This window comes from Agelaius tricolor, unplaced genomic scaffold (assembly GCF_023055355.1).
Source record: "Agelaius tricolor isolate 1412-34295 unplaced genomic scaffold, bAgeTri1.0.p SCAF_30, whole genome shotgun sequence".
Lineage (NCBI taxonomy): Eukaryota > Metazoa > Chordata > Aves > Passeriformes > Icteridae > Agelaius > Agelaius tricolor.
This window is the reverse complement of record NW_027269290.1, coordinates 3,091,937-3,227,022: the sequence shown is the minus strand read 5'-3', so window position 1 is coordinate 3,227,022 and position 135,086 is coordinate 3,091,937. Positions and strand designations below refer to the sequence as shown.

The 135,086-nt window shown below is 50.3% G+C and overlaps 6 protein-coding genes across 14 annotated transcripts; 4 read left to right on the top strand and 2 right to left on the bottom strand.

The window, feature by feature from the left end:
- The first annotated feature begins 225 nt into the window (after window positions 1-225).
- Window positions 226-11,112, top strand: KCNA2 (potassium voltage-gated channel subfamily A member 2). 7 transcript variants are annotated; one of them, XM_071450424.1, is made up of 4 exons: window positions 248-354; window positions 1,254-1,498; window positions 2,288-2,675; window positions 3,458-11,112. In XM_071450424.1, exon 4 carries the CDS (start codon window positions 3,540-3,542, stop codon window positions 5,037-5,039), a length of 1,500 nt encoding a protein of 499 aa, XP_071306525.1. In that variant the 5' UTR covers window positions 248-354; window positions 1,254-1,498; window positions 2,288-2,675; window positions 3,458-3,539; the 3' UTR covers window positions 5,040-11,112. The 7 variants fall into 7 exon arrangements, with proteins under 7 accessions (XP_071306521.1, XP_071306525.1, XP_071306524.1 ...); XM_071450423.1 differs by having other exon boundaries at window positions 249-354; window positions 3,323-11,112; XM_071450422.1 differs by having other exon boundaries at window positions 249-354; window positions 3,320-11,112.
- A 38,276-nt stretch (window positions 11,113-49,388) lies between these two features.
- On the top strand, window positions 49,389-63,287 carry KCNA10 (potassium voltage-gated channel subfamily A member 10). Its single transcript, XM_071450262.1, has 2 exons — window positions 49,389-49,517; window positions 59,483-63,287. The coding sequence occupies exon 2, from the start codon at window positions 59,557-59,559 to the stop codon at window positions 61,105-61,107; it is 1,551 nt and encodes a 516-aa protein (XP_071306363.1). The 5' UTR covers window positions 49,389-49,517; window positions 59,483-59,556; the 3' UTR covers window positions 61,108-63,287.
- Window positions 63,288-64,635: 1,348 nt separating this feature from the next.
- On the bottom strand, window positions 64,636-71,314 carry LOC139601214 (embryonic pepsinogen-like). Its single transcript, XM_071450042.1, has 9 exons — window positions 71,259-71,314; window positions 70,779-70,941; window positions 70,001-70,118; window positions 69,498-69,616; window positions 67,362-67,561; window positions 66,443-66,556; window positions 65,672-65,816; window positions 64,958-65,056; window positions 64,636-64,773 (listed from the first exon to the last, which is right to left on the bottom strand). Exons 1-9 carry the CDS (start codon window positions 71,312-71,314, stop codon window positions 64,636-64,638), a joined length of 1,152 nt encoding a protein of 383 aa, XP_071306143.1.
- A 4,890-nt stretch (window positions 71,315-76,204) lies between these two features.
- LAMTOR5 (late endosomal/lysosomal adaptor, MAPK and MTOR activator 5) lies at window positions 76,205-79,199 on the top strand. Its single transcript, XM_071450233.1, has 4 exons — window positions 76,205-76,352; window positions 76,962-77,023; window positions 78,068-78,185; window positions 78,902-79,199. The coding sequence occupies exons 1-4, from the start codon at window positions 76,318-76,320 to the stop codon at window positions 78,960-78,962; spliced, it is 276 nt and encodes a 91-aa protein (XP_071306334.1). The 5' UTR covers window positions 76,205-76,317; the 3' UTR covers window positions 78,963-79,199.
- A 4,539-nt stretch (window positions 79,200-83,738) lies between these two features.
- On the top strand, window positions 83,739-108,617 carry SLC16A4 (solute carrier family 16 member 4). Its single transcript, XM_071450451.1, has 10 exons — window positions 83,739-84,152; window positions 85,206-85,327; window positions 86,641-86,773; window positions 88,986-89,129; window positions 91,272-91,441; window positions 92,656-92,713; window positions 93,345-93,887; window positions 97,773-97,984; window positions 100,912-101,005; window positions 107,350-108,617. The coding sequence occupies exons 1-10, from the start codon at window positions 84,143-84,145 to the stop codon at window positions 107,490-107,492; spliced, it is 1,629 nt and encodes a 542-aa protein (XP_071306552.1). The 5' UTR covers window positions 83,739-84,142; the 3' UTR covers window positions 107,493-108,617.
- A 12,537-nt stretch (window positions 108,618-121,154) lies between these two features.
- Window positions 121,155-128,858, bottom strand: RBM15 (RNA binding motif protein 15). 3 transcript variants are annotated; one of them, XM_071450449.1, is made up of 2 exons: window positions 124,950-128,858; window positions 121,155-121,544 (listed from the first exon to the last, which is right to left on the bottom strand). In XM_071450449.1, exon 1 carries the CDS (start codon window positions 128,773-128,775, stop codon window positions 125,950-125,952), a length of 2,826 nt encoding a protein of 941 aa, XP_071306550.1. In that variant the 5' UTR covers window positions 128,776-128,858; the 3' UTR covers window positions 121,155-121,544; window positions 124,950-125,949. The 3 variants fall into 3 exon arrangements, with proteins under 3 accessions (XP_071306550.1, XP_071306551.1, XP_071306549.1); XM_071450450.1 differs by having other exon boundaries at window positions 125,338-128,858; XM_071450448.1 differs by having other exon boundaries at window positions 121,155-125,567; window positions 125,887-128,858.
- Window positions 128,859-135,086: the final 6,228 nt, after the last annotated feature.

The following is a 135,086-nucleotide window of genomic DNA, read 5'->3' as shown; positions in this document are numbered from 1 at the left end:
CTCCAGCCCCCAGGTGTCCCTGAGCAGATCCAGGCTGTTCCCAAGAGCACGGGATGGATCGGAGCCGCATGGCAAAGCAGCCCCGTGTATCCAGGGATATCCAGGGATGTGATTATTTCCCAGTGGTTGAAATCTAGGTCTCCTGCTTGGGAGGAGGGCTGCGGGGGGAGGTGGAGGTGGGGGGGGGGGAAGACGCTCATATTAATCTTATGAATATTCATGGAGAAGCTGAGCTGCCTTCAGAGGTTGACTCCGGGGTAGGAGTTTGGGGGGCTGTGGGTGAGAGGTGCCGGCAGCGGCGGGAGCAGAGCAGCTGCTTGTGCATTCTCCGCATGCCTGACTGCAGAGCCCAGCGTAAGTTGGTGCCTTTTTCTCTCCCCCCCCCCCACCCCATCCCTGCATCCTTCCCCCTTTCCCCGCTGCTCCCCTGCTTGAACACAGCCTGGCCAGGAGCGGTGCAAAGCGAGGGAGTCGAGCTTGAGTCGCAAACACGACCCCAAATCCTGTGACTCCCGCCCGCAGTGCTCAGTGCGGGCGGAGAACAAACTGAGGGGCTTCGGGCAAATCTGCACCTCCTCCATCCCCCCCTTCAGCCCCCAAATTTGCATGAATTAACCCTAAAGATGCTTGAGAAGGGGTGGAGGTTGTTTGCCAGGACAAGCGGCGATGGGGAGAAAGTAGGAGAAACTGAGTGTTGGGATGGGTGATGTCAGCTGAGACGATGCCGTAAAACCCTCCCTGCCAAGCCCCGAGCATCAGCGCTTGGATTTGGAGTCGGAGGAAGAAGCCCAGAGCCCGTGCCAAATAAAAAATCAACATGTTCAATAAAAAAAAAGTAAATTTCTGTGCTGTTAAACAAATCCGGGGTGTTTGGGGAAGGGAGAAAGAGGAGGAGAGAGTTCATGGGCAGGAGGAAAACGGCATGTTTATTAAAAAAAAATAATAAAAAAATAAAACGTTGAAGGTTGGTTGATCTTTGGTGAGATGGAGGTTTGTGGCTGCCAGATCTTTCCTGCAGCAGCAGGAAGATGTTGTTTGTGGTGTTCTGGCGTGATGCTCAGAGGAGCCAGGGAAGGTCAAATCCAGCTGAACTCCTTGGTGAGTCGCTGGGGAGCGAATGGTGGGGAGAAAATGCAGGAAAAGGATAAAAACTGGGACAAACGCGACCTCCTCTCCTCCGGGCCTGGCAGAAAAGGGTTAAGAGAAGCGGTTGAATGCTGCAAGCCTCGTCAGGGTTGTACTATTTTTTCTAGTGCATAAGGAGAAGGGAGAGGAGGGTTGCACGGAAAAGGGAAATTTCCAAGAAAAGAGGGATCTGCGGCAATATCTGCACCTCGGGGGATGAAGAGAGGAACCAACAGGCATAAATGGCCTGGAGATGGCTGAAATCTTTGCCGAGGAGATTGGGACCGCGGGGTTATTTTCCACCTGCCTCCCCTGCCCGGTTCTGTAATCCTGGCTCAAAGTAGACAAGTCGAGTTGGAGCTGAAGAAGGGAGGTTAGAGGGGTTTTTATTTCATTTGGGAGGGGGGGGGGGGGGAGAAAAAAAAAAGGCAAAAAAAATGAGAGGCTGGTTGGCCCTCTCCTATGGGCTGAGCATCTCCGCGGTGCGAGGCAATGCAGGATGATCCAGAGCGGCGATGCTGAGGACCCGGCGCCCACCGGGGACATGAGCCTCAACATCCCCAGCAGAAATTTCACCCAGCGCAGTGGAATTCCCACGGGGGTGGGTCGGCCGGGGGGGGGAGCGAGGCTGGCTCTCGGCAGGATGGGGAGGGTGGATGCAGCTCGCGTGGGTCCCGCCGCTCGTGGGTGCTCGGAGCCATCCGCGGGGCGCTGCTGGCCTTGCCGGGGGGACCCCCGGGCACCGGCGGGGGCTTCGCTGCTCTGCATGAAACCGGAGCCTCCTGAGGCACCGGGCGACGCCGCGCAGCCACCGCGGGTGCTGTGCCCGGTGGGTGACACCGACTCCCGGCTGTGCCGGGGACCTCGGGCGGCTTTGCAGAGCCCCGGCTGCCGGGGGGGCTGCGTCGGTGCCCCCCCCCGCTCCCCGCCTGGCACGGGCTCGGCGGGCAGCGGCCCCGCTGGGCTGAGCACGGCGCAGGGACACGGGGCTCTGGTTTTTTCCGCCTCGTCTCTCCCTCTCCCTCTCTCTCTCTCGTGTTGCAGTGCGGGTTGGGCGGGCAGCTCCCGGCCGGGGAAAAGCGGGGTGCCCGGAGGAGCCGCGGCTTTGCGGATGCTCCAGGCGAAGCCCCACAGCTTGCTACCTTCTCGGTGTTTTTTCCAGGCGATGCCACACCTCCCGAGGACACTGGGGACATCGGGTTTTGCTGAGCTTAGCAGCTTTTCACCGTCTTACCGAAGGCATCAGACAGACGCTCATCTGCCCTGAAGTGCAGATCTGCAACAGCTCCCGGGAAGACTCTGTCTCTCTGTCTCTCTGTCTCTCTTTCTCTCTCTCTCCAGTCCAAACCATTACAAGACCTGACTTCCACCATCTGGGAATCTAATCCCTCTTATGCCCCTTCTCCTTTTTCTACGATGACTCACCATTATTTTTAACTTTGAAGAGAGAGGAAATTATGGGGATCTTGGAAGCCTGTATTTCTCTCTAGGATTTCCCCAGGGTCAGATAATCGGTGTTACTAAGAGACACTAAGATTTGGCTTCTCCAGGTAATGTGATTTGTTTTCTGTGTGCCATGGTGGTTTGCAGAGGATGACAGGAGCCGGGACACCAGCGCTCCAGGAGGGGGACTGCGGTGGTCCGCGGGGCAGCTGCTGGAACCGCGGGCTCCACGTTCCGGCAGCCGCAGAGCTCGGCTGCAGGCAGGGAGGGCAGCATGTCACCAGGGAAAGAGGATTGGGAAGGTGTTAAAACTTAAAAGCGGAGCTGGAGCTTTCCTGGAGGGTAGATTGCCTGAGATCGCACGGTTAAATGTTAATTAACCCTTAGCTGCATGCCTGGAAATGAGCTGAGTCCGGCACCCCGCGGGGTCCTCTCGCCACTTCAGGGCTGGATGGGGTTATTTTTCTTCCTTCCTTTCTCTTCCCTTCCCCCTCTTTATTTTTTTTAACTGGAATTTTTATTTTTAGCCAAAAAATAAGCCCTGGTTTACCAATGCCAGTTTTTCCACGCTGGTTTTGAACAGGTGACAGTTCCTCAGGTGTTTTCTCTGTTCCACCTAATGGGTTTAGATGGGAGTTGTTGAACTCTGTCCCAAGGAAGGCAAATTAACCCCTCCAGGAAGGGGATAGACGTGCTAGAGAAGGGATCTGCTCTCCTCCCACCAACTTTATTCCATCTCTCTCTTTCTCAGCAGGGGCGATTTTCTTTCTTCTTCCTCTTCTTCTTCTTTTTTTTTTTTTGTTTTTTGTTTTTTTTTTCCTCTATTTTTATCTCATCCCTTCGCCTTTTCATGAGACTCTTCCAAACCTACGTACCTGTCCTTCTGCAGGATAGTAGCCCTGCCCTGAACCCGATCCCACCGCCGGGCGCTGGGAAGAGTTTAGCATAAGGATTTCTTTTAAAGCCCAATAATGACAGTTGCTACTGGAGATCCTGCAGATGAAGCTGCAGCTCTTCCCGGTCACCCGCAGGACACGTACAACCCCGAGACCGACCATGAGTGCTGTGAGAGGGTGGTCATTAACATCTCGGGGCTGCGCTTCGAGACGCAGCTCAAGACACTTGCCCAGTTCCCAGAGACCTTGCTAGGGGATCCTAAAAAGAGGATGAGATATTTCGACCCTCTCCGGAACGAGTACTTCTTTGACCGGAACAGACCCAGCTTCGATGCCATTTTGTACTATTACCAGTCCGGGGGGAGGTTGCGGCGGCCGGTTAACGTGCCCTTGGACATCTTCTCCGAAGAGATCCGCTTCTACGAGCTGGGGGAAGAGGCCATGGAGATGTTCCGGGAGGACGAAGGCTACATCAAGGAAGAGGAGAGGCCGCTGCCTGAGAATGAGTTTCAGAGACAAGTGTGGTTGCTCTTTGAGTACCCCGAGAGCTCAGGCCCTGCCAGGATTATAGCTATTGTCTCTGTCATGGTGATTTTAATCTCCATCGTCAGCTTTTGCCTGGAAACCTTGCCCATTTTTCGGGATGAGAACGAAGACATGCACGGCAGCGGGCTGAGCCATCCCCCCTACTCCAACAGCAGCATGGGGTACCAGCAGTCCACTTCTTTCACAGACCCCTTCTTCATCGTGGAGACACTTTGCATCATCTGGTTCTCCTTCGAGTTCTTGGTGAGGTTTTTCGCCTGCCCCAGCAAGGCTGGTTTTTTTACCAACATCATGAACATTATAGACATTGTAGCCATCATCCCCTACTTCATCACCTTAGGGACAGAGCTGGCCGAGAAGCCAGAGGATGGCCAGCAGGGCCAGCAAGCCATGTCCTTGGCCATCCTCAGAGTCATCCGCTTGGTGCGGGTCTTCAGGATCTTCAAGCTCTCCCGGCACTCCAAGGGGCTGCAGATCCTGGGGCAGACTCTCAAGGCCAGCATGAGGGAGCTGGGCCTCTTGATATTTTTCCTCTTCATCGGCGTCATCCTCTTCTCCAGCGCCGTCTACTTTGCCGAGGCCGACGAGAGCGAGTCCCAGTTCCCGAGCATCCCCGATGCCTTCTGGTGGGCTGTGGTTTCCATGACGACTGTTGGCTACGGAGACATGGTCCCCACCACCATCGGGGGGAAAATAGTGGGTTCCTTGTGTGCCATCGCTGGTGTATTAACGATTGCCTTACCAGTGCCCGTCATAGTGTCTAACTTCAATTACTTCTACCACCGGGAGACCGAGGGAGAGGAGCAGGCTCAATATTTGCAAGTAACCAGCTGCCCAAAGATCCCCTCTTCCCCTGACCTAAAGAAAAGCAGAAGTGCCTCTACTATTAGTAAGTCTGATTATATGGAGATCCAGGAAGGTGTAAACAATAGCAATGAGGATTTTAGGGAGGAGAACTTGAAGACAGCCAATTGCACCCTAGCTAACACAAACTATGTGAATATCACCAAAATGCTAACCGATGTCTAGTCGCTAAAATCTAGTCCCGTATTTAAAGCTGAAGTGGAACAATTGCAGATATTGAGTGCTGCTCTGCATTGTAGTTAATACAGTATTTTCTACGGTGTATATTTGGTTCTGCATGGGAAGCAATAGCTGTGTAAGTGACTTTTAACCTTTGATTTCCGCACCGAATAAGCGTCCGTGCAAAAAAACAACCAACAAATCCAAAACCATTTTGTTGCACTTCTCCCATCCCAGGCTCGTGGGTTTCCAAAGATTCGGAGGGGACGGGCACTTCCAGCAGCGGGATGGGGATGGAAGGGGCAGGTCCAGGGCTGAACCCTTGTGCCAGTCCTGGGTGACAGCCCCAGCTCCCAGGCACAGGGAGCAGCTGGGGAAGGTCAGGCAGGAGCTCCTGGAGGGTGGCTCTGGGTGTGGGGCCGGGCTGCAGGAGGGCTCAGCTCCTGCCCCGGGAGAGCCGAGCGCGAGCGCGGCGCCCGGCTCGTGTTTCATAACTGAAAATGCTGCATGCTGCAATAGTTTCAGCCACTGCAGTGTGCCAGTGTGAGGCCCAGGGGAGGGATAATTAGTGTGACGGCACATTATTTATTAAGTCTTAAATTTTCTATGCGAGGCATCGGGAGGGATGAGTAAATAAATCAAGAGCTTGGAATTTATTTATTTATTTAGATGACACTTCCATCATCAATATTTCCAGGATCACCAAAGACACCTCCACTGACACATTGAAAATGAGTTGGAAAAAGCATCTTTTTTTATATCTATATATAAAACTGGAGCAACTATGCTGTGGCCTATAATATATTTATACTGCAGTGAAATTTAACCAGTAATACAGTACAGCTGCATGGATATTTGTTGCATGAATCTGAATATTTAATACACACACAAATATATATTTTCTTAGTAGACTATACAGTATTCATGTTTATAGTGTTTATAGATTCTCCGGTGGCTCGAAGGAGATTCATGGGAATTAAAAAATCTCCATTATAGTTAAAAACCGGATGGGGAAGGCGTGTGCTGACAACAGTTGGATAGATAACAGTGCAAAGCCTGAGAGATAACAAGGCAGAGCCTGAGTGTCCGAGCATCCAGACACAAGAGCTGACAAATGCAAGCCAGGGAAGGTGAGCTGAAAGTTAAACACCTGCGCTCATTATGGGGCGGGTAATTAGTCATTAATCGTGGTGTCAGGAGCAGAAACCACGGCGGATCGGAGAGGGCACGAGGAGCAGGTGGAATAGCAGGTTCCAGCTCTCCTGACTTGTTTGTTCAGCAGTTTTCAGCCGTTCCCGTAGAATTCCTGAGTGTGTGTGTGTGTGTATAGATATTTAGAGAGCGACTACAGGGCCGAATCCTCAGCAAACAGAGCTCCTGGGGTATCAGGGATGTCCCAGCTCAGGGCTGCTGGGATGGTGGGACATGGGCTGGAGCAGGGTGGCCTGCTCCTGGAGCCCACGGGGTCACCAGGGCAAGGTGTGTTTTGGGATTGAAAGGTGCTTTTCAACCCCCACAGGGCTGGGGTTTATTCCTTTATGATGGAGTGGGCAGGTGCTGAGGTGGCCTGGATCTGAGCTGGCACCTCTGAGCCTTTGCTTTGCCTTCTTTCAGGGTGTTGAAGAGCAGTGGGTCAGGGTGCAGAGAGCTCGAGGTTCTCTCTCATCTTCATCCCTGGTGTTATTTGGGGATGGGTGAGAGCTGTTGGTCCATGGGGAATCTCACCTGCTTTCCCCATCCCTGTGTGGGTTTGCTTGTGTTTTCCCCATTGCTGACAATCCTCAGGGAGAGGTGCCCTGCTCCTTTTCCAGGTCAGGGGAGATGGAGGAAAATCTCTGCCAAGGTCACGGATGAGCAAAGCCTCCTTGGCTGTGGAACAGGGTTCAGTCAGGGTGAATTTGGGCTGAACTGGGGCGTGATCAGCCCTGAAACATTGCATGAAGGGTGAGCACAAGGAGCCTGGCGAGGGCTCAGCCAGACCCTTCCCTCCTCAGAGAGGAAACCCCTGCTCCTGCCAATAATCCAGCTGGTGCTAAAGTATCTACAGCAATGGCTCCAAATGCCTCTCCAGAGCAGGATCCATCTTGTGCTGATGGGGCTCCACTGGCCAGGTGGAATCACTCCTCACTTTTATTTGATTGATTGATTGATTGATTGATTGCAGCCTGGCTATAATTAATTCCAAGTGCCCATGGTTTGTGCATGGCAGCCCCTGCTCCTGTGTGGGGCAGGGAACCAGCAGCATCCTTGTTCTGATCCCTGTTCAGCTGGGGTTCAGGGATGCTCAGGTCCCCAGCCTGTCTTTAATTGGATCTCATTATACTGGGAGTCCTGCACTCCACTTTGCTGGGAATGGGAGACCCTGAAGCCCCTTCATGCACACCAAAAAGCCAACACAACCAAAAGCAATAAATCCTGAGTTCTGAAGCTCACCCTATTGGATGGGACAGGGCTGGTGAGAGTCACCAGCTCGGGCACCATTCCCAGGCAAGTCAGCCAACTTCCATGGATCCAGCTGCTGGTGGCTCTGTGGGGACATGGGCTCACACAGGGGAGCTGCCTGACGGGCTGGGATCCTCTGGGTGCCCTTAGCACCAGGTGGTCCCGTTCCTGGTCAGGGTTGAGGTGTTTTGCTGGTGGTTTTGCTGCAGTTCTTTGGAGGATGCTGGTGCTCTGTGGTACTTTGAGAAGTTTCCGGTTGTTGAACACCCGCCATGGGCTTGGGGTGGTTTGGAGCAGTGCTGGCCAAAGCTTTGGGTGTGTGTTGTGGTGGTTTGGTGAGGAGGAAGGTGAGGTTTTCCTTTGGGCAGGTGGCGTTTTGGGCACGGTGCTCCTGTGGGCCAGGCAGGAGGGCAGAGCAGATCCGCGAGCAGGATCCAAACATCCAAACTGGATGGGCAGAGCAGATCCGCGAGCAGGATCCAAACATCCAAACCCAATCTCCAAGCTGGGGGGGCCTGGCTGCACTGGGAGGCTCCACAGCCACACAGCAGGGGCAAATGGGCATGAGGAGCAAGAGGCCATACTCCCGTTGTCACTGACATGAGGTGATGACTGTTCCCATGGCCAGCACAGCCAGTCCCTCCCTTGGCACAGATCTGGCACCTCCTGCCCTGACCCTGGCAGATGTTCCTGGGGAAAACGAGCCCTGGTGGGAGAGCTCCGGGCTGCCCTTGTGTGGGGCACAGGGAAAATGCCCAGGCTCAGTGCTCAGGTGCTTGGCTCAGGGTGGGTGAGGGCCATGGCTGGGAGGGATCCGTGGCTGCACAGAGCAGAGGGGTCCAGACTTCTGCCTCTCACAGAGAAATGGTTCCCCTACAGCTTTTAATGGGATTTGTGCCTGCAGGTCGGAGCTCTAGTGCTATTTCTAGCTTTGCTTCTGACTCACTGATGTGATCTTGAACCAGTTTTTCAGGAGGAGACTGTGATATTTTTTTTTCTTCTTTTTTAAATTATTTTTTCTTAAGGAATGTGGTTTGAGAGAGTCTGGGCCTGTTTCTGTGGAGATGCTGAGCATCCCCATCTCCTCCTGACTCTGAAAGGTGCAAAAATGAGCCGCAAAGTGGCTCAGACTGAGGATGCTAAATCAGGGATTGGGAAAGGGGATGGTCCCATAGCTGTGTTAGAGTCCATCAGGCCCCTAAACAGAGGTAGTCTGGTTCCTTTCCTCCTTCCTGAGGAGCCATTTCCCTCTCTCCAGGCCTGGAATGGAAGATTGGAGCTCCCTGGTCTGTGGAGGTGCTCCTGCCTTGGCACCCGGAGGAGGCAGCGCCTCTATTTTAGTTTTAGCCCCTGTGCCACGGTTTTGGAGAGATGGAAAGCTGTGATTGCAGAGCGAGTTGTCTTCTAACACCCAACCTCGTGCCCAAGCCTGCAGGCAGCCCATCAGCCCTTTCAAATCTTCCAGAATATCTGCTGGGGGCAATGGGGTGAGGCTCATGTACCAGCTGGATGCTACCAAGTGATTAGGAAAAAATTATCTCTCTGGAGCACGATGTTTTATTGGGAAAATTAATCCCTGCAGTGACTGTGTCAAAGTCCTACAGATCTGAATGCTGAGCTATAAGAAGCAAAGGATCTCTGGATTGGCGTTATGAGAGTGTGGCACGTGGGTGTATAAATATGGGCATATTTGTGCATAAATACACAGAAGGAGAGAAAAAGACAGAGGAGGAGGAGGTATTTCAGGAAGGACCTTGCTTTGTTATTAGATAATTCCTGGGTCAGCCCTTGAAACTGCTGCCAAAGCCTCGTAGCTTTTCCAGAGCTTGCAATATATTTGGGGATGGATCCAAGGGAAGGAGATCTGGATCTTGCCTTGGGAGTGGAAGCATTCTGAGGGTCTGGTGGCATTCAGCTCCTCACACCCCTCTGCAAACAGCAGCTTGGCAGGGTCTCTGTTCCCAGCCCCAAGTCCTGGCTGGTGCCAGTCACAACCATTTCTGTGGCTGTGCAGGGAGAGCCAAGCAGGGTGGAAGGGATTTGGGTGAGATGCAGGTGCTGTGCTGCACTGAGTGGCCTTTGGGGTTATTGTTTGTAATGGTTGGGTTTTAAGTCTCTTAAACTATGGTGACTTTTGGTTCCAGTGTGGTGGCTCTTTCTGGAACCAGTGTGGTGCTATCACAGCATCCTGGAATGGTTTGGGTTGGAGGGACCTCAAAGCTCACCTTGTTTCACCCCCTGCCATGGACAGGGACACTTTCCACTAGACCAGGCTGCTCCAAGCCCCATCCAGCCTGGCCTTGGATCCTTTTCTCAAGATCTTTCCCATGAGACCTTATCCCAAGGTCTACATCCCTGGGGGTGTTTCTCCATGGGAGTTATCCATGGTGGTCACTCATGGCAGCTGGTCAGTCTGCTGCAGGGTGAAGCGGGCTGAGGAAAGGAGGCAGCCCCAAACCATTCTGGTTTGCACCCAGGTGAAGGCTGTGGCTCTTCCCTCAGCTCCCTGGCAGTGTTTGACCTTCTCCATGTGACATCCCTTGGTGCCTCCTGTTGGGGACCAACTGCTGCCCCTGCCAGGATCCCCTAGGGGAACAAGGGTTAACCCAAGCACCAGCCACTGCTCTGCCCTTCCCCAGCCCTCTCAGCACCCCTGGCCTCGGTGTCCCTGGGATGTTTCTGCGTTTGGCTGCCCAAAATTCACTCCCCTGCTCAGAAATGGGTGCTCCATCCTGCTCCCATCAGGGTGGGGAGAGGGCCCAGCCCAGGGGTGAAGCAGCCCTGGGAGCACAGCACTGATTTACACCCGGGGACAAGATCCCCCAGCCCAGTTATGCATGATGAGAGATAAATCCCTAATTCATGTTTTTCCTCCAGAGAGGGGGTGGTTTGGCTTGTAGGAGCTGCTGGACATTGTGTAACCACGCCAGGTTCACACACATGGACCCACCACGTCCTCTCCCCAGCCCTGCCTGGCTGTCCTGAGCTTGGGGTTGGTATTCTGGGGTTTGGTTTTTTGATTATTATTATTTTTTAAGTTTTTTTTCTGCTGCCTATAAGATGTAATTATCCATTTGCACTTGCTCCCTCACTGTTTAAGACTGTGCTCTTGTCCTCCAATGTCATCCCCGAAGCACAAGGGGACAAAATGGGTATTGGATCAACCCTGCATGTGGTGCCTAATTTGAGCAAATCAATAGGAAGAGGAAATCCAAGAAGGACTCATCCTAAGGATGCTGGAGCTGAACCTTTTGTTTCCATGGTTACGGGAGAAATGGGACCAGGAATGGAGAGAGGCCTATAAACTGTTAAAGGAGGACTCGTGGGAATTTCAAGTCATTTAACCATGCATTTGCTAGACACAACTTTAGACACCAGCTGGATCTGACTTGCACAGTGTTTATAGAAATTCCTGCTTTATTGACAGCTGGGGGGGCGTGGGAAGGGGCAGGGGGCCCCCGAGTCAATAAGGCTGCCTGTTGTATATAGGTATACAGAGCTGTGTACATACATATCCAAATGAGCATTTGCTGTCTGGTTTATCATCAGTGTATATAATTTATTCTTCACAGAGTATCACAATTTTTGTAAATATCGGCACTAATTAAGAGAAAATAAATATGTATATTATTGAGGAGTTATTTTGATATCAGTTCTGTGGAGGGTGGGAGAGGAAAAGGACAAGTAATTATGTTTTTGATATGTTTTTCTCTACAACTAAACCCTCTGTGAGAAGAGAAAGAAACAGCCTGTACCAGGGGAAATCAGTGTGTGCTCCACCATCAGCCAGGCTGCAGGAGCAGAGTCCCAAAAACCCCTGGGAGGAGGAGCTGATGGGCCTTGCTGATGTGTGCAGCATTCCTATGGGATTTGCTCCAAAAAAGTTCCAGCAACGACTCCAGCAGAGGGGAAGGGGCTGGAACCTGGTCAAGGTCACGTTCCCCATGGCTCCCCACCCCTGCAGCCTGGATATCAGCCACATCCACGCAGGTAACAGGGGTTGGGTGGTGTGGGGGGTCAGCCTGCTCTTGGAGAACTTGTGGGCACCCAGTGGATGGTTTGGAAAGCAAATGATCCCTCTTGGAAGAGGGAGAAGCAAATAGACAGGGATGGTGCTGGTAGCACATCATCTGTGGGGCTGTGTCCATGGAGATGTGTCCTGGTAGGATCTCTGGGAGGAAATGGGGATGGGATCCCTGGGAGGAAATGGGGATGGGATCCCTGGGATGGCTTCAGCTGTCCTTGCAGAGGAGTGGTTGGTTTGCCCATCCCCAGGGAACAACTGCAACGATTTTTTCTCTTGATATTTTGGGCACCTTGGGGCAGCAAAGGGCAGGGAAGGTGCTTGGGGCACTTGGTTCTTGTGGTTTGGGGTTTTCTTGGTGCGTTTCACAGGCAATGTGGCTGCTCTGGGCTTCCCTTCTCATGGGCAGAACCCACTCTGTGCACAGAGGATGGGGGTGAAACACAAGGAGAACAGAGAGATTCTCCTTCTGCCATGATGGGGAGGCCCTGCTTGGCTCTGGGATGTGGCACCACCTGGTACCCAGGGCTTCGTGCCAAACCTCCTCCTCAACCACCCCCTGCTGCTCATGGAGGAGCCCCTGGTGAGGGCTCAGAGTCAGACCTTGGGTTCCAGTGTCACTGTGTCACCAAGGGGATGTCATGTCCCATTCCGTGCCTCAGTTTCCCTGTCTGTAACACAGTTTTCTTGGCTGGATGCAGCAAATTGCAAATCTTAATTCAATATTGGGACAGTGAAAATGCAGAAATGGGTGGCTGAACCCATGGAAAGCTCTTGTTGGGGGCAGAAGAGGCGTCCAGGAGCAGCCAATTATGAACATTTACGTGTGGAAAACCATTGGACTGCACAAAAAGTAACAGAAGTGCTTATGTGCAATGCACCCTGAGGGAAGTGCCACACCATTTGCTGCAGAGCTGAGTGGAAGCAATCCCCAAACTGGGCCACTCTGTGCTCCTCAGCCCCCTCTCCAAGCCCCGGAGAGGCTCCAGCTGGCTCTGGCAGATGCCAAACCCTTCCCTTCTCGGTGTCCTCTTGGCTTGTGGGCTCATAAATATCGAAACACAAAGTGGTACCAGGAGTTTGCAGCAGAGGCTGCTCTGCACGGGCTCTCTCGGCGATGGCAGCGGAGGCTGCGAGGCAGACTCGGTAATTATTTTAAATTATTTTAAATTGCCGGGCAGTCAGCGTGCGGCACCAGCCCCGCCGCGCTCGGAGCGTGCTGGAGACGCCATCAGGGGTGTGCATCCTCCTCCAGCCGGGCTGCTTGGGCTTCTACACCGTTCAGAGAGGCCAGGAGGGGCTGGGACAATCACCCAGCCAAGGTGGAGACCTCCCCCCTCCCAGCTGCTCTTTGCCCCCCAGTCCAGCACCTCCCCGCCTGTTGGGGAAGATGAAACAGGAAAGCCTTATCAATATGATTGTCTGGCAAAAGATTTTGAGAATATGGAAACTATAAGCGAGATTGAAATGAAAGCAAGCTTTGAGATCCCTCAGTTACTGAACAACTGGAAAACAATGGTGTGGCCAGCTGAAGGTGATCCCCTTTTGATGGAACAACACCCTCTGCTTGCAGACAGGCCCAAGGGGCAGAGCAGACCCTGCAGCTTGGCAGAAGGGGCCCAAAGAGGAGTTTTTAGGGTTTAAAATGTAACACAGTGTGGGAATGTAATGATTCTTATAGGCTGTATGGAAATGCTATAGGATTTGTATCTTGGACTGGACTGGTCAGTGAGAATCAGAATATTCAGCACAGAAGAAGATTTATGGTATTGTAATGGGAACCTCGCTCTCTTAGCTCTTAGCTCTTGCCTTTTACTCTCTTATCCTTTTACTCTCTCACCCTCTCATCCTCTCTCCCCCTCTCTTCTCTCAGTCCTGCTCCAGCTGTGGCTGGCAGCTCCCAGCAGGGCCCTGCACCCAGGCCCTTTGCAATAACCCACAAGTTCCAAGCCCTGGCTGCAGAGATCTCTCCTCTCCATCCATCCTGACCGTGCTTCCCCCGATGCTCCAACACCCGCCCGCTGTCCCAGCCGAGCCCCACCGAGCCCGGCTGGTTCTGCTGTGCTCACTGACCTCATTCCTGACACTTTCCTTTCCTCTCTGGCAGCCAAAATGCCACAAAACCTCTCCTGGATCCAATCCAGAGCTCACAGAGACCCCCAAGGTGGGCACGGTGATGCTCCTCATCATTGAGAGACCACACCACACAATTTGCAGGGGCTCCTCTCCCTGCCAAGGGCTCAAGCCCTCCAAATCCTGCTCATTTCCATCGAGGAAGGAGAGGGATTCAAGTGCCAACAAAGCACTACCTTTGCTGCTCTCCTGGAAAGCCTGGGATGCTCAAACCCCATTACAGCCCATCGTGTGTGCCTCAGGGACCAGCAGGAAGTTTTAGCCCTCCTGACTGCCTGTCAGCAAATCTGCTTCCATTTGGCAAAGTGGGCACTCGGATCCTGAAAGCACTTCCTGGGCTGGAGCTGGAGGAGGCCATTAACTGAGATGCTGAGAGTGGGAAAGGGAAAATGATGCCAGAGCCAGGGATGCTGCCGCCCTCCCGGTGGTGCTTTGTGCCTCTCTGGGGTGCTGGGAGCTGGTGCTGGGTTGAACCAGCCCTGCTGCAGTGCTGGTGATTCCAAAGAGCCTTAACCAGGCAGCTGGGTACAAAACACTTGCAAGGGTGGGCGTGTGAAGTGGGGCCCCCACAATCTATCTTTAGGTAACCTCTAGGCAAAGGTTTGGAGCTTGCAGAGCTCCGAGATGAACATTTATCCTGCAGCTCTGGAAATCAGGCCAGGTCTCTCTTGCTCCTTCCCACTTCCTCCTTGCTCCTTCTTCTCCCTCCTTTGCATTCGTGCTGGGTGTTGAAAATCCTATTCCTGGGAGCAGCTCTGTCATCTGCACCTCAGCACAGTGTCCAGGGTGGGAGAAAGGGGGGTTAGGCAAAGGAGAGCAATATTTGGGTGTATTAAATATGAATCTTTGGGTGCATTAAATATGAATCTGTGCTTTTACAGAGGCAGAATTGAGTCTGCAGAGTCCCCACATCTACAAAACATTAGGGAAGGCAAATAAGATCCAAGGACTAAAGCCAGCTGTGCCCAAATATTAGAGTGCTGGGGCTCCTTGTTCCAATGTCACCACACTCTCATGGAGAAGGCACTTGATGCCTTCCTCAGCCTGGAATGCCAAGGTCCTGCTTGGACATCTCAGTGCCCTGAGCCTCCCTGTGCTGGGGACAAGCCACAGTGAGACTGCCTCAGCTTTTTCATCTAAAAAAATAGTGGGACAATCTGGGCCCAGGGGATCTGGGAAGTTTCCCCCAAAGGCTCAGCAGAAGCTGTGCCCCTCTCCTGCTCTCTGTGGCTGCTGTTGCAGGGCTCAGCTCGCTCACCACCAAGCCCAGGAGCTGTGGGCGTTGATCCACCCCAGAATTCCATGATGTTCCAGAGAGGAGTCTCTGGGAGGTTGTTGGTTTAAAGGATGCCTTGCTGAGTTCACAGGGACCCAAGGGCTCTGCAGAGAAACCCCAGGGCTGGCGAGAGCTCAGAGTTTGTTTTGCTGCTGCTTTAATGCAGCCGAAACCCGCTCCTGGCAAGAGCTGTGCTGGGGTTTGGGGAGCTGGGGATGCCAAGGTCACCCTGCTGCTCTCATCCCCGTGGATCCCAGCCTGGCACAGCCCACCACAGCTGCCATGCCCCCCCAGCACCTCCAGGGCAGGGTCAGGCCCCAGGGATGGGGGTTCACCCAGTGAGAAGGGAAGGTTTGGGGTGGGCAAGGGAAGCAGAACAAATCTCTTGTGCCAAGGTCACCCTGCTGCTCTCATCCAGCCTGGCACAGCCCACCACAGCTGCCCCCCAGCACCTCCAGGGCAGGGTCAGGCCCCAGGGATGGGGGTTTACCCAGTGAGAAGGGAAGGTTTGGGGCAGGCAAGGGAAGCAGAACAAATTTCTTGTGCCAGGCACCTGCTCCCTGCCTGGGCAGAAGTGCCAAGGGCAGCGTTTGAGAGCGGAGCCTTTCCCGCTGAGGAGCGGGGTTGTCTTGCACTGTCCTTTTATCCTTGGCTAATTAAAGGCAAATCTCTGCTGAAGGAATGCAGTTCTTCATAGCTGAGCTTTAATAACTAGAAAGTGGCTGCAAATGCTTGGAGGCAGCTGCAGAAATCCTGGGCAGAAATAGCATTTTTATCTTGCAGCTTACCAGCTTTGGCTGTGGGGATAATAAATTCCTGAGTTGTAGAAGGAGGCAACAGAGGATACAGCCCCGTATTGTCCGAGTTTACAAAAGGATCAGGTGGATGGATCAGCTCAAGTCCCAACTCCTCCCTGAGCAGGACAGCAGGGATGCCCTGGCAGGGGATTGGAACAAGGTGACCTTTCAGGTCCCTTCCATCCCAAACCATTCTGTGACTCCATGAAGCCGTGGTGAGGTGCCACCAGCCCCTGCGGGTGCTGTGGGGAAGGGTTTGAATGAATCATGTCCCAGCAAATAAAGGTTTGCTGCTCTCTGGGCAGCTGGTTCTGGATCCAAGGCCTCTCATCCCAAGGAGATCCCACCTGGCAGGAGCATCACCCAGCTCCAGCTGTTGCAGGGAAGGTGAGGGAGGCTGGTCCCATGTCCCAGATGTTGGGTCAGATGTTTAAGATGGATTCTGTGGAGCTCAAAACCAGGCTGGAAGGTGGAAAGCATGACAGAGGCCTTGCTCCACATCAGGCACCCAGCTCAGCTCAGACAAGGGAAGGGCATTCATGCAGAGCAGCAGAGCCTTAACAAGACCTGGGTTTGTGCATTCCTGGTCAAAGGATTCAGGGAAACAACTTCAGCCGCTCCATGGATGTTGGTGCAAGAGGTGCCACCCTGCAGAGCCACACAGGAACTTCATTGTCCCCTAAACCTGGTGTGCCATGCCCACACTGGGGCCTGTGGCCAGCGCCCACACTGAGCTCCAGCTGGTGCAGGGGAAGGTGAGGGAGGCTGCTCCCATGTCCCAGATGCTGGCTGAGATGTTTAAGATGCATCCTGTGGAGCTCAAAACCAGGCTGGAAGGTGGAAAGCATGAAGGGAAGCTGGGTCACAACTCCTGCTTTCCCCTTGTGCAGCTGCTGCTCTCTGCCCCTGCCAGCCCTGCACGGTGGGAGCTCTCTGCTCCAAACCTTGTGTTTCATCCCTGGGGGAGGGCAGGGCAGGAGCAGGGCTGGAAGTTGATTTTGCAGCTTCAGCTCTCTGAAGCCAAGCAGCCTGGTCTGCTGGGGTCACCTGGGGCTCAGGGTGCTCCATGGAGAGACTGGCACCTCACAGGGATGCAGGGATGAGGCTCCCCTTGGCTGTTGGCCTCCCTCCAGCAACTGCACAGATGGCTGCAACTCCTTCCACTTGCAGACTGGTCTGATCCATGCTCTTGAACATTCACATGCTGGTTATTTCCACTCTGTAAAAGGCAGAAGAATTTAACCCTGAAGGACCTCCATCAAATGAGAAAAGAAGGATGTTCTGCAGTTGTATAACATCTCCCAGCCAGGCAACCCACAGCACTTTACTCACAAATGTTTTTAAAGGTTTTGGGTTACTGTAATGCCCTGAAACCCTTAAGGATGAAAAAACCCCCAGAGCAATGGAACATTTGGTATAACAGGGCATAATTTCATGAAGACAGACACCAAAAAAAAGGATGTGGCATCCAGTAAGACTGGCAAGGAGCAGGCACAGAGTAACTATTATTATTCTGATGCTGATGTTGCATGGCTCTTACACAGTGCTTTTCATTAGGAGCTCTAAAGTGCTTTAGGAAAGAAGAGACTCAGATGTCTGGGCCGTCTGCAATGATTTCAGCAGAGGAGGGCAGGCAATGGTCTGATGCAGAAGCTCTTACTGCAGTTCACTGGTTGCAGGGCAAGGAGCTCCTCTGCTCAGCTCCTAATGGCATTTTAGTTATTCTTCAGCTTCCAGAAGTCTCCCCATGCTCCACACAGGGCTGTGCTCCTGACAAACCAGTGCAGAGCTGGGGGACACCCCTCCTCACGAGCATCCCCATTCCACTGCAATGAATGCAGCAGACACGCCAAAATCCAGCATTTCTCATCCCTGCAACAGCATCCTTCCCACAGTGGGAGGAGGCACGAGGTCCCCGGGGGAGGACACTTGGTGCACCAGCCCTGAGGGGTTTGTGCTGCACAAGGACGGACACAAAGGGCATCACGGCGCTCCTGGCACAGCTCTGCAGCACAAATTCTCCTCTGCTGTTCCTCCCCGCCCTGGCCGGGGGCCAGCAGGGAACAGGAGCTGCCCTCCAGCGTGGCCCTGCAGATCCCAGGCCCTGGGCACAGCAGCAGGGTGGGACAACCTCCCAGCCTCCGGCATCCCCTCAGCAGCTCCGTCCTTGCATCCCCCGAGGGCAGGGAGGAGCTCCTGGAGTGTCACAGACATCTCTTATGGAAAATCCTTTCCTTAGGAGTTTTCCTCCTGAGAAGCTGAGAGGCCTCAGGAACAAAATGCAAACAATGGTTATCTGCTGCTGTGGAATGCAACAGGTGCATCTGGGATTGGGCTCATGTGGTTGTTTCTAATTAATGGCCAGTCACAGTCAGCTGGCTCAGACAGAGAGTCCAAGCCACAAACCTTTGTTATCATTCTTTCCTATTCTATTCTTAGCCAGCCTTCTGATGAAACCTTTTCTTCTATTCTTTTAGTATAGTTTTAATGTAATATCTATCATAAAATAATAAATCAGCCTTCTGAAACATGGAGTCAGATCCTCATCTCTTCCCTCATCCTGGGACCCCTTTGGACACGGTCACACTGGAGGAGAGCTGGGTTCCTGCCCTGGCTGCTTGGGAAAGAACAGAGCCCAGCCCGGGGTGATCCTGGGGGCTGCTGATGTCCAACCTGCAGGGGAAGCAGCCTGGATTTGAGGGGCAGCACTGGAAATGCCCCTGGGGACTCTCATGGGGGTTTGCAGTGAGCTCAGCCTTGGCCTGGCCTCCCCCACCTGTGGGACTGAGGCTTTTGGCTGCCTTTGCCATTTGGCTCCTGAAAGACTGGAAAATTGCTCTGGTTGGAGGGGGGGTATCCCAGACCAGGCCACATTCAATGTGCAGGACATGAATGCAGGGACATGAAAATACCCCCATTAAATCCCAGTAAACACTGGTTTGAGCTCACTCCATTCTCTTGTTCAGCTTTAGTGATGATGATAAAGGAGAAAATAACCCATGGGTTTAGCTCAAGTGGAATAGGGGCACTGTGGCCATGGTGGGAATTGTCACAGGGAGAAAACAACCCCTGGCAGCTCCAGAAAGAGAAGCCAGGACACCTTTGGCCAGAGCAGAGGCATTGCTTTGGATAAGTGGGATGGCAGTGGGCTGCCTTACTGGTGGGAAAGTGTGAAAAACGCCAATCACTTGTCTTTAAAATTTTAAAAGTTTAACAGTAATAAAATGGTTAGAAAAATAGTCATACAATTAGAGTAATAATAATTTGGACAATTTGAATTAGGACAATATGAGACAATAGAAACAAAGAGTTACAGACAGTCTGAGTACCTTTTGCTAGGCAAAATAAACCATAAAAAGGACCCACATTAACAGAGGATTAACCCTTAAAAACAACAGCCTGTTGCATATTCATACACCTCATCCATGATGCATAAATTCCATTCAAACACAGGATTCTGTCAGGTCATCCTCAACTTCTTCCTCTGAATCCTGACAGCGCCTTTGAGGCAGGAAGAAGTTTGTTTCTCCTCATAATGGAGTAATAAATTCTTTTTCTCTGAAAGATTCAGGTGTCCTGTGGCTGCTATCTCACTGTGAGCCCTTTCTTTACAAAGAAAAAGTATCCTACATAACATAGTTTCTATTTTAACACTTTTTATAACCTAAAACTATATTTACCACACTACAGAGAATTAATACAGCATTACTTTCTAACGCAACACATATAATATTCATTTGAATATTTGAGAAATGCCAATCATAAAATACATGCATTTCTCACAGAAAGGGTCTGCTCAGGTGGGCTCTCCCTGGCAGGGGCTTGGAGAAGGCTCGATTTGGCTCTGCTGTGAGGTGTGGCTCCCAGGAACTCATCCTCTCCCTCCCCAGCATCCCAGGATCCCCAGCATCCCTCACCAACATCCCAGGAACTCTCCCCTCCTGTCACAGACATCTCTTACGGAAAATCCTTGCCTTAGGATTTTTCCTCTTGAGAAGCTGAGAGGCCTCAGGAACAAAATGCAAACAATGGTTATCTGCTGCTGTGGAATGCAACAGGTGCATCTGGGATTGGGCTCATGTGGTTGTTTCTAATTCATGGCCAATCACAGCCCAGCTGGCTCGGACTCTCTGTCTGAGCCACAAGCCTTTGTTATCATTCCTTCTTTTTCTATTCTTAGCCAGCCTTCTGATGAAACCTTTTCTTCTATTCTTTTAGTATAGTTTTAATGTAATATATATAATAAAATAATAAATCAAGCCTTCTGAAACATGGAGTCAGATCCTCGTCTCTTCCCTCATCCTGGGACCCCCCTCCCTCCCCAGCAGCATCCCAGGAGCTCTCCCTCTCCCTCTCCCTCTCCCTCTCCCTCTCCCTCTCCCTCTCCCTCTCCCTCTCCCTCTCCCTCTCCCTCTCTCCCTGCCCGGCAGGAGCTCCGGCTCAGCACAGCGCTGCAGCTCCACGAGGATCAGCCACTCATTTCCCATAAACAGAAAATGGGGGGAATGTGTTTTAGTGTATGAAATGTACCCCGGGAGGCCGCTGATGCTCGGTAAGATGAGTGTGTCCTATCGATCCCTGTCCTCATCCCGCTCCCTCCTCCCTGCCGGCACAGGGACCCACCCGCCCCGTGCTGACCCCGGGGCTGACCCTGTGCAGGGAGAGGGGATTTGTCACCCTGGTGGTGCTCCTGGGGAGGCAGGAGCCCCTGGAGCCGGGCTCCCCACCGGGCTGGTCCCCCGGGCACGGCCCCTGCTCATGGAAGCATTCCCAGGAGGAACTCTCCATCGGTCTCGGTGCTGGGAGCCCCGTCACGGTCAGCAGAGAGAAACTCCTCCGCATGATTCATCCGGCTTAATTTAGCCATTTGCCTGGGGGTAAGAAGAGGAAAGCCTGAAAAGAACCTGCTTTTCTGTGTTTGTGGTGGAAGGAGTCAGGGAAACAAGCCCAGATGGACCATAGATGCCCACTCATGATGCAAGGGGTGGCACTCAGATTTCCGGGGCACCAGTGCCTGGAAAACCCTTATTCAGACCTAACTGTGTGGGGTGGGATGACTTTGATACATGTCCAGGCAGAGCAGAGCTGGGATATGGAGTTCCCCTGACTGCAATTGCTTCCCACCACCAGCTCCATGCCTGGATCCAAATCATCACAGCGGAGCCGTGAGGACATTTCCCTCCACACTCTCAGCCCACAGAGAAGAGAGGAGACCCCTCTGGATGCTCCTTTCTGGAACCTTTGGCTCCTGGAATCTCTGCTGCTCACAGTGACCCCGAGTTGTGTTACAAAGTCTCTTTTCCCAGCCCGGCGGTCGGAGTCAGAACTCTTCAGTTCTCGGTCTCAAGGTTGTTTATTGTTTTTTATCTATAAATTGTTTTCTCCTGTCCTGCCAAGGTCCACTCAGCAAGACAGTCCAGGCACTCTGCCTGCCCCTGGGGCAGTGTTATCTTTTTATACTAAAAACTACCTGTACAATGTTTATAATAACTTTCCAATACCTATCACCTATGTCAGACACTGAGCTTCTACCCTAAACCAATCCAAAAGTGCCACCATCACAGCAGAAGATGGAGGCCAAGAAGAAGGAGAAAGGCTGGACACACCCAGATTCCTTCATCTTGCCCCCTGAACCCTCATTCTAAAAACCCCCCAAAAAATCTATTTTTCACCCTGTGATAAACTCACTATCATTCTACTTAAACTTTCATGGCTTGTAATTAAGGCTTGTAAATAAGGTTGGTAATTGTTTTCTCCAAGGGCTAAATCAAAGGCACAGGGGTCTGGGGCTCTGTGCCAAGGTCTCTGAGCCCCCTGGGCAGGGGCTGGAGCCCTCCAGGGCAGCAGAGGAATTTCCTGGGTTCCCACATTTGGTGTGCAGGGTTGAGCTTTCCTGGCTGCCCGGGCTCCCTCCAGCCGTGCTCTGCCTGCTCTGCTCCCAGAGAGCTCCTGATGAGCTGAATGGGCAACCAGCACAGCACTGCAGGGGACCCCAGCAGACCAGACTGCTTGGCTTCAGAGAGCTGAAGCTGCAAAATCAACTTGAAGCTGCAAAATCAACTTCCAGCCCTGCTCCTTCCCCCTGCTCGTGCCCTGTCCTCCCACAGGGATGAAACACAAGGTTTGGAGCAGAGAGCTCCCACCATGCAGGGCTGGCAGGGGCAGAGAGCAGCAGCTGCACAAGGGGAAAGCAGGAGTTGTGACCCAGCTTCCCTTCATGCTTTCCACCTTCCAGCCTGGTTTTGAGCTCCACAGGATGCATCTTAAACATCTCAGCCAGCATCTGGGACATGGGAGCAGCCTCCCTCACCTTCCCCTGCACCAGCTGGAGCTCAGTGTGGGCGCTGGCCACAGGCCCCAGTGTGGGCATGGCACACCAGGTTTAGGGGACAATGAAGTTCCTGTGTGGCTCTGCAGGGTGGCACCTCTTGCACCAACATCCATGGAGCGGCTGAAGTTGTTTCCCTGAATCCTTTGACCAGGAATGCACAAACCCAGGTCTTGTTAAGGCTCTGCTGCTCTGCATGAATGCCCTTCCCTTGTCTGAGCTGAGCTGGGTGCCTGATGTGGAGCAAGGCCTCTGTCTGTCTGTCTGTCTGTCTGCTGCCCACAGTATGCTCCTGGCAGCCAGGCCTGATGAAATTCTTCTGGGAATGTCCCTGTGTGTGAGAGATGAGGGGATGAGTCAAGGGCTCTGCGTTCCCATCTTTCCCCACCCCAGAGTCATCATCATCTTCTCGTATCCTCGAGCCATCCCTGCTCAGAGCAGCGTTTCTGGTGCTGCAGGAACCCAGAGGAGCCCCAAGGTCCCACCCATGGCCGTGTGAGGGTCCCCAGGGCTTTGGGACAGCTCAGGGCTGCATCTTCTGGGCTACAAAGATTGTTCATCTCCCAGCACACAGCTCAGACAGCCTTTGGTTCCCAGCTCCCCTCTGGTGTTCCAACCCTGCACACGTCCCTGGATTTACTCCAGTTTTATGCCTGATGAGGCTCAGCCTTTACACTGGCAGTTAATGGACCTTAAAATGCCTGGAGATCCTGGCCCTGCTTCCCTGGCTTCACCCAGGGTGGAGTTCTGCTGCAGGGGAGTGATGGTGGCAGTGTGGGTGCCCAAATCCTGTGGGACCGGGGATGCTCATCCCTCTGGGCCCATGGGAGAGCCCAGGCTCTCCCTGGAGGTGAATATCTTGCTCACATTTCCATGCAGATTCCTAAGCAGGAGCCACAGGGTGTCCTGTCTCAGGTATCCCATTCCCTGTGCAGGAGCATCGGGGGAAGCACGGTCAGGATGGATGGAGAGGAGAGATCTCTGCAGCCAGGGCTGGGAACTTGTGGGTTATTGCAAAGGGCCTGGGTGCAGGGCCCTGCTGGGAGCTGCCAGCCACAGCTGGAGCAGGACTGAGAGAAGAGAGGGGGAGAGAGGATGAGAGGGTGAGAGAGCAAAAGGCAAGAGCTAAGAGGCAAGAATGCAAATTCCCATTACAATACCATAAATCTTCTTCTGTGTTGAATATTCTGATTCTCACTGACCAATCTAGTACAAGATACAAATCCTATAGCATTTCCATACAGCCTATAAGAATCATTACATTACCACACTGTGTTACATTTTAAACCCTAAAAACTCCTCTTTGGGCCCCTTCTGCCAAGCTGTAGGGTCTGCTCTGACCCTTGGGCCTGTCTGCAAGCAGAGGGTGTTGTTCCATCTAAAGGGGATCACCTTCAGCTGGCCACACCATTGTTTTCCAGTTGTTCAGTAACTGAGGTATCTCAAAGCTTGCTTTCATTTCAATCTCACTTATAGTTTCCATATTCTCCAAATCTTTTGCCAGGCAATCATATTGATAAGGCTTTCCTGTTCCATCTTCCCCAACCCCCTGCTCCCAGAATATTGCCTGAATGTCCATGGGATTTCCCTCATGGCCACACCTTCCCAAGCCAGGCTGTGTCCTCTCCATCAGATCTGTCTACAAGAGGATTTCTGCATCCAACAGAGGAGGAAAAGACATTGCAAGGGATTTGGTGAGACATCAGCAGGGAAATCAGGGTGAATCCAAGAGTCTCAGGAGTGAAGAATTTCCTTCTCAGCACGCCCTGGTGATGTTTCCACCCTGGAGCAAAGCCATTCATTTTTAGTGACTTCCTGCTTAGGTCTTAAAAGCATTGGGAAGGATTGGCAGATGTTCAATGGCTTTGGGAGAGACAAGAAGTCTCATATGGTTCTTCTTCCTATTGATCTGGCCCTCCAGATAAGGCTTTCCTTCAAGACTATTGCCTTGGCTGCCCATTTTTCCTCCCAAAGCCTCCTGCAAGGACGTGGCTCCAGTGGTTCTGCTCACGCTCTATCCATCAATAAAGGATGAGGGGATTGATCAATCCCTGCCCTCCACCTCCAGCCCTCTCACTTCTGACCATTTGTTGACTTAAATGGAAACTGCTCCAAACTCTCCTAGGTGATACCAGGGTGCAATTCCCCTTGGGACACAGTGGGAATGTTTAAGAATCAGGAAAATCCCTCCTTGCCCTTTGCTCTCACTGTGGCTGTGACACGGGGATGGTTTTAGCCTTGCTCACTCCCCCTCTCACGGGATCCCATTCCTCCCTGGGCTGGGATGAGGGGGTGGCAGTGGGATGGAGCTGCTCACCCTGGGGTCCCCCTGCTGGAACTTGGCCAGGGTTGGGGTACACAAAGGCAGGGAAGGATATTCTGACTGTTTTCTTCCCCATGGAAGGCCCTGGGCAAGTTCATTTATCGCCATCCTCCAAAAATAAAAGGATTCAGTGTCCTGGGAGGCTTTAAAACCCCATTCCTGCATCGAGTCCCAGCCTGGGGGTGGGGAGAAGCCTTTCCTGGGCTGTGTCCCCCCATCAGCCCCTGCCAGGTGTGCTTGGAGGAGGACAGGGCCAGGCCAGCAGCCCCAGAGTCTGTCCCCTGTCCCCCTGCATCAGCCTTGTGCCTCTCACCATGGTTCATGTGCTGCATCTTCCTATTTAGAGGAAATCTATAAACCACTTAGTACAGAGTGAACCCTCCCAGGCCTTCTGTGGACAATTGATCAGCAAAGGCTTTCAGCTCACTGATTTCTTTTTTTAATTTTTTTTTGCCCCTTTTCTCTGTCTTTCTCTATCTTTCTGAAGCCACCTGGGCTCCCCTTGGGCTCCATCCTGCCCCAGGGTTTGTGCAGTGGTAGAAAGGCCCACAGCTCCTGTCCCTGTGCCCATCAGTCCCAGGATTTTGGGGACAGCTGGAGCCTTCTCAGCAGCCAAGGTCCCATGGAATGGGAATCTCAGCTGCTGCTGGGCTCTGGAGCACCTGATGCAATCTCTGGCCCCAAAGGGGGTGAGGTGACCCCGTGGGGTGCCTCAATCCACACAGGCTGCTCACATCTCCCCAGTGCACCAACCTTTCCCTCCCTCTTCATTTCCAGAGGTGGGAGGACAACCAAGAGCTGGGAAACCACTCCCAGCTGCCCAGCACTTTGGTGCTTAGTCCATCTGCACACCCTCCTTCTCCTTGGTGGGCTCCAAAATCTCTGTGGGGAGTGGAATAAGCCAAGAGGGCAAAGCCCACCGTGCCCCAAAGGCTGGAGGTGCTGCCACCAGCCTCAGAGGGAGGACAAAACCCTGCCCAGACAACCTGAACCTGCACCTACACCCAGGAAACCTCCACATCTGGCTGGGACCTGCCACAGCTGCTTCAGCCACAGGGGCTGGTGCAGAGATTTGTGCCATCCCTGAGCAGGGAATTGGGAAAATGTTTATTTTTCTTCACAGAAAAATAATGACTCATTGACTCCAAGCCTTTTGTTGCTGTTGCTGTTGAGGGAAACATATTGTTTTGATGAATATCTTGGCTTGGGAATGGAGATGAGGAAAAAAGATTTCAAGTTATCAAAGCATCCCATTGGGGAAACAAAATCTCTTTGTTTCAGGTGTTAAGTCGGTTGAGAAAAGGCTTTTAAAAGGTAAACTGAGTTAAGAGCTTGGCTTAAGAACAACATTTATTCAAATACTCAAACTGCAAATTGCTTTGGTGTCCCAAAGTCTTCATTTACTCTGATTCCAGAGGAGGAAGCCAAAGAGCCCCCAGAGGTGGGAAAGCTGCTCCATGGAATCCCAGAATGGTTTGGGTTGGAAGGAACCTTAAAACTCATCTCATTCCACCCCTGCCATGGCAGGGACACCTTCACTGTCCCAAGCCCTGTCCAGCCTGGCCCTGGGCTCTTCCAGGGATCCAGGGGCAGCCCCAGCTGCTCTGGGCACCCTGTGCCAGGGCCTGCCCACCCTCACAGGGAAGGATTTCTTCCTTATATCCCATCTAAGGATTTCTTCCTTATATCCCATTAACTCTCTTTCAGTTAAAAATCATTCCCCCTTGATTCCAGACCAGAAGTTGTCTTTAAGAAAGGATTATAGGGTTATTATTAGGGTTATTATTATTATCTCTGTCGAGGTACCTTGGACAGGTTTTTATCCAAGGATGGCCTCAAAGCCTCTGCAGTGATAGATCTCAGGGAGGGCCTAGGCAGGATTTGCTGGTGCTGCCTGGTCCCTGCTCCTCTGGTGACAGGGATAGGGCACCCCACCAGGCTGGGGAGCAAGAGCACAACCTCTCCTGGAGTTTTTCTTTGACCTTTCACTGGAGGATGATGAAGGAATTTGCAGCCAAGGTCTCCTGGAGAGGAGGACTCAGAGCATCACGAACACGTTTCCATGTGCTGGTGCAGGGAGACATGGAAGAGTGAAGAGCACTTGGCACATTTAAAGCTGCTCTTGCAAAACCCCTGGTCCTGGTGAGAGCCACTGAAATCCCCAGGAGGAAAATGCCCAGAGATCCAGCATCTGAGCACGTCCCCAGAGGGGACTCAAAGCAGAGCCCTGGGGAGATGTGGAGGTGTGGGGACAAAGTGGCTGAGGCACACATCAGCTTAGGACCAGGAGTCCCCGTCTCTGCAGCCACAGTGGCAATAATTGCTCCAACAGTCATTTGGTGTCTTGGTTTGAAAAGCCAGGTGTCTGCTAAGGAAGGCAGGAGCCTCCCTTGAAATGGAAAATGTAAACTCCCTCCCTCCAAATTATTATAATTTCAAAATTAAGGGGCTCTCAGGCAAAGATATGGGAATAGGAATAACAGTTCTTTACTAGGAAAATTAAAAATACAAATGCAATAGTACAACAAAGAAACCAAACCACTGCCAGAGTGAGAGCAGGCCCTGTCCCCTGTGTGTCAGGGGGTGGCACAGCCCCATCCCATGGGGGCTCAGCCCTCCTGCAGTGCCAGCTGTGGCTCTGCTGGAGCAGGGATCCTGCACAAGGGGGGAGTTTTCCTCTGCAGCTCCAGGGCTGCTGCAGATGGGCCTGGGCTCCCTCTGGCCATGCAGGGCAGCAGAAGCTGCTCCTCTGGCAATGCACTGGGCAAAGGCTGCTGTGCTGTGCCAGGCTCAGATTGTACCCAGGTAGGAATGCTTGGCTCCTCCCCTGGGCGGAGCATCTCCCCATGGGATGATGGAATTGGATCAGCCATGCAGGGACACTCAGTGGCCCATTAATAGAAGATAATTAATAATTAATGGCCCATGAACAGAAGAGATCTCCTGGAGGGAGGATTGGCTGTGGGAGAGATAAAGAAAACTGCCCAATGAACAGAGGAGAACTGCCCCAGCTCTAACAGATGGGGATAGAACACACAGCCCCATTTCCAGCCTAAGACTTTTGGGAAGGGCTTGGGAAGTGATGCTGAAGCAGGAGAAGATGCAGGCACTCAGCAGCTGCCCAGGGCTGTGCTGTTCTCCTCCACACTGACAACAAAACCAACACAAACTGCTGGGACAGGGTTTGTCCCTGGAGGGGCTCCTGATTCCTGCAATGAGCTCCCAGCTGTTCCCAATCCACTGGGATTAGGTAAATAACTCGTGTCCAGGCTGGATGCTGCACTGGGAGCTGGGAGCTGGCCCAGGATCACGTCTTCATTTTAATGTCAGATGTTGTTTTCTTGTTTTCCAGGTGGAGAGCAGAGTGCAGGGAGCTGCAGACCAGAGGAATTTGCTGATCTTTTTTTTGGCAATCACAAATTCGAGTGAAATTCCACTGAGGTTTTGAGCCAGGGGAAGGCAGCAGAGGAGAGGGGAGGAGAGTTGAACCATGTCCTTTGGATACTCCTGTATCCTTCTGTGGGAATATGCTCCTTTCTGAACTGCCTTTTTCCTTTTTTTTTTTTTTTTTTTTTTTTATTTATTTAGAAGGGCAGAAAGGCTTGGAGATTTGCTCCTTGTGGAGATATAAATCAGTTTCTCCACCATGGAGCTCTCTTGTCCCTTCCCCAGTGCACAGAGAGCCAAAAAAATACCCCCACAGCATCTGCCACCCTCCCTGTGCTCCATCCCCAGCTCATCCCCCTCCACCGTGCTGCTCCCTGAGCCCCAGGCTCTGCTCAGGTTCATCCTCCCCAACTTCAGCTCTAGACATCTTGGAGCTATTTAAATATTTACAGCAGACGGTGGTAAAAAAGATTGAACCATGAATTATTCACAGCCTCGCTTTTATCCTGGCAGGGGCTGTTGTGTTCGGCAGGGAGGATTCCTCTGCCAAGGGTGCTCGGGAATGCGGGGAGGGAGGCAGGGGCTGCGGTGGGCGAGGGGAAACCGGCTGGGCACAGCTGGGGCACCGGTGAGATGGACCTGGCACTGCTGAGATGGACCTGACACTGGTGAGATGGACCTGGCACCGGTGAGACGGACCTGGCACCGGTGAGATGGACCTGACACCGGTGAGACGGACCTGGCACCGGTGAGATGGACCTGACACTGGTGAGACGGACCTGGCACCGGTGAGATGGACCTGACACCGGTGCCAGGGGGGTTTTTCCCTCCTGCAGTGCCTCGGTGCCAGGGATGAGCCGGGGAGGAGGCGCTGGAGCGCGTCAGAGGAGTCCGGCTGTGGCAGAGCCGCCGGCACGGGGCAAACCCTGCCCCAGGTTTGTCCCTGTGGCCATCAGCAAGGAGGTGACTCCTGAAGGGTTGATTTGTGACTGTGTTCACAGGGTCCCAGGATGAGGGAAGAGATGAGGATCTGACTCCATGTTTCAGAAGGCTTGATTTATTATTTTATGATATATATTATATTAAAACTATACTCAAAGAATAGAAGAAAGGATTTCATCAGAAGGCTGGCTAAGAATAGAAAAAGAAGGAATCATAACAAAGGCTTGTGGCTTGGACAGAGTCTGAGCCAGCTGGGCTGTGATTGGCCATTAATTAGAAACAACCACATGAGACCAATCCCAGATGCACCTGTTGCTTTCCACAATAATAGCAGATAATCATTGTTTGCATTTTGTTCCTGAGGCCTCTCAGCTTCTCAGGAGGAAAAATCCTAAGGAAAGGATTTTCCATAAAAGATGTCTGTGACATTGAGGCCCGTGGCTTTGGGCATCCCTGGCACCAGGTGGGCTCGGAGCTCACCTGTGTGGCTGGAAAGGTTTCTGCAGGTAACGCTGTGCTGGGGAGGTGCTGCGAGTCCCTCCTGTTCCTGGCTCACTCCCGAGCAGTTTTTCGCAGAAAGCATCACACAACACCCTGCGAGACACGAGACACTTTTTTCTGGGTCCCCAAGGGCTTCAATTACACCCTTGAGGCAGAAATAAGTGTTCCAGATCTCGGCTGCAGAAGGGGGCTGAAAAATCCTGCGTGCCTCTCAGTGCCTGGCAGCCTTTCCCCAGCAGGGCTGACTCCCACCAGCCTGCAGATGGATTTTGGCACCATTTCGGATCCCGAGAGGAGCAGGTGACACAAAACGGAGTTTTGGGAGGGTAGGAGTGCGGGTGAGACACATTGGAGAAAAAAACCCACAATCCTGCGTCTCCTCTCCCTGCTCTCAAACTGGTGCCATCCCAGTAAAGCTGAGCTTGGGACCAGTCTCACCAGTAGGGCAGAACCCAGGAGTGTTGGGAAGGATGAAAGCTTGACAAGAAGGTCTCACAGATATGTGTGCTTAGCAGAAAGGTTTTTAAATGTAGAATCTGCAGAAGGAATAGAGATGGAAACAAGTTTTGATAGAGAAGAAAAGAATTGCTGAGCCAGTCTTACTGGATAACTAAAGAGGCAAAGGGTGTGTTAGTTAGAAGGGGTTATTATGGCTTAGAGCAAAGGATAAACCCACCCCAAACAAGAAGATGTTTTTACCAAGCAGAAAGAGAGCACAGGCAAACAAGTCAGCAAAGGGTGCAAGAAGAAAAAAGGTCTCAGAATTTTCCACTGCAAGAAAACTGAAAAACAACTTCTAGCTTAAACTGTAATGTACTATAGTGAGTGATTGGAGAACAGTAACATGAATATGGTAATTATGGTAGTTATGATAGGCTGTAGATAATAGTTAAGGTATAGATTGGTTCTACTGTATTGAGATGCTCAGCAAAGAAAAGTCTATAATGCATTATGACCAAAAGAAAAGGCAGAGATGATGGGCCACCCCCCAGAGAGGGTCCAGCACGGCCATGGATGATCCAACATCTCCATGGATGATCCAACATCTCCATGGATGGTCCAGCATCTCCATGGATGATCCAGCATCTCCATGGGTGATCCAACATCTCCATGGATGGTCCAGCATCTCCATGGATGATCCAACATCTCCATGGATGGTCCAGCATCTCTGTGGATGGTCCAGCATCTCCATGGATGATCCAGCATCTCCATGGATGATCCAACATCTCCATGGATGATCCAACATCTCCATAGATAGTCCAGAATATCCATGGATGGTCCAGGATCTCCATGGATGGTCCAGCAATTCCATTGTTCCCTTTCATCCTCTGAGTGAAGCTGTGAGGACTGATTTTACATCTAAATCTAATCATCCAATACATTAAATCAACCTTACCGTGTGGAGGCTGAGTGCTGTAACTGTGTTCCACTGGGAAAACAAACCCTCCTGGCATTCAGGAAAAGTGGATTTTGAAATGCTGGGGAATATGGGCACAGGACATCAGAAATGTGGCACAGGTGAGATGGATGCTGAGCAGAGCCAGGGCAGGTTCAGAGAGCCATATTATCTTACACATGAATTTCATGATTTCACCATTTCAGGAGTTATTGGGAATGGGGAATGGGAATGGGGAATGGGGAATGGAGGATGCTGCAGCTCTGGATCTCTGGGGTCAAACTGCAAGTCCAGCCTCATCACCCTTTCCTTCCTATTTTCTATCCAATTCCTAGGTTTTCACCCAGATTTTTACCCCACCGGCAGGAAAAGCTGCTCATTTGCATTATCAGGGGATCTGGAGCCTTCCCCAGCCCTGGCTTAGTTGGGCACCTGAGGAATGAGGCGATAATCTGGTGAGCAGCTCCACCTGCCTGAGGCTGGGAAAGGACCTTTGGCAAAAGGGAAACCAGTTTGGGAGCATCCCTTGGGCTTCTGGTCTTACTGGGACAGCCAGGAATGTGCTGGTCTCGGGATGGAGCAGGTGAGTGAGGCCAGGCCGAGCTTAGAGGGAGGAGGGGTCGGGTTTAGGTGGTTAAAATTATAAAATTTTAAAAACTAAAATTTTAAAAAATAAAATTAAAAAAAAAAAAATTTAAAAAGTGAAAATTTAAATAATACATTTTAAAAATAAAAATTTAAAAATAAAATATAAATTTTAAAAATAAAAAAATTTAAATAAAATATAAATTAAAAAATATAAATTAAAAATATAAATTAAAAATATAAACTAAAAAATATAAATTAAAATATAAATTAAAAATATAAATTAAAAATATAAATTAAAAATATAAATTAAATTTAAAAATATAAATTAAAAATATAAATTAAAAATATAAATTAAAAATATAAATTAAAAAATATAAATTAAAATATAAATTAAAATATAAATTAAAAAATATAAATTAAAAATATAAATTAAAAATATAAATTAAAAAATATAAATTAAAAAATATAAATTAAAAATATAAATTAAAATATTTTAAAATAAAAATTAAAAAAGAATTTTTTTTAGGAATAAAAGGTGCTGCTGTGAGTGTGGGATGTGTCTCCGGCAGCGGTGCCGGGGATGTTGTGACAGCTCTCTGGCAGCTCCTGTCTCATCCTCCTTCCCTGCGGGGTGCAGGGAGGGGGAAGGAGGATTGTTAATGGAAGGGCTGAGGAGAGGTGGGCTCCCGTGGGCTGGTTTGTTTTACACCAGTGAATTTCACTGTCTCGTTCCAGGGCAAGCACCGTGAGCTGGGGGTGGTGCTGCCTGCGGAGCTGGAGGGAGCAGAGGAGGGCTGGGGGCTGGAAGGGAAGGCTGGGGGCAGCAGGGAGGGACCAGCCCCTCTGGAGCCAGCTGCAGTTGGGTAAAAATACGTAAATTTTTCTTTTTTCAAATGCTTCTTTTAAAATGTTTTACCCCAGGAAGGCTGTGGGGTGGAAAGGCTGCTGGGGTGATGGATCTGTCAGTGCCCAAGTGTTGCCCTGGGTTTTTTTAAATTTTTTTAAGCCTTCTGATGTTTACATTATTGTAACAAACTTTCTCACACACTTTCTGTAAATAACTCATTGTTTTGCATTCTTTTATGGAGGAGGAGAAATTTGATGGACTGTTGGTTTGTCCAGTGTCATTGGAGAGGTGGCACTGTCACCCTCAAATCCACTGTCACTTTTGGAAATCTATAAATGTTGGAGTCAAAAATTAAACACTCTCTTTTTTACCTTAAAAAGTCCAGTATCCGTGTTGTTTTATTTTGTGTCCTAGAGCAACACCCAAGAGCTCCTGAGGATTTTTCCATGTTAAAGTGCCACCTCTCCAGCCCAAGGGACCATACAAAGGGGCTGAATGAGTGGGTTTTCTTATTTTTCCCCCAAAGGGGGCAAATTTTACAGAGCACCCTTGTCCCCCCTTCAGTGCCAGGAGCAGCTGTTGAAAAGGGAAGGTTTTAAACATCACACAGGGGATGGAAAAGGAGGGAAGGGCTGAATGTGAAATACAAAGCTGTGTTTGGTGTCAGGTACATACAGGAAATGTGTGTATTTGTGATTGTGATATGTGTGGAGACCCACCATGGGACAGTTGTGAATTCTAATAATAACTGAGGGAAGTAAAGCAGGGAAAAAGGCCTTTGAACCTATCTTTTGTTTGCAATTAACCTTGGTTGATTTAGGAGCATTGGAATTAAAGTGTTAAGGATGTTGCTCTTTGCTTGTAGTTAATCCATAAAGAGCTCTGCAATAATAACCTTTTGAAGTATAATTTTAGAATATTACTTGTATCCTTGAAACTATAGCTTTGGAATATATATAAAGGAAATATGCTTATCTCATGCCTTATTGAAGCAGAGAAAAACAACTTGAGAAAGGAAGGTGAACATCAACTCAAGGATTTATGGTTTCAACCAAGGGAAGCTGGACATCACTGTTATGAGATTTATAGTCCTTGCAATTAAAAGGTGGACCCACATCTGGAGAGCTGGACCTCACCAGATGGGATTCGTCTTTCTTCTTTTGGAAACCAGACCAGCACCATCTGGGATGCTCCTTTTGGGATACATCCTGAGAAAAACTAAGTCACCATAGTGTATAGAATTGTGATGTAAAAATTGGGAATGGAAACTGCTGATGAGTAAAAATTGGAATAGAAACTGCTGAGAAATCTTATGAGCACCCCTATAAATACCTGTAAGCCTCAACTATGGGTGTGCAGTTGGAGGGAAAACTTCCCCCACTGTACCCAGTGCTGTATTGCTCATACTTTACCATATTAATTAATAAATTGATTGCTGCTTGAATATTGGCCTAGTCAAGCTTCTTATTCATGACATGAAGGAAGGCGGAGGGGCTCCATCTGTCAGGACTTTTTCCATCACTTGTGCCCATCGGAGCGCGCTCAGCCGGGGCTGATGGAGAGGAATGTGACAGCTCATCACGAGGATGAGCCCAGCTCGGGGACTTCTCTCGGCTTTTGCATCACAAAAGCGGCGCTTGGGGAAAGAAAACAGCATTTTGGGAGAAGGCTGGAGAGCCTCGTGTCCACTGAGAGCCTTCCTGAGCTGGATCTTTGCCCTTTGCATGCGGCCTCCATGGAGGAGGGAGCTCCAGAGAGCCCCTCTGAGCTCTGGAGCAGCAGAAAAATGAGGGTTTGGAGAAATTTGAGGGAAAAATGGGACCTTTCCAGCTCCTGCAGCACCCAAATAATACATGTTTCAAGTTTTTATGCTTCTGAAAAAGAGCTTCTGCATATGCACTGAGTAGAGGCTGGTGAAAGCTCATGCATAGTTGTCTTTTTTAAACTACAGAACACAAAGTATGTTATATTTTAAAAGACAAAGTCTAGTCCTTTTCACTTCACTTGGTGTTAACACATGAACTTAATGATAGTTTATGTGGTTGCCATTGAAATGTTTCTCAGAAGTTAACATTAAGGAAAGATAAAGATGCAAACTGGAGAGCTTTGTATTAAAAAGAAAATAAAAGCGCATACATTTTGGGGGAAAGAAAATCAGAAATCTCATGCATATCTATAAAGCATACCTAAGTCTGTCAAAAAATTTGTCAAACTCCTATGCAGTCAAAGTGTGGAGTTTAAACAATTGAGGAAAAATAGATTCATCTGGGAAAGTGTTAAGAAAAGAGCTGTGTTGAATTCTCCATCCCAGCTGCATAAAAGGCTGACCCAAGGTCTCCTGGGGGTCTCCCAGTTTTAGCCACTTCAAAGGCACAGTGTAATTGTCTTGGTTTGGAAAGACAGGTGCTTGCTAAGGAAGGCAGGAGCCTCTCTTGAAATGGAGAATGTAAACTCTCTCTGTACCTTTCTGAATTGCTATAAATTTTAAATTAAGGGGCTCTCAGGCGAAAATATGGGAGCAGGAAATAACAGTTCTTTATTAGGGAAAAAAATAAAAGGATAAAATAAACAATGCAGTGAACCAAACCAACACTGCCAGAGTCAGAACCCAGCCTGACACCCTGTGGGTCAGGGTGTTGGTGGCAGTGCCATTGGAACTGTGGCTGCAGTCTTTTTGAAGTATCAGGGGTGCTTCTGTTGGAGCAAGGGGGTTCTGTAGAGAAGGATTTATTTTTCTTCTGAAGATTTAGTGGAAGAAGAGGGAGCTGCTGTTCCTCTGGGGAATCCAGTGGAGAAGCCGTGCTGGTGTCTCCAAACCTCTGGATTATATCCGGGTAGGAATGCTTGAAATCTCAGATTGTATCCAGGTAGGAATGCTTGGCTCCTCCCTCTGGGCGGAGCATCTCCCAATGGGATGCTGTAGTTCTTATCAGCTTGCAGGGACATTCAATCGCTGTTATCAGCAGATGTCCCCTCCCAGGGAGGTGTGATTGTGGTCACTCAGAGAGAGATAAGGCAAACTGCCCCCTTGACAAAGGTAATCTGCCCTACAGATGGCAATTGAAAACATCTTGCATGGCAATCTTCAACAGTGATGTTTTAGAATGAGTCTACCACCAAGAGCCCCCTCTGCCCCTGCTCCAGAAAACCCCAGCATGGGACAATTCTGGCTTTCCATCCCACAGTGAATCCCAGACTTTTAAAGGAACAAATTTAGATTTGAGGTTCAGCATATGAAAGAGCTGTGAATCAGCACCTTCCTGCAGCACCTGAGAGCTGGTGCCAGATCCCTGGGACATTTTGATCCTAGATCCCTAAATGTGGTGGTTTTTGGCAGCAGCAGGGTCTCTCCCTGTGTTTCCACCCCTGCCTTCCTCCCCAGAACAGGAGCAGCAGCAGCACCCAGCTGCATGGCTGGGGTCTGGCAGCTTTCCAGGTCTGCTTTCACTTTAATCCTCATGTTTTTTAACTCCAAGTAAGAAATTACCCCTGCAGGCTGTGCCAGCCCCTCTGCCAGGTGCAGCTCTCCTCTTTGGGGTTAATTTTGGGGTTAGGAAAATCTGCTGAGCTGCAGGGAACAGCTTGGATACCTGTTCCTGTGCAGTTATATGATATTTATCTACATATCAACGTGCAGGTAAGTGTCATATTGAGATTCACATTGACAGGTAGGTGTTTCCATTCTCTTTTGTCTCTGCCCACAAGAGGGACATTTCTGTCAAATTATTTATCTCTTCCCCAGAGAAAGATGGCACAGCTGAAGCAGCTTCCTCCTCACTTTTCCCATCAGCCCAGTAACTCCTAATTTATCTGAGGCAGAAATTTTCCCCCAAAAGCTGAATTCTCTACATCCTCAGGTTCAATCTTTGCTGCAATATCTCCCTGCTCCCTCCCAGCAGCCAGAGCCCAGCCCTGCTGCAGCTGATGTCCCCTCTGCACCCACACCTGGAGGGGTTTTGTCACTGGGAACAGCCTGGACCCCCCTCAAAGCCCAACTGTGTGTTGGAAAGGGGAATTTGAACAGCACAGAGGGAATGGAGCTTTTCAACCCCTCGTGGTGCAGCCCTAAATAAAACACAGGCACCACTGTCCTCTTCTGGCTGGAGCTGTGATATCACAGCCGGGATCTCCAGGAGCCTTTTTGGGGTGAATTTTCCGTGTTCCATCCTTGCAGAGGATGGGGAGGAGGCCCCACTCCCTCAGCAGCACCACCCTGGGCTTGGGGCTCTGTGTCAGAGCCCAGGAAATTCCTCTGGCTGCTCTGGAGGACTTGGGACCCTGGCAAGGGGCTCAGAGACCTTGACAAGGAGTCCAAACCACCTGTGCCTTCAATTTTAGCCCTTGGATAAAACAATTGCCAACCTTCTATGGGCATTCACAAGCCACAAAAGTTTAAGCAGAATGATAGTTAGTTTGTCACAAGATAGAAAAGTAGAATTTTGGGATTTTAGAATGGGGGTTCAGAAGCCAGGGTGGAGGGATTTGGGCGTGCCTTGTCCTTCTTCTTTCTTCTTCTTAGCCTCCATCTTCTGGGTGATGTTGGCAATTTTGGGTTGGTTTAGAGTAGAGACAGACTATCTAACATAGGTGATAGGTATTGGAAAATTATTTGGTAAATATTGGAAGATTATTTGGAAAAATATAAGGTAAATAAAGTACATGTAGTTTTTAGTATAAAAAGGTAACACCACCCCAAGGGTGGTCAGCGTGCCACAAACCAACCTGCTGGAGAGATCCCAGCAGGTCAGGGAAAGAATGTTATAGATGACAGCAAATGTTATAGATAACAGCAAATGTTATAGATAACAGCTAATAAACAACCTTGAAAAGCAGAACAGAAGAACCCTGACTCCTTCTTTGGCTGCCAGGCTGGGAAAAGAGACTCTGACACATCTTGGGGTCATCCTGACCACAGGGACTCTGAGAGTGAAGGCCCTGGGGAGCACAGGGTGTACCTTGGGCTGTCCCCAGTGCTGGTGAGATTAAATCATTATTGTGGAGTGTGGAGGAGGTTTCACAGCAACTCCTGTGAGCCACAGAGCAGTTTGAGGAGAGGATCTACGTTCACCCCTGAAAGAATTTTCTACCAAGGTCATTGACATAGAAACCAAGAAACAAAGAAGGATAAATAAGAGAAACCTGCAAGTGCCTGTTCCAATGAGCACTTTGTTTGTCTCTCCTGATCAATGGGTAAAGTGCAAACTTAGGAGATTTGGAAGGATATATAAAAAGCATGCATACTAGAATAAAACAGGTTTGAAGCCTTCTGAAAATGGAGTGTGTTGCTTTGTATTGTTTCCATCTCAGCTACAACAGTGGTGAGCTGTGCAAACCCTCGTGGATGGAGCTGCTGTGCTTCCCTCCCCCAGACAGCGGCACTGTTGGATTTCATTCCCTGTACTGACTATTTTCTGATTTATTTTTTTTCACTTTACGGTCCACTAAATCTTCTCCAGGAGGGGCACAAATTCCCCTGCAAGGTGAATTTAAGATTACTGACAGTAACTTTCATTTTCTTGGGCATTTTTTCAGAGTCACCCGTGGCCAACAAGACCCAGTAAGCACAGAGCAGACAGAAGCTGCTGCTTTGGAGGCACCAGCAAACACTCTGGGATGTTACCAGGCTGCAGCTGCTGCAGGGACCTGATTTGGAGACTCAGCTGGAGAAGCCTGAGCAGGCAGAGCTGCTCCCTCAGGCTGTGCATGGGAAGAGGAGCAAAGGGAGCAAAGCTGCTCCTCCCTTGCCCCATGGGAGGGGGTGTTTGGCAGCTCAGCCCTCTTGTGCCTCAGTTTCCCCGCCTGTAATCCCGCTTTGGACAGGGTTTTGTGATGATGAGGTGATGCCATGCTTGGCCTTGTGACTCCACAGAGCAGGAATATCCACTCAGGGTGGATGTTGGCTCAGGGAATTTTCCCCTCCAGTGATGCTGATTCCAGCAAGGGCCCCAGAGCCTCCTCCTCCTCCTCCTCCTCCTGCCTGACCCCAGCACTTGCAGGGAGAAGAAAGGATGCAGCACAAATCCCCATTTCCCATTTCCCTCCTTGCTCCTCCATCTTTCCCTGACTCTCAGGGGCACCAAAGGGAAAGCATTCAGTCACCAATTTGCTCCAGCATTTGTTTTCCATCTGTGACTTTTTGCTTCCCTGATTATCTGAAAAGAAACCATTTCCCTCTCCTTTGCTCCAGCCCAGAGCAGCTGTGGCTGCCCCAGCCCTGGAAGTGTCCAGGCCACGCTGGACAGGGCTTGGAGCAGCCTGGGACAGTGGGAGGTGTCCCTGCCCATGGCAGGGAGTTGGAGATGCACTTTAAGGTCCCTCCCAACCCAAATTATTCTGTGATTCCACATTGTAGGAGTGTTGGGGGGTAGGACATTGGGGATGGATGGAGAGGAGAGATCTCTGCAGCCAGGGCTGGGAACTTGTGGGTTATTGCAAAGGGCCTGGGTGCAGGGCCCTGCTGGGAGCTGCCAGCCACAGCTGGAGCAGGACTGAGAGAAGAGAGGGGGAGAGAGGATGAGAGGGTGAGAGAGTAAAAGGGTAAGAGAGCAAAAGCATAAGAGAGTAAAAGGGGTAAGAGTGTAAAGGGGTAAGAGAGTAAGGGAGAGAAAAAGGTAAGAGAGCGAGGTTCCCATTACAATACCATAAATCTTCTTCTGTGTTGAATATTCTGATTCTCACTGACCAATCTAGTACAAGATACAAATCCTATAGCATTTCCATACAGCCTATAAGAATCATTACATTCCCATACTGGGTTACATTTTAAACCCTAAAAACTCCTCTTTGGGCCCCTTCTGCCAAGCTGTAGGGTCTGCTCTGCCCCTTGGGCCTGTCTGCAAGCAGAGGGTGTTGTTCCATCAAAAGGGGATCACCTTCAGCAGCCACACCATTGTTTTCCAGTTGTTCAGTAACTGAGGTATCTCAAAGCTTGCTTTCATTTCAATCTCACTTATAGTTTCCATATTCTCAAAATCTTTTGCCAGACAATCATATTGATAAGGCTTTCCTATTCCATCTTCCCCAACACCACATCATTTAGGCTGGACAGACAGCACCACCCCCTCTCCCCCCAAAGGAGGAGAATGTTGTGGGGATTAAATTAGGGCTGGAGCTGGACTCTGTGGTGTCATCCCCGTCCTGGGGTGAGAGGCTGCTCTCCCCAGGGAGGGAGCAGCGGTAGGAGCAGACACGAGAAGCGCTGGGAGTTTCCTGTTACCGATACAGAATAGCCCGATTTTGGTGACCAGGAGCTGCTGTGACGCGGGCTGGGGTTATCCAAACCCGCCCGGAAGGTGACAGGAATGGAACAGGAGCCTGCCCGGAGCTGGAGCCGCAGCGAGGCGGACACTGAGCGCCGGGAGCTGGGAGGGAGCGGGGTCGGAGCGGGGTCCGGGGATCGGTGACGCTGTTTGCAGACAGCCTGGTGGGGGGGGGCGATCAGATTGCCCAACCCCACCCAGGCACGAGGGATTGCATAGCCTGGCCTGTGAAATCAGAGCGGGCAGAGAAAGTGATAATGGGAGATTAGAGAAGGGGGAGTGTTGGGGAAGATGAAACAGGAAAGCCTTATCAATATGATTGTCTGGCAAAAGATTTTGAGAATATGGCAACTGTAAGTGAGATTGAAATGAAAGCAAGCTTTGAGATCCCTCAGTCACTGAACAACTGGAAAACAATGGTGTGGCCACTGAAGGTGATCCCCTTTTGATGGAACAACACCCTCTGCTTGCAGACAGGCCCAAGAGGCAGAGCAGACCCTACAGCTTGGCAGAAGGGGCCCAAAGAGGAGTTTGTAGGGTTTAAAATGTAACACAGTGTGGGAATGTAATGATTCTTATAGGCTGTATGGAAATGCCATAGGATTTGTATCTTGTACTAGATTGGTTAGTGAGAATCAGAATATTCAACACAGAAGGAGATTTATGGTATTGTAATGGGAACCTCGCTCTCTTACCCCTTTTACTCTCTCACCCTCTCATCCTCTCTCCCCCTCTCTTCTCTCAGTCCTGCTCCAGCTGTGGCTGGCAGCTCCCAGCAGGGCCCTGCACCCAGGCCCTTTGCAATAACCCACAAGTTCCAAGCCCTGGCTGCAGAGATCTCTTGTGTCCGTCTGTCCTGACCGTCCCACCCCCCGACGCTCCTACAGCGGAGTGCTGGGGAAAGGGACGATCGTCCTCCGCTTAAAGAGCTGGGCCAGGGGCTGGGATGCTGCTCCTGCTGATGCTCTTCACCTCCTCGGTGCTTTGGGGACGTGGCTGTGCCCGGACCTGTCCGAAATCCCCAAGCAGGAGCGGGAGTTTCCCCCTCTGAGCATTCTGAGCTCTCCGTGCTCCTGCGGCTGCCGGGAGCCGGCCCGGGGGCTCAGGGCGGGTGAGATCCAAGAAATTTAACCAAACACACTCTCATTTAACCAAACACACTCTCCTTTAACCAAACACACGCTCGCACAGCCTTTGGCTCTCTCTGGCACGCTGTGTGTGCGCTCCCGGGCTTTGGAGCATCTGCGGGAAGGAGCGCAGCGCCTGGCGGATCCCGGAGCGCTGCCCGCAGCCCAGAGGGAAACGGGGCTCGGGAATGCGAGAGGGGAATTGCTGTCCCAGCTGAAATAGGAGCGGGTGGCACTCCCAGCCCGGCTGCAGCCCCAGTGCAGCCCCAGCTGCGTTATCCGGCTGGGAATGCACTGGAATGCGCACCCGTGCCCGCCCCGGGCTGCGCAGCGCTGCAGCGGCCCCGGAGTCGCGCAGGGGACGGGGACACCCCCAAACCTCCTCTTACGAGTTAATCTCAGCTTTTCCTTCTCCTGGTCTGGACTTTGGGGGTGTTGGGAACCCGATGCCCCCCAATACACGGAGGCACCCCGCTTTTCTCCCTCTCCATGGCCTCTCCCAGCTTTCCCCAAAGGATGAAAGCTTGACAAGAAGGTCTCACAGATATGTGTGCTTAGCAGAAAGATTTTTGAATGTAGAGTCTGATGAAGGAATAGAGATGGAAGCAAGTTTTGATATAGAAGGGAAGAATGGCTGAGCCAGTCTCACTGGATAACCAAGAAGGCAAAGGGTGTGTTAGTTAGAAGGGGTTTTTATGGCTTAGAGCAAAGGATAAACCCACCCCAAACAAGAAGATGTTTTTACCAAGCACAAAGAGAGCACAGGCAAACAAGGCAGCAAATGGTGCAAGTAGAAAAAAGGTCTCAGAATTTTCCACTGCAAGAAAACTGAAAAACAACTTCTAGCTTAAACTGTAATGTACTATAGCGAGTGATTGGAGAACAGTAACATGAATATGGTAATTATAGTAGTTATGATAGGCTATAGATAATAGTTAAGGTATAGATTGGCTCTGCTGTATTGAGATGCTCAGGAAAGAAAAGTCTATAATGCATTGTAACCAAAACCAAAAGGTCTCCAGGCCTGCCTGCAGCTGGAGCTGACAGCTGTAGGCACAGGCTCTGTTGCCCACAACCCTGGACTGCTGTAATGTCCTTGATACAATAAACTGCATTTTGCAGAGCTGCCTGGAGTCCCACATCTCTCATTTTGACTCTTACAGTGGTGCCCAACATGGGGTGCCATTAGTAAGAACCTGAGTTAGGGATGCACGTCTCTAGACCTGCCTGCAGCTGGAGCTGACAGCTGTGGGCACAGCTCTGTCACCCACAGCCCTGCAGTGCTGTAACCTCTTGGATACAATAAACTGCATTTTGCAGAGCTGCCTGGAGTCCCTCATCTCTCATTCAGGCTCTTACACCCATCCCTCTCCTGCCCAGGAGCTGCTGGAGCGTGGCCAGTGCGGAGCTGCTGCTGCCTGGCCGCCCTCAGCACGGGCAGCTCGGACAGATGGCAGGCAGGGCACAGCACAAACTGCAGAAAGCCACCCTGGGAAGCTTTTGTTTTGCTGCCTGGAGCTTCTCTTTCAGGTTTCCAGGGCATCAAGGGGTCTCTGGGAGCAGGAAAAGCTCTGCTGGGATGGGAGAAGAGTCCAACCTTCTCCAGAGAGGGCTCAGGGTGATGTCCGGTCCTGCTCTGGCACCACCCTGGGCCAGGCTGGACTCGGCTTTGAAGCTTTTGGTGATGGATAAACACATTAAAAATCCTGAAAAGTGCAAAAATAAGGGGAAGAAAGAAGCAGGTGGGACAGAAAGCAGAGAGCAGGGGGGTGATGGGGGTGTCAGGGTGCAGTGAGGAGGGAGAAACCCAATCCAGCCGAGTGGGTGCATAATTTATTCCCCATTAGCTATTCATAAGGCAGCCCTTTGTATCAAGTCTCCTGACGTCCTTGTAACAACTTCAGGCCTTTCTGTGGAGCATCACCCTCCGGGGGTGCTCCTGTGCCACTTTGCCATGCGAACATGATTCTTGATGTGTCCTGGGCCTTCGTTACCACCATTCAGCAGAACCAGTAATTAATGAGATTCCCATGGCTGCAGTGTAACAGGAACCTCTGGGAAATACCCAGGGCAGTGCCACCTCTGAGGGTGCTGGGCCTGCACAGCCCTGCCTGGTGCTCGAAGGACGAGCTTGGATTTTGGGGCTTCCTCCTGAGCTGGGTTAAAGCCCAGTGGCCAAGGCATGGAGCTTTCCTGCAGCACCTGCTGGCCCTGATTTCTGAGGGGTTGGATGTGAGACTGAGCACCAGGGTGTGGGTCAGCTCAGTGGGGCAAGGAGAGGTGGGGGAGGCCCATCCATGCTGCTCTGCAAGCTCCTGGCCACGCTGCAGCCTCAGCCTGGGACCGTGTTCACAGGGGGCTGAGGGTGAGGGAAGAGATGAGGATCTGACTCCATGTTTCAGAAGGCTTGATTTATTATTTTATGATATATATTACATTAAAACTATACTAAAAGAATAGAAGAAAGGATTTCATCAGAAGGCTGGCTAAGAATAGAATAGGAAAGAATGATAACAAAATCTTGTGGCTCGGACTCACTGTCTGAGCCAGCTGACTGTGATTGGCCATTAACTAGAAACAACCCCATGAGACCAATCCCAGATGCACCTATTGCATTCCACAGCAGCAGATAATCATAGGTTACATTTTGTTAGTGAGGCCTCTCAGCTTCTCAGGAGGAAAAAATCCCAAGGAAAGGATTTTTCATAAAAGATGTCTGTGACATCAGCCTGTACCTTCTTCCCCCAGGAGAAGATGGGTTTAACACATCCTCTTCCCCCAGGGAAGGGGGTTTAACACATCCCACATATCCCTGGGATAAAGCTGACCAGGATACCACAGCATAGGCTTGGAAGGAGCCACCAGAGCAGCCAAAATCTCCTACAGCACCAAGAGATGCTCAGGGAATAAGCTGGGTCTTGGCTAAAGAGAAGACCCTTCTGCATTCTTGGGATTTTTTTTCACCTTTTCCCAGCTCTTCCTGGGGCTCAGAGCTGATGTGGGGCCCCTTTTCTTGTTTGCTGCAATGTGGGGGGCTCAGAGCTGATCTGGGGATCCCTTTTCCTGCTCCCCATCGATTGGGGTGCTCAGAGCTCCACGCAGGACCCCTTTTCCTGTTCCAAATAGATCACATCAGAGCTGATGTGGGGCCCCTTTTCCTGTTCCAAATAGATCACATCAGAGCTGATGTGGGGCCCCTTTTCCTGCTCCCCACAGTGTGGGGTACTCAGAGCTGATCTGGGGCCCCTTTTCCTGTTTCCAATAGATTGGGGTGCTCAGAGCTGATCTGGGGCCCCTTTTCCTGTTCCCTGCAGTGTGGGGGGCTTGGGGCTGAATGCAGGATCCCTTTTCCTGTTCCCCACAGTGTGGGATGCTGAGAACTCCATGCAGGACCCCTTTTCCTGTTCCCCATAGATTGGGGTGCTCAGAGCTGATGCAGGACCCCTTTTTCTGTTCCCCACAGTGTGGGGTGCTCAGAACTCCATGCAGGATCCCTTTTCCTGTTGCCCACGGTGTGAGGGGCTCCTAGAAATCCCCTGAAAATCTCCCAGAGCCTCTTTGAGACACAGACAGGTCTCAAGTCAACCAGTCCCTGAAGTTTTGGCCTCATGGCCCTAAAGCATTGCACAGGGAAGAGGTCAAGGCCAGATCCCAAAGCCATGCAGGCCCCATTGAGGCCTTGGCATGACCTGGTGGGACCCAGGGCCTGGACTACAGCCCACACCTGGGCAGGGAAGAGTTCCTGGACACTTGGGTTTCATTTGGTCTTAAAATACAAACATTGATCTTAGAACAGGCTGGGGGAAATCCCTCAATGCCAGGGGACTCCCTCCCTCCATGGGAGTCCTGCCCATGGAGGGATAAATCTGTCCCCAGGTTCTGAAGGGATCCCTGGGGGGACTCAGCCCAGGAGTTGGGCTCTGGGAGGTCAGAGGGATGGTCCAGGATGCCAGAGGGAACCCTTGGGACAACTCCCTGACCTGCCAGCCAGGCTTACTTTGGAAAGGATGGTGTAGGGCCAGAGCCAAGAGGGATAACCTGCACCTTAATGTTCAAAGCTGTGGGGAGGAAAGGTGATTTCAGTAGTAGTTACGTGTAATTAATAGGATTTCAGTAGTAGTTATGTGTAATTATTAAGATTTCAGTAGTAGTTATGTGTAAGTAATAGGATTTCAGTAGTAGTTATGTGTAATTAATAGGATTTCAGTAGTAGTTATGTGTAAGTAATAGGATTTAGCATTGATAAATGGTAGTTTTGTAGCTGTGGGTAATTGCAAGGGAAATAATGTAAATTGGACACTGTTGTCTGTTTATTGGTTAATTAAACTGGTTTATTATTTATGTTGATTAATTATTAGTTATTATTAGTTAATTATTGTTAGTAGTATATATATTGTTTATTTTTATATACTATAAATATATATTATCAGTACATTTATATAATGTAAATATATATTATTAATATAATATAATATAAAACATTATATATTATAATATATATAATATAAATATAATATATACTATAATATATATAGTATTTATAGATAATCTAAATATATATATTAATATATATTATTATATATTATATAATTAACTAATAATTATTAGTTAATTAAACTGGTTTATTAATTATGTTGATTAATCAGTAAGAATTACAGTCCCTATCAGTTCTATCTCCAGCTTGCAATATAAAGGAGGAAAGTCAGACCCTGAGGCAACAATCCAGCATGTGATTCTTCTGAAACTGGACCTTGCATCTCTGTGGAACCCAAAGGGGTAAGAAAATGTTGTAAACCTGTTAAACACCAGTCTGGTTACTCTTAACTTTTAACATGTTAAACATATTAAACACCAGTCTGGTTATTCTTAACTTTTAACATGTTAAACATGTTAAACACCAGTCTGGTTACTCTTAACTTTTAACATGTTAAACATGTTAAACACCAGTCTGGTTACTCTTAACATGTTAAACATGTTAAACACCAGTCTGGTTATTCTTAACTTTTAACATGTTAAACATGTTAAACACCAGTCTGGTTACTCTTAACATGTTAAACATGTTAAACACCAGTCTGGCTACTCTTAACTTTTAACATGTTAAACATGTCAAACACCAGTCTGGCTATTCTTCCACTTGGACTGTCTTCCACAGTAATCTGCAATCCTCAAGGTGATGTATTTAATGTAAAAGTTCTTTCATTCCCATTTTTAGCTCATTAGTTCCTACATGGTCAAAATCCGCCCTTGGGGGTGGCAGCTGGAGGTTTGGGGGGTTTTGGGGCATTTTGGGGCTGAGTTCCCCTCTGTGTGAAGCTGCTCCCCAGCCCTGTTTGCAGCACCACATTTCTCCCCGTGTTTCCTTTAAATCCAAGGGCAGCGAGGCAAGGTAGGGTTTCACTGGGGTGTAGGATTTCCGAATCTGAGTCTTTCCTGAGACAAACCCTAATCCTTACCTGTGTGTCAGAGACGTGCAGGGACCTGCCATGTCCAGAACCCCTGGGATCCTCCTCTTCCCCGAGGAAGGGCTGTAAGCTGGGCTGCCTGAGCAGGGCTGCAGGTGAGTGATGGTTTTTATTGTGTTTTCTCTGCTTGTAGACACCACTGGTGATATCATGGAAATGAACCTGAGCCCAACACCCAGCTGGGAAAGTTCCCACCTATATTAAGCCATTTATTTTACTTTATTGACAAAAGGATGTGGAAGAATCACCTGGTTGAAAAGGTTTCCATTTTATCTCCAGCTAAATTGGTGCTGGGTTCGTGGTTTTAGACCAACTTGTGCTGATACAGGAATTTTGGCTGCTCTTGGGTCTGTGCCCGACCCCAGACAGAGACACTCTGTGCTTTGAGCATTTACAGCCTCTCTTTCTCTTCCAAGACTTAAATAAAGTGGTTACCTTTGGCTGTGATCTTTTTTAATGGCTTTGAAGGTTTTGCAAGGCTTCCATTAGAAAATCCTCAGCTGCTGCAATTGGCTTTATGGGAATGTGTGCAAGGAACAGAGGGCATCAAACATTCAAAGGAAATATTGGTTTCCTTCAGCCTGCTCCAATTAAACTGTGAGGACCTGGAGGGAAATAATTCACCAGGATTTCTGACAGGCTGAAATCCATGGCTACCAAGGAATCACTTAAATCCTAAAACAGTGTTGGGAGAATGCATTGCATGGGGATGAATTAAACTGGGAGGGGATGGGGTGCAGGAAAGATGATGTCAGGTTCAGGCTGCAATAAAAATAAAAATAAAAATTAAAATTAAAATTAAAATTATAATAATAATAATATAGTAGTTAATGGGATGTCTCTTTTTAGGTTGGCTTGGGAATAAGAGGGACATTTTAGGTGATCCCAAGGAGGGAATGTGGGAATCCCCAGTGACACAGAGCTGGGTGTGGGGAGGGAATATTGGCTCAAAACTGCTGCTGGTTACATGGATTTGGTACAGTTTGTACTTAGAGGTGAGGAATAACCTGGTTTTCTGAGGGTCTGGTTTAGGATGTCCTCCCTGGTCCTGTGGGTCAGTGCAGGAGCCAGTCCTGGTGCTGGCTCAGTGCTCACTGCTTGCTCTACCAATGCTTCCATCCTTCAAATAACTGCAACAGTCCATGGAAAACGAGGCCCTGGGGTCAGTGATGGGTGGCAGAGCTCAGAGGGATCAGAGGCTTTGCTTAGGTGGTGCTGGGTCCAGGTCCAGCCAAGCCCCACTCTGGGATTACTCAGTAAGAACTGATTTGTGCCTGGTGTGTGATGAGTGTCACAGCCTCAGCAGGAGGCAGGCTCTGGAGGCTGCAGAGATTCAAGCCAAACAAAGCCTCAACCAAATAAAGCCACATTTTTAATAGGAGAAAAAATTTATTATCTGGCTGATTCTCAGAGAGATAAGATTGGGGTTCCTGGGCTGAGCTGCTCCAACCTCAAAATGGATTAAAACTGCAGCTTTGATAGGCCAGGCTCTGTGTCTGTGCCCTGTCACTGATCTCCCATTGCATCCCAAGGTGGAATTCAGCTCCTGGGATGCAGCTGTGCCTTTGGCCTGGCTGTGCAGTGGGGACCAGGCCAGCCCATCCCAGTGAATCTGTGTGGGAAGGTCATGGGAAGGGGATTGGGAAATTGCTCGGAGGCAAAATCAGCTCCAGCTTCCTGAGAGGAGCCTGGGGCTGCCAGGGGAAGGGCAACCCTCGGGGAGGCTTTTTTGCTTTTTGCTTTTTTTTTTGAGATCTTTTTTCCACATTTGGGGGGGATTTTCCAGACCTGTTTTTCCAGGATTCCTTTTATTTCCTTGGGTTTTCTCTGGAGCAGCACCTTTGGGAGACCCCAACTTTGCACACCCCACTGCCTCTGCAAGGGCTCAGTGCAGGCTGATCTCAATATTTTCCTATCCCAGTTCAGCAGCACAGCATGGAAACCTGCCCCAATTACACGGGCTGGAATAAAGCTTGAGGGAAAACTGTGCATCCCAAGATGCTGGCAGGAGGATTCAGGATGCAGATGACTTTTGGAGGTCAGTCAGGAAATGCCCTGGCTGGTGCTCCCCCATTCCTGTGTGTCCAATCCCTTTCCAGGGTGATGTTTTTGCTTTGCTTGGGAAGTTTTGGGGCAGGGAAGGAAGGCAGAGCTCACTGACAGAGCTGGGGGAGCACATGGAAAGGGAAATTGTTGTGGTTTCATTAAATCCTGCTGGACAAACAGGCAGGGGTTTGGAACAGCAGCTGGGCTGCCTCACATGGGGTGGTGGGTGATGCTCACGGTCCCAATGGATCACTGGAATAACAGAGGGGTTGTGGCCACATCCAGAGCTCTGCCCAGCCCCTGCTGAGAGCTGCTCTGGGCTCAGAGCAAGGCACAGCCAGGACCCAGAGCTGTCCATGGAGGTGTGACACCCCCAGAGGGTCTCATGGATGAACAACCCCCCCTGGCCACAGAAAAACAGGATGGGGAAAGCCCTGGGGAGGCAGCTCCAGCTCCTGGAGCTTCAGCACTTTGGGAGCTCAGTGCTGGCAATCACAGCTCTGGGAACAGAGGATTTTCCTGGGTCCCAGAGAAAAGCCAGGCCCGGCTTTGGAAGCGCCTGGACAAAGGCTCAGAGGGTCTCTGGGTGCCTCCACCTGCCTGGTGCTTGGTGTGAGTCTGTGCTGGCACTGGGAGCACTGCAGGCTCCTGCTTCTCCAGATTTTCTCTCCGTGGGTACAAAACCCAGGTCCCTGTGAGCCCAGTCCTGCTGCCTGTGCAGAGCAGTGAGCAGCCCTGCTCAGAGGGGACAGATCTGGGCATCACCTCCTCTTCCTCTGCTCCACGCTGCTCCTTCCCCACCCTCAAGCAAAGGCCTCAAACCCCTTTGTAGACATGAAAGAGGAGCACTGGAGCCCTGGCTGCTGCTGCTGCTGCTGCTGGGCAGGACCAGCGAGGGAGCAAAAAACCCATTTCAGGCACAAGGAGAACGAGGGAGCACTGCAGGCTCCTGCTTTTCCAGATTTTCTCTCTGTGGAGCACTGCAGGCTCCTGCTTCTCCAGATTTTCTCTCTGTGGAGCACTGCAGGCTCCTGCTTTTCCAGATTTTCTCTCTGTGGAACACTGCAGGCTCCTGCTTTTCCAGATTTTCTCTCTGTGGAGCACTGCAGGCTCCTGCTTTTCTTGCTTTCCTCACCGTGGATGCAAAAGCCAGGTCCCTGTGAGCCCTGTCCTGCTGCCTGTGCAGAGCATCCCAGTGAGCAGCCCTGCTCAGAGGGGACAGCCAGGGTCACATCTGGGCATCACCTCCTCCTCCTCTGCTCCACGCTGCTCCTTCCCCACCCTCCCTGGGAAAGCAAAGGCCTCAAACCCCTTTGTAGACATGAAAGAGGAGCGCTGGAGCCCTGGCTGCTGCTGCTGCTGCCGGGCAGGACCAGCGAGGGAGCAAAAAAACCCATTTCAGGCACAAGGAGAACGAGGGCAAGGAGTCCCACCGGGCTCACGTGGGCACCGGCATCGCCTTTCGGCAGGAGAGGCTGGAGCATCCCCGAGCTCCGGCACAGGCGGAGGGGCAGCTCCGCCGGGCAGCCCCGGCCGGGAGGGAGGCGGCCATGGGAGCACGGGAACCCCGCACGCCCGAGGAGGATGAGGATGATGCCAAAACCGGGTTTGTTGCTCCCCTCTTGGGCTCAGCCGCCGTCGTGGCCGTGGGGGAAGTTTAGAGGGAGAGGAGAGTTTGGTGGGTGGGTTTGGGGCACTCAGATGGTGTTTTTCTCTTTTTTTGGTGGGTATTTTTTGGATGGTGGTGACTGGGGGGAAGTTTAGTTTGTCCTTGGAGATGAGGACGATGCCAAAACCGGGTTTGTTGCTCCCCTCTTGGGCTCAGCTGCTGTTGTGGCCGTGGGGGAAGTTTAGACGGAGAGGAGAGGAGAGTTTGGTGGGTGGGTTCAGGGCAGTCAGATGTTGGTTTTTCTCTTTTTTGGTGGGTATTTTTTGGATGGTGGTGACCGGGGGGAAGTTTAGTTTGTCCTTGGAGAAGCAGAGAGGGTGAAGTGTTCCTGAGCACGGGGTGAGTGCTGCGAGGGACCCTGGAGAGGAGTGATGCCAAAACCGGGTTTGTTGCTCCCCTCTTGGGCTCAGCTGTGTCCGTGGGGGAAGTTTGGGGGTAGAGGAGAGTTTGGTGGGTGGGTTTGGGGCAGTCAGATGTTGGTTTTTCTCTTTTTTGGTGGGTATTTTTTGGATGGTGGTGACTGGGGGAAGTTTAGTTTGTCCTTGGAGAAGCAGAGAGGGTGAAGTGTTCCTGAGCACGGGGTGAGTGCTGCGAGGAGCCCTGGATTTACCAGCAGTCAGAGGCTCTCACTGGCATCATTTCAATCACTTTAAATCCTAATTACTTTTTGTGGGTCCGAATTCCCCTGTCCTCTCCCGGGGGCACCCTGGGGGTTGCTGGGTGCACTGAGGGCTGCCCTGGCCCCTGCACATGAAGCCACAAGCCCGGAGTGACACCGGGACCCCAAAGCTGTCACCTCCCAGGCTGCTCTCAGTGCTGCTGTTGCAGAATCCGGGATCAATGCAGGATCTGTCTGACCCCATTAGCGGCTTCCTATTGCTTTCCATTTATACCTTCTCTCCATTTTTGGCTCCGGCCGCCGACCTCCTCCAGGCTTTGCTGCCGGTGCAGATTTCGAGGGGGGGGCAGCGTCCTTTGCTCAGCCCAGGGAGCAGAGCGAGGTTCCAGCTCCGAGCTCCGGATGCTGCCCTGGGGGGCGGCTCTGCCTCTGTCCCTGCACTTCGGGACACGCTGGGAAAGTTTCCCATCGATTTGGGCTCGGGTTCTTTCTCGTGTTACAGGGCAGTAAGCAGGAGGGGGCAGCCTGCCCCGGCCCCAGGCAGGCGCCCGGGCGGAGCCGGGATGCTCCAGAGGGAAAAGGTCACTCCCCGCACCTCCTTTTCCTCACTTCTGCTGGTTCAGGCTGATCAAAGCACTTCCCAAGCGCTTCGTGTCCGTGTGTCCATCCATCAGCCGCTTCCAGAGCGCGCCCAACACTTGGCAGCAGCAGCCGCTCTGTGAATGCCAGGGGGGCAGAACCCCAGCCCCCAAAGAGCGCACTCAGCATCCCCAAAGAGCCACCGCAGCACCTCACGGCCAAAAATCCATTTCCATCTTTCCCTGAATCAGGCTAAACCCCGGCTCGGAGTGCAGGGAAGATGAGCAGGGCTCAGCTGGAGCCAAGCCTGGCCGGGTCCCAGCCTGTCCCTGTCCTGTCCCTGTCCCTGTGCCTCGGTGGAGCAGCCGGCACCGCCGCAGGGCTGATCTGATCCCATCTGGCTTTTCCTGCTCCCTGCGCTGGGCTGGGGCGGCTCTCACGGCACGGCCGGAGCGAGTGGGACCCCGCCGGCTCCCTCCGAGCAGGAACTCGCCCTCGCTGCTTATTAAATTACATCCTGACCCGGTTAATCCATAGCTGATTAATTTTGGGCTCCATGGCCGGGTATAAGAAAGGGTTCATCTGTCTCCTGGTGTGTACTGTATGTACTGAGCTCTCTGATAATCAGATTTTTTAAATATATATATTTATTTAATATCTATATAAAGATATATGTATTATATCGATGTAATATATAGATTTATATATATACTACAGTATATCTATATAATATATAGATTTATTTAATATATATATATAAAAAAATAAAATTCGGGTGGAGAAAGCAGAAGGAGGTATGAAAAGTGGGGAGGGCTGCAGGGGTCTGGCTGGGCACATCTCTGCCTGCAGTGATGGACACTCCATCCCAGCCCTGGGGATCTTCCTCATGTGCATCTTGTCCTGGAGAGCTCCTGCCTGGCTTTATGGACATCCACAGCCCTGGGGAAACTGAGGCACGGACATGGAAGCAGCCCTCAGGAGCTGGTGGCCGCTTGTTCAGGGTCATAATTTGTTTCCTGGCGCAATTTCATGGAATCTCAGGATGGTTTGGGTTGGAAAGGACCTTAAATCCCATCCTGTCCCACCCCTGCCATGGCAGGGACACCTTCACTGTCCCAGGCTGCTCCAGCCTGGCCTTGGGCACTGCCAGGGATGCAGGGGCAGCCCCAGCTGCTCTGGGCACCTGTGCCAGGGCCTGCCCACCCTCCCAGGGAAGAATTTGTCCCAAATACCTCATCTGAACCCACTCTCTTTCAGCTGAAAGGCAATTTGTGTGTTTAAATGTTGAGGTTCATCCTGCCCCCCTCCCTTGCTGCAGACAAACTTTAACCTCTGCTTTGAGAAGCAAAGAGGTTTCAGGTCTGGCTGCTCCTAAGCCCTGGGCTCTCCTGGGGCTGCAGAATCCCTGGGATTGCTCTGAACCACACCATTGTTTCAGTGGATTTTGGCCCCTTTTCCATTTCTCCACTGTTCCCACAGTCAGGACTCAAAAGCAGAGGCAGCTTTTGCCAGACCCCATCGTCCCCTGGAAGATCTGAATTATTCTTTCCTGTATTTTCATCACTCATAAACTACCACCATCTCCTCTCCTGCTTATTCCCTCACAGCTGCGCACATTTGCTTGGAATTTAAAGAGTTTCATTTGCAAACTCCTCTCCTGAGGAGGAGCATGAGCCACAAGTTTTCACAGCAGCTCCTTGTTTTCCTTCCAGAGATGATTCCTGCCCTGCTCCATCAGTGCCAGATGCCCAGGGCACCTCCTTGAGCCTCCAAGGACACTCCATGCTGCAATCAGAGCTCCGATATTAATTACCCAGCCCTAATTGAGGGCATTCAAGGGTCTGGGGTGTGGTTTTACATCCTGCACCCCCCAAAATCCAACCCTCCTGAAAAATCCAACCCTCCTGATGCTGGGGGACTGTTGCTAATTGAGGGGCCCTTCAATTAGCTGGAAGGAGAAATAAGAAAAATTCCCTTGGTGGAGAGGCCACGGAGCCACCTGAGCTCCATCCCAGAGCCGCGGGGCTGGAATTAGCGAACCCCAGGTAATTTAAATTAGTGCTGCAAAGAGAGGACAATTAGCAGAGGCTCGTTAGTGCCCTGAGCTGCTCCGTGGCCCGGAGCCGGTGCAGGCTCACACGGATTTCACAGTTCTGCTCGGGAATTCAGGAAAAGCAAAGTGTCCCTGTGTTTTGTGGAGATAATCAAAACTCCACAACTTTTGTGGAAGTTGTAGAGCCGGGATGTTTGTTATTACAGCGCTGGACGCGTGTGGGAATCATTCCCCTCAAATGACACACATGGGTACCTCTGGGAACTCCAGGTCCCTTTTTATCCCCCTCTCAGATACATATGCATACAATTTCACAATAGGTTCATACATATTCATTTTTACGAATTTTTCATGACATTTGCTGCTAGTTCCTCATTATCCAGAAGAATTCCTAGGTCAGGTTGAGCTGCTCTCACAGCAGCCTCTGTGTCTCTCTCTATCACCCTCTGTCTCTCCCCCCCTTATCCCTGTCCTTCACTGAAGCAGTTTCTCTGAGCCCAGGCTTTACAGTCAGGTTAAATAGCTCTGTTTTCTAACCACAGACTCAACTCAAAAATGTACATTTCACCGAAATCGAAATGGATTTCTACCCTGCACAATTTCCACTCTGCCTCAACTGCCTGGTTCCACCACAGGAAGGGGTCTGCAGGACCCCTCCAGCCTCCTCCGGCTCATCCCACGTCAGATCAAAGGGAGAGGGAGGGATGAGCTGCTCAGTCCCCTGCGCTATTTCCCACAGGCAAAGTTAAGCTCCCCGTCCAAACAATAACTCAGGGACCTGCTGCCAAAAATTCCTCCTCTGCCAGCTAATCCCTCTCTGCTTTTGGACGGGCTCGGGGGTGTTTTGTCTCCCCTCTGGTGTCAGAGTGATCCCACGCAGGACTTGCTGGATTCTGCTCCATCCCGGATGCTGGGCACCCTCAGGGGCCGAGTTTGTCTGTGGGGTCAATCCCAGTTTGTCTGTGGGGTCAATCCCAGGCGATCCCAGGAGCGGGGAGCAGAGGGAGAGAAGTGCCTGGGGCGGCCTGGCTGGAGGAGGAACCGAAACCCTTCGAGCCAAGGGGGTGTTTGGAGTCACCTTGGCGGAATACAAGGCAGAAATGTCCCGGGGGTGTCCGGGGTGCAGCCGGGCTCCCCGGAGAGGAGGGAGTTGTGTAACTGTCCCGTTTCTGGCAGGCAGGGATGTTATTCCGGGCATCTCCCCCCGTGCCCGTCTCGCCTGGGCCACAGCACTGATTTCACTCCAGGAATATCAGGAATATCCCCATTATCGGGGGGATCTTGCTAAGACTCCTTAGCTCCAGCACAAGCCACATCTGCTGCTCTTCTGGTTGCTTTTCTTGCTCTGCATTTCCCTCAGCCACAGCTGCTCTTTGCCTGGGTGCAGGAAGCGACCCTGGAGAGTTCCAAGTAGATTTTGGCAGAAAAAAACCCCAAAAACAAAAAACAAACAAACAAAACCAAACAAACAAAAAAACACAAAAAAACCCAAAAAAACCCCCAAAACACAAAAAACAAACTTCCCCCCCCCCAAAAAAAACCACCAAAAAACCAAACCAAACAAACCCAAACAAACAAACAAAAAAAACCCCAAAACACCAAAAAAACACCAAAACACCAAAAAAAGTCAGATTTTGCCTACAGCCCCCATCACCCTGTGGTCAAAGCGCCCTTCCAAAGCTGGGTTTGGAGGTGAGATGGACACAATATAATATTGTGGAATATAAATGGAATTATTTTTTGTTAATAATGCCCTAGCTGGGATGAGGGTAAATGTAAGGACTGTAGTTTGTAGGGGTAGAGAAACAGTGTATAAAATGCTAAAGCCTCCCTGAAGGACCTGATCAAAGGTCTGGATAATCTCCTGTCCCCTTTCCATCAGGGAAGGCTGGAGATGTCTGCGGGATGCTCCAAGCCGGGCTCTCCTCGGGGACAGAGGGGTTTAATGTGCTCATTAACGCCATGAGAGGAGAAATAGCTCAGAGGACAGAAAAGGATGCTGGAGGGGGGGAAATCGAGGTGAGCGGGTCCCTCAAGAGCAAAGGAACGTCACCGAGGAGGAATTCAGGAATTCAGGCTGAAGCCTGGGGGTAGAAATGTGCCACCCCCTCCTCTGACTTCCCCCCCTGCCTGGAGGGCGAGGAGGGGACGGAGGAGGAAGAGGAGGGTGGGGAGATGACCTGGGTGAAGGTGGAGGCGGGATCCAGCCCTGGGTGAGGCCAGCAGGGATGAAATCACTCTGGAGCACCCGAGGTGAGATGGCCGTGAGCAGCAGCAGGCTCCGGAATGGAAACAAAATAAAAATAGGGAAAGAAAACAAAAATCTCGGTTATTTTAACGACTCATACCAACCTGCCCGGTCCTGCCCGTTAATAAATAAATATTTATTTATTAATTAATTCCTGGAGGTAACAAGCCTGGTGGCCCTGGGGTCGGAGCCAGCATCCAGCTGCACCCAGGCATGAGGAAGGGCCACGTCCCTGCTCTCCCTCGTCCCCCAGCGATGCCCTTTGCTGGGCTGTGCCGGCTGTACCGCATCGGTCCCGGGCACCCCGGGGCGGGGACGGACATGTCCCACGTGGTGGTGGTGGCACTGTCCCCTCCTGGAAAGGCGCCCGCTGTCCCCACGACCACAGGCGAGAGGTAGGTGGGCAGCGGGGGATGCTCCAACCCTTGGGCTTTCCCCTCCCCTCCTCCTCTTTTCAAGCCATTATTTTATAATAATACCTACAAAAGAGCTGTAAATGCCTCTCCCGGGGTGGCAGCGGTGTGCGGGTCCCTGTCCCCCCTCTCCCGGGGACCAACTCAGACCTCGCCACGTCACGGACAAGACTTGGAGCATCCGCAGCATTATTGGGGATTAAAGGTGGCATCCGCCAGAAGGGCACGTCCTCCTCCCCCGTCTCGCCGCCCGGCGGGTGGGGACAGGAGGTGGGAGCCCGAGCCCCCCTCCCTGGGCGATGGGGCGTGGGGACGGGGTGTCCCCAGAGCCTTTCCATGGAGCCCCGGCTGGTTCCAGGGCTCCCGGGGGGATGGAGGGGCCGAGCCCCCAGGGCCGCGCCTGCCAAAGCCCGGCTTAGGCGCGGGGCTGCCAATTCCCCGCTGGAGCAAAGAGAGGCAGGAGCCTTTCCAATGACATTGTCCGCCCAAAGGCGCCTTCCGAGGGTATGGCTGGGCTTTTCTCTCACCCTGCACGTCCCTGTCTGTGTTTGCTAACTCTCTCCCCAGATGCTGACAGCCTTGGTGCTTCCATGCCCTGGCCAGGTAAGTCCTTGCAGGTGCTGCTGTGGGCGGGCAGAGGGGACAATCTCCTCCTTCCTCATCCTACCCAGGGATGATGATGGGGAGGGGAGGGGACAGGAGAGGGGGAGAAGAGGCTCAACAGCTCCAATAATCTGGAAAAACCTCGGGGATGTGTCACAGACATCTTTTATGAGGATTTTTCCTCCTGAGAAGCTGAGAGGCCTCAGGAACAAAATGTAACCAATGGTTATCTGCTGCTGTGGAATGCAACAGGTGCATCTGGGATTGGGCTCATGTGGTTGTTTCTAATTAATGGCCAATCACAGTCAGCTGGCTCGGACTCTCTGTCCTTGTTATTCATTCATTCTTGTTCTATTCTTAGCCAGCCTTCTGATGAAATCCTTTCTTCTATTCTTTGAGTACAGTTTTAATATAATATATATCATAAAATAATAAATCAAGCCTTCTGAAACATGGGGTCAGATCCTCATCTCTTCCCTCATCCTCAGCCCCCTGTGAACACGGGCACAGGGATGGACATTGTTCACACAGGGTGCTCACAGGAGGAGGAGGAGGAGGAGGGGATTGCAGGGAGGAAGGTTTGACTGGGTGCAGAGAGCCTGGTGGAAACCACAGCCCTGACTCGCTGGGATGTGATGGGTAAAACACCAGCTCTCCCTCCAAATGACCTTTCTCTTTCACCGTCGCTCTGCCTCGCGTGGTTTTTTTGTTATTATTATGATTTTCCACGGGCAGGGATTTCCGCTGAAGGATATTAGTTAATCAGATTCTGAGAAGCAGATGTTGGGTGATTTAGGAGGAAAAAATCAGGCAACTTTCTAGTTCAAGCCTCGGCTGGAGCCCGGTGCAAGGCTTAGGGAGGATGTTTTGTGGCTTTGGGATGCACTGTTAATTTTGGTCTTAATTAAAAACGAGACAGATAAGGTGGTTTGGGGTCAGGTGGGGCACCTCCCTCCAGACATCAGCATGGTCTGGGGATTTAAGGTAAGGAAAGGAACCTCAGAGCCCTGCATCCCATGGGAAACTGTTCCAAGGACTTGAAATGGAGCTGAAGCACTTTGGGAATTTCATGGTCAGCTTTAGCTGCTCAGCTTTGTTCCACTGCCAAGAGAAGTCCCTGTACTTGTGGACCCCTCTGGGTCCTCCCCTTGGCTGGAGGTGTGGTGGGCCAGGTCAGCCCACCCTGCCGCTGAACACTAAACTCTGATTCAAACTTTATTTTATTCTGATTTAAAAATCAGCTTGGGATTTATATTAAGAAAAAACAAGAACCAGAAGGGAATTATGTGTGCTGCTTTTCTTCTTTCCTTTAGCACTTATTTTTCCCTTGAAAGTGCTTTATCTGGGCCAGGTTTGTTGCAGTATCCCTTTGTAGGCCTCCTGATTCTCCTGAAAGCAGGGTTATCCTCAGCTCTGATGCCACAAATCATCCTGCCAGCACCAGCTTCTCACTGAGCCCCCAAACAGTCCAGCCTGGGATGCCTCCAGCCCCATGGAGAGCAGCTGCACCTTGGGCATCTCCAGCTGGGGCTGGAGGACTCAGGTTTGGAGTCCTTGAGGCTCCCCAGATTTGCCTGAGGTCACTTTGAGGACACAACCACGCTGCTGCTGCTGCTGCTCCAGGCACCAGTTCTGTCCCTTGCCCCAGCCACTCCTCTCTACACATCCCCGAGAGGGAGGTTGGGCACAAAGCCAGCCTGCAGCAGCTCCTTAGGGCTGGATTTCTAAGAACAGCCAAGCCAAGTGGGTTTAGCTCAAGCAAAGAGACCTGGCCTGTAAATAGCTTATGATAAATTGTAGGATTTTTCCCCAAATCCAGAATCTCTCCTACTGAGGAGAGGTTGATCCCTAGATGCTGGGTCCTGTATGAGCTTCTGCTGCCAGGGCTGTAAAGCTGAGGGGAGGAGAGGGAGGATTTGTGGCAAATCAGGCTCTTCATGCTCATTCCTGCAACAGATTTGGGGGCATTTTGGCCTGTCCTACCCCAGCTGTGTGCCAGCAAGGATGGAATCTCAGCTTCTGGGGAGCAAAAACCTTCAGCACCCCAAATCACTCCAGTGGAACAGGGAGCTCGAGGCACGGGGAGCAGCTCAGGCCCCATGTGGGGATGGGTTCCTGCCCAGCCCTGGAAGCAAACAGCACTGGGGACCATCCTCATCACAGGACCAGCCCTGGCACCACTGCTGCTGCTCCGTGGCCTCAATTGTGTTGCTATTCCTGGCAGTTGAGGGCATTTGGGTTTTTTGTGTCCCTCTCACTGGAGCTGCCTGGGTAAGAAAGCCAGAGTGCCCTTGGTGAGCAGCGGTCACGCAGAGCAGCTCCACGTGTCCTCCTGTGGCGCCTCATGTCTGGGAAATACATTTGGAGGGGAAATAAATCAGGGCACTGAATTTACTTGGAAAGTTCATTCTGGGGAAAATCTCCACAGAACTGCTCCCTGTTAACACCTAATTTCTCTCTGTGCTTCTCCCTGAGGCAGGACAGGTAATTTCCCAGCTCCATAACTTGGCCTGGTCCCTGGGCTCCTCTTTGACTTTGCTGAGCTCAGAATGGTGTTGGTGTGTGGGGAGATGTGTGCCCAGGAATATTTGGGGATGTGGGGACTGTTCCTGAGTGCCTCTCAGAGTTGGGCTGGGAAAGAATCCACCCCATGGCCTGAAAGGTGCTCTCCAAGGGATCCAAAGGCTTAGTCCTGAGCTTCTTCCTGGGGCTGGGAATATCAGGTGTGTTGTGGAGGAGGGCTAGGAGAGCTCTGGGGGATGTCACCCCATCCTGTGCCTGCCCCAAGGCCAGGGGTCCTGTCCCACCCCTCTTCCCAGACCAAAGGGGTTCTCCAAGGCTGGTGGACATTTCTCCTCCTGGCCTGCTTCCTCCTGGGCTGCATTCCCAAATTCCAGTGTCGTTCCTGCTTTGGGAATTGTTTCCAAACAATGCTTGACCCATCTGCAACGTGCCCAGGACCTCCTGGGGTTTGACCAATGCCTCTCCCACCTGGATCAAGGGCTGTTCTTAGCTTGGGACAGCCATGTTCCAAACCTCCAAATCCTGCTCTGAGCTTTGGATCCGCACCTGGAAACGGATGAAACGACCCCTTGGTGTGGGATCACTGGGGAGAGGCTGGGTGGGACACCTGGATTCACCCCCATCCTCTGCTGCTGCCTGACCTTTCATCCTTGGCTTCTGTAGGAGGTTTGGGGAGGGCCAACAATGGCAAAGCCGTGCCAAAAGGGCGCGCAGGATCCAAAAATGAGTGATTTGCTGGAAGTCATTTTGCTACTCAACAGCATTAATGCTTCCATTAAAAACCAGAAGAGGGTGGTGTGGCCTCTCAGGGCTTGTTTCGCCCTGCTCATGCACAGTTCAGCTCTGTGTCCCTGTCCCTTGCAGATCCTCCTAGCGTGGGAAAGGCGCGGGCAGCCGGCGTCGGCCGCGGGGGTTTCTGCTGCTGAGCTGATTAGCGTATGATGGACGTGGCCAGTTGGAAGGAGATGGAGGTGGCACTAGTCAGTTTTGACAACGCTGATCAGATCGTGGAGGATCCCTGCTACTCCAACGACCTCAGCCCCGCCGGGCAGTCGCGCAAGGGCCACCCCAGCTGCGCCAACCTGCTGTCCAACCTGCGGATCCTCATCAACAGCGAGAACGCCAACAATGAGACCATCTTCTCCAGGTTCTCTGCCGAGTTCAGCGACCACCTGGTGGGGGAGAGGGTGGGCATGGATGAGGGGGACCAACGAGTCATCATCAACATCGCTGGGCTGAGGTTTGAGACACGGCTCAAGACCCTGGACCAGTTCCCCGAGACCTTGCTTGGGGACCCGGAAAAGAGGATGCGTTACTTTGACTCCATGAGGAATGAATATTTCTTTGACAGGAACAGGCCCAGTTTTGATGGGATCCTGTACTATTACCAGTCTGGGGGGAAAATACGGCGCCCGGCCAACGTCCCTATCGACGTCTTTGCTGATGAAATCACCTTCTATGAGCTGGGTGATGAAGCCATGGACCAGTTCCGGGAGGATGAAGGGTTCATCAAGGATCCTGAGACCCTCTTACCAACCAATGACTTTCACAGGCAGTTCTGGCTGCTCTTTGAGTACCCTGAGAGCTCCAGTGCAGCCAGAGGCGTAGCTTTGGTCTCCGTCCTGGTCATTGTCATCTCCATCATCATCTTCTGCATGGAGACCCTGCCCGAGTTCCGGGAGGAGAGGGAGTTCAGGTCCACCCAGGAGCTTTCTAAGAATGTGACAGACACCTTGGTGTCCCACAGCACCTTCACGGACCCTTTCTTCGTCGTAGAGACCGCCTGCATCGTCTGGTTCTCCTTTGAGCTCTTTGTCCGGTTCATCGTGTGCCCCAGCAAGACCGAGTTCTTCAGGAACATCATGAACATCATCGACATCGTGTCCATCATCCCCTACTTCGTGACGCTCACCACCGAGCTGATCCAGCAGAGCGAACTCAACGGGCAGCAGAACATGTCCCTGGCCATCCTGCGCATCATCCGCCTCGTCAGGGTCTTCCGCATCTTCAAGCTCTCCCGGCACTCCAAGGGGCTGCAGATCCTGGGGCAGACCCTCAAGGCCAGCATGAGGGAGCTGGGCTTGCTCATCTTCTTCCTCTTCATCGGCGTCATCCTCTTCTCCAGCGCCGTTTACTTCGCGGAAGTCGACGAGCCGCAGTCCCATTTCTCCAGCATTCCTGACGGCTTCTGGTGGGCCGTGGTCACCATGACCACCGTGGGCTACGGGGACATGTGTCCCACCACGCTGGGCGGGAAGATCGTGGGGACGCTGTGCGCCATCGCGGGGGTGCTGACCATCGCCCTGCCCGTGCCCGTCATCGTCTCCAATTTCAATTATTTCTACCACCGGGAGACGGAGAACGAGGAGAAGCAGATGCTGCCCGGGGAGGTGGAGCGGCTGCTGGCCAGCGTGGCCACGGGCAACGGCAGCATGGAGTCACTCAATAAGACCAATGGGGGTTACCCTCGAGACAAGGCCAAAAAATGATGGTAGAGGCCCTGAGGGACTGGGCACAGTCAGGTGGGATTAGCTGGAAAATGCATCCAACATCTGCATGCTCTGATTTTTTTTTTTTTTAATTATGTGCTGCTGCTTTTTTTTTTTTTTTAGACATTTTTCAATCTCTGATTTCCTGTGGCTGTTCAAATAAATACCATCTTTCTTATCTCTCTGCCCTGCCCATCGGTCTGGTGTTTTTTATTTGATGCTCATCTGCTTGACATTTGTGTTCTCTCTTCTTCCACACTCCCTGGTGTCAGAGTGGAATTCCCACACATACAGAGATTTCCCCATTTACTGGAGAGGAAAAAAGGGCAAAATGACATGAAATGCTTGGCTTGGTGACACCCAGCTGTCCAGGGATGAAGGTGGGTCCAGCTCCCTGCTTTGTTTATAAAATTAGTTTTAAATATTTTAAATAGTTCCTCCCTGCCCACCACTTCAGATCTGGGGGGTCTGACAAATTCCCAGACCCGCAACAGCAAAAATAAGCTGGCAAAAAGAAATGAGAAGGGATATTTTTAGCTGGATGAGTTCCCTGGTCTGCCTGGCTCATTCATTTTGATGGCACAGCAGGGTGGGCAGTCATGGATGGACCCAAGGCAGCAGGGGCGGGTTTGGGGTTGCTGACCAGACACGGTGGCACAGCCACCCCAAAGGTTCAGGGCACCACAGCTCAAAGCCCACAGGGGTTTCTGCTGGAAAACTGAGCTCTGAGAGAGGGAATGGGATTTCCCCTGCAACAAATGCTCATTATCTGGTTTACAAACAACCCTGGGGATGAGCCACTGTGACCTTGTAGCTTTTATTGTCACTTCTGGTGCTGCAAAGGGGGCAGAGAGCAATGAGAGCCAACATTTCCTGACAGCTCCATTCCCTGTTGTAACAAGGCACTTCTGCTTTCCTAAAAATGCAAATTTCCAGTGGCACTTTGGATGGGAGCAGCCAGCAACAGCTCATTTTGCCATTCTCTCCAATGCCAGCAGTTTTTCTGACAAAAACATTTTGTTCCTACTTTGCTGTTTCACTCGACTTTTTTTTTTTTTTTAATGTTTCTGCCTCCATCGAAATCCCAGCTTCTCGTGCAGTGTCTCATCCACTCTGATGTCCCACACCTGCTGCACAGATGTCTCATCTCCTGACAGATCCCCCTGATCATCACACAGCGTGCCAGCATTTCTGCTTTGCAATTTCATTCAGAAAGCAGCGGTGGAACAGGGGTTGGATTTATTGCTCCTGCTCTGTTGGAAAATGTGGGTTCGGGCCCGTTGGGATTTTCCCTGTAGCAGAAATCCCACAGCCCTGGTGGGAGGAGTTTTTATTTTAGTTTTTAGGGATTCTGTGCCCTGTCTTTCTGCAATGAGGTGTTTTTCACCCCAGGAGATGGATCTGAGACATGACCAGTACAATCCCTTCTCCCTCTGGGACAAATCCCACTTATACCACCTGCTCTCCCCGTTGTTTTTTTCCCATCCCTCCACCATCCCTTTCCCCTCCCTTGCAGCCCTCACACCATCATCTCAGGCAGGAGGAACTGTCAGAGCTATTTAATCTCCTTCCCACTGTGTCCAAGTTCTGTGGGGACGCTTGGAGAACGCACAGCTGGGCACAGCTGGAGGAGGCACAGCTGGGAACAGCACTCAAACATCCCCAGCTCCTCTCTTTTCACCCCTCAATTCTCTCCAGCAGCTCTTTCACATCACTATTTTTATTTCATAGCAGGTTCTTTCTCTTTTTCTTCTAGAAAACTTGATTTTTTTTCCATTCTTTTGTATTTTTATTGCTCCCCTCCCCAAATTCTCTCCCTGCCTCTCTAATCTGAACTTTTGGTGGTTTTTCCTTGGGAAATTACCATGAAAAACTCTGATGAGAAGGTTTGGGCTGGGAAATATTCAGCCTGATCAGCCACGAGCACATTTCCACTCCTCCTGCAAACATGGACTGTAGTGGTGCTGGGATGGATGGATGGATGGATGGATGGATGGATGGATGGATGGATGGACAGAAAATCTGATTCTTATAAACCTGTAAACTATCCTCAAATAAAAGAATAAATGCTTCAAAATCTGGTATGCAGAAAATATTATTTCTTTGGACTCAACTTTTTTGTTCCTGGCTTTGTGCTGCTCCATGGCAACGCAATTCCAGCTGGGAATTGTGCGTGGGAAGGTTGAGACATGGGGCAATATCGAATCCCAGAGTGGTTTGGGCTGGAAGGGACCTTAGAGCTCACCTCATTCCACAAGGCAGGGACACCTTCCACTGTCCTGGGTTGTTCCAAGCCCTGTCCAGCCTGGCCTTGGGCAATCCAGGGAAGGGGCAGCCACAGCTGCTCTGGAAAACAGAAAATTGCAGCTCTCCAGCTCTGTGAGATGAGGACAAACCCTGCAGATTGGGTCACACCATCCATTGTGGGAGATCAGGTCCAAGGGGGATCCCTGACTGATACCATGGGAAGGGGAGAAGAGGCATTAAACCTCCCCAGACACACCAACCTATTTCTAGTTTGCCCCAAAGAGGAGGAAAACCAGGCTACAAACTCCCAGTGTCAACACTGATGAAAACCTGCAAGAAACCCGATTTTCCTGCACAATTTGCAGCGTTGTCCCTTCCCAAACACAGGCCCAAAGCTCAAAGATCAACGAAATCCATACAAAGCCCTCAGTAACTGTCCTGTTCCAGAGCCAAGCCCTGATGAGCCAATCTGTCATGTCCTTCTGCACACAGGATGAATTCCCTCTTCCAATTTTTTACTGCCTCAGAAAATCTAAAAGTAGACAAGAACCCCCTTTGCTCCATCAGAAAGGTGTCCTGGCCATGTTTTATCCTTGGAGCAAGACAAAACCTGTGGCCAGGTGTGAAATATTTGCAGGTAGGATTGACTCCCTCCTTTGAGCTGAAATTCCAGAGAATCCCAGAATGGTTTGAGTTGGAAGGGACCTCAAAGCTCAATCGGCCATGGGTAGGGACACCTTCCACTATCCCAGGTTGCTCCAAGCCTTTTCCAGCCTGGCCTTGGGCACTGCCAGGGATGGAGCATCCAGGATTTCAGGGTTGGCACCAGAGCCACGAGATGGCACTCCAGGATCGGCATTTCCCCACCACGGGCAGTCCCGGCTCCCTCCCCGCTCTCTAATCCGAGCTTGGAAGCTTTTCCTTGGTTTATCCCTTTATTGGAATGCGAACACGGCTGGGAAGGGCTGCCCCGGCCAGGTGGAGGAATCCCTTTGTCGGGAATTCTCAGCAGGAGGAGGATTTAGGAACTGCTGGATTTAGAGACAGCGTCGAGGCTTCCACCCCCCAGCCCTGCAGGTGATGACAGCTCCCAGGGGCTCTCAGCAGAGCTGTGATGGACAAACAGTCCTTGGCCACCACAAAGCAGCTCCTCCTGCCGAATATTCCATCAGAAATACACACACAGCCACCAGCTCAGAGCCACCAACTCTTTATTTGTGCCAAAACCTTGGCTGGGGCTGGGTGTGGACAAACCCCAGCAGCACTCCCATGGTGGTGCATCTAAACAGCCTTGGCCAGCCCAACGCGGTTGTTGGCCCTGTCAAAGATGCTGTAGTAGACCCTGATGAAGACATCTCCCAAGATCCAGAGGTCCCCAGAGGTGTCCTGGAAGCTGCTCATGCAAGATTCTTCACTGTGCTGCATTTGAGCACGAGAAGGAAATTGGGGAAGTGTGGGAAATCTCTTCTTGCCTGGCCCTGGAGGCCCTTGGCCATCCATCTCCCAAGGAAATGGGAGAAGCCAAGGGGACCAGAGCCACTGGAGAGAACAGAAGGACCTTGAGAGAGGCTCCTGCAACCAGGAGCTGCTGGTCCCCACTCACCTGCTCGGTGTAGGCCAAGGCTGGCACGGGGTACTGGACCCCATCAATGACAAAGATGACCTCGGGCATGGCAGGGATGGAGCTGCAGTTCACACTGTGCTGCAGGGAGCAGAGGGAAGGGCTCTCAGCAGGGAAACATGTTCAGAGGGTGAGGAGTGAGGGGAGACCTCACTGGGCCCTTCAACCTCCTCCCAAGGGGCAGCAGAGGGACAGCTCCAATCTCTGTGACAGGGACAGGACCCAAGGAAGGGCTGGGGCTGGGCCAGGGATGGATTTCAGGGAAAGGTTTTTCCCCAGAGGGTGCTGGCACTGCCCAGGCTCCCCAGGGAATGGGCACAGCCCCGAGGCTGCCAGAGCTCCAGGAGTGTTTGGGCAGCGCTGCCAGGGATGCCCAGGGTGGGATTTGGGGGTGTCTGTGCAGGGCAGGGGCTGGACTGGATGATCCTGGTGGGTCAGGATCCTGGATGTCCCTGGTGGGCAGGGGTTGGACTGGATGATCCCCGTGGATCCCTTCAGCTCAGGACATCCTGTGGTTCTCTGTATCATCCCAGGACACCCTGTGATTCTCTGTCCCACTGACACAAACCAGAGAGCCCAGGGTGTCTCTGCCAGGGTTGCCATAAGCACCAGGCCGTTTCCCCACACGGTTTCCCCAGGCCTTGGCTGGGCTCTGCTGTGCCAGCTGCCTCCAGGGCCAGCAGGGCGAGCTCTCACCTCTCCATACTCGCCCTGCCTGGCCCCAACTGTGCTCTGGATGCTCCTGATGCCCGAGGGGGGCCCGGCCACGAGGGAAGTGCCGGTGTCGATGATGGCCTGGCAGCCACCAGCGCACGCAACCTCCTGGCTGCCCACAATGATGCTGTGGGGAGAGACCAAGCAGGGGCTGTGAAATAACCAACGGGGCTGTGAAATAACCAACAGGGCCGTGAAATAACCAACGGGGCTGTGAAATAACCAACAGGGCTGTGAAATAACCAACAGGGCTGTGAAATAACCAACAGGGCTGTGAAATAACCAATGGGGCTGTGAAATAACCAACTGGGGTGTGAAATAACCAGGGGGCCTCAGGGATGGTTTCTAACTTCTTTTACAAGAGTTAAAGCTGGGTAATCCCAAGTGCTGCCTGTGAGCCTGCTCCTGTCTGGAGTTGCAGAGCCACCATTGCAGACATGGGCACTGAACACATGCCAGCAGCTGGGACCCACTCCAGCCCAACAAAGGAGGTTTTGACCCATGATTTTGCTCTCCTCATCACTAAAAATATTCCTAAATCACAGGACAGGAACTAGGCTGGGCCCCAGGCACAAAGCATCCTCATTTTGGGTGCCAATTACCAGAGCACTACAGAGTTTGTCCCCTTGTCCCCCTGCATCCCTCAGCCCTGGGGTGGGGATGTCAGTGGAAGCCTCTGGTGCTGATGGGCCCAATGTCTCTTTAGAAGCAATGCTTTGAGGTGACCAGAGAGCAACAGAGCTGGTTTGTCACCTGTCCATGGAGATCTGCCAGTAGCCCTGGTAAGAGACAGGGATCCAGTTGATGGGGCCAGTGAAATAGGACTCATCGATGCCCCCGAAGATGACCACGCTCCCTGCTGCCTCCCTGGATGGTGCAGGAAACAAAAACAAGGGAGATTTGCCTTGTGCTTCACTGCAGGGCCATGTGTCCTATTGTCCCCACCTCCTCACACAGCACAGCACAGGGCCAGGGCCTTTGGCACCAGGAGCAGTGCTGGGAACTGCTTCCCACTGAGCCATGAGCCCTCTGGGGAGGCTGGAAATAGGAGCCTCCTCCAGCCAGGTCTCGTGAGCTCTTGGAGGTCTATTTCACACCCAAGATAGCTCAGCTACTTCAGAAGGCATAAAATCAGCAGGATGGCTTCTGTGGCAGTGTTGGAAACAAAAAGGTTTTAATAAAAGGCAAAATAACAAAACTCTTTACAGAGAAAAACTGATCCAAGTGCAAGAGGCCCTCCTGCCCCTGGTAAAACACCTCACAAAAGCAATTAGTTTCTTTGTTCTCTTCTTTTTCTAGTAAATTGTCTAAGCAGGACTTTTTGGCTCCTGTCCAATTAACCACCCTTAAGTTTGAGGTGAAGTCCCCCAAACCTATGAGATGCCTTTTCCACCTAATCGAAAAGAGAAACTTCTGAGCTTATTTCCTTTTTAAAGAGACAATAGATAGTTTTGTCACTCCATCAACAAGAAGCACATTCCTACAGCCCCCAGCCCTTGCACAGTGGTGACACAGGCACAACATCTGATGGCAGCAGTGACAAGGGAGGAGACAGAGCCAGCAGCACACCGTGCATGAGGTGCATCCCTGTTGGAATTCAGGGCATCACCCTGGCTGTCCTGGATTCCAACACATCCCCCCTTCCCCAGCCCCACAAGCCCACGTGGCTCACCGGGACAGGTAGACAGAGAAGAGGTTTTCCTGCAGCAAGCTCTGGTTCACCAGGTTATCAAAGACAGGGGTGATGCCATCAGCAGCCAGGTTTGGGTATCCCAAGCCCAGGATTCCATCAAATTGGACGTGGACAAAGAACTGGCCAGGCTCAGCGGTGCTCAAGCCAAAGAGCTGGTTGGTGTCCACCAGAGAGGCCACCTGGGGACAGGGAGGTGAGGCCTGGAGCAGGCACTGGGATTCTGGTGTTAATCTGATTAATCTGGGGATCCCCTGCTGTTGGAACTCAGTGCATCCCTGCAGGTGTCCAGAGTTGCCAAGCACCAGCCCCAGTCACTCCAGTGGAACAGAAATAATCTCTTTTGTTAAATATATGAAAAAAAAACCCTTCTAAGGCTGAAATTCTCACTGAGGTTTGACAGAAGAGAGATGTACAAGGCGCCCAGCTGGGAATTCCCTCCTTGTCACAGGGATGACAGCGAGGAGGCAGCTCAGGGATTCCTCTCTCAGCCTCCCTCCCTTGCAGCACCCCCAGCCCCAGCAGGAGCAGCCCCGGCACCTTCTGCATCTGAAAAGGCTCCTGCAGACACCACTGCAGGTGAATGAGCAACACACAGACTCTGGGTCTTTTCAGCTGTTGGAACTCAGTGCATCCCCCTGGGTGTCCAGAGCTGCCAGGACCCTGCCAGGGGCTCAGAGACCCTGGCACACAGCCCAGAGCACCTGGGGATTTGATTGTGACCCGTGGAACAAATTGCCAGCTCTGTATGAGGACCTGAAAGTCACAGAGGTTAGAATAGTAGAATAATAAAATTATCACAGGGTGAAAATGTAGATTTTAGGATTTTTGATATGGGGGTTATGGGGACAAGATGGAGGAACTTGGGCATGTCCAGCCTTTCTTCTTCTTCTTCTTGGTCTCCATTTTCTGCAGTGATTTTGGCACTTTGGGATTGTTTTAGAGTAGAAGTGCACTGTCTAACACAGGTGATCGGTATTGGGAATTAAGTGTAAATATGTTCTATGTAGTTTGTAGTATAAAAGGACAACACCACCCTGAGGGCGGTCAGAGTGCCTGTGGCTGCCCTGCTGAGCAGACCTCGGCTGGGCAGAAAGAAAACTTTATAGATAAGAATTAATAAACAACCTCAAGACCAAAAATTGAAGAGCTCTGACTCATTCTTCGGACCTGTGGGCTGAAACAGAGACATCCTGCACATCTCAGGGCAGCAATTAACAACCAAAACCCGAGACCCTGCTGCAGGTGGAGGAGGAGCTTCAGACAAAGGTTGTTAAAGAAGCCCAAAAATTGAGGTAGGAGGGTTATTGACCTTTGCAATAACCCACAAGTTCCAAGCCCTGGCTGCAGAGATCTCTCATCTCTGTCCATCCCCACCATCCTACCCATAATGCTCCTACAATGGTTGGGACGGATGGAGATGAGAGATCTCTGCAGCCAGGGCTTGGAACTTGTGGGTTATTGCAAAGGGCCTGGGTGCAGGGCCCTGCTGGGAGCTGCCAGCCACAGCTGGAGCAGGACTGAGAGAAGTAAAGAGAGTGGGAAAGAGAGAGAAGGCAAGAGTGTGGTAAAGAGGATGAGAGAGTAAAAGAGAGGATAAGAGAGTAAGAGAGTGAGGTTCTCATTACAATACCATAAATCTTCTTCTGTGTTGAATATTCTAATTCTCACTAACCAATCTAGTCCAAGATACAAATCCTATAGCATTTCCATACAGCCTATAAGAATCATTACATTACCACACTGTGTTACATTTTAAACCCTACAAACTCCTCTTTGGGCCCCTTCTGCCAAGTTGGCAGGGTCTGCTCTGCCCCTTGGGCCTGTCTGCAAGCAGAGGGTGTTGTTCCATCAAAAGGGGATCACCTTCAGCTGGCCACACCATTGTTTTCCAGTTGTTCAGTGACTGAGGGATCTCAAAGCTTGCTTTCATTTCAATCTCGCTTATAGCTTCTATATTCTCAAAATCTTTTGCCAGACCACCATATTTATAAGGCTTTCCTGTTTCATCTTCCCCAACAGACTGTCCTACCCCTGTTGCTCCCACATTGGGATGTGGGATGTTCCCCATGGATGTTCCCCACAGATGTCCCCCAGGTGTGCCATGGGGACACTCACGGTGACGGTGTCTGAGCCCACGGTCCCCTCCATCTCTCCTGTGCCATAGTGGATGGACAGACTCAGCCCTGTGCTCTTGTAGGTGGAGGACTGAGAGGGGTCAAACACCCGGTGAGTTTCTAGATAAGTGGAAAAACACAGAATTAAAACTTTGAGCAAGGCCAAGCCTAAGGGAGGTGTGGGAGGAGGAGCCCTGCTGAATTGCTGTTTATTATCCTGCATTCGGGAATAATTCAGCTGTGAGCTTTGCTGCTCATCCTTCCCCTCCTCCAGCAACCACAGGCATTCCCACCCTCCTTGGGCAGATGGGGAAACTGAGGCATCAAGCAGTAACCACATCACTCGAGGAATGCAGCCCTGAGCAGCCCCTACACCCCAAATATTCATCACTCACAGCTGCCATGGCCCAGCTGGGTGACCCCCACTCTCTGGCAATGTTACCCCAATTTTTGGGCTTGGTGGAGCCATTCCAAACCCAGAACATGCAGCTGGGCCCTACTCACGGCAGGCCAGGCTGGGGCAGGACACAGAGGGGACCCAGAGGTCGGAGGAGCCGGTGTCGAAGACCACGCTGAAGTCCTGTGGGGGGGTGCCAATGGAGATGGTCCCAAAGTATTCCACCTGCAGGGAGCCAGGCCAGGGATGGGCTTGGAGGCATGAAACCAAACCTGGACCTTCCCCAGGCTTGGTCCCCTGCTTCATGGACACCCCCTGTGTGACCGTGTTCACAGGGGTTTTTGGATGAGGGAAGAGATGAGGATCTGACTCCATGTTTAGAAGGCTTGATTTATTATTTGATGATATATATTATATTAAAACTATACTAAAAAAGTAGAAGAAAGGATTGCATCAGAAGGCTGGCTAAGAATAGAATAAGAAAGAATGATAACAAAGGCTTGTGGCTCAGACTCTCTGTCCAAGACAGCTGGGCTGTGATTGGCCATTAATTAGAAACAACCCCATGAGCCCAATCCCAGATGCACCTGTTGCATTCCACAGCAGCAGACAACCATTGGTTACATTTTGTTCCTGAGGCCTCTCAGCTTCTCAGGAGGAAAACCCCTAAGGAAAGGATTTTCCATAAAAGCTGTCTGGGACACCCCTGCTTCCAGCAGAGCTCCTGGGGGATATTTCTCCATTCAGAGCCACCAGCATGGGCAAGGAGGGGTGAAGGACATGACCTGAAGGCTTTGGGATGAAGGATTTCGGTTTGGCCAGAGGGATGGACATCCCACAGACCCTGCCAGGGCTGTGTCCCTGGGGGTTGGAGCCCATACTCACGTCCAGGGCGTTCAGCAGGGGCTCGGTGGCCGCCCCGGTTCGGTTGGGGAGAGCGTGCGGGAATTTGGTGCCGATGTCGTAGTGGTGATGCTGGAAGAACTGCTGCAGCAAATCCTTCTCCCTGAGGACATCTCTCAGCTTCTTCCCCCTCTCCAAGGGCAGCCTGGCACAAGCAACAAGGGAAAAAGAAGGGTGAGATGGGATTTTGCTGCCTGCAGCTCCAGTGTTTGACAGCTCCAATGCTCTGATCCAACAGCAGGAGCACAGGAAACTCCCCCAAAACTCTGAGTCTGGGATTTCCTCTAAAATCCCAAATCAGCCCTAGAAACCAGCCCTTCCCCAGGCATGTCCTGCACCCCTGGAGCAGCTTTCTGCAGCTCAGACCTCACCTCTGCTCCCCAAAGCCATGAAAAGCCTCCAAATTCTCATTTCCCCCTCCCTTCTCCCAGTGGCCCTGGCAATGATGCTGCTGTGGCTCACCTGGTGACACCCTGGCTCAGGGCAGAGGCAGCACAGAGGAGCACAAGGAACCACATCCTGCCAGGACAGCCAGGGCCAGCTCCTTCAGGTTTATAAAGCCCCTGCCCACCCCCCTGCCGTGCCAAGAGCAGCCAGGACCAACAGGAGCTGCCCCCTCCCCTCCTTTGGGCACCCAGCCAAGGCAGGTGACAGCCAGGGACTGAAGGACACAGCACACACGAGCCACACGTCACCTGGCAGGGGGGAACTGTCCCCTTATGCCTCCCATGGTTCTCTTCTGGGGACCCCATGCTCCCTTCTAGATCCCAAATCCAAACGCTCCATCCTTGAGGCCCCAAATTCTTCATCCCAACCAGGCACTGCCTGGCAGCGGGCATGGATCCAGAATTCCAGGATAATTCGTGTTGGAAGGGACCTTAAAGCTCATCCAGTCCCAACCCCTGTCATGGCCAGGGACACCTTCCACTGTCCCAGGTGCTCCCAGCCCTGTCCAGCCTGGCCTTGGGCACTGCCAGGGATGCAGGGGCAGCCCCAGCTGCTCTGGGCACCTGTGCCAGGGCCTGCCCACCCTCCCAGGGAACAATTCCTGCCCAAAATCCCATCCAGCCCTGCCCTCTGGCAGTGGGAAGCCATTCCCTGTGTCCTGTCCCTCCATCCCTTGTCCCCAGTCCCTCTCCAGCTCTCCTGGAGCCCCTTTAGGCCCTGGAAGGGGCTCCAAGGTCTCCCTGGAGCTTTCTCTGGACGTGGCACTGGGTGCCAGGGTTTAGTTGAGGTGTTGGGGTGTCACAGACGTGTTTTATGAGAAATCCTTTCCTTAGGGTTTTTCCTCCTGAGAAGCTGAGAGGCCTCAGGAACAAAATGTAACCAATGGTTATCTGCTGCTGTGGAATGCAACAGGTGCATCTGGGATTGGTCTCAGTGGTTGTTTCTAATTCATGGCCAATCACAGTCCAGCTATCTTGGACTCTCAGTCAGACTCAAGATTCTGTTATCATTCTTCTTCTTGCTTGCTAGCCTTCTGATGAAACCCTTTCTTCTATTCTTTTAGTATAGTTTTAATACTATATATATGTCATAAAATAATAAATCAGCCTTCTGAAACATGGAGTCAGATCCTCATCTCTTCCCTCTTCCTGATACCCCCATGAACACCACCACACTGGGGCATGGGTTGGACTCGATGATCTTTAAGGTCTCTTCCAAGCTGGTGATTCTGTGAATTCTGTGAGTTCTCCTCCCCAGGTGAGCACCCCCAGCTCTCCCAGCCTGGCTGCAGAGCAGAGAGCTCCAACCTTGGCATCATCCCTGTGGCCTGCTCTGGAATTGCTCCAGCAGCTCCACGCCCTGATGCTGCAAACCCCAGAGCTGGAGGCACCATTTTGGCTTTTCAGCCTGGCACCCCTGGCCATTGCAAAGAGCAGAGGGACACTTGAGTTTGCAGGACTCTCCTGTGTGCAGGACTCTCCTGTGTGTATGACACCCCTGTTTGCAGGACTCTCCTGTGTGCAGGAATCTCCTGTTTGCAGGACTCTCCTGTGTGCAGGACTCTCCTGTTTCCAGGACTCTCCTGTGTGCAGGACTCTCCTGTTTGCAGGACTCTCCTGTGTGCAGGACTCTCCTGTGTGTAGGACACCCCTGTTTCCAGGACTCTCCTGTGTGCAGGACACCCCTGTGTGCAGGACTTTCCTGTGTGCAGGAATCTCCTGTGTGCAGGACTCTCCTGTGTGCAGGACACCCCTGTGTGCAGGACTCTCCTGTTTGCAGGACTCTCCTGTGTGCAGGACTCTCCTGTTTGCAGGACACCCCTGTTTGCAGGACTCTCCTGTGTGCAGGACACCCCTGTGTGCAGGACTCTCCTGTGTGCAGGACACCCCTGTGTGCAGGACTCTCCTGTGTGCAGGACTCTCCTGTGTGCAGGACTCTCCTGTGTGCAGGACACCCCTGTTTGCAGGACTCTCCTGTTTGCAGGACTCTCCTGTGTGCAGGACTCTGCTGTGTGCAGGACTCTCCTGTTTCCAGGACTCTCCTGTTTGCAGGACACCCCTGTTTGCAGGACTCTCCTGTGTGCAGGAATCTCCTGTTTCCAGGACTCTCCTGTTTGCAGGACTCTCCTGTGTGCAGGACACCCCTGTGTGCAGGACTCTCCTGTGTGCAGGACTCTCCTGTTTGCAGGAGTCTCCTGTGTGCAGGAATCTCCTGTTTGCAGGACTCTCCTGTTTGCAGGAGCCCCCCCAGGCTGGCACGAGGGGGCCCCTGTGGCTGCTGACGTGAGTGACCCCCCCTTATCTCTGACCCCGCGATGCAAACAGGACAAGGTGACCCTGCAGGTGCTGGGCTGGTGCCAGGCTGTGCCCAGGACAGGGAGCCCTGTGCCACTGGGATATTCCATGAAAAATCTCTTCACTAAGATTTCTTCTCTTGGGAAGCTGGGAAGCTTCAGCTTCTTCTTGTTTTGCTGCTTTGGAATGTGATTTGGAGAATTGTTTACTCAGCATGGAGTTGTTTTAATTTAATGACCAATCCCAGCCCAGCTGTGTCAGGACTCTGGCCAGTCACAGGGTTTTATTATTCATTCTTGTTTGGCCTTCTGATGTATCTTTTCTCTTTCTTTAGTATAGTTTTAGAATATAATATAATATAATATAATATAATATAATATAATATAATATAATATAATATAATATAATATAATATAATATAATATAATATAATATAATTTCTAGAACTATATTACATTATATTATATTAAACTACATTAATATATAATGATATATAATTATAATTAATATATTATGATAATTATTATAATTATTAATTAATTATAATAATGTAATTACTATTATTATATTAATATAATATATAATAATATCCATATTATTAAAATTAATATAATGGCATATAATGGCATAATATAATATAATTATTATAATTCATATAATAATTCCTAATATAATATTATATCATATTAATACGATATCATAATATAATAATATAATATATAATAATATATTATTATAATAATATACTATAAAAATATTATAATTATATTATTGTAATGATATCGTTATTATTATATTAACATAATACATAATAATATCTATATTATTATATTTAGTAAAATGCCACATAATATAATATAATATAATATAATATAATATAATATAATATAATAATAAATCAGCCTTCTAAGAACATGGAGTCAAATTCTCGTCTCTCACCTCGTCCTAAAACCCTCCCAGCCCCGCAGCCCCCAGGGCGTCCCAGCCCCTCCGAGCTCCGGGATCCCCGCCCCATCCCCGCCGTGCCTGAAACGGCTGCAACAGGGGCCAGCCAGAGTGAAGGGCAATAAAGGGGTGTTTATTGCAGGGCTTTCAAAGGCACACCCTGGCAGCACCAGAGCCATGGCTTTTGTCGCGATTCGACATGAAATGAACGACACTTGCACGCTGAGATGTCCAAGGCAAAAAAGCGTGTTTATATCCGGGCCTCGATATTTATAGAATGCCAAAAGTGACCACGGATTGGGGGATGAAATTGCCAACTCTCCAACCACACTGGTCAGACCAACAATCCATCAGTTCTCTCCTCCTCCAGAAAGAAATGCAAAATAATCATTATTTACATGAAAAGTGTGTTAGAAACTCTATTACAAAAACGTAAACATCAGAAGGCTTAGAAGAGCTTTAGAAGAACAGGGCTCTGCCCGCATGGCTCCAAGTTGGAAGCAAAAGAGGGATTGCTCACAAGATCTTACATTTTTATGTTTTGGTCCATTTGCATCTTGGAGCTAATTGTCCAATTACAGCCCCAGCCCATGAAATCCCGTCCTTGTTTTTCTCTCTTCAGTCCATATTGTTTCTGCTCTTGGGCTTGAGATCCGGATCGGCTGTCCTTGGGTAGAAGGAATTGTTCTGTCTAACTTCTCTCCTATCCAGCCGTGTCCCTGTCCTGTCCCAGCTCTATCCCATTCCCATCCCAGCCCTGTCCTGCTCCCATCCCAGTTGTGCCCTGGTCAGGTCCCCTCCCAGCCCTGATCCCATTCCAGCCGTGTCCCCTTCCCATCCCAGCTCTGTCCTGGTCCCATCCCAGCTCTGTCCTGGTCCCATCCCATCCCAGCCATCCCATCCCATCCCAGCCATGTCCCAGCCGCTCCCATCCTGCTCTGGCTCTCGCAGCCGCTTCACCTTGGAGCAGACATCAAACAGCGCTGGGGACTCGCCCGTCCCGGCCCCGAAGGGTTCCTGGCTCCGTTCTGGCCGGGAGGGGCTCCGGGGATCGAAGAGCGCCGGGGCTGCGCTCACAGCCCCGGCTGACTTTGCCTGTCCCTGCTTTGCCACCAGGCTTCCCCCACCGGGAGCTCTGCTCCTCTAGGGAGAACTTACAAGGATATTCCCTGGGATATTTCCTAGAAGTTAAAAGTATATTCCCTACGATATTTCCTATTTCCTAGAAGTTTCCTGCTAAGGTGTTTTATTTCTTTTTGTTGCGGTGGGGTCTGCTGGGAGAAAATAATTTGTAATATTTTTCACCAGGAGATGTCCAGAAATTAAGCACAACTCCCACATTTTTAGCACTTTCCGCATCCACTTTCACTCTTCAAATTGTCTCATCCTTGATTTTTCCTGGATAAAATAAAGAGGGGACGTGGAAAGTGACGGGCAGCATCCAGGAGCCAACACCTGGGGAAGGAATTTGTGATGCCACGGAGAAATCAGGGCATCCCAAAATCGAGGCATCCCCAAATCCGGGCGTCCCCAAATCGGCGCATCCCCAAAACTGGGACGTCCCCAAAATCGAGGCGTCCCCAAATCGGGGCGTCCCCAACATCGGAGCGTCCCCAAATCTGGGCGTCCCCAAATCGGGGCACCCCCAAAACCGGGGCATCCCCGAAACAGGGGCATCCCCAAATCTGGGCATCCCCAAATCGGAGTATCCCAAAATCGGGGAGTCCCCAAATCAGGACATCCCCGCGGAGCCGAGCGCGCCCCGAGCACTTTTGGCCCTGCGGAGCCGCCGTGGCGGGGTCACGTGTGCGGTGCGGAAGTGGAGGCGAGGGGCGATGGAGGGAACGCTGGAACAGCATCTGGAGGAGACGTGAGGGGACAGCGGGGATAGGGGGGACAGGGGGAGATATGGGGGGACACGGGGGATGTGGGGGGGCATGGGGGAACGAGGGGAACCATGGAGGCACGGGGAGATATGGGGGACATGAAGGGATATGGGGGGCACAGGGGGATGGGGGGAACAAGGGGGGATATGGGGGGACATGGGGGGATATGGAAAGGACACGGGGACATTGGGGGATATGGGGGGATAGGGGGGACACGGGAACATGGAGGCACGGGGGGACATGGAGGGACATGGGGGGATATGGTGGGCACAGGGGGACGGGGGGAACAAGGGGGGGATATGGGGCGGCACGGAGACGGGGGGACACGGGGGATGTGGGGGGCATGGCGGGGGATATGGTGACATAGGGCATGGGGGCACATAGGGACACGGGGACATGGGGCGATATGGGGGTACACGGTGGGGGCACGGGGAACATGGACACACGGGGAAATATGGGAGGACATGGGAAACTGGGGGTGTCCCCCACACGAGGGATATGGGGGGGACGTGGGGAGATGGGGGGACACAGGGCCGGGGGCTGAGGGGGCCGAGCTGTCCCTGCCGGGCTCTGATTGCTGCTCTCTCCCGCAGCATGAAGAGCCCGGCCGTGGTGGGTGTGCTGTGCACCGACTCGCAGGGGCTCAACCTGGGCTGTGAGTGAGGAGCTCCGGGCCTTGGGGGCACCGTGGGAGGCTCCTGGCACTGTCCCATGGGGGTTTGGGTGCCCCAGGTCCTGCCCCGTGGGGGTTTGGGGTGCCCCAGGTCCTGCCCCATGGGGGTTTGGGTGCCCCAGGTCCTGCACCATGGGGGTTTGGGGTGCCCCAGGTCCTGCCCATGGGGGTTTGAGGTGCCCCAGGTCCTGCACCATGGGGGTTTGGGTGCCCCAGGTCCTGCCCATGGGGGTTTGAGGTGCCCCAGGTCCTGCCCATGGGGGTTTGAGGTGCCCCAGGTCCTGCCCATGGGGGTTTGAGGTGCCCCAGGTCCTGCCCCATGGGGGGGTTTGGGTGCCCCAGGTCCTGCACCATGGGGGTTTGGGGTGCCCCAGGTCCTGCCCATCTCCCTTGAGGGGCTCCCCAGGATGGGGGCACCAGGCCCAGCCCTACAGACCCTCCCTGGGGGTGCCCTGTCGTGCATCACTCTGGGGACACCTGCCCTGCCCCACTGCCCTGTCCCCTCCTTTGGGTGTCCCCAAGGGTCACCACCTGCCTGTGCCTACCACGGCCAGCTCCTCCTGACACCTCAGTTTGGGATTTTTGGTAGAGGGAGAGGAACCATTTGGGGAGATGCTGAGTCAGCCCTCAGGGAGGGAAATGGGCCTGGGCAGAACCTGGGAGGGAATTGGGCAGGGCCAGGAAGGGAAATGGGTCCAGGCAGGACCAGGGAGGGAATTGGGCTAGGGGAGGGAGGGAAATGGACCAGAGCAGGAGCAGGGAGGGAATTGGGCCCAGACAGGACCAGGGAGGGAATTGGGCCCAGACAGGACCAGGGAGGGAATTGGGCCCAGGCAGGACCAGGGAGGGAATTGGGCCCAGGCAGGAGCAGGGAGGGAATTGGGCAGGGAGGGAAATGGACCAGGACAGGAGCAGGGAGGGAAATGCCTGGGGCAGGAGCATCCCCCTGGGCCTGGGAGGCACTCAGGGCTGTCCCAGAGCAGTGCCCTGGCACAGGGAGGGGTTATCCATGGCCTCCCCCTGCAGGCAGGGGCACCCTGTCAGATGAGCACGCTGGCATCATCTCAGTGCTGGCCCAGCAGGCGGCCAAGCTCACCTCGGACCCCACGGACACGCCCGTGGTGTGCCTGGAGTCAGACAGCGGGTGAGCCCCAGCCTGAGCTGCCTCGGAGCCCCTGTGCCCTCCCCCAGCCCTGGCAGCTCCTGGAGGCAGAGCCTGGAGCAGCCATGGGGGGAGGCACTGCCACAGGCACTGGGTTAATGGAGGTGGAAAAGCAGGGGGAGGCCTTCCAGGGGCTGCTGGTTACTGCTGCTCAGGAGATCTTCCCCCCTTGGGGTTCCTGTGGGTGACTCAGCCTGGGGTCCCTGTGGGTGACAATTCCTGGGGTCCCTGTGGGTGACAAATCTGGGGTCCCTGTGGGTGACACGGCCTGGAGTCCCTGTGGGTGACAATTCCTGGGGTCCCTGTGGGTGACAAATCTGGGGTCCCTGTGAGTGACTCAGCCTGGGGTCCCTGTGGGTGACAATTCCTGGGGTCCCTGTGGGTGACACAGCCTGGGATTCCTGTGGGTGGCAGAGCCTGGGGTCCCTGTGGGTGGCAGAACCTGGGGTCCCTGTGGGTGGCAGAGCCTGGGGTCCCTGTGGGTGACAAATCCTGGGGTCCCTGTGGGTGGCAGACCCTGTCAGTCCCTGGGGCAGCAGGGGTGTCTCCATCACTGCCCATGGAGGGGGGAGATGGAGCAGCCAAGCTCTGGGGTGGGGATGGGCCCTGGGGCTGCCCAGGGATTCCCCTGCCCTCTCCCCAGCCCCAGCAGCTGCTGCTGGCCCAGCTGCCCCCCCAGCCCCTTGTCCTTGCTGCAGGAACATCATGATCCAGAAGCACGACAGCATCACCGTGGCCGTGCACAAGCTGCTGTCCTGAGCCCTGGGAGCAGCTCTGCTCCAGCTCCTCCCTGCACTGCCACCCTCCCTTTGGAGCTCCAAACCTGGGGTGAAGGCTCTCCCTCCCTCCCTGCCTCTCCAGCTCACATTTCAGCCCCTGTGCTGCTGAGGATGAAGCATGGGCTCCCCCCAGGCCCTGTAACAAGCAGATCCTCCCTGCTCTATTTGGGGGGCCTCATTTGTTGGAGAAATCAATAAATGAGCAGTAAAAACCTTCCTTCCTCCTCTTTGCTGTGGCTGGGAGAGCTGGGCCTGGCAAGGTAACTTCTCCCACTGCCTTCATTAGCATTTCTCTGGAGAAAGATTGGAACTCTGGAGGCTCCTCACTAGAAAAGGCACAAAAGCTTCCTGAGGAATTTCTCCCAGGAAACATTTCACCTCCTCAAGTTAAACATTCTGTGGGAGTTCTTGCTCACTGTGCCTTGGGTTGAAGTTCAAACCTGGCCCTGGGAGATGTGAAGGGATCTTGGCAACGTCCTCACAAACCCAGGCCCCTCTTCCTCTCACAGATTTGAAATGCTGCAGGGAAACAATCCTGAGAAAGATGGGGGAGCTGCTGCACCCCAATGGTTCCTGTGTGCTGGGGAGGGAAAAGGAGCTGGGCTGCAGCTGCAGGAAGGGGAAGGGGAAGGGGAAGGGGAAGGGGAAGGGGAGTTTCACAGCAGAGCATGAGGGAAAAACATGAGATTGTCACTGCTAGAAGTAAAGGGATGGGACTTTTCATGCTAAGAATGATTTCTTGCTCAGGTAAACATCAGTCTCAGAGGCCCTGAGATTTTAGAGGAGCAAGCACTCAGCCATGGCTCAAGAGTAGCACAAGATTTTTTGTTACAAGGCAATATATAGAACTTTCTAAACCAACAGAAAAGGCCAAAGGATTTATTTTGTTTTTCTGACCTATCACCTTTACTTATTTCTGCAGATACTTTTATCTAATGGGCTTTTAACTCACAAGTTGTAACTTAATGTTTCTATTATAACTTCTAAACTCCCAACCCACTCCATAATATTACATTACTACACTATAAACCTTTCACTATCTTACCCATACAGTTTCTCACTTACTTAAGGCATATTCTTACTTACAACTATAGAAACATAAAAAATATTATATAGAAAATATTATATAGCAATATAATTATAATTTTTCTGCTTAATATCTATGCATTGTATTTTTACATCAATCCAAGCTTCTCCCAAGGCTGTAAATCAAACCCTTCAGTGTCTGTGGAAGTTTTTCCAATTCCCACAGTTGAGTGGGAATTCCCACAATTGAGTGACTCACTCAGGGCTGAGTCAGTGCAATGCCATTGTCACTGCTCTCTTTACTCAGATTTTACTCTGTTGGGCAGTGATAGTCCCAGGCTCACACAGGAGTAGCCCCTGCTAGGCCAGGCTCCACACTCAGCTCAGTGTTCAGCTGCAGCAAAGCCCTGATCTTGGCTTATCCAAGCTCTGATCTTGGCTTATCCAAGCTCTGATCTTGGCTTATCCAAGCCCTGATCTTGGCTTATCCAAGCTCTGATCTTGGCTTATCCAAGCCCTGATCTTGGCTTATCCAAGCTCTGATCTTGGCCTATCCAAGCCCTGATCTTGGCTTATCCAAGCTCTGATCTTGGCCTATCCAAGCTCTGATCCTGGCTTATCCAAGCTCTGATCTTGGCTTATCCAAGCTCTGATCTTGGCTTATCCAAGCCCTGATCTTGGCTTATCCAAGCCCTGATCTTGGCCTATCCAAGCTCTGATCCTGGCTTATCCAAGCTCTGATCTTGGCCTATCCAAGCTCTGATCCTGGCTTATCCAAGCTCTGATCTTGGCTTATCCAAGCCCTGATCTTGGCTTATCCAAGCCCTGATCTTGGCTTATCCAAGCTCTGATCTTGGCTTATCCAAGTCCTTATCTTGGCTTATCCAAGCTCTGATCTTGGCTTATCCAAGCTCTGATCTTGGCTTATCCAAGCCCTGATCTTGGCTTATCCAAGCCCTGATCTTGGCTTATCCAAGCTCTGATCTTGGCTTATCCAAGCCCTGATCTTGGCCTATCCAAGCTCTGATCTTGGCTTATCCAAGCCCTGATCTTGGCTTATCCAAGCCCTTATCTTGGCTTATCCAAGCCCTGATCTTGGCTTATCCAAGCCCTGATCTTGGCTTATCCAAGCCCTGATCTTGGCCTATCCAAGCTCTGATCTTGGCTTATCCAAGCCCTGATCTTGGCTTATCCAAGCCCTGATCTTGGCTTATCCAAGCTCTGTGCTGGCCCTGGGAGTGCTGCTCCCCTCTCCATCCCTGCAGGCTGGCAGCAGCTGGAGCTGCAGTTTCCCCCTGATCCAACAGCTCTGAGTGCTGCTGCCCCTCTGCCCCCTCCTTAAACCACACTCACTACAAACCTGATCCTATATAAAGCTCAGGGTAAATATTCAAACCCTTTTCCTGCAGGGAAAGCTCCCGGAGATCCTGGGCTCCAGCAGGAGGATGCATTCAAAAACCAGGAGGTTTTGCATTCTGTGCCAAGGGAGGGCAGAGAGCATCACTGTCCCCACTGATGCCACTTTTCTCTGACCTCAGGAGTGAATCCCACCTGGGCTGGCAGCTCAGCAGGAGCAGCAGGGCTGTGCTCACCCAGGAGCTCGGGCAGATTCACAGTGGGGCAGGGAGCTGTGAAAAACGCCAATCACTTGTGGGGTTTTTTAATTTTAAAAAGTTTCATAGTAATGAAATGGTTATAAAATTAGTAATACAGTTAGAGTAATAATAATAATTTGGATTATTTGGATTGGGACAATATGAGACAATAGAAACAAAGAGTTACAGATGGTCTGGGTACCTTTTTCTGGGCAAAATAAGCCCAAAAAAGGACTATGTTAACAGAGGATTAACCCTTAAAAACAACAGCCTGTTGCATATTCATACACCTCATACATAATGCATAAATTCCATTCAAACACAGGATTCTCTCTGGGCAGTGTCAGCTTCTTCCTCTGAATCCTGACAGTGCCTTCGAGGCAGGAAGAAGTTCATTTCTGCTGATAATGGAGCAATAAATTCTTTTTCTCTGAAAGATTTGGGTGTCCTGTGGCTGCTATTTCTCTGTGAGTCCTTTCTTTACATCCTTTATCAATGTACCAAGTTCTTTATCTTGACATCTTCAGTGTCATGCTTTTTGTAAGCTACAAGAACGTAAAATTTGGTGGGTGGTTGGTTGATGATTTCTCATCATGGTTTGTATTTTTGTTTGGGTTTTTTTATGGGGAGTAGTTCTGGGGTTAATTCTATGTTTGTTTGGGGGTGTTTATGGAGTGAGGATGACAGTTGGTTATTGTTTTTGATACTAGGAAATATAGAGGAAGGTAAATTGAAAGTGCATTGATAACAAATGATTTGGATAATGTAGGGATATATGGTTTAATTATTTGACAAAAAAAACAAAAGTCAAGATAAATGTCAAGATACTTTAAAGAAAAGTATCCTACACAGCATAGTTTCTATTTCAACATTTCTTACAACCTAAAACTATACTAACAGCTACTTAAGAGAATTAACACAGCATCACTTTCTAACATAACACATATACTAATGTTATGAATAAGAAGCTTGACTAGGCCAATGTTCAAGCAGAAATCAATTTATTATTTAAAATGGTAAAGTATGAGCAATACAGCGCTGGGTACAGTGGGGGAGGTTTTCCCTCCAACTGCACACCCATAGTTGAGGCTTACAGGTATTTATAGGGGTACTCATCAGCTTTCTCAGCAGTTTCTATTCCAATTCTTACTCATCAGCAGTTTCTATTCCCAATTTTTACATCACAATTCTATACACTATGGTGATTTAGTTTTTCTCAGGATGTATCCCAAAAGGAGTATCCCCAGATGGTGCTGGTCTGGTTTCCAAAAGAAGGAAGAAGAATCCCATGTGGTGAGGTCCAGCTCTCCAGATGTGGATCCACCTTTTAATTGCAAGGACTATAAATCTCATAACAGTGATGTCCAGCTTCCCTTGGTTGAAACTATAAATCCTTGAGGTGATGTTCACCTTCCTTTCTCAAGCTGCTTTTCACTGTTTTGTTAAGGTGTGAGATAAGCATGTTTCCTTTATATATACTCCAAAGCTATAGTTTCAAGGATACAAGCAATATTCTAAAATTATACTCCAAAAGGTTATTATTGCAGAACTCTTTAAGGATTAACTACAAGCAAAGAGCAACATCCTTAACACTTTGATTCAAATGCTCCTAAATCAACTAAGGTCATTTGCAAACAAAAGATAGGTTCAAAGGCCTTCTTCCATGCTTTACTTTCCTCAGTTATTATTAGAATTCACAACTGTCCCATGGTTGGTCTCCACTCACATCACAATCACAAATACACACATTGCCTGTCTGTACCTGACACCAAACACAGCTTTGTATTTCACAATGCTCATTTTAACATTTGCAAAAAGCCAACCATAAAATACGTATTTTTCACAGAGCCAAAGCCCGGGGCTGCTCTGTCCAGCTGCAGAACGCTCAGTTTTCCATCCTGTCTCCGCTCAGTGATGCTGTTCCCGGCCAGGACAGGCAGGGACCGGGCTCTGCCCCAGCCTGGCCCCAGCCCAGCGCTGCCAGCCCGGCTCGGCTCGGCTCGGCCGGGATCCGGAGCTTTTCCCGGGCTCAGAACTTTGCAGGCTCCCCCTCCTTTCCCTTCCCAACAGGATTTCTGCTCCAAACGCCGCGGGTTTCCTGTTCCCAGCTGGGCAAGGGGAGGGACTGCCGGCCTTGAGGCCGCACGAGCCGAGCTCTGCCTCCAGAGAGGAGGAGGAGGAGGAGGAGGAAGAGGATGGGTCCGTCCCCCCAGCGCTTGCCACGCTCCATGTCCCGCTCGGCGCCGACACCATCATCCTCATCCTCCTCCTTCATGGGAATGAAGGAGCAGACTCTGGGCTGCCAGGTCAGGAAAGGGGAGTTTAATCTTTGGGGCAGATGAAGAAGCTCTGAAAAGATTGAAGAAGCTCTGAAAAGATTGAAGAAGCTCTGAAGAGATTGAAGAAGCTCTGAAGAGATTGAAGAGACTCTGAAGATATTGAAGAGACTCTGAAGAGATTGAAGAAGCTCTGAAGATACTGAAGAAGCTCTGAAGAGATTCCTCTTTGCTGTCGGCAGTCCCGGGGAGGATTTTCCAGCATGCCGAGCAGTAAGGAAAAGTTCCCGTTCATCACCGCAGGGGCTGTAGGGTCCAGCTGCTGCCCCGGGCAGGATCCTGCCTCTGCCAGGGGCACGGGGTGGGTGAGAGCATGGGAGCAGAGAAAGCTGGAGTGGGAGAGCTGGCACAGAGCTCCGAGTGACCCCCGGGCTTCTGGCACAGCCCAAAATGCCAAAGCAGCACTAAGGCACTTAAAGCTGAAGTGGTTTCGTGGGAATGAGAAAGAAAATGGAACTGTTTTCAGACAGGGATAATTGGAATTGTCAGAGAGTCTGGTGGAAGCATCACCCGAGTGAGTGCAGAGCGTGGTGTCTGCCCCGGCACAGCCCCGGGGCTCCAGGGAATGGCTGGGAATGGTTGGGAATGGCTGGAAATGGTTTGGAATGGTTAGGATTGCTTGGGAATGGTTGGGAATGGTTGGGAATGGTTAGGAATGGTTGGGAATGGCTGGGAATGGTTGGGAATGGTTAGGAATGGTTGGGAATGGCTGGGAATGGCTGAGAATGGTTGGGAATGGTTAGGATTGCTTGGGAATGGTTGGGAATGGTTGGGAATGGTTGGGAATGGTTAGGATTGCTTGGGAATGGTTGGGAATGGTTGGGAATGGTTAGGATTGCTTGGGAATGGTTGGGAATGGTTAGGAATGGTTGGGAATGGCTGAGAATGGTTGGGAATGGCTGGGAATAGTTGGGAATGGTTGGGAATGGCTGGGAATGGTTGGGAATGGTTGGGAATGGCTGGAAATGGTTTGGAATGGTTGGGAATGGCTGGGAATGGTTGGGAATGACTGGGAATGGTTGGGAATGGTTGGGGATGGTTGGGAATGACCGGGAATGATTGGGAATGACTGGAAATGGTTGGGAATGCTTGGGGATGGTTGGGAATGGTTTGGAATGGTTAGGAATGACTGGGAATGGTTGGGAATGGCTGGAAATGGTTGGGGATGGTTGGGAATGGTTAGGAATGGTTGGGAATGGCTGGGAATGGCTGGGAATGGGAACAGGAGCAGTGGAAGGTGCTCACATGTCCTGACACTCTCACCAGCAGGAGAGGGGAAGGAGGATGAGGAGCTGGAGGCTCCGGAGGCTCCGTCAGCCAGGAAGAGCCGAGGCTCAGGAGCAGCAGGAGCAGGGTGGGCGTGGGGAGTGGTGCTTCACTTCTTCCTGGTGAGTGGGGAGTGATCCAAACCCTCCCGGGGCTGGGGCTGGGGCTGGGGGATCTCCAGGACAGACTGACCCCAGGACAGACTGAGCCCAGCACAGGACAGACTGACCCCAGGACAGACTGACCCCAGGACAAACTGACCCCAGGACAAACTGACCCCAGGACAGGACAGACTGACCCCAGCACAGGACAGACTGACCCTAGGACAGACTGACCCCAGGACAGGCTGACCCCAGCACAGGACAGACTGACCCCAGCACAGACTGACCTCAGCACAGGACAGACTGAGCCCAGGACAGACTGACCCCAGGACAGACTGACCCCAGGACAGACTGACCCCAGCCATCCCAGGGCACAGCCCAGCCACGCCATTCCTGGGGAATGCCCCCTGCAAACACCTCAGTGATGGGCAGGAGGGTCCCCTTGCCAGGATGGCTTTTCCCTGGTCAAACACATCGCCCCAAAGGGTGTCAAACCCCAAAGGAGTGTCCTGTCCCCCTGGCAAGGGCGTGATCCCACCCCAGGCAATGAGGCCCTGACTGGGAGCAGCACACACTGTTGGGTGCTCTCTGGGGGACCTGGCACCTCAACACCCCTTAAAGCCACTAATTCTCTGTACCCCAGGCTTTATCTCCCCACCAGTGATGAATGAAGGAATTGTGAAGCTTGGAGAAGACCTTTAAGGTCACTGAGTCCAGCTGTAAAAAGGCACCATGGCCCAAGCTGGGAGAGCTTTCCTCCCTTCAGATCCACCCCGAGTAACTCATTGCCAATCATTAACCCCCCGCCAGCAGGGAGACAACAGGAGTTAAAATTCAGGACACAAACTGTCTGTCCTTTGCCCCTGTGGCAGAGAAATGCTGGGAAACTGCCCCAGTTAATGTCCATCCCTGCTGCCCTCATCCCCTCCCAGTGATCTCCAAACTGATCCATTTTGACCATTGCTGCAGTACTCAAAAATAACTTCAAAGGTAAAAGCATCCTACAAGAGCTGAGCTCTGGGATGGGAGAGAAAGGAAAAGGGGAAGGGGAAAGGGAAAAGGGGAAGGGAAAAGGGGAAGGGGAAAGGGAAAAGGGGAAGGGAAAGGGAGGGAAATTTTTTTCCTTTCCTTTGGAAAATCAGTTTTCAAAGGGTTTTCTGAGGGTCTGCTTGAGACCAACCTGCAGCATGGCCACGACCAGCCCACCCTGCTGGCATTCCCCAACACCAGTTCAAGCGTCCCTGTTTGTTTCTCCCACGCCACCCCAAAATGAGCAGAAGGAAAAGCTTCTCCTCCCTCCTGTGGCACCTCCCCTGCACCCCCTGTCATCCCAGGTCAATGTGCTCGTGATGGGGACGCTCAAGACCTTTGGGATTTTCTTCGTGGCTTTCCGAGAGGAGATGGGGGGATCCTCAGAGCAGCTCAGCTGGATTGGCTCCATCATGTCCTCCCTGCGCTTCCTGGGAGGTGAGCTCCTGTCCCCAGGGCACCAAGGGGGCTCCGTGCACCCCATCCCCACCCCAGGCTGCTCCCAGCTGGACAGGGCTGGCACCCACACGGGTCTGAGCAGGAATGGGCTCTAAATGGGCTGGGACATTCAGATGGGATAGTGGAGAAAAAATTGGAAATTGGAAAGAAATCCTTCCCTGTGAGGGAATCCTTCCCTTGTACAAGATTGTGAACGAGGGGAACAGGAGGGATTCTACATCAGGAACTGGACTGACAGGACAAAGGGAATGGGTTCAACTGAAAAAAGGGAAATTGGGGTTTGATATTGGAAGAAATCCTTCCTTGAGAGGGTGGGCAGGCCCTGGCACAGGTGCCCAGAGCAGCTGTGGCTGCCCCTGGATCCCTGGCAGTGTCCAAAGCCAGGCTGGACAGGGCTTGGAGCAATTCAGGACAGTGAAGGTGTCCCTGCCATGGCAGGGGGTGGGACTGGGTGAGCTTTAATATCCCTTCCAACTCAAACCATTCTGGGATGCCCTGAACGTCACTGTGGGTTTATTGTAGAGCTCCAGAGCAAGCAGCACTCTTGTCCCAGGTGTGGAATACCTTGGAGCTGCTGGGCATGCTGTGACTGAGGAAGGAGGCCCAGGAAAGCTGAACCTTTGGGCTTTGCCTCCTTCCCTGCCCCACTCCCCGAGCTCAGGGCACAGGCAAAACCTCTCTGCTGAGCATGAACCCCTCCCACACCCCTGACAGGACCCCTGCCCAAATCATTTACCATTCAAGAACTGACTAAGCAAGACAGAGCCCCAGCAGCCACACTTATCTCCCTCCTTTCCCTGCTAAGCCTGTTCTTTTACCTTGGTCTGGAATTCTGCACAGCAATTGCACTCCCCCCATGTGACCGTGTTCACAGTGGGTTTTGGTTGAGGGCAGAGATGAGGATCTGACTCCATGTTTCAGAAGGCTGATTTATTATTTTATGATATATATTATATTAAAACTGTACTAAACGAATAGAAGAAAGGATTTCATCAGAAGGCTGGCTAAGAATAGAATAGGAAAGAATGATAACAAAGGCTTGTGGCTCAGACTCTCTGTACAGACTCTCTCAGGAACAAAATGCAAACAATGGTTATCTGCTGCTGTGGAATGCAACAGGTGCATCTGGGATTGGTCTGATGGGGTTGTTTCTAATTAATGGCCAATCACAGCCCAGCTGGCTCAGACAGAGTCCGACACAAGCCTTTGTTATGATTCTTTGGCATTCTATTCTTAGCTTAGCCAGCCTTCTGAGATGAAACCTTTTCTTCCATTCTTTGAGTATAGTTTTAATGTAATATATATCATAAAATAATAAATCAGCCTTCTGAAACATGGAGTCAGATCCTCATCTCGTCCCTCATCCTCAGACCCTGTGAACACGGTCACACACACCGGCTTTACAACTTCCACAAAAGTTGTGGAGTTTTGATTATCTCCACAAAAAACTGTGTCCCCTGTGTGCTGAGCTGTGTCCCCCTGAGCTGTGTCCCCCTGAGCTGTGTCCCCAGGGTTTGTCCCTTGTGCTGAGCTGTTTCCCCAGGGCTGAGCTGTGTCCCCAGGGCTGTGTCCCCTGTGCTGTGTCCCCAGGGCTGAGCTGTGTCCCCAGGGCTCTGTCCCTTGTGCTGAGCTGTGTCCCCTGTGCTGAGCTGTGTCCCCAGGGCTGAGCTGTGTCCCCATGGCTGAGCTGTGTCCCCAGGGCTGTGTTCCCTGTGCTGAGCTGTGTCCCCAGGGCTGAGCTGTGTCCCCAGGGTTTGTCCCTTGTGCTGAGCTGTTTCCCCAGGGCTGAGCTGTGTCCCCAGGGCTGTGTCCCCTGTGCTGTGTCCCCAGGGCTGTGCTGTGTCCCCTGTGCTGAGCTGTGTCCCCAGGGCTGAGCTGTGTCCCCTGTGCTGTGTCCCCAGGGCTGAGCTGTGTCCCCAGGGCTGAGCTGTGTCCCCAGGGCTGTGTCCCCTGTGCTGTGTCCCCAGGGCTGAGCTGTGTCCCCAGGGCTGTGTCCCCAGGGCTGAGCTGTGTCCCCAGGGCTGAGCTGTGTCCCCTGTGCTGTGTCCCCAGGGCTGTGCTGTGTCCCCAGGGCTGAGCTGTGTCCCCAGGGCTGTGCTGTGTCCCCAGGGCTGAGCTGTGTCCCCTGTGCTGTGTCCCCATGGCTGAGCTGTGTCCCCAGGGCTGAGCTGTGTCCCCGTTTCCCTTGCAGCCCCGCTGGTGTCCGTGCTGTGCCAGCGCCTGGGAGAGCGGCCGATCTCCATCCTCGGGGCTGGGCTGGTGGCTGGGGGCTGCCTGCTCAGCACCCAGGCCACCAGTGTCTCCTTCCTCTGCTTCTCCATGGGCTTCCTGCTGGGTGAGATGGGCATTGTTTTACTGCAGGGGCAGGAAATCGGCTCCTTTAGCCTTAAACCTGGGGAAGGGGGGTTTGTTCTGCAGGGCTTTGTTCAGCTGGAGGAGCCTGGGGTGATCAGGGGCAGGGCCTGAGGAAGGAGCTGTGTCAGAGGGTTGGAATGGAGATCAGGGAAAGGTTCTTCCCCAGAGGGTGCTGGGCACTGCCTGCCCTGCCAGGGACCCCTGTGCCCCCAAACACAGCCCTGGGCCCTCCTGGGCCTTGCTCCTGGGTCGGCAAGGATCAGACACTCATGCAAAAGCTGTGCCAGGGCAGGGAAGGGTTTCCTATCAGGGAAAGTTCTTCCCCCAGAGGGTGCTGGCACTGCCTGTACCCCCAAACACAGCCCAGGGCCCTCCTGGGTGGGTGAGGATCAGACACTCATGCACAGAGCTGTGCCAGGGCAGGTTTGGGTTGGATCTCAGGAAAGGTTCTTCCCCCAGAGGGTGCTGGCACTGCCCAGGCTCCCCAGGGAATGGGCACAGCCCCGAGGCTGCCAGGGCTCCAGGAGGGTTTGGGCAGCGCTGCCAGGGATGCCCAGGGTGGGATTGTTGGGGTGTCTGTGCAGGGCAGGGTTGGATGTGATGTGTGTGGGTCCCTTCCACCTCAGGATATTCTGTAATTCCATGAACCTTCAGTGCCAAAGCATCCCCAGCTCCTTTCTGTTACCATGTGAACTCCCAGAGCTTCATGCTCAGAGTAAAACACCAGTTTCAACATCCCAGTCCCAACCAGCTTTGATTTTTTTCCTGGACCTACACAGATCCTGGCCTTTTAAAATCCCTTATAAAAGGGGAGAACCTCCAACCCCCCAGACACCAAACCTCACCCACCAAATCTCACTCTCCTCTGACTGTGAGAGCAGAAATCCTCTCCTTTCGGCCAGGAACTGCCAGCCTGGGATAGCAGCACATGGAATCCCCACACAGGAGCCCCTTTTTGGGACTGGAAGGGGTTTGTGCCTTCCCCTGGCCTCAGTGGGTGTTTCTGAGGAGGAGCTCTCTGGGCTGGGTTTCTGCAGCCTCCCCAAGGCTGGCTCAGAGGCATCTCTGCCATGGGGCACCACGAGTCTCACTATGGTGGGAGCCTTTATTCTCATTTTCTCCTTCCCAGAGGGATGAGTTTTGCCTGATGGGAGTTTGTGGTGGGAACCTTTATTCTCATTTTCCCCCTTCCCTCAGGGGATGGAGTCTCTCTGTGGTGGGAGCCCCTAATTCTCATTTTCCCCTTCCCCAGGGACAGGCTTTGCCTGATGGAGTCTCTCTGTGGTGGGAGCCCCTAATTCTCATTTTCCCCTTCCCCAGGGACAGGCTTTGCCTGATGGAGTCTCTCTGTGGTGGGAACCTTTATTCTCATTTTCCCCCTTCCCTAGGGATGTGCTTTGCCTGATGGAGTCTCTCTGTGGTGGGAGTCTCATATTCTTGTTTTTCCCCTTCCCTCAGGGATGGAGTCTCTCTATGGTGGGAGCCTTTATTCCCATTTCCCCTCCTTCCCACAGGGATGGGCTTTGCCAGTGGAGTCTCTCACTCTCATTTTCCCCTTCCCCAGGGATGGGTTTTGCCTGATGGAGTTTCTCTGTGGTGGGAGCCTCTTCCTCTCATTTCCCCCCTTCTCTCAGGGATGGAGTCTCTCTGTGCTGGGAGTCCCTTATTTTCCCCCTTCCCTCAGGGATGGGCTTTTCCTGATGGCAGTTCCTCTGTGGTGGCAGCCTTTATTCCCATTTCTCCCCTTCTCTCAGGGATGGGCTTTGCTTGATGGAATCTCTCCGTGGTGGGAACCTTTTATTCTCATTTTCCCCCTTCCCTCAGGCATGGAGTCCCTCTGGGGTGGGAGTCCCTTATTTTTCCCCTTTCCCCAGGGCTGGGCTTTGCCTGCTGGATTCTCTCACTGTCATTTCCCCTTTCCCAGGGCTGGGCTTTGCCTGCTGGATTCTCTCACTCATTTCCCCCTTTCCCCAGGGCTGGGCTTTGCCTGCTGGAGTCTCTCACTCATTTCCCCCTTTCCCAGGGCTGGGCTTTGCCTGCTGGAGTCTCTCACTGTCATTTCCCTTTCCCAGGGCTGGGCTTTGCCTGCTGGAGTCTCTCACTGTCATTTCCCCTTTCCCAGGGCTGGGCTTTGCCTGTCTGTACCAGGCAGCTGCAGTGGTGACAGCCAAGCGCTGCCGGCCTCGCCTGGCGCTCAGCAACGCCCTGGCCCGCTCGGGCATGGGGCTGACCTTCCTCATGGCCCCCTTCACCCAGCTCCTCATCGAGGCCTATGGATGGCAAGGTGAGAGGGCACAGGGTGCCCAGAGCAGCTGTGGATCCCTGGCAGTGCCCAAGGCCAGCTTGGAGGGGTTTGGAGCAGCCTGGGACAGTGGAAGGAGAACCAGAACCATCCCATGGCAGGGGCTGGATTGGGAGCAGCTTTAGGGCCCTTTCCAACCCAAACCATCATTTTTTGTTCCCTGCCCTCCAAATCACTGCCCCCAGCCTGCAGAGGTGCCTGGCTGGAAGCTGCCAAGGGTTCTGTAAATTCCAGCTCCATGCACAGGAAAAAAATTAATATTCCCAATCAATATCCCTGGGCTGGTTCTGCTCTGTCTGTGGATGCAATTTCAAGGAACCAAAAGATTTCATTGACCAGGAGCTTCCCAGTGCCAGGATTGCAGATCCCTGCTGTTGTACAAGGTGTGCACTGAGCACAAAACCATCCCTCAGTTCCCTGTGGCTGCCCCTGGATCCCTGGCAGTGCCCAAGGCCAGGTTGGAGGGGTTTGGAGCAGCCTGGGACAGTGGAAGGTGTCCCTGCCATGGCAGGGGTGGAATGGGAGCAGCTTTAGGGCCCTTTCCAACCCAAACCATCATTGTTTGTTCCCTGGCCTCCAAATCAGCTGCCCCCAGCCTGCAGAGGTGCCTGGCTGGAAGCTGCCAAGGGTTCTGTAAATTCCAGCTCCATGCAAAGTTTCAGCAACGCTGCTGTTCCACCAGCAATTAATATTCCCAATCAATATCCTTGGGCTGGTTCTGCTCTGTCTGTGGATGCAATTTCAAGGAGCCAAAAGATTTCATGGACCAGGAGCTTCCCAGTGCCAGGGTGATGCAGAGCCTGGATTGAAGATCCCTGCTGCTGTACAAGGTGTGCACTGAGCACAAAACCATCCCTCAGTCCCCTGTGGCTGCCCCTGGATCCCTGGCCATGCCCAAGGCCAGCTTGGAGCAATCTGGGGCAGTGAAGGTGTCCCTGCCATGGCAGGGCTGGAATGGATGAGCTTTGAGGGCCCTTCCAACCCAAACCAGTCTGGGATTCTGTGATCTGGGTAGGGAGGCACCATTATAATTTGGAATTTCTCTCTGAAGGCATTCAGAGTTTCAAACTCCTTCCTCCAGGGCTGGGCAGCTGAAGGCAGAGAAGCCTCTCCCATCCCAGTCCTTCCCACAGCTGCCTTAGGGACACAAACTGGTTCCAGGCTGGATCAGCCCTACAGGGGCAAAGTCCTTCCAAAGCTGCAGCTGGATCCTGTTCCTTCCAATTCATCAACTCTGGGAGGGAATTTGGGGAGATCTGGAGGCTCTAAGAGGCTCTTCTTAAAAGTTCAGCACACCAAGGAATAACTCTGCCTCTTCTAGGATAGTTTGGGGACATCTTGTTAATAATCTTGTTAATTATCTTGTTAATAATTGAACACTTAATCAGTCATTAAAATCAGAGTCAAAGCACAGATCTCAGGAATCAAAGCCAGAAATCCCTCATTAAAATCAGAGTCGGAGCACAGATCTCAGAAATCAAAGCCAGGAATCCCTCATTAAAATCAGAGTCGAAGCACAGATCTCAGAAATCAAAGCCAGAAATCCCTCATTAAAATCAGAGTCAAAGCACAGATCTCTGAAATCAAAAGCAGAAATCCCTAATTTTACTGTAGTGTTTCAAGACCATCTTGAAGGTCCATCCCGACTTTAAATGAGGAAAAGCAAAACAGATCCCAGAGGTAGCTGTGGATTTGCCCTGTGCATCACAGCAAAATGAACTTCCAGCTGGAAAAGCAGGAATAAAAACCCCTTGTTTTTTAACTCCTCCATAAAGAGAAGGCAAAGAGAGCTTCCTCCATGGTCAGTGAAAACCACACCCTGCTCTAAAAGGCCATTTCCTGCTGCTCCCCCCTTTCCAAGCCAAGAACAAACCCCCCTTTGCCTTCCCTCAGGTACTCTGCTCATTTTTGGAGGCATCATGCTGAACCTGGTGCCTTCCAGCATGCTGCTGTGGCCTGCCAGCCCCCAGCTGCCTCGGGAACCTGCCAAAAATCAGCACCAGGGGTCTCCAGGGGCAGAGAAGGATCCAGAAAGTCCTGGTGGGTGTTCAGATGGAAGCACTCAGAGGGAATCACAGCTTCTTCATGCACAGGAGGCTCCCAGCACAGAGAGACTCGTGGTGCCCCACGGCACAGACGTCTCAGAGCCAGCAAATCCATCTGCCTTGGGAAAGCTGCAGAAACCCAGCCTGGAGAGCTCCTCAGAAACCCCCACCGAGGCCAGGAGAGGCCCCCAAACCCCTGCAGCCACCACAAAGGAACCTCCCCAGCCTCTCCTGGACTTCTCCCCGCTGAAGGATCCCGTTTTCTACATCTTCACCTGGTCTTTCCTCTTCAGCCACCTGGCCTATTTCGTGCCCTTCTTCCACCTGGTGGCCAGAGCCAGGACCCTGGGCTTGAGCAGCAGGGATGGCTCCCACCTCATCGCCGTGGCTGGTAGGCACAGAGACCCTTACACCCACAGCTCACAGCCAAACACCCCCAGTTCTGCCCAGAAATGGCCCCAGATATGTCCTGGGGTGGATCCTCCTGGGTGCTTCTCCCAGTGCCACACCCTCCCTGCTCCCAAAAACCACAAATCTCCACCTAAAAGGTGCTCTGTGCCCACCACAAGCCCTGCTGGGCTTCAACCCACAAACCACCAGAATCCTGAGGGGCATTCAAAACCCTCCAGCTTGACCCAAAAGGGAGAAATTCAATACTGGGGGAAAAACCTCCCACATTAATGTGGATCCAAGCATTTGGATTTGGCACATCCCAAACTCCAAGGGGGGAAAAAATCAAGGCATCCTCCTCAAAAATCAAACCCATGCCTGGTTATAAAGAACACTTCCCAAAACCAAACCCATGCCTGGTTATAAAGAACACTTCCCAAAACCAAACCCATGCCTGGTTATAAAGAACACTTCCCAAAACCAAACCCATGCCTGGCTTTAAGGCACACTCCCCAAAAACCAAACCCCAAAACCCAAACCCATGCCTGGTTATAAAGGACACTCCCAAAAACCAAACTCATGCCTGGTTTTAAGGCAGATTCCCCAAAACCCAAACCCATGCCCAGATCCATTTGGATTTGGCACATCCCAAACTCCAAGTGGGGAGAACACAAGGGACACTCCCCAAAAACCCAAACTCCAAAACCCAAACCCCAAAACCCAACGCCATGCCTGGTTTTAAGGCACACTCCCCAAAACCCAAACCCCTGCCTGGTTTTAAGCCAGGATTAACACTAAAGCTGTGCTGGGGTAAGGAAGTGGCTCCAGCCTCAATCAGCAGCAAATATTTTATTGTACAAAAATACAAAAATTTTATTTCTGCAGTGCTGGGGAATATTCAGCAGGGAGGGGTTTTGAGGTGTTAGGATTCCCCAGGAATTAATGGGATATTTGGGATTAGGAGTGGGAGGGACACGGGGCTCAGTGGGACATGAGCTCACCTGAGAGCTCCTTGATCTTTGCTTCATAAAAATGTACCAAGAAATGTAAAAAACAGCCCTCAAAACTCCAACTCTCAAAACCAAGACTCTCAAAACCCCAACAACTAAAAGGCTGCTGAGCCTCTAAAATGCCTGGGTTTCTACAAAATGCCTGGGGTTTTAGAAAAATTAAATTTTAGATTTTAAATAGAATTGATTTTAGAAAAATTAAAATCTCAGCTGCAGTTTTCTTCTTAATATTCAGATTTTTCTCTTCAGCAGGTTCCTCTGTCCTGATTTAGGGCATTTGAGGGTGCAGATTTCACCTGAAGGGTGAAATTCCCCCGTAAAGGGAATTTTCCCAGAGCACTTTGGTGCCCTTGGGAAGAGCAGCACAAGGGAAAAGGGAAAATCCCAATCCCTGGATTTTGTAACAGCCTAAAAATATCTGGAACTTTCTGGAATTTTAGGCTTTTGTGGTCACGTCCTCATAATGAACAGGGAAACTGGGATGTGACATAGCCAATAATAGAAATAATATTGAATTAAAAAAAAAAAAGCAATATTATAAAAATCAGTAAAAAATCATAAATATAATAATTTAAAACTATAGAATAAAAATGTATAAAACAATGAATATAGTAATATAAAATAGTGCAAATAATATTATAAAATAAATTTAAAAATATTAGGGTTAATATAAATAATCAAGTCTAACACATAATGAATAAAAATAATAAAAATAATGTATTATAAAATAACGTAAAATATAACTATATTAGAATATATAATATGTAATATTGTATTATAATGTAAAATAAAAATATAAAAATATTAAAAATATGCAAATACTAAATAATAAATATAGTAATGTGAGGATAAGTAAAATTTAACTATATGAAATACAGTTACTAATAGAAAATAATACAGATAATATAAAAATATATTATACACTAAAATACACTATAATATACTATAATATAATATAAATTATATATTATGGCTGATAATAAACTATAATATTAGTAATATGAAAGATAAAATATTGTAAGTATCAATATAATACATATACTACAAATAATAAAAATAATATTATAAAATAGTATAAAATACAGCTAGATTTATAATATATAATAAATTTATATGAAATAATATATAAAAATATCTAGAAATAATAGAATTTAAATATTACACAAAGTCAAGTCTCAATATATTACATATACGCTAAATAATTTAAAAATAATACAAAATACTATGAAATCCAGCTAAATTTATATCTAATAAATGTGTATGAAGTAATAATATATAAAAATATATAGAAATAACAGAATTTCAACATTGCACAAAGTCAAATCTTAATATATTACATATACTACAAGTAATAAAAATAATCTTATAAAATACTATAAAATATGGCTAAATTTATATCTAATGAATTTATATGAAGCAATAACATATAAAAATACCTAGAAATAATAGAATTTCAATACTGCACAAAGTCAAATCTTAATATATTACATATACTACAAATAATAAATATAATCATATAAAATACTATAAAATCCAGCTAAATTTATGATATCTCATAAATGTATATGAAATTTATAATAATTTATAAAAATAATAATTTATAAAAAGAATTTCTAAAAATATCTAATAATTTATAAAAATAATTTATAATAATCATTTATAAATCATTTCTAAAATAATAATTTTAGAAATAATTTAAATTTCTACTAAGAATTGATAAAAAATAATTTCTAAAATAATAATAATTTATAAAGATAATTTCTAGAAATCATAATTTATATAATTTATAAATATATGTTTATATATATATAAATATATATATAATTGATATAATTTATAAAAAGATCTAATAATTTATAAAAATAATTGATCATAATCATTTATAAATCATTTATAAAATAATAATTTATAAATTATATTATATAAATTTATAAATAATATATAAATTATATAAAAATAAATATATTATAAATAAATTATTTATAAAATAAATTCATAATTTATAAAATTTATAAATATATATTTATATACATAAATATATATATAATTGATATCATTTATAAAAAGATCTAATAATTTATAAAAATAATTGATCATAATCATTTATAAATCATTTATAAAATAATAATTTTAGAAATAATTAAATTTCTACTAAGAATTTATAAAAATCATTTATAAAATAATAATAACAATTTATAAAGATAATTTCTAGAAATATCTAGAAATCATAATGGATATAATTTATAAAGAATTTCTAAAAATATCTAATAATTTATAAAAATAATTGATCATAATCATTTATAAATCATTTATAAAATAATAATAATTTATAAAGATAAATATAATTTCTAGAAACATCTAGAAATCATAATTTATATAATTTATAAATCATTTCTAAAAAGATCTAATAATTTATAAAAATAATTGATCATAAGCATTTATAAAATAATTTTAGAAATAATTTAAATTTCTACTAGGAATGTATAAAAAAATCATTTCTAAAATAAGAATAATTTATAAAGATAATTTTTAGAAATATCTAGAAATCATAATTGATATAATTTATAAATCATTTATAAAAAGATCTAATAATTTATAAAAATAATTGATCATAATCATTTATAAAATAATAATTTTAGAAATAATTTAAATTTCTACTAAGAATGTATAAAAAATCATTTCTAAAATAATAATAATTTATAAAGATAATTTCTAGAAATATCTAGAAATCATAATTGATATAATTTATAAATCATGTATAAAAATATCTAGAAATCATAATTGATATAATTTATAAATAATTTATAAAATATCTAGAAAGAATAGCATTTACAGGTGACCCAAAGCGCAGTCTCTGAGGGCTGCTGTTCCCCCAGGGATCACAGAGATGCTGAGCCAGCTGCTCTCAGGCTGGCTGGCCGACCACAAGTGGACCCAGAGGTACCATTTCCATGTCACCTACCTGCTCCTGAGCGGGGCCACCAACCTGCTGGGGCCGCTGGCCACCACCTTCCACCTGCTGCTGGCCTACACCGTGTCCCTGGCCACCTTCTGTGGAGGCTTCATGGCCCTGGTGCTGCCCGTGCTGGTGAGTCCTGAGGGGCCCAACAGGGCTGGGGGTCCTGCTCCTGTCCCAAAATCACCCAGAGCCATCCCAGAGCCAGCTGGGACACCCAGAACCATCCCAGAGCCAGCTGGGACACCCAGAGCCATCCCAGAGTCATGTGGGACACCCAGAGCCATCCCAGAGCCAGCTGGGACACCCAGAGCCATCCCAGAGTCATGTGGGACACCCAGAACCATCCCAGAGCCAGCTGGGACACCCAGAACCATCCCAGAGCCATCCCAGAGCCAGCTGGGACACCCAGAACCATCCCAGAGTCATGTGGGACACCCAGAACCATCCCAGAGCCAGCTGGGACACCCAGAGCCATCCCAGAGCCAGCTGGGACACCCAGAGCCATCCCAGAGCCAGCTGGGACACCCAGAGCCATCCCAGAGCCATGTGGGACACCCAGAGCCATCCCAGAGCCAGCTGGGACACCCAGAGCCATCCCAGAACCACCCCAGAGCCAGCTGGGACACCCAGAACCATCCCAGAGTCATGTGGGACACCCAGAACCATCCCAGAACCAGAACCATCCCAGAATCAGAATCACCTGGGACACCCAGAACGATCCCAGAACCATCCTGGGACACCCAGAACCATCCCAGAGTCATGTGGGACACCCAGAACTATCCCAAAACCATCCTGGGACACCCAGAACCATCCCAGAACCAGAACCATACCAGAATCACCTGAGAGGGACACCCAGAACCATCTGGGACACCCAGAACCATCCCAGAACCATCCTGGGACACCCAGAGCCATCCCAGAACCAGCTGGGACACCCAGAACCATCCCAGAGTCATGTGGGACACCCAGAACCATCCCAGAGCCAGCTGGGACACCCAGAGCCATCCCAGAGCCAGCTGGGACACCCAGAGCCATCCCAGAGCCAGCTGGGACACCCAGAGCCATCCCAGAGCCATGTGGGACACCCAGAGCCATCCCAGAGCCAGCTGGGACACCCAGAGCCATCCCAGAACCACCCCAGAGCCAGCTGGGACACCCAGAACCATCCCAGAGTCATGTGGGACACCCAGAACCATCCCAGAACCAGAACCATCCCAGAATCAGAATCACCTGGGACACCCAGAACTATCCCAAAACCATCCTGGGACACCCAGAACCATCCCAGAGCCAGCTGGGACACCCAGAACCACCCTAGAACCATCTGGGACACCCAGAGCCATCCCAGAATCACCTGGGACACCCAGAACCATCCCAAAACCATCCTGGGACACCCAGAATCATCCCAAAATCATCTGGGACACCCAGAATCATCCCACAATCATCTGGGACACCCAGAACTATCCCAAAACCATCCTGGGACACCCAGAACCATCCCAAAATCACCTGGGACACCCAGAATCACCTGGGACACCCAGAACCATCCCAAAACCATCCTGGGACACCCAGAACTATCCCAGAATCAGCTGGGACACCCAGACCTGCAGCAGGGTCCTGCTGGACACCACGGGGATGCTCCCAGGGCTGGAGCCAGCCTGGAGAGCTGGGAGTGCTCAGCCTGGAGAGGAGAAGGCTCCAGGGAGAGCTCAGAGCCCCTGGCAGGGCTAAAGGGGATCCAGGAGATCCCCTTGGAGCCCCTTCCAGAGCCTGAAGGGGCTCCAGGGAGAGCTCTGAGCCCCTTCCAGAGCTAAAGGGATCCAGGAGATTCCTTAGAGCCCCTGTCAGAGCTAAAGGGGTTTCAGGAGATCCCCTTGGAGCCCCTTCCAGTGCCCAAAAGGGATCCAGGAGATTCCTTAGAGCCCCTTCCAGAGCTAAATGGGATCCAGGAGATTCCCTAAGAGCCCCTTCCAGAGCTAAAAAGGGATCCAGGAGATCCCCTTAGAGCCCCTTCCAGAGCCTAAAGGGGCTCCAGGAAGAGCTCAGAGCCACTTCCAGTGCTTAAAGGGGATCCAGGAGATTCCTTAGAGCCCCTGCCAGAGCTAAATGGGGCTCCAGGGAGAGCTCAGAGCCCTTTCCAGAGTTAAAGGGATCCAGGAGATTCCTAACAGCCCCTTCCAGAGCTAAATGGGATCCAGAAGATTCCCTAAAAGCCCCTTCCAGAGCTAAAAAGGGATCCAGGAGATCCCCTTAGAGCCCCTTCCAGAGCCTAAAGGGGCTCCAGGGAGAGCTCAGAGCCCCTCCCAGACCCTAGAGGGGATCCAGGAGATTCCTTAGAGCCCCTTCCAGTGCCCAAAAGGGATCCAGGAAATCCCCTTGGAGCCTCTTCCAGAGCTAAAGGGGATCCAGGAGAGCTGGAGAGGGACTGGGGACAGGGATGGAGGGACAGGAAAAGGGGGAATGGCTTCCCACTGCCAGAGGGCAGGGATGGATGGGATTTGGGAATTAGGAATTGTTGCCTGGGAGGGTGGGGAGGGGCTGGGATGGAATTCCCAGAGCAGCTGGGGCTGCCCCTGGATCCCTGGCAGTGCCCAAGGCCAGGCTGGATGGGGCTGGGAGCAGCCTGGGACAGTGAAGGTGTCCCTGCCATGGCAGGGGTGGAAGGGATGGGCTTTGAGGTCCCATCCAACCCAAACCAGTCTCCCAGGATATCTCTGGATACCCAGGATTCCCTGATTATAATTTGGCACCATTGTAATTTGGCATTTCTCTCTGAAGGCATTCAGAGTTTCAAACTCCTTCCTCCAGGTCAGGACAGCTGAAGGCAGAGAAGCCTCTCCCATCCCAGTCCTTCCCACAGCTGCCTTAGGGACACAAACTGGTTCCAGGCTGGATCAGCCCTACAGGGGCAAAGTCCTTCCAAAGCTGCAGCTGGAGAGGAAATTCCCCAGAAAAAGAGAATTAAATCATCTCTTGTGCTTTAAAAAAAAAAAAATCAATTAATCTCTTGTGCATATGCATTCTATGAAGCCAATCACTAATTATCTATTTTTGTTTCCAAACAGGTGGATCTGGTGGGTGTGGAGAAGCTCCACAGCTACCTGGGGTTTGCTGCTTTCTTTGCAGGGATAGCAGCCATAGGAGGACCCCCTCTAGCAGGTGAGTGATGTTTTATACAACCCACAGCCACCCCAGAAACCCAGGGATAAACCATGCTGCTGGTTCACTCTCCTACAGGGATCCATCTGTTTCTGTTCAAACAGAGAGAGGAAAAAAAAAAAATCCTATTTCAGAAATGTATTTTTATAGACAGGCAACATTTTGCTTGGGAATTTGCAAAATCCAACCAGCAGCTTGGAAAATGCTGCCTGGAATATCTGGAAAATGCAGTGAAAGCCCATGTGCAGAGTTCAGCCCTGAGCACAGCAGGGTAACAAGCACATTTCCATGGATTTTACTCCCAGTGGTGTTAAAATAACACTGAACTTGGACTGGAGGGGAAGAAAGGACAGACTCAGCAAGATTCCCACCAGGCAGAGGCACTGAAACATCAGGAGAAGCCTCAGTAATCTCTTGTTTTGACAGAGATTACACAGCTCAGCCACCAGAGCTCTGGGCCCAGAGATAAGGAGCATGAAAAGCATTTGCTCTTCTCCCTCTGCCAGGAAACCAAGGCAGCTGGGAGGATTTGGGAGATTTCAAGTGCTTAGAAATGAGTGTCCAGCCTGTGCTAAGGAGCAGGGGACTTGTTCTCATCCAAACAGCTTGGCCAGGACAAAGCTTCTCCTTCCCTGCAGCCCAACAAGCTCCTGGAGCAAGCCCCCGCCTGGGCAGCAGGGGAAGGGGGGACTCTGCCCCTCTGCCCTGCTCAGGTGAGACCCCAGAGCTGCTGCAAGCCTGGGGAACATCAGGAGGACCTGGAGCTGCTGGAGAGGGTCCAGAGGAGCCCATGGAGATGCTCCAAGGGCTGGAGCCCCTCTGGAGCCAGGCTGGGAGAGCTGGGGGTGCTCACCTGGAGAGGAGAAGGCTCAGAGCCTAAAGGGGCTCCAGGAGAGCTGGAGAGGGACTGGGGACAAGGGAGGGAGGGACAGTGCCACTGTCATATTTTATGAAATATCCTGGTGAAGGGATTTTTCATAAAATATAACAGTGACAGGACACAGGGAATGGCTTCCACTGCCAGAGGGAAGGGTTAGGTGGGATATTGGGAAGGAATTCTCCCCTGTGAGTGTGGGCAGGCCCTGGCACAGGGTGCCCAGAGCAGCTGTGGATCCCTGGCAGTGCCCAAGGCCAGGCTGGAGGGGTTTGGAGCAGCCTGGGACAGTGGAAGGTGTCCCTGTCCATGGCAGGGGTGGAATGGGAGCAGCTTTAGGGCCCTTTCCAACCCAAACCATCATTTTTTGTTCCCTGGCCTCCAAATCACTGCCCCCAGCCTGCAGAGGTGCCTGGCTGGAAGCTGCCAAGGGTTCTGTAAATTCCAGCTCCATGCACAGGAAAAATTAATATTCCCAATCAATATCCCTGGTTCTGCTCTGTCTGTGGATGCAATTTCAAGGAACCAAAAGATTTCATTGACCAGGAGCTTCCCAGTGCCAGGATTGCAGATCCCTGCTGTTGTACAAGGTGTGCACTGAGCACAAAACCATCCCTCAGTCCCCTGTGGCTGCCCCTGGATCCCTGGCAGTGCCCAAGGCCAGCTTGGATGGGGTTTGGAGCAGCCTGGGACAGTGGAAGTGTCCCTGCCATGGCAGGGGTGGAATGGGAGCAGTTTTAGGGTTCCTCCCAACCCAAACCATCATTTTTTGTTCCCTGCCCTCCAAATCAGCTGCCCCCAGCCTGCAGAGGCGCCCAGCTCAAAGCTGTAAATTCCAGCTCCATACAAAGTTTCAGCAACACTGCTGTTCTGTCTATAAAAATTTACATTCCCAATCAATATCCCTGGTTCTGCTTTGTGGATGCAATTTCAAGGAGCCAAAAGATTTCATGGACCAGGAGCTTCCCAGTGCCAGGATTGCAGATCCCTGCTGCTGTACAAGGTGTGCACTGAGCACAAAACCATCCCTCAGTTTCCCTGAATCCCCTGGCACAGCAACACAGCAGGGGCTAAACACCCTGCTGTCACTTCTCCACATTCCCATTGCAGTTAAAAGAAGTTAAATTTCCATCCAGCTGCAATATTTCTGCACTAATGGGAAGATTTTTGTTTTCTGCAGTGGGTTTGTAAAGCAGGTTTCCTGCAAAAAGCTTGCCACAGAAATCAGGCTTAAGGCAGGTGGGATAAATAAAGGCCAAATAAAGCCAAGAAGCAAAACAATTCCTGATCCATCTCATTACAGGCAGAGCAAGATGGAAACAATCCAGAGCTCAGGGATCCAAGATAAATTCTGCAATTTTCTCTTGCAATGCAGTTTTAAGTGTGAAAACTGAGTGAGACCAAAAACTCCTGATGAAGTGTCCAAAACCATCTGCTCCTTGCAGAATGCAGGATTTAAATACTCTGTAAAACTCTGAGATTTGGTGTTCTCACCTCCCAAAATCTTTGAGTTTAGAATTACAGTTTCATCAAACTCAAGTGTTTTTATGCAGTGGAAATAATGATGATGGATAATGAGAACTGCAAAGGTTAAAACTGCCTAATTTGCATATTAGACCAAAGCCTAATGCAAGGAAAAGGTGACTTACCTGAAACAATCCAGAGCTCAGGATCCAGGCTTGGGATCCAAGATAAATTCTGCAATTTTCTCTTGCAATGCAGTTTGAAGTGTGAAAACTGAGTGAGACCAAAAACTCCTGATGAAGTGTCCAAAACCATCTGCTCCTTGCAGAATGCAGCATTTAAATACTCTGAGACCCTTGGATTTGGTGCTTTCACCTCCCCAAACCCCTGAGTTTAGAATTACAATTTCATCAAACTCAAATGCTTTTACACAGGAGAAATAATGATGATGGGTAATGAGAACTGCAAAGGTTAAAACTGCCTAATTTGCATATTAGACCAAAGCCTAATGCAAGGAAAAGGTGACTTACCTGCAAATCTGTTCAGCTGAAAGCCCTGAAATCCAGGGGCAGCTGGCAGGACCCAAAGGGGAAGTCTGGAGTCTCCTTCAGAGCTCCCCATCCACTGGCACCTCTGGATGCTGAAAAAGCCCAGCCCAAAGCAGAATAAACATTATTTTGGCAACCAGGAGCAAGCTGAGGAGAGAAGGGCACAGTTTATTTCCACAAGCAGTACAAATCACTGACTCAAAATGCAAAAGAGCTGAACCAAAGCATGTAAAGCAAATTCTAGAAAAGATTCCAGTCCCCAGAGGACAAACTCCAGTCCCAAGAAATTTGGGTGGTGAAAAGGGAGAGGATGGAGTCATCAAAAGCTCTGCTGCCACATGTATTTAGATATTTGCTAAATTTTACCTTCACCTTCCCACTGAATTTTGCTCCTCAGGGCATCAAGAAGAAATAAAAATTCTGATTAAAGATCAGCAGCCCAATTTAAACAGCCAGACCCAGCTGGTAGCAGCAGCAGTGCTGGGAATGTTTAGTTTGGATGACATTGCTGGGATTTACCAGCATTCCTCACAAAACTGCTGCTTTGCTGGGGTTTGAACACCACAAGCTCCTAGTTCAGCTTTCAGCAGCAGGAGTGATGATTGTTTTGTTTTGGAAATGAATTGGGGGCACAGAGACTGGAGTTGCTTCAGAGGGTTGGGCTGTGATGGAAGTTGGTGGCTGTGCTGCCAGTGAGGCAATGCTGGTAAATCCCACTGCACCTAAATCCCATTCAGCACCAAAAAAACCTTAGGAAAATTAAAAAAAAAATAAAATTAAGCAATATCCTGAAGGATAATTTAAGAATTGCAATAAATCAGAGCTCAACTGGAGCACTCTGTCCTGTTCCTCTCACAAATAACTACGTCAGCATATCCTTCCAAATCCCAGAGACTTCCAGGCAGCAGAAACAGATCCCAGCCCTGGGAATGAACCCCAGGGTCAGGGGAGAGGCCCCCAGTGCAGCACCAGGGCATGGATCCCAGGAGGGCATGGATCCCAGGAGGGGATGGATCCCAGGAAGGGGTGGATTCCACCAAGGGGTGGATCCCAGGAGGGGATGGATCCAGGAGGGGATGGATCCAGGAGGGGATGGATCCCAGGAGGGCATGGATCCCAGGAGGGGATGGATCCAGAAGGGGATGGATCCCAGGAGGGGATGGATCCCATGAGGGGATGGATCCCAGGAGGGGATGGATCCCAGGAAGGGGTGGATTCCACCAAGGGGTGGATCCCAGGAGGGGATGGATCCCACAATGGGATGGATCCCAGGAGGGGGTGGATTCCACCAAGGGGTGGATCCCACCACAGGATGGATCCCAGCAGGGCATGGATCCCACCATGGTACAGATCCCACCATGGGACGGATTCCAACATGGGATGGATCCCAGCAGGGATGGATCCCACCACAGGATGGATCCCAGTATGGGATGGATCCCATCACAGGATGGATCCCAGCAGGGCATGGATCCCACCACAGGATAGATTCCAGCAGGGCATAGATCCCACCATGGTGCAGATCCCAGCAGGGCATGGACCTCACCATGGTACAGATCCCACCATGGGATGGATTCCAACATGGGATGGATCCCAGGATGGGATGGATCACAGCAGGGATGGACCCCACCACAGGATGGATCCCACCAGGGCATGGATGCCAGCAGGGCATGGATCCCACAATAGGATGGATCCCAGGAGGGGGTGGATTCCACCAAGGGGTGGATCCCACCACGGGATGGATCCCACCAGGGCATGGATCCCACCATGAGATGGATCCCACCACAGGATGGATCCCACCACGGGATGGATCTCACCAGGGCATGGATGGGATGGATCCCATCACAGGATGGATCCCAGCAGGGCATGGATCCCCGCATGGTGCAGATCCCACTATGGGATGGATCCCACTATGGGATGGATCCCAGCATGGTGCAGATCCCAGCAGGGCATGGATCCTCCTCTCCAGCTGCAGCTCCTCCAGCACGTGGCTCCCAGGCCATCCCCGAGGAGCAAACACAGGGACTCCCCCTGAGACAGCAGTGAGCCAAGAGAAACTGAAACTGGGCAAAAGCAGCTGTGCTGTGCTGTATAAAACCTTCTGTGGAAATCCACAGCTGGAATGGCAGTGCCCCTGCCCCAGCACAGATCCCAAACCTCACTGGCACCCTCCCTTCCCATGGCTCTGAGCCCAGCACCTCAGAGTCTGTATCCTGTCCCCTCCTGGGTTTGAAGAGCCCAGGTTTGGGTCAGATCTGCTGTTTGTGGAACCCAGGGTCTGTATCCTGTCCCTTCCTGGGTTTGAGGAGCTCAATTCTGGGTCAGATCTGCTGTTTGTGTGACTCAGGGTCTGTATCCTGTCCCCTCCTGGGTTTGAGGAGCCCAGGTTTGGGTCAGATCTGCTGTTTGTGGAACCCAGGGTCTGTATCCTGTCCCCTCCTGGGTTTGAGGAGCTCAATTCTGGGTCAGATCTGCTGTTTGTGTGACTCAGGGTCTGTATCCTGTCCCCTCCTGGGTTTGAGGAGCCCAATTCTGGGTCAGATCTGCTGTTTGTGGAACCCAGGGTCTGTATTCTGTCCCCTCCTGGGTTTGAGGAGCTCAATTCTGGGCCAGATCTGCTGTTTGTGTGACTCAGGGAAGCCCATGGATGTCTGGATTCCATGGATGTCTCCAGAGGAATTGCATTTCACACCAGCAGCAGATCTGGCTCAGCTGCTGCCCCACACCCACACGCCCCACACCACATTTGGGACTGAATTAGGGTTTTTATGTGCAGCAGCAGCATCTCCCAGCACTTTGCAGATTTTAGATTCAAAGAGAGGAACTCTCCACCTTTCAAAGGACTGCCCAGAGCCCAGATGATTTGCCAGGACCAAACCCAACACTTGGAGGTCACTTTAAAAGGTGACCTGAATCCTCCAGACATTCCTGAGGCTCAATGGAATTCAGTTTTTCCTTTTAAGTCCTCCCAGAGCTACTTTTATCAAGTTCACTTCCAGCTCCTGGCCTGGGGTGTCTCCTGTTAGACAAAGGACATGAAACTGGGTCTGCTCACAAGAAGACAAGGCTGGAGAACAGAGGGTTTGCAGCCCAGATGTTGCAAATACCAACATGTGCAAGTCATCCCTTCAGTCCAAGAGAATCTTCCATCAGCCACTTTTGGCCCACTTACTTAAACAGGAAAAAAAAAAATAAAAAAATCAGGGATTAAATTCACATTAAATTAAACACCATGTCCACTACAGGGATCAAAGTTGGCTCTGGGCAAAATGACCTGCATGTCATTTCCTTACAGGAAATGCTGCCCAGGAAGAGTTAAAATAATTTAAGGGAAATAAGGGAAATATCTGAGCAATTCTTAGATGAGAACACACATCCTTTGCCTCCCACCCACCTCCCTGAATTATTTTTTTTCACTGAGAAAAATCCCCCAGCTTTAATAACAACCTCCTCTCCTGCAGGGTGGCTCTATGACTACACCCAGACCTACGCCTGCTCCTTCCTCTTTGCTGGAGCCTGTGCTCTCATCTCACCCATCTCCTTCTTCTTCGAGCCTGCAGCCCAAAAATGGAAGCTAAAAAAAGCCAATTTGAACAAAAACTGAAGTTTTAAAGGCTGGGCTTTGATCATATCTACGTGGGAAAGCCATTGCCTGAACTGGGAAGGATCAACAGCAGCAACACTGAAAATACCAGAATATTCCAAAATAATTGGAATTTTTGGATGTCAGATTCAGTTTGGATACCTGGATATTTGTGCTGATTAAAGCCAGCTGAGAAATGCACAGTGTGAAGTGCATGGGGAAAATGCAGCCCCACGGTGGTGCCTCAGCTCCTGAGCTGGGTTTTTCTGCCCCTCAGATTTAATCCTCAGCTCTGTCCTGACTCTCTCACCTCGTGGGATGAGCAGCTCCCAGGGCCAGAGGTTTCAGCTCATTCTGTGAGAGCAGGGACAGGGAGGGCAAGGTGATCCTTCCATGGGGATCCTCCAGGAGCTCCTCTCTCTCTCTCTGGGGGGAGGATGCTGCACTGGGGCCATTCCACATCCCAGGCACGGGTATTGCCACAGCACACAGGACCTGGAGGCAAAAGCAGTTTTTAATTTTAATTAAAGCCAGAACCACGACACAGCAAAGGCAGAGACCAAACCCAGCCCTCCCCAGCTTCCCAGAGACTCCTGTCACCGACATATTTTATGAAAAACACTTTCATTAGGATCTTTTCTCCTGAGAAGCCTCAGAGGAAAAGAAAAACAATGGTTATCTGCTGCTGTGGAATGCAACAGGTGCATCTGGGATTGGTCTCATGTGGTTGTTTTTAATTAATGGCCAATCACAGTCCAGCTGGCTCAGACTCTCTGGTCAGTCACAAGATTTTATTATCATTTCATTCCTTGCTATTCCCTTCAAGCCTTCTGATGAAATCCTTTCTTCTATTCTTTACTATAGTTTTAGTAGATAATTTTCATTTAATATAATATATATCATAAAATAATAAATCAGCCTTCTGAAACATGGAGTCAGATCCTCATCTCTTCCCTCATCCTGGGACCCTGTGAACACCACCACAGCCTCCCAGGGATTCCATTCCAGAGGCAGCTCCAGTGCTGAGCCTGGATTCAACCACTATCCCACAGATTTAATTTGGATGGATAAGACACAAAACAGCAGCCTGGACTTTATTTCCAGTAGTGAAGGTGCAATTTTTTGAAATTTGGTATTTAAAATTATTATAGTAAAAATATTGATATTTGAAATTATTATGGTAAAAAATTTGCTATTTGAAATTATGATGGTAAAAATATTGGTATTTGAAATTATTGTAGTAAAAAAATTGGTATTTGAAATTATGATGGTAAAAATATTGGTATTTGAAATTATTATAGTAAAAAGTTTGGTATTTGAAATTATGATGGTAAAAAAATTTGCTATTTGAAATGTTATAGTAAAAAGTTTGGTATTTGAAATTATGATGGTAAAAAGTTGGGTATTTGAAATTATTATGTCAACCTGGGATATTCATTCCAGCCAATGGCATTAGCCTTCTCTTTACCTTTCCTTTTTTTATTATTAATGAGATTATTATATGATTTATTATTAATAATAAATATTAATAATCATTATTATTACTTTTCTATTATTATTATTATTATTATTACCTCCTTTTAATTATTAAGGAGATTTAATTATCCTATTTTTTTCCTTACCCCTTTTATTCCTCATCCCCAGCAAGAGAGTTGTTTCCCCTATAGAAACACTCCTTTAAATGTGAAATAGATTATTTCAAGCCCAAAATGAGGTGGTCTATACTTAATAAAAAGCTACAGAATCCTGTAACAGTTTCAAGGAGCTCCAACACTGTCACAGGTAAGAAAATTCCTCAATAGATGATGGACCAAATGCAGCAGTTACACAATTACACAGTGCCAAAAAAAACTGCTTAAATGAGGGGAAAATTCCAGGGAATGGGGAATATCAGTGCTACAAAGCAGTTCATTTTTCATATGCTGTTGGACAGCTTCTCCCAGGAATCTGCAGGCAGCAAATGCTTTGGGAATTGTCCTTTCCACTGGAACCATCATCCATTTACACCTGAAACCTCAGCACCCACCACTCTGGGGTTGGGGTGGAGCAGAGAATAGCAGTGAGGATGCCCAAGGGGCATTTTCCAAGGCACCAGGATTTCTGGATAAAATTATTATTTCTGAGGTGTTTAAGGCACTGGGAGTTGCAGGGGGATGAACCAAACTCAGCCAATCCTGCACTGAGGTCTCAGCCAAGCCCTTCTGCAGCAGGGATGAAGCTTTCATTTAAAAAAAAAATTGAGTTTTCACCTCGTGAAACAACAAAGTTCCTCACTCTCACCAACTCAAACATTACCAGCAGCTTTGCTGCTGTAACAGGAACCACGTGGGATTTAGGATTTTAGCATTTCTTTAGGATTTTAGCATTTCTTTCTGAAAGGCATTTCAGGATTTTAGGTTTTTTCTGTATCTCCCTAAGAGCAGCTCTGCTTTTGGCTTTTAACAGAGTGGGACCAAAGCTCTGTGGGGATGGAAAGAGCCACCCCAGCAGCTCCTCACCTGCTGCTCCCACTCTACACAATTCCAACACCTTTTCTGCTCTGCTCTCTCCCTATGCCTCTAAATGCAGCCTCTGCTCAACACCTTCCTCCTTTCAACACAAGCCCTGTGGTATTTTCACCTCTTCTGCCACCAAGAAACAACTCAGCAGGATGTGGTGTCCACACCTCCCACCCCGTCCACACCCACTGGAATTATTTTATATTATTTATACATTATTTTAATTCATTTATATATATTATTTAAATTTGATATTATTTTATATAATTGAAAATATTTCAATATATAAATATTTTATTTATCTATACATATTGTTTATATTTTATATAATTCCATATAAATGTTTATATATAAATATAGAATTACTTAATGCATTTATACATATTACTTATATTTTATATCATTCCATATAAACGTTTATATATTAATATAGAATTATTTAATTTATCTATACATATTATTTCTATTTTATATAATTTAATCGATTTTTATATATTTAATATAGAATCATTTATTTATACATATTACTTATATTTTATATAATTTTACAGACTTTTTATATATTTGATATAGAATTAATTAATTTATACATATTATTTCTGTTTTATAGTATATAAATATATATTTATAAATATATTTTTATAGTATATAAACATATATTTATAAATATATTTTCTATATTTATAGATTTATTTCTAAATCATAAACATATTATTTATGTATTTTTATTTATAATTTATATATTTTACACCCCTAAGCATCCTGGCTACCAGCTGCAGGTTTCCCTTCCCTGTTCTGTATTCTGCCTCACTGAAAGGCAGGATACAGCAGCTAGAACATGGATTTAGGCATTTCAAAGTACACAAAATAAACTTCTCCCTGCCCCACACTCTGTGGTCAGGCTCTGCCCTTGATAAAAAAACATAATCTACTGAAAACCAAGGCTGTGACTTTCCCATCTGTGCTCCAATAAAGTTCCCCTCCAAACCTGCAGGATCCTAAGGAGAGTCCTGCCCTCTCTCCATCAGACCAATGTCACCAATTCCTTACCCTCATTTAGCAAAATTGGAGTTCTTGTCCCCCCAATGTCACCAATTCCTTAACCTTATGTAGCAAAATTGGAGTTCTTGTCCCCCACAATGTCACCAGTTCCTTACCCTCATTTAGCAAAATTTGAGTGTTTGTCCTCCCCAATGTCACCAATTCCTTACCCTTATTTAGCAAAATTGGAGTTCTTGTCCCCCCCAATGTCACCAATTCCTTACCCTTATTTAGCAAAATTGGAGTTCTTGTCCCCCACAATGTCACCAATTCCTTACCCTCATTTAGCAAAATTTGAGTGTTTGTCCTCCCCTCTTTCCTTCTCCAGAGGAGCAAACAGCTCAGGAGCTCCCATTTCCCACATCCCAGCCCATGGATGGGCACCACCAGCCTTTATTTGCCCCCAGAATAATCCTGCACAGGATTATTATTAATCATTGATTATTAAAGCACCTTTCTCCAGCCACAATTACCTCTTGTCTATCCAAAACTGTTGAGGAAACCAATGCCCACAATGAGGAACTCCTGCACCATCCTGCCAGTGGGCTGGGAAGGGGCTGAAGAGTCTTCAAACCTTTGTTTTATCACGGAGCAGGCTCAGGCTGGTGGTCAAACACTTCTCTGCTCACACCTGGGGCTGGGAAGGCAAGCACAGAACAGATGGTTCAGTTCCCCTGGCAGCTCTGAAAACCAAATGCATTTCTTTACTGCAGGATATAACACGTGCATGGGAGAAAGCAGCAGTGCAGATGGGAACACCTGCCCCAGGAAGGTTTTTTCCATCCCACTGAAGCCATGGTACAAATAAATCACTTCCTAAAGCTGATTTTGCACAGTGCAGACCACCACAAGTGCTCATGTGTGGGGAAATGCAAGAGCAGGGGTAGCTGGGACATAAATGAGGTTAAAAGCTGCAATCTGAGGCAGAGTAGAAAATCCCTTTTGTCCCTGCTCCCTTCACAGAATCCCAGCATTTTTTAAGGGTGGAAAAGCCCTCCTGGATGGTCGAGTGCCAGCTGTGCCTGGTCCCCACCTTGTCCCCAGCCCAGAGCACTGAGTGCCACCTCCAGGCATTCCCTGGGCACCTCCAGGGATGGGCACTCCAAACCTGCCTAGGCCTGAGCACCTTTTCCATGGGGAAATTATTCCTGTAAATTTTCGCCTTACACTCCCTTAATTTCCCTTACATTCCTTTAATTTTCCTTACATTTCTTACATTCCCTTAATTTTCCTTACATTTCCCTTACATTCCCTTAATTTTCCTTACATTTCTTACATTTCACTTAATTTTCCTTACATTTCTTACATTTCACTTAATTTTCCTTACATTTCCCTTACATTTCCTTAATTTTCCTTACATTTCTTACATTTCACTTAATTTTCCTTACATTTCTTACATTTCACTTAATTTTCCTTACATTTCTTACATTTCACTTAATTTTCCTTACATTTCCCTTACATTCCCTTAATTTTCCTTACATTTCTTACATTTCACTTAATTTTCCTTACATTTCCCTTACATTCCCTTAATCTTCCTTACATTTCCCTTACAGTCCCCTTACATTCCTTAATCTCCCTTAACATTCCCCTTACATTTCCTTAAATTTCCCTTACATTCTCTTAATTTTCCTTACAGTTCCCTTACACTCCCTTAATTTTCCTTACATTCCCCTTACATTTCCTTACATTCCCCTTACATTTTCCTTACATTCCCTTAATTTTCCTTACATTTTCCTTACATTCCCTTAATTTTCCTTACATTTTCCTTACATTCCCTTAATTTTCCTTACATTTCCCTTACATTCTCTTAATTTTCCTTACATTTCACTTACATTTCCCTTACATTCCTTACATTTCCCTTGAATTCCTTAATCTCCCTTACATTCCCTTAACTTTTTTCCCCTCCAAAGGAAATTCTTCCCTTACTCATCTGCAGCAGAAAAAAATTAGCAGCAATGGCTAAAAATGATCCTGAGCATGAAAAATGTTTTGTGGAAGGGTGGTGCCCTCCCAGCCACCCCTCCTGCTCCTGGGCAGGCAGTGGGGAACTGGATCCCTCCTGGTACCTCACAGGCAGCATCTCCACCCTCTGCACTGGGAAGAAATCACCAAAAACCTCCTGGATTTTTCCAAGATTTCACTGACAATAAATCAAACCCCTTGGAAAAGCAATGCCAGGCTCAGCACTGTGCCCTGAGTCACCCAGGGGACATTTTCCTGCCCATGCACGTGGGATAATATGCCATGGCCAGCTGGATCTTGCTGGGAAATCACATTTGGAAGCACTTTAACCAGGATTCATCGGTTTAAAAACCTTCTAAAAATCACGGTGCAGAGAAACTAAACACTAAAGAATTCTCCAAAGATCCAGAGACCTGCAGGGAACCAGAGCTGGCTGGAAGGAATCTGAGTGACCAAAGGAACCCAAGAACACATCCTCCAATTTTCACTGTACCCCAACAAGGTCCTGCTAAAACACCTGAGCCCTTTTGAGAAAAAAACTTAACAACTTCATTTAGATAATTATTTTTTAGAGCACTGACAGACAGAGGTCTGATACCCTGAATCCTGGTTCATTTTAGCACCACAGGATTAAGAAAGCAAGAAGAAAATATGGAAGTGGCTTCTCCAACAAGACAAGGATCCCTGCTGGGGTTGTGCCATCCAGAGCTGGGTGCAGGGGTGCCATCCCTGGCAAGGAAACGCTTCTCCATTGCTACCAGTGATTTACTCCCAGGTGTAACCCTGACGGAGGAGCCTGGGCAGCCTCCAGGACCTGCTCCCAGTACCTGCCAGGCAGGGTTGATTTATGGGGTGGGCACCTGCTGGGTCTTAAACCTTCCTCAAGGGATGTTCCACATGCCAGGATAAAAAGCTGCTAAGACTCAGCTCAGGTCTATCAAAGCAAAGTCAGTGCAATTGGAGCTCACAGCAGGAAGCACACTGCATGCCCCATACACATTGGAATGATTTTATATTATTTATATTTTAATTTATTTATACATAGTATTTATATTTTATATCATGAAAATATTTTATACATAAATATTTTATTTATCTATACATATTATTTCTATTTTATATTATTCCATAAAAACATTTATATATCAATATATAATTATTTCATTTATTTATACATATTATTTAAATTTTATATCTTATATAATTTAAAAATTTTTATATACAATTAATTAATTTATCTATACATATTATTGATATTTTCCATTATTCCCTATAAATGTTTATATATTAATATATAATTATTTAATGTATTTATTTACTTATATTTATATTATTTTATAATTTTAAAATATATTCTATATATCATTATTTATCTATACATATTATGTATGTCTTATATTATTCAATATAAATATGTATATATTAATATATAATTATTTAATTTATTTAACTTATATTTTATATTATTTTATAGAAATCTTTATATATTTTATATACAGTTATTTATACATATTTCTATTATATATTATTTCATATAAACGTTTACATATTAATATATAATTATTTATACATATTACTTATAATCTATATTATTTTATAGACATTTTTATATGTTTTATATAGACTTATTTAATTTATTTATACATATTATTTATATCTTATATTATTTTATAAAATTTCTATATATTTATATAGAACTATTTAATTAATTCATACATATTGTTATATTTCTATTATTTTATATTATTTAAAAATATATTTATATATTTATTTATATATTCATATATTTATTTATAAATCATAAATATATTCTTTATGTATTTTTATTTATAATTTATACAGTCATTGTACACCCCTAAGTGTCCTGGCTACCAGCTGCAGCTTTCCCTTCCTTGTTCTGTATTCTGCCTCACTGAAAGGCAGGATACAGCAGCTAGAACATGGATTTAGGCATGCCAAATACACAAAATAGACCTCTCCCTGCCCCACACTCTGTGGTCAGACTCTGCCCTTGATAAAACATCCCTAAATTCTGTAAGAATTAAAAATTAAAAGGGAGGGTTGTACATTAGAGGAGAATCTTTGGGAAATCTCTGGTATCAGGTGTTATGGGAAGTTTGTACCTCTCAGCCAATGGGGAAAGAGAGAAGGGAAATGTGGCTGGAAATTGGGATTAAAAGGAGGCTGCATCCTCCAAAAATGTGACAGATCCCAGGGCAATGCCCCATGGCCTCTCCCTTTATTGGAATAAAGTCAAAGGACTCCTCTGTCTCCTTTTTGGACATAAACCTCTGGTGTTTGTGGGTTAATTTTCCTGACAGCAGGGTGAGGGGTGAGAGCTCTGGGTTTAACCCCATCCCTGGGGTCTCCCTGGGAATCCCACACCCCCTGAGCTGCCTGAGAGCAGTGACAGGAATAGAGGATTTGTCTTTCCAAACGAGCTGTGGGGCTGCTGGTAGATAAAACCAGCACTGGGAGATAAAAGAAACAATGATTCCAGTGATTGATAAATGGAAAAAGGTATTTATCTTTAGAAATAAACTTTAGGTTTGCTGATAAACGAAATTAAACATTGAGAGATGAAAGAAACAATGGGGAAAACCCCTAAATTCGGTAAGAATTAAAAATTAAAAGGGAGGGTTGTACATTAGAGGGAAATCTTTGGGAAATCTCTGGTATCAGGTGTATTGGGAAGTTTGTACCTCTCAAGTACCTCAGAAATGGGGAAAAAGAGAAGGGAAATGCAGCCAGGAAATTGGGATAAAAAGGAGGCTGCGTTCTCCAAAAATCTGAGAGATCCCAGGGCAATGCCCCATGGCCTCTCCCTTTATTGGGATAAAAAAGCCAAAGGACTCCTCTGTCTCCTTTTTGGACAGAAACCTCTGGTGTTTGTGGGTTAATTTTCCTGACAGCAGGGTGAGGGGTGACAGCTCTGGGTTTAACCCCATCCCTGGGATCTCCCTCTGACCCTTTCCAGGGCTCGTCTGAACCCAACCCACTGCAAAGCTGCTCCTCTGCACTGCTCCCAGCACACTCATTAACCACAGGGGGAAATCTCCAAAATTCCCATTTTAAAGGGCAACAAGAAGCTTTTCCACAGCACAAAAACCGCCCCAGACAAGGTGCTTCAGCTACCAACACTGCTGGGGTTCCTGTGTTCACCTTAAACTACTGAAAAAAGCCAAAAGCAATTCAAAAGAGCTGGGTAAGGATGTGACACCAGGGCCTTCCAGCAACAGGAAATGTGGCTGTTCTTCCCTCCCCTGTTTGGCAGATCCCTCGTGGTCTGGGCTGTTTACTTGCCCTCACACACACTGATAACAGGAACACTCTTTTTGCTCTTTTTTTGGTGCTGGTTTCCCCCTGGCCTGGAACATGTCCTGCAGCTGTGTTTATGATGCAGAGCCTTATTAAGCTGCATTTTAGCAGAGCCTGAATTTAAAAGTTTCATTTCTGATGAGCTGGAAGCCTTCATAGGAGGTGGGAGTTGTTTGGAAAACAAAAATAAAGATGTTTAAAGATACCATAATGGTTCTCACTGAAGTCCATGGGAATTTATCAGCATCTCTGATGAACAAAAATTAAAGCAGATGTTGAAAACCCAGAAGTTTGAGCTTTAGCTGAGATCCCCATGGGAAAATTTTCCAGCCTGCAGAAACCACAAAGGGGATGGGAGCTCTTGTTCATGGCCATGAACAATTCCAGAAGTAATTCCTGGGTCAAAGTCTCTTTTCCAAAGCAGACTTTGCCTCTGAAGCCAACACCAATCTTTGCAAAACTTTCCCCTATAGATATCCCTCACGTGGACAAGATAGAGCCAGGATTGTACTCTGGAAGGAAGAGGCAAAGGGTGTCTTTACAACACCCCAGGGACAAAGAGAACACCAATAAACTGAGCTCCAGCCCCTCAAGCCTCTGTACAAGCTGGGAAGGAGTCACAGCCACCCTGGCTGACACAAGGGTGGTGACAGGGACGGGGTTTTGGGGACTGGGCTCTCCCAGCCTCAAGCTGCTCTTGGCATGCAGCTCTGAGAGCCACGAGGAACCAAAGGCACCCTCAGAGAGCTGAGAGCTCAGAGCAGGCTGTGCCTCAGTGCCAGAGGGGAAAGCTGGGCTGGCCCTGGAATGGTTTGGGTTGGAAGGAACCTTAAACTCATCTTGTTCCTGTCCCTGCCATGGCAGAGACACCTTCCACTGTCCCAGGCTGCTCCAAGCCCTGTCCAACCTGACACTGCCAGGGGTGGGGCAGCCACAGCTGCTCTGGGCACCCTGTGCCAGGGCCTCACCACCATCACACAGAAGGATTTCTTCCAATATCAAAGCCAAATTTCCCCTTTTTCAGTTGAATCCATTTCCCTTTGTCCTGCCAGTCCAGTTCTGATGAAGAGTCCCTCCTGGTCCTCGTTCACAGTCTTGTCTTCACCCACCCGAGAGGAGCAGCATGAGAAACACCAACATCCCCTTTTCTCACCACCCCACGAGCCTCAACAGCAGCTCAGGCGGTTCAGGACCTCATCCTGCCCTGAACCTCTGTCAGGTCAGAGCTGGAGCAGCCCAGGCTGGCAACAACCAAAGCAATCCCTCGGCCAAGGGGGCTGCAAACACCTCCATGGCCCAAAGGACATCTCTCCATGAGCAAACAGCTCAACAACCACCCCAGGAGACCTCACTGGCTTCTCTTCACTCAAACCCTTCCACACCCCTTGTGTGTCCTCAGACACACATTTGTGTCCCCAGCCACATCTAAAACGTGCACAGGCTGCACAGTTGCACGTGTGCAGTAAATGTGCACATTTTACTCCAGAAAACGTGCAATTGTAGAGCCTGGAAATGCAGCACATGCATCTGAAAGGAGAGGCTGGCTGCAGGATCCAAGAGCTCCCCTGCACAAAGGGCAGCAGTGCCAGGGAACGCTGCCAGCTCGGGGCTGGGTCAGGCTGTGTGCATTGCTAAACCTTGGCCTGACCTCTCACTGCATCTGGGGACAGGAAATCCTGAAGGCAGCTAAAAACCCCCAGCCTGATCTTCAGATGCAATAGCAGAACTAGGCATGAAGGTCAAGGCAGGCAGATAAGGAGATGAAATAGCTGTGACCCACAATTAATCCACAGCTCCTCTGTGGAGCCCAGCACATCCCATCCCCATCCTGAGACAACACACAGGAGCTCAAACCCAAGAGCTGGGCTGGGAGCTGGCAACTCATTAATGCACAGCACCAGGAGCACCTTTGACAGCATCCACACCCCGGGTTCCAATGTCTAATTAATACATCCCTGGAGTGGGGTACAAAGGGGGAAAAACAGGCAACCTTTGTGCCACCATCCACGTTCTCTGCTCCTGCTACAGGCACCTCTGGACAAAGAGGATGAAGAGCAGGAGGCTCCTGTCAAACCCATCACAGCACGTGCACTGACCCGGTCCCTCAGAGCTTACTCTGCGTAGGAGTTTACCTCACCCAGTTCTCAAGGCAGCTCTAATTACACTCAGGCACAGGGCTCTGAGCCAAGAACCGCAGGAAACACAAGGGGAATCACAAAGCCAGCAGCCCAAGAGCCTTTCCAGTGCTCTGCCTGTTTGACCAAACCCTTTGCAGTCTTTGCCCCAGAGCCCAGGACACGAGGTGGGAGCATTTCCTCCAAGAGCATTTGCCATTTCATAGTAAACCAGCAGCATGAGGCCAACACAAGATTATTGGCCAGAAGCAGAATCTGGGCCATCTGATGTTTTAAACTTATTAATTCAGCTGCAGCTGGTAAAAGCACAGTTCTAAAAAAATGTGTGAATTCAAATAACCTGCTCCCATCTAATCCGCTGGCATTGCTCTCTGCTGCAGTGCAGTTAATTAAATGGTTCTCCTTATAAATCCACTTTCCCCAGAAGTCTCATTAGCCAAATTAATATGATGCATATAGAGCACTTAGCCCTTCCAAGAGACTGGTTTGAACAACAGCCTGGCTCTACCTGGCCACTGGAGCATCCCTCTAAGCCCTTCAGAAGGCAGAGGGGCAGAGCCAGCACCCAAAAACAACTCGCTGTGGCAAAGTGACTGCAGGAGAACCATCCCACAGCACATCCCACGGTACCTCTGAGTCTCTGGAATAAATGCATGATGTAAAGGAGACAGGGAACCATCTCCCAGTTAAACAGACAGTGAAATCTGACTCAGAGAGGCAGAACTCTTCTGGAACAGCCACTGACATTTTGAAGCACACCCAAAAAGTGGCATAGTGTCCAAGGCCTGACACAAACACCTGGACACCTGAGCAAGGGAGCAGCTTGCCAAAAAGAGCCCCTTTTTAGGGGTACACTGACAGATCACCCAGCTCCTGCCAGCATCAACCCCCCAGCCCAGGCAAAGGGGCTGAAACACATCTCCCATTATTGCTACCAGCCCCAGACCTGTTGTACAACACTTCAAAGGAGATTCAGAGGTTGTATCTCAACAGCACAAGAAATACATTGCAAAAATAGGAATTTTAACTACAATCAGCAACTTCTAGAAGAAAAGGCATCTCCTGAGTCTCCCCTCTCCAATTCCCTTCCCTCATAACCAGCAATATCTACAATTGCTCCCATTTACAACAAAAAGCTTCATTAAATTATTACACCAGCATCCCACAAACACAGACAATTTGCCAAATCATTGGCTTGGCTTTCCTTATCACCACATACAAATTATAAACACTACTCTGGGTTAAAGCAGTGTTAATTCAAGCAGTTCATGAAGTCAAAATAACACCTCCAGCTTGCCAAGCTGAGAACATGTAGTTTTATGTGCAGGGCCCTGTTTCTCAACGGGACTCCCCAACAGGGAAGCACATCCAAGAGTCGGCTCCTTTGCCCCCATTCCCAAGCAGGAGGAACAGCACGGTGACTGAAGAAACCACAATTAGTAAGCATTAATAAACTGGAGAATCAAGGCAACAAAAGGCGAACAACAATCTTCTTTTACATTACAACTCAGTCCAACCTCTTCCAGCCCCTTACCTGTTTTAGGGATTTACACAGCGCTTTGACACCTTGCAGAGCACAACCACAGCATCCGTCGGCTGAGAGGCATCTGCAGCCTAGCAAAGCTCCTGCCCGGCTGCAGGGGGTTATCCATGGAAGTTAAAGTGTGTCAAGGCAAACAGGGCAAGCGTTCGAGGTGTCTTCATGGCACATCACAGGAATTCTACCACGAGCACAGCACGGGAGCTCCTGAAGCCGACGATGCAGCAGTTGCGGCTTCCTCTCGACGGCCGCGGTCCTCAGGCGCGCCCCGAAGTCTCCTGCAGCAAACACGGAGTTGTGCTCCTGCACGGGAACAGCTTTCCAAAGCTCAGGAGCCCCCGGGACAGGAGAACTACAGCACACAACGTTTTCAGGCTGTTCCTCTCCCCGTCTGCACTACACCGGGAGCGACTGCACGGAGCGCGCGGCGGGGCCGGGACGCGAGCAGGGCACATGCACATCCGAGGCGTGTGGAACCACTGGCTTCAAAACCGGTCAAAATAAGGCACTGAGACACCACGCAAAGGTTTAAATTACCGCCTCCAGCTCTCAGGAACTCTTCATCCATTCAGCACTAAACCCACAACTGCTGAAAAGCCCCTGGAGATGGAGGAGCGCCTCGCGTACGGCAGGAAAGGCTTTATTAACAGCATTTAAACACTTTTAAGGACTCATTTCTCTTTTTCTTTTGGCAATTTTGGTGCAAAGGTTTTACGTGCAAAGATTCAAAGCAATTTCGAAACTTTTTTTTTCTTCAAAATTAAAAAAAAAAAAAAAACCAAGAATCAAAACTAAAGGCAAACATGTTGGGTGAACAAAATAAATCAGAGAAACTTAAAATTCAGGAACTCCAGCTCTTCCAAGCAGCGAAGCCCCAGACTTGGCCACCGTTCCGAGGCGCAGGGTGGTGCTTCCCTGCTTCTTGCGCTGCCCCGTCCCGCTGAGGAGAAACGCAGCAAAGTGCCCCCGTTTTCACTGCAAACACGGGGGCCACAGCAAGGCCATCAGACACAAATTCTTCTGACTGGTACCACAGGTCGATCAACGCAAAAGTGTCGGTGCTCTCCCTGCTTCTTGCTCAAGACCCACAACTATCAGCTCAATTGGGCAGCAGCAGCAGGAACCCCTCCGCTGCCAACACAGGGGGGCCAAACGTTTGTCGTCAATTCACTTCCAGGCAGAAAAACCATTTTCCTCAAAAGAAACAATTTATTTAGAATGAAACAAAATCAGCTCAACTGTGAGCGCATGTTTGAGTGACAGCTACTTTTAAGCTGTGTGAGCCATAAAAAGGGTATTCCTTTACTTTTCCAGCAATCTTGTGTACACAGCACAAAGCAAAGAGGTCATTTTTTTTTTCCACTTAAAACACGGGCATTGGCATCACAATAGCAGATACACAACTTTTTTTTTTTTTTTTTTAAGCTGCCATTTTAGTAAAATGCACAAATACTAAACAGATAAGCTTTCTTCCACCAGGAGGCCCATGTAAATTCCACATAAGCCACAGCTTCTCTTCCCAAAGGTCCATTAGAGCTTGGTATCCCATGCGGTTGTCTTCTGCAGTCCACCAGATTTGCTTGCAGGAGGAAAAAAAACGTTATTTCAATACAAATGTGTACACCAGATTTGGGTTTTTCCCCTCCCTACATTATACAGATGAACATAAAGAGCTACGAGGCCTTTCTGAATATTCTACTTGGACTTCAAAAAGCACCAATACCACCCATGGGCATGAAACCTCGGAATGAAGTTGCCTTCTAGGGATAGATGCAAAACAAGTAGTGCAGGGCTTCTTTTTGGACCAGGATAAAACTAGGCTTACAGTACTGATGATGACTCAACTTGCAGTAACATTTTTTGGGGCACATTGAAATCATTAACCAGGAGAAAAACCAACCTAATTTTTGCTAATTCGGTTGACTTTCCTCACTGGGTATTTCCTGAAGGCAACTTATCAACAAAACCATGAAATGTAGTGTTACACAGCTCTTTTGCTCTTGTTCTGCTGTGCAGTTCTAACAGCAGACAATGCCAATATTAAAAGGTCAAATCAAAGACACACCCAATAAAATTTAAAATTGTTACTATTCAAGTCATATCTCCTAGCCATCGTTTTCACACAATGGGAACTGCGGGAAGATGAATATTCAATGAACCATTCTCTGCACCACCCGGTCTGCTTTAAGCCTGATACAAAAATCACCTCATCGTTCAGTCTACCAATCATTGGAATATCTGTCCTTCAGTGCTATAAAGAAATAAACAGGGGGACAAAGGGGAAAGAACCCCAAAAGCTCTAGAGCCACATGACAACCATTTCTTCCCCTCTGGGCACACAGCACTCCCCAGGAGCGCTGCCCTGAACACTGTTTTGCTTAGAGCCAGGAACTATCATTTTCCAAGGCATTTTTCCCTGAGTCCTCAGAGTTTTTGAACTTGTCTTCACAATTTTGATTCACTCCTCCTCCCCACTAACACCTCAGGCCTTTGACCTCAGTTATCATCAACCAGAGGGTTCCAAAACCCACATAAGAAATTAAAACTCATTCTTCATAAAACTTGGCTCTCCATAGAGGCCAAGAAAGTTGTCACCGAAATATTCCATCTTTAACATCCTTGAAAGAAACAAAAGAGAGAGAGGGCAAGGTTTGTCTGCCTGGCAATAATGCCCTTTTCTCTCTGGGAAGCTGACAAGGATGTGTTGGTATTTGTGCCCCTAAAACCTCTGGATTGAGGATAACCTCAGTGTTCCCATGGCAAACAAAGCCACTGGCCAGGGGCCAAGGAAGTTGCGCAAAGTTTCCAATTGAAAGAAATAAACAACAAACTAAAATCTCAAACAGAACTACGAGTCATTTGAGGTTCTTTCCCCAAAGCATAAAGCACAAGGATGAAATGATTCAGGAAAAGCACATCCTTTTTCCAGGCTAGTTCAACACACTAATGAAATAGAAGAACATCAGCTGCACACAAGGTCGGGAGGGAATTCTGAGCTCTCGCCAGAGCAACTTAATGCCAGACACAAGGAGAGAGCCAACAACTGCTACATCTGGTTTACTCTACACACAGTGGTATCACCCACAGGCTTCTAAACCTTCAGCCCTGGCTAAGCCAACTTCAGTGGACAGTTACTCCAATGGGGAACACCTCAGACCAAGGAGGAAAGCACAGCCCGCCCAGCCGGGACGGCAGCACGGGAATTCAGTGCTGGCAAAAAAAACCTTTCAAAGTTTTGCCACAAGAACCCTCAAAGGGTGTGAAAATCCTTGCTTACAAAACAGAGCAGCAACCACAAATAAACCAGATTCAAAGAAGCAGGTGCTCCATTAAATAAGGAACCAGAAAACCTGGAGTCAAACACAGCCTCGCCTGCTCCTCCTCACCCTCCAGCACAGCATAATTTCAACAAAATTTCATAATTTCACAGCCAGTGGCAGCTGGAACCGCTGTGATTTCCCAAGGAAAAATGGAAGTGCACCTAGCACGCTCTTCCCAAAAGGCTTCCCAAACCAAGCTGGCTTTGACAAGCTATGTTGACCCCAAGTTTTATGGGTTTTTAAGCAGGTGCCTGCTGCGGATCAGAGGAACAAATGCTACTCTCAGTGTCCAACACAAACTTTAGTGCTTTTTTTCCCCCCAGTTTTGGGCAGATTTAAATTCTCAGCTGTTCAAGTCTCTTTCCTAGAAAACTCTTGCAAGTGATTTCTGTCAGATGACAGAAATCTCCCAGAAAACTCCCTCTGAATGCAAGCAGCACTTGCAGCATTGCTCACCTGCTGACACACAACAGGCACCTGCTCCAATTAAAACATTCTTTGCAGTAAGTGGTAAACACGCTGTATCTTCTTAAACACAGTGATTTGCATTTCTGGTGTCATTCCCAAAAATTCTCCTTGTTAATAGTAAGCTGAACAGCTGAATTCTGCCATCTCTTACATTCACATTGAAGGACAACCCAGAAATCCTGGATTTTACTCTCAAATTTAAGAGCATTAAATGAGGCTTTCACCTTTTCATTTAGAAAGAAAAGTAGGTATAAAAACCAAAATCTGTGTTTAAGAGATGCTGCCACATTGAAATTTTCAGTTCACCACGATGTTTGGGATGCTGGGTCCACTCATTTTGGGCAAATAAAGGAACCAAAGCCCTCTTAAACCACAGCCTTCTCTGACAAGTGGTGCAGTAAGAAAAATTCCTATTTTTGTGACAGAAACTCAAGCAAGTTCAGTTACACCCATAAAATACATTCAAGACATTTCCTCCTTCGTCTCCTATTCGCATCCTATTCCACACTTTGAATTTGATTTTTGCCATGCAAGTTGTAACAGAAATCAACTCATGCCTGTATCAATTATCCAAGGAATCTACTGGAGCATGGACCAAGAGAGGCAGCGTCGCTTCTCCGTTGCCCAAATCCCTGAAAACATGGCTAAGTGCAAGATTACATTCTGGGTTTAAGTGCAAGACTACAATTTTAGGGCCTGTAAAGAGATACAGTGAGATTTACACTTCAGTTTAGAAGCTGCTGCAACATCCTTTTGGTTGTTAAACAGAGTATCATGGAATTAGATCACATCAGGGATTGAGATCCCTTTTCCCCTCCTAAATGCCTGAATTACCAAAGGTGGCTAAGACAGCTGGAGAAAAGTGCCCAATGATTGGGGAAAAATAAGAAAAAATTAACTATGTTCTTTGGAAAAAAAAAAAAACAACCTGCAAACTGTTTCATCCTTGAATCACAAGAACAAGAGCTCAAACCTCAGCATCTCAGAGTATTTTTAATATTTCTCCAGGATGCTAAAACCACTTTACTCCAGGTGCCCATGATAAACCTCATGTAATGCCCACTGCACACTGTACCTGAATAGTCCCTAGCAGACAGCAGTTCCTTGCTATTAACAAAGAGGTAAAATGTTAATGAGAACTTTTATGTAATTAAATTATCACAGAATGAGAAGCATCTCTGGAGAGAAGCACTTACTTGCTCAGTTTGCATTGTGGAACCAGACCCCACTGAACCTGCAACTCTTGGAAAACAGAACAAAACAACAACAAAAAAAAAGGCAGTAAAACCAAAACCCCACAACAACAGAACTCAAGTTCTCCTTAAAGCACCTCCTTGTTTCCTGCACACCAGAGTGAGCACAAGACATTCCTGGTTTGCAACAAAGTCCTCAGCTCTTCACCAAACCTAGTCACTGCTACAAACCCAAAGTGCACATATGGGATACACCAGGAAATCAGGGAAATACACCTGTTAAAAAGCCCAGTTTCAGTGCATGCACCTGGGGGGACTGGATGAAAAAGGAATCCCTTTCCAAAAAGGAATTCAGTGTTCTGCTGTGTACCCGAGAGCAGCTGCTGCTCACCTGAAAAACGTCGACCTTGAGCCACGCGACTCAACGGGGAAACCACTGCGGCTCCCGAGGGAAGGGATCACACAGGGCCCCTGGCCTGAGGCCCACACGGAATTTCAAAGACTCAAAAGAGGAGGTGACACCAGTCTGTTATTAAAGTTATGGTTTTCCATTTCCACTGAGTGCTTTAAATCTGGTCTGTTCGGTTTGGAGCTCTCTCGAGGATGAGCTCTTGGGACTTGCTTTAAAATACATGAAATGAAAAAAGGACATGAATCTAAATTAAGAAGACAGGAGTTTTTCTTTCCCCCCCCTCCCCCCCCACCCCCACTTTTATTATTTTTCTATTTTCTGTAAATCAAAGCAGGCTGAGCCTCCCTGCTGTCCCCATTGATAGGGAATTCTCAAAATATCCTATTCACGCTACTCCTAACCAACCTCTCTGGCTTCTATCTTTATAGAAAAATGTAGTAACAGAAAAATCTGCCCGGGAAAGTCACCTACAAACAAAGATCTATTTAAAATAACGACAGGGCTGGCTAAGGCTGTATCCCATAGCACCTGGCACACGCTGGAGGGGCTGCATGGAGGAGTAGGCAGGGTTGGGAACAGAACACGAGGGCCTTAGGATGCCCCACGGACAATGATCATGACCAGATAGTCGTCCTCTGATTTGGCCAACGCCTTGGCCGTGGAGTCCAGGAACTGCTGGGAGAAGTCGCAGGGCGGAAAGGCGTGCAGGACCCCGCTGTTCTCCTTGTCTTTGTTCCCCCCTACAGGGAGGCTGATCACCCCAGCAGCCTGCTTTTGCTTTAGGTAGGACACCAGATTCCTGAGCGGCCTCTGCGTGGAGGTGGTGGCTGCCTCGGCAGCCCCGGCTGCGGAGCGGTTGTCGGAGGCGCCGGGCACGGCCAGCAGGATGGCGTATCCGTTGGGACCCGCCACCTTGATGCGCCGGTTGACCTCATCCAACTTGGGCTGGTCCAGACGGAGACGTTGGGTGATCTTGAGCTGAGCCACTTTCCCCCCAGTCGCTCCCTCCACCAGGAGGCTGCTGGCGACTCCGAGGTCCCCCTGGAGCAGGTGCATGTTGGACGGGAAGTTGCTGTTCTTCAGCAGGAGCATCCCCTGCCAAGCCAGGCACAGCTTGGGCGCTGCCCCTGCCTGCGCTGCTCCATCCTGCTGCTGTTTTTGGGGAGGAGGTTTGAGCCGGGAGCCTCCACCACCTCCCTCCGCCACCCGCTCGTCCTTTTTGGCCGGACTTTTGCACTCCTGGGCGGCAGCAGCGCGATGTTTGCGCTCCCGCTCTGCGGAATTCTTGCGGTCGCGCTTTTCGTTCTGTCCCCGCTCCAGGCTGCCCCGGCGGGACTCCCGGATGGGGGAAGGTCGCTCCAAGAGGAGCAAGCGGGATGAGCGCTCAGGGTCACTACTGTAACGCTCCCGGCCTCCCAGGAGCTCAGGGCTGCGGTCCGGGGGAGAGGTCGTGGCCAAGCAGTGGCGCTTTCGGGAGGAAGAGGAGCGCTCGCTGTCAGGGGAACGGTCCAAGTGCCGGCCTCCATCCTCCGCCAGCCTCCGTTTCCTAGGCTGATCCCTACTGCTACTGCCCAGCTCCCTCTCCCCGCGGTCCCGCTCCAAGGACCACCCATCCCGGCGGCGCTCCAGGCTTTCCAGTGGGTCATAGGCAGCAGCCCGATTACTCCGGTCCCGCACAGGGGGCGGCGGGGGCACCCACTCTGTCTCAGGATAAAGGTCTCTGTCACGGTCTCTATAGAGCAACGGTGGTGTCCTGTCCCTGGCCCCCCGTAGAGGGTCAGGGGGGGCTCCCCGGTGAGCCCCAAAAGCAGCCGCCTCCGCCACGAGCTCGTAATGAGCCGGGGGTGGCAAGGGCAGGGGCTGCAGGTAGGGCTGCTGGTACCGATGCTCCGTGTCGGCAAAGTCCACGCGGAGCCGGCGATCCGGCCCCCCCAGGGGGAAGCCCCGCATGTGGGTGCAGGCTGCCTGCGCCGCATCCAGGCTCTCATACTGGATATAGGCCCAGGAATCCCCTTTGCGGTAATCGATGGTGCGGATGGTGCCAAACCGATCAAACTCCCTGGCCAGGGCAGCCAGGGGCACCCAGGGCCCCAGGCCGCCCACCCAGAGCCGCGTGGTCGGGGTGGCTTTCCCGTACCCGATCTTGATGGGGTTGCGCAGCAGCACCTTCCCTGACATGGCCAACTTGGCCCGGTGCGCCATGTCCAGATTCTCAAACTTAAGAAACCCATAGGTGCTGGTCTGCCCACGCCCCGGCCTCTTGATGTCCACCTCAGTGATGACCCCAAAACGGTCAAAGGCTCGCCGCAAGTCCGACTCGCTCACGGTGATGTCCAGGTTGCCCAGGAACAGCGTGCGGTTGGCTCTCTGGTCATCCTCGGGGCTGATCTCCTCCTCAGCGGCCGCCCCGGCACCTCCTCCTCCTCCTCCGCGGAACCCCCCGGCCGCCGCCACGCCGGCCACGCGCTCCAGCCCATAGGCCGGCCGCACCCGCGCCTCGTAGAAGCCGCCGTAGTCCCGCTCCCTCTCCAGCTCCCTCGGCAGCGGCGGCGGCGGCGGGAGCCGGCCCAGGGCGAGCTGCTGCAGCCGGTAGTCCCGGTATCCCAAAGCTCCTCCGCTGCCCGCCGGGGACAGCGCCCGCTGCGCGGCCCCGGCCGGCGGGTGCCGCACGGCGGCCGCCACCGCCCCGACCGCCGCCGTGCCGTAGGGAGACTCCTTGTCCAGCAGCGCCGGGGAGCGGCTGCTGCGCCGGCGGCCGCTGCCTCCGCCGACATAGACGGCTTCGATCTTGAGCGGGCGGTCGTAGAGCACGAGGCGGCCGCGGGCGTGCTTGGCGGCCCGCGCGTCCTCGGGCCGGCGGAAGTTGACGAAGGCCACGCGCTCGTCGGCGGCACCGGCGCCGGGCGGGAGCCGGCTGATCTTGACGCTCACGTCGCCGAAGCGCTTGAACTCGTGGAAGAGCCCGTCCTCCACCGCCTCGTCGCTCAGCGCCGAGCCCAGCTCACTGATCTTCAGCGTCTTGTACTCGCCGCCGCCCGGCTCCGACGAGGAGGAGGAGGAGGAGGCGGCGGCGGCGGCCGCTCGCGATTCGCCGCCGCGGCTGCTGCTGCTTCGCGACGCCTCCGCGGTTTTACCGCTGTAGCCGTGCCGGCCCCCGCCGCCCGCGGCCGCCGCCGAACCGCTCTCGTACTCGCGGCTGCCGGCGCGGCCGCCCTTGTCCGCGTGGGCGCCGCGCCGGCCGCTCCCGCTGTTGCTCTCGCCGGACGCCGCCGCCGCTTTCCCGCCGTTGGAGCCGCCGCCTCCGCCGGACGAGCCGCTCGGCTTCTTGCTGCCGCGCGAGGAGGAGGAGGAGGACGCCGAGTCCTCGCCGCCCCGGGAGCGCTTGGCCTTGGCGGGCGAGCGCTCCTTGCCCTTCATGGCGGCGGCGGCCGCGCTCCCGCCGGGCCTCCCCGACCGCCCCGCTCACGCACCCGCCGCCATCTTGGGAGCCGCGCCGGCAGCGCGCGCCGCCCCCCCGCGCCCATTGGCTGCCCAGGGCGGTGCCCTCGCCCATTGGCTGCCGTCGCGGGGATGCTCCGCCCACCCCCTAGCGCTGCGCGTTCCTATTGGCCCGCTGCGCTGTCGGTCTGCCAGCCAGCCCCGTGCTCCCGCGGGGGGGGCGGGAATTGCCGCCGTCGCGCGCCTCCCAGCCCCGCTCGCTCATTGGGCAGTTAGAAAGGGCGCGGCGATCTCATTGGACGGTCCTACCTGTCAATCGTGGCTGTTCAACCATGGGAGGATTTTCGCTGCCCATTGAACACTGGGCCGAACTTATCTCCGCCTTCTGATTGGCTCGCTTTCCTGCCAGTTACAATAATGGTTCTGCGGCCCCGCCCCGCTCTTTGCCATTGGCTCTCTCGCTTAGAAGTGGGTTCCCATCATACCTCTCGAAATCTCGCGAGTTCTTCTGTCCCCAGCCCCTTTGCTCATTGGTTACTAATCAACCCATTGCACTTATCTGATTGGCTGATCCCTACGCCGGTCACGAAAAGGCGCTTCCCACCCCGCAACTCCGTTCCTGGTTTATGATTGGGCGAGAAATAGTCCCCAGGCATCTGATTAGGTGCAGACAGACAGAGTGCTGATTGGCTGGGACAAAAATCAATCAGGCTTTTTCTGGCTCTGATTGGTCGCTGCGGGGAGAGGGGCGGTCCCTGGCGGAGGTCGCGGTGCGGCGGCGCCTGAGGGCTCAGAGCGCGGCTGGCCGCGGTGTGGAGCGGAGCTATGCCAGTGCTCTGTGTCCCTGACCTCAGCCCGCCAGTGCACACACCGGGCTGGGCTGAACCCACCGCGGGGTGAGAGGGGGGAGCCCGGCTGCATTCAGTGCCTGCCTCACCCTCTCCGTATTTCCTTGTGCGTTTCCGCACCAGGCAACGCAGGGAGGCGCTCCCGGTGGATGCGGCAGCCCCGCAGCTCTCTGGGGCTCCCTGGGGCCGGGCCCGCGCTGCTCTGCCCGGTGTGGAACCCTGCGTAACTGCAGGGAGTGTCTGGGAGCACGGGCACTCCTTGCTTGGGGCCAGCAAACCGCTTGAAATATTTCCTATTTAAAGCTTCGCATCACCGTGGTTATGCTGCTACATTCCTGTGCTCACCAACAGTCCTATGTTTCCTTGAGGAGTTGGAGCTCAGAGGTTCTCGGAGATGAGGAAGAACTTTGGGTTAGGTCTGAGGTGAAGGAGGCCTCAGGGTCAGGAAATCCCGGCTCCCGTGGAGCAGGAGTGCCTTTAATGCCTGTATTTTGTGAGGATCCCTCTGTAGTCCCTGTATTTTGTGAGGATCCCTCTATAATCCCTGTATTTTGTGAGGATCTCTCTATAGTCCCTGTATTTTGTGAGGATCCTGCTGCCACCTGTGGCCCTGGGTGCTTCCTCCTCTTCCTCCTGCTCTGCTCTGCCTGTGGGAAATGTAGATGAGAAAAATAAATGTTCAAAGGGGGAGAAAGCTGGGGCAGGGCTGGGTCCCACAATCCTGCTGGAACTGCTGCCCCTGCATCCTGCAATCCCATAAATCGTCCCCCTAAACACCAATTTCCCCCAATAAAACTCTAAATTCAACAGCCAAACTTCAATTTCACCCTCAACTCTCCAATTTCACAACCAAGCTGGATTTCTCCAACTCCCAATTTCACACTCCAAATCCTCATTTCTCCACCCAAACCCAAAATTCATCCCCTAAACTTTGTCCTGCCTAAACTCTGATTTCACACCCCAACCCCAATATCATCTCCCCAAACCCAAATATCCACAACTCCCTCCTATTCCATCCTTCAAACCCCAATTTCATACTCCAACCACTCATTTCACCCCCTAAATCCTAATTTCATCCCCTGTAACCTAATGTCACCCACCAAACCCTCATTTCATTCTCCCAAACCCTAATCCTGACATCCCAAATCCCAATTTCTTCCCCCAAGCATGAATTTCATCCCACCAGATCCTGATTTTTGTCCTAAACCCCTATTTTCATACCCCAAACATTAATTTTGTGCCAACAAACCCTAATTTCAACCCCCAAACCCTAATTTCACCCCTTCATCCTCCAATTTGATCCTATCAAACCCCATTTTCACCCTCCAAACTCCAATTTCACCCCCACAACTGCAATTTCACTTCCAAATTCCGATTTCACCCCAACAAACTGCAGTTTTATTCTCTCAAACCCGAATTTCACCCTCCAAACTTTAATACCATTCCTCAAACCCCCAGTTTCACCCCCAAACTCCAATTTCACTCTCCAAACTCTTTGTTTCAGCTTCTAAACCCCAATTTCACCCCATCAAACCTAAGTTTGATCCCCCTAAACCCCAATTTCACCCTCTAAACTTTAATACCATTCCACAAACCCCCAATTTCACTCTCCAAACTCTTAGTTTCACCTGCTAAACCCCAATTTCACCCCACCAAACCCCAATTTAATCTCCCAAACACCAATTTCACTCTCCAAACTCTTTGTTTCACCTTCTAAACCCCAATTTCACCCCACCAAACCCCAATTTCACCCTCCAAACTTTAATACTATTCCACAAACCCCTAGTTTGATCCCTCCAACCCCCAATTTCACTCTCCAAACTCTTAGTTTCACCTTCTAAACCCCCATTTCACCTCACCAAACCCCAGTTTGATCTCCCAAACACCAATTTCACTTTCCAAACTCTTTGTTTCACCTTCTAAACCCCAATTTCACCCCACCAAGCCCCAGTTTGATCCCCCCAAAATCCCAATTTCACCCTCCTAACTGCTATTTTCACTCCCCAGGGCTAACTGGAGAATTATCCAGTCATTCTTTTTGTCTGCCATCCGAACACATCGAGATGCAGCAGTTCCTGAGGAGGAATTCCCTGGAGTGGGAAGGACTCATGGAAACCTGTGATGCTCCAGCTCCTCTGGATCATTTGTGACAATCCCAGCCTGAGTGGTTGGAAATCAGGAGAGCAGGAGGGACAATGTTCCCTCACGTTTCTGTGTCACCCCACAGAAATCTGATGGCTCCCAGGAGTTCATCCAGCACAGGGAGGATGGAATGGGATTTTTTTTAGCTGTGGCTGTCCCTGCCCTGTCATCTTTTGGCAGCCTGAAGTCGTGGGAGGGATTCAGTGGTGGGTAAATGGATGATTGTGAAATCATCCAAGGTTGGAAAAGCCTTCCAAGACTATTGAGTCTGACCTGTGCCCGATCACCAGCCCAGAGCACTGAGTGTGGGCACCTGGACACCTCCAGGGATGGGCACTCCAAACCTCCCTGGGCAGGCCTGAGCACCCTCCCCATGGGTTTGACAGCAGCACCTCCCTTCCAGAGCTGCTAGAAAGGGTTTTGGAGTTGCCTGAGGAGTGAGACCCAGCAGCCAGCATGTTTTAGGGAGCAGAATGTCCCAGTGTACAAGAAGAAAGCAGCACTGATCAGTCTGGATCAGATATCCCCACATCCCCTGCAGAGATCCCTCCCCTCCAGCTCCTCTCCTGCATCTCCAGTTGTGTCTATAGGATTATGGAACCCCAGATTGGTTTGGGTTGGGGGGACCTTAAAGCTCATTTCCTTCCTGGGCAGGGGCACTTTGCACTAGCCCAGCTTGCTCAGAGGAGCTGAGAAATCACTCAGTGAGATGAGAGAAAAGTGCACAGAAAACCATAATGTGCCATATTTCAGCTTCATCTGAAATTTTTCAGTTACATCTGGTAAAACCTGGCACAGCTCCACGGCTGAAGAAATGCATCGCTTTAACAACAAGTGATGGAGACTTCTGTCTCCAAGGTCCTCTCCTCTTCCCAATGGTGCCTGGGGTTGGGAGAGAAAGACAGGGATTAAAATTCCTCAGCAGATGAGTCACAGGGTAAAAGACACCTTGGGGGGGAGCACTGGGCCACATCACCACAGGAACGGGCCCTCCTGATAGACATTTAATCTGATTTCACTCCTGAGCTGCTCCTTCCAAGGGGAGACTTCTCCTCCTGGATTTTTCCACCTCCGCATCAGCTGCTGGGGATGTGGATCTCTGTGGATCTGCATGGATCTCTGTTTGGCAGCTCTGGTGTGTTTTGGAGCAGGTTTGGCGCTGGGAAAAGGCATCTCAGCACTGGGAAGGAGCTCTGGAGAGGATCACGTTTGTCAGGCCATGAAAAACGATCTGGCACAAGCAGGAATCTTCCCCTGGGCCCAGGCTGGAGAAGGAGTGCTGTGCTCTGCTCTGCCTGTGCTTAGATAAAAGTGTATGAATAATTCAGGTGCCAGATGGCCCTTGAGCCCCTGGCCTAGATCTAAACATCTAATTACAGCTGGTGTCCCTGGGACTTGGGCATCCAGGTCCCTCTGCAGAGCTGGGCTCATCCCACAGGATACTTGGGTGTCGCAGAGCCACAGAAATTGGCTGTTCCCTGGGAAGAAAACCAAACCAACAACAGAAAAAAAAACCAAACAAAAAAAACCCCAACAACAACAAAACCAAAAAGGTTATCTTGGGGTTTAACTGTGTGTTTTCCTTTCCAAACCCAGCTGGAGCAGATCGCAAAGGAGCAGGAGATGCAGTGGGCTCCTTGATGGATCCCAGAGCTCCCTCTCCAATCCCACTGATGCAGGCAGGCTGGGAGCCCCTCTGCTGGGGAGGCATTTGCCTGTTTGCAGTTTTGCATTCAGCCGAGCTGCCGAGATGTGCAGTATCCCAGCTGGCTGTTGGAGACACGGAAATCCATTAGCTCCACTTAGGCGAGCCCACAAGAGCCCTCCGGGGAGCGGAGCTGCCGCGATCTCCGACCTGGAGCCGAGGCGAAGCTTGCCCTGGAACGGTGGCGGCGATCCCCGCAGTGGCCCGGGCCTCTCCTTGGCCAGCAGGACAGAAACTGGAGACCATCCACGCTGCGGGATGCCGGGAGCTTTGGCAGCGAGCAGCGAGGCGGCACCTCGAGGAAAGACGGGAGGGAGCGGATTTGTCCCCGCAGCCGGGAAAGCGCTGCCCAGCGGGATGGGATGGAGGCAGCTCAGCATTCCTCACCCCTGCCCGTGCCGCTGCCGGGTTAAACCGCTGTCAACGCCAAGCTCTGCTCAGCATCGTCCCCGAGGGATTTGGGTCCCCAGGCAGCGAATTCTGCGGAGCATCCTCAGCAGCAGCAGCCCCCAACACCCCGCGGTTCCCCAGCCTCGTGGGGCCGGGGATGCCGGGGCTCTGCCCGCAGAGCGGGGAGAGCAGGGCAGGGAGAGCAGGGCAGGGAGAGCAGGGCAGGGAGAGCAGGGCACAGAGCAAAGCAGGGAGGGCAGAGCAGGGCAGGATAGGGAGAGCAGGGCAGGTAGAGCAGAGCAGGGAGAGCAGGGCAGGGCAGGGCAGGGCAGGGAGAGCAGAGCAGGGCAGAGCAGAGCAGGGAGAGCAGAGCAGGGCAGGGAGAGCAGAGCAGGGCAGGGAGAGCAGAGCAGGGCAGGGAGAGCAGAGCAGAGCAGGGCAGGGAGAGCAGGACAGAGCAGGGCAGGGAGAGCAGGACAGAGCAGGGCAGGGAGAGCAGGACAGGGCAGGGAGAGCAGGGCAGGGAGAGCAGGGCAGGGCAGGGCAGGGCAGAGCAGGGCAGAGCAGGGCAGAGCAGGGCAGGGCAGGCAGAGCAGATCAGAGCAGGGCAGAGCAGGCAGCCCCTGCCCGTCCCGCTGCCGGCAGAGGGCAATGACAGCCCGTGAATTATCGCGTCTGAGCGGGCCCCGCCGCCGCAGCCCAGCCCGAGACCCTCTGCCCTGGCTCCTCACTCCCCTCCGCTCCCTTTTCTTCTCCATTTCGTCTCTTTTCCTCCGCTGCGTGGGGAGGGCTCGATTTTAATAAGTAATGAAGGAATTTATGGAGCCATTAGCACGGTAATTGTTCGCTTTCCACCTAATATTCAGAGATTAATGGAGAGGGAAGAATAAACCCCCAAAGTACAGGGAGAATTAAGGCAGGATCAGGGATTGCATTGCAGGGCCACATCCTTCTCTAGAGCCCTGTGTCCTGAGGAGACCTGGTGCACGGACATGAGCCCAGAATTCCAGAGCTTTGGGCACCCAGGGATCCCCCGTGCTCTTGGTCCCATTTCCCTCCCAGGGACTTGCTGAGAGTGGCCCCACTCAGGACAGTGATGGAGCCGCCTGATTTTGGGTGCCCAGCCCCGATCCCTCCTGGTGGCCAGGCCCTGTGGCTCCTCCCGCAGGGATGCAGCCCGAGGAAGCCAAGCAGAGCCCCGGGAA

Coding starts and splice junctions, on each gene's coding strand:
- KCNA2 (XM_071450420.1), top strand. CDS start 3,540: ATGACAGTTGCTACTGGAGATCCTGCAGATGAAGCTGCAGCTCTTCCC.
- KCNA10 (XM_071450262.1), top strand. CDS start 59,557: ATGATGGACGTGGCCAGTTGGAAGGAGATGGAGGTGGCACTAGTCAGT.
- LOC139601214 (XM_071450042.1), bottom strand. CDS start 71,314: ATGTGGTTCCTTGTGCTCCTCTGTGCTGCCTCTGCCCTGAGCCAGGGT. Junction 66,557..67,361: donor TTCTCTGTCTACCTGTCCCG/GTGAGCCACGTG, acceptor TGCACCATCCAG/GGAGGCAGCAGGGAGCGTGG. Junction 65,817..66,442: donor TGGCAGATCTCCATGGACAG/GTGACAAACCAG, acceptor CTCTCCCCACAG/CATCATTGTGGGCAGCCAGG.
- LAMTOR5 (XM_071450233.1), top strand. CDS start 76,318: ATGGAGGGAACGCTGGAACAGCATCTGGAGGAGAC. Junction 76,353..76,961: donor GAACAGCATCTGGAGGAGAC/GTGAGGGGACAG, acceptor TCTCTCCCGCAG/CATGAAGAGCCCGGCCGTGG. Junction 78,186..78,901: donor TGCCTGGAGTCAGACAGCGG/GTGAGCCCCAGC, acceptor TCCTTGCTGCAG/GAACATCATGATCCAGAAGC.
- SLC16A4 (XM_071450451.1), top strand. Junction 86,774..88,985: donor CTCCCTGCGCTTCCTGGGAG/GTGAGCTCCTGT, acceptor TTTCCCTTGCAG/CCCCGCTGGTGTCCGTGCTG. Junction 92,714..93,344: donor GAATTTGGGGAGATCTGGAG/GCTCTAAGAGGC, acceptor GCCTTCCCTCAG/GTACTCTGCTCATTTTTGGA.
- RBM15 (XM_071450449.1), bottom strand. CDS start 128,775: ATGAAGGGCAAGGAGCGCTCGCCCGCCAAGGCCAAGCGCTCCCGGGGC.